At 52.2% G+C, this 112,500-nt stretch overlaps 8 protein-coding genes across 17 annotated transcripts; 5 read left to right on the top strand and 3 right to left on the bottom strand.

The window, feature by feature from the left end:
* Positions 1–948: 948 nt before the first annotated feature.
* LOC308607644 (glycolipid transfer protein domain-containing protein 2-like) lies at positions 949–3,043 on the top strand. Its single transcript, XM_081219805.1, is given in 5 exon segments — positions 949–1,674; positions 1,677–1,757; positions 1,760–1,842; positions 2,099–2,265; positions 2,359–3,043. Coding segments are annotated over 5 exon segments (957 nt in total). The 5' UTR covers positions 949–1,565; the 3' UTR covers positions 2,876–3,043.
* Positions 3,044–16,306: 13,263 nt separating this feature from the next.
* LOC308607922 (zinc finger MYND domain-containing protein 15-like) lies at positions 16,307–21,752 on the bottom strand. Its single transcript, XM_081220342.1, has 13 exons — positions 20,878–21,752; positions 20,201–20,435; positions 19,959–20,114; positions 19,535–19,695; positions 18,845–18,997; positions 18,444–18,524; positions 18,179–18,295; positions 17,970–18,058; positions 17,784–17,882; positions 17,467–17,620; positions 17,326–17,384; positions 16,929–17,089; positions 16,307–16,567 (listed from the first exon to the last, which is right to left on the bottom strand). The coding sequence occupies exons 1-13, from the start codon at positions 21,542–21,544 to the stop codon at positions 16,420–16,422; spliced, it is 2,280 nt and encodes a 759-aa protein (XP_081076468.1). The 5' UTR covers positions 21,545–21,752; the 3' UTR covers positions 16,307–16,419.
* A 4,649-nt stretch (positions 21,753–26,401) lies between these two features.
* Positions 26,402–28,418, top strand: PSMB6 (proteasome 20S subunit beta 6). Its single transcript, XM_081220341.1, has 6 exons — positions 26,402–26,541; positions 26,970–27,037; positions 27,367–27,498; positions 27,614–27,743; positions 27,947–28,091; positions 28,217–28,418. The coding sequence occupies exons 1-6, from the start codon at positions 26,440–26,442 to the stop codon at positions 28,357–28,359; spliced, it is 720 nt and encodes a 239-aa protein (XP_081076467.1). The 5' UTR covers positions 26,402–26,439; the 3' UTR covers positions 28,360–28,418.
* Positions 28,419–29,878: 1,460 nt separating this feature from the next.
* On the bottom strand, positions 29,879–36,086 carry LOC308606771 (uncharacterized protein C17orf114; the record flags this gene model as incomplete). 2 transcript variants are annotated; one of them, XR_014013896.1, is made up of 3 exons in its annotated part: positions 30,113–30,201; positions 35,696–35,789; positions 35,996–36,086. XR_014013896.1 is itself a non-coding variant. In XM_081218080.1 (2 exons), the coding sequence occupies 2 exons, from the start codon at positions 30,711–30,713 to the stop codon at positions 30,029–30,031; spliced, it is 246 nt and encodes an 81-aa protein (XP_081074206.1). In that variant the 3' UTR covers positions 29,879–30,028. The 2 variants fall into 2 exon arrangements, 1 of the variants encoding a protein (XP_081074206.1); XM_081218080.1 differs by lacking the exons at positions 35,696–35,789; positions 35,996–36,086 and adding an exon at positions 30,641–30,713 and having other exon boundaries at positions 29,879–30,201.
* A 258-nt stretch (positions 36,087–36,344) lies between these two features.
* On the top strand, positions 36,345–48,357 carry PLD2 (phospholipase D2). Of its 5 annotated transcripts, none has more exons than XM_081218076.1 (25): positions 36,345–36,421; positions 37,082–37,191; positions 37,278–37,408; positions 37,514–37,656; positions 38,098–38,203; positions 38,296–38,361; positions 38,483–38,541; positions 38,689–38,781; positions 38,874–39,026; positions 39,637–39,786; positions 42,498–42,581; positions 42,724–42,802; positions 43,570–43,680; positions 43,861–44,031; positions 44,415–44,541; positions 44,716–44,834; positions 44,925–45,038; positions 45,179–45,283; positions 45,506–45,594; positions 45,701–45,814; positions 45,992–46,041; positions 46,307–46,441; positions 46,674–46,827; positions 47,211–47,325; positions 47,577–48,357. In XM_081218076.1, exons 2-25 carry the CDS (start codon positions 37,083–37,085, stop codon positions 47,799–47,801), a joined length of 2,802 nt encoding a protein of 933 aa, XP_081074202.1. In that variant the 5' UTR covers positions 36,345–36,421; position 37,082; the 3' UTR covers positions 47,802–48,357. The 5 variants fall into 5 exon arrangements, with proteins under 5 accessions (XP_081074202.1, XP_081074201.1, XP_081074204.1 ...); XM_081218075.1 differs by lacking the exon at positions 36,345–36,421 and adding an exon at positions 36,489–36,542; XM_081218077.1 differs by lacking the exon at positions 36,345–36,421 and adding an exon at positions 36,672–36,849.
* Positions 48,358–53,076: 4,719 nt separating this feature from the next.
* MINK1 (misshapen like kinase 1) lies at positions 53,077–101,686 on the top strand. Of its 5 annotated transcripts, XM_081219259.1 has the most exons (33): positions 53,077–53,375; positions 84,508–84,573; positions 86,176–86,232; positions 86,324–86,449; positions 88,312–88,422; positions 88,841–88,931; positions 89,329–89,459; positions 89,750–89,804; positions 89,945–90,023; positions 90,275–90,450; positions 90,916–90,985; positions 91,355–91,565; positions 93,575–93,691; positions 94,149–94,235; positions 94,444–94,632; positions 94,828–95,001; positions 95,312–95,572; positions 96,019–96,104; positions 96,263–96,373; positions 96,520–96,632; positions 96,790–96,875; positions 97,216–97,379; positions 97,769–97,874; positions 97,958–98,095; positions 98,288–98,396; positions 98,724–98,891; positions 98,998–99,141; positions 99,350–99,484; positions 99,673–99,773; positions 99,856–100,005; positions 100,090–100,249; positions 100,339–100,478; positions 100,841–101,686. In XM_081219259.1, the coding sequence occupies exons 1-33, from the start codon at positions 53,319–53,321 to the stop codon at positions 100,922–100,924; spliced, it is 4,053 nt and encodes a 1,350-aa protein (XP_081075385.1). In that variant the 5' UTR covers positions 53,077–53,318; the 3' UTR covers positions 100,925–101,686. The 5 variants fall into 5 exon arrangements, with proteins under 5 accessions (XP_081075385.1, XP_081075383.1, XP_081075382.1 ...); XM_081219257.1 differs by lacking the exon at positions 94,149–94,235 and having other exon boundaries at positions 95,372–95,572; XM_081219256.1 differs by lacking the exon at positions 94,149–94,235 and having other exon boundaries at positions 97,772–97,874.
* A 605-nt stretch (positions 101,687–102,291) lies between these two features.
* On the bottom strand, positions 102,292–107,294 carry CHRNE (cholinergic receptor nicotinic epsilon subunit; the record flags this gene model as incomplete). Its single annotated transcript, XM_081218618.1, has 13 exons — positions 102,292–102,508; positions 102,626–102,732; positions 102,822–103,008; positions 103,092–103,206; positions 104,467–104,581; positions 104,659–104,859; positions 105,560–105,660; positions 105,962–106,117; positions 106,247–106,356; positions 106,474–106,518; positions 106,638–106,800; positions 107,099–107,157; positions 107,250–107,294. The coding sequence occupies 13 exons, from the start codon at positions 107,292–107,294 to the stop codon at positions 102,359–102,361; spliced, it is 1,554 nt and encodes a 517-aa protein (XP_081074744.1). The 3' UTR covers positions 102,292–102,358.
* Positions 103,202–104,337, top strand: LOC308608009 (uncharacterized protein C17orf107). The gene is given in 5 exon segments (XM_081220557.1): positions 103,202–103,465; positions 103,591–103,670; positions 103,672–103,686; positions 103,688–103,784; positions 103,881–104,337. Coding segments are annotated over 5 exon segments (519 nt in total). The 5' UTR covers positions 103,202–103,399; the 3' UTR covers positions 104,142–104,337.
* Positions 107,295–112,500: the final 5,206 nt, after the last annotated feature.

Here is a 112,500-nt window from a genome sequence, read left to right as displayed (position 1 = left end):
GGGACTCCTAATTAAAAAAAAAAAATTTTGTTGTGGGGAGTACCACCCCTGATTTGCCTGCCCTGCATACACATTCCTTTGTCTATTCAATATTACTTATTTAAAAATAATGTTTTGGCCCAGGCAATATTCTAAATGCTAAATAGAGCAGCCACCAAGAAAAGGCCCCTGTCTTCATCAGAGCTCACATTCCAGTGGGGGAGACAGATGATAAATTCTCCAATGGACCCTGAGCTCTGTGAAGGCACATTTGTCTTCATGGGGCCTAGTACAGGGCCTGGCATGTGGAGGTAGTTAATAAAGGTTGGTTTGATGAATGACTGAGGAATCAATTTGGAGATTAAAAAATGTAAACTACAAAAATATAAAAGGTGACAGCCTAAACTATATAATTGAGACCTCAGGCATCCAGATTAAGATAAGGTCCCCTGGGCTTCACTCATGGTGCAGTGGTTGAGAATCCGCCTGCCAATGCAGGGGACACGGGTTCGAGCCCTGGTCCGGGAAGATCCCACATGCCGCGGAGCAACTAAGCCTGTGTGCCACAACTACTGAGCCTGCACTCTAGAGCCCGCGAGCCACAACTACTGAGCCCTCGTGCCACAACTACTGTAGCCCGCGCGCCTAGAGCCCGTGCTCCACAACAAGAGAAGCCACCACAATGAGAAGCCCACGTGCCGCAACGAAGAGTAGCACTGGCTCACTGCAACTAGAGAAAGCCCGCGTGCAGCAACGAAGACCCAACGCAGCCAAAAAATAAATTAATTAATAAAATAAAAATAATAAGATAAGGTCCCTTGGGGACAGGATAGAGAATTTAGAAGTGGGTGTTCTCTGAATCCCAGGTGCCCCATGCTTGAACTTAAAAGGCAAGATTTATGGGCTTCCCTGGTGGCGCAGTGGTTGAGAGTCCGCCTGCCGATGCAGGGGACATGGGTTCGTGCCCCAGTCCGGGAAGATCCCACATGCCGTGGCTTGGCTAGGCTCGTGAGCCATGGCCACTGGGCCTGCGCGTCCAGAGCCTGTGCCCTGCAACGGGAGAGGCCACAACAATGAGAGGCCCGCGTACCACAAAAAAATAAATAAATAAAAGGTAAGATTTATGGAGCAGTTGTAGTAAGCTTTTCCATTTACAGTGTTTGCACATACAGTATCATTTAATCCTCACATGAAGCCTGCAAAAGAACATATTATTATCCTCAATGTACAGTGGAAGGAACTCAGGCCCAGAGTCAACTTAGGGTCCACCACTGCTCAGTGGGGGAACTGGTTCTGACCTCAGCCTCTCCTCACAATACCCAGGCTTCCTCTTACTACAACCTGGCCTTACAGGAAAGGGAAATGTACTGACGTGTCACTGCTACTGAATCCCCCAAATCCTCTTCATCCAGTCCTTCTCTCCTCAGATGCTGCCCTCTGGGGCAAAGGGCACAGGAGAGGGGGACTTAGTAGGTTAATTATTAACCCTTTGTGCCTCAGGCACTGCGGCTTCTCTCCCCTCCTGGAGGCGAAGGGACAAGGCCTGGCGAGGGGCTGGTGAGGGGGCGGTGGTCCCTGCAGCAGCCATGCGGGTCGCACTGCCTCAGCCGGTCCCTCGGCGCTGGTTGCGCAGTGCGATTCCTCTTGCTGTCTTCACACTACTGCTTGTTTATCTCCGGGATCGGAGCCTCCGTGAGTACCCCTTCCCTCACCTGCTCTGGGAGGAACCGGGGAATCCAGGCCCTTGAGACCTAAGGTCTCTCCTCAAGCCCTCGCTGCTCTCTTTCACTTCCCTCAGGTGCCCTCTCAGGCTGCAGCTCTGGGGCCCAGTCCTGCATTGCCAGGGAACCGCCTCCTTTCCAGGTATGCTCCCGGAAGGGCTGGGACTGGGAACTCCAGGTAGGACCCTGAGCAGGGGGAAGTGGACCAGGCTGAGGATCTGATGAAGGGCAGGCCCTCCTCCTCCTCTCCCTTCTCCCGTCAGAAGCTGAGAATACAGCAAGAGGGACACCATCTAGATCTTAGGAATAATTTCTTCAGAACCCAACTGGGCTGTTTGGCGAACCCAGCAAGCTAGGGATTCTGCTCCCACTCCTTTCCCCTCCTATCTCACCCCCAGGTCCCGCAACAGTCGGGACCCTTGGAGGCCCCGGAATGGGAAGAGCCTCCGTGTCTGGGCCCTCAGGGGATGCTGGGCCGCATGATGAGGCCGTTCCGCGCCAGTCTGAACTCGGAAAGGGATGTGGAGTTGTCGCAGTACCTGGCAGGATGGAGGGAGCTAGTCCGGTGAGTGGTGCCCCCCCCATCCAGTCCCCGCCTCTTTGTGGCTCCATCGCCCTCTCTCATACCTTCCTACCCTTCCCACCATCACACACACAGGTTCCTAACTCCCCTCGGCTCCATCTTCGCGTTTGCCACAAGTGAGGCCTCCGCCAAAGTGACAGCCCTCGAGGCTCTGGTGCGCGGCCCAGAGGCCGCGCACTACAAGTCGCTGGCGACCATGGTGGCATGGGAGCGGCCCGGGATCGCCCCACGACTCTCGGCCGAGTCCCCGGGCTCACTGACGATGCTCTTACTGCACCGTGCGCTACGCTGGTCCCAGCTCTGCCTCCACCGGGTGGCGACCGGGATGCTCGGAGGCCCGGACGCTGGCGCTCAGTGCAGCGACGCCTACGGCACGGCCCTGGCTCCGCACCACCCCTGGATCGTCCGTCAGGCCGCCCACCTCGCATTCCTCGCCTTCCCGGGTCGCGGCCGCTTGCTCGAGCTGGCGTGTCCGGGTTCCAAAGAGGCGGAGGCGCGGAACGCGCTGGTCCGGGCCGCGGGCACCCTAGAGGACGTCTACAACCGTACTCAGGGATTGCTGGCCGACGGCGGCCTGCTCGAGCTGGCCTGACGCCTACCGGCCGGAGGAACTAAGCGCCCTGGGGAGGGGTCGGTGCAGCTCCAGGTTGAGCCCTTGGCCCCGCCTCCCGGTGCCGGGGGCGTGGTCGCATATACTCCGCTTCCTTGGTGACGTCACCACCCCTGGAGGCTTACCTCGTTAGGGGTGCGTTTTTTAGACCCTGCCTCTATCCTCAATCTCCGGGAGAAGGGAGGAGCTGTGGGGAATAAAAAGTATTCTTTGGGACTTCCCTGGTGGCAGTGGTTGAGGATCCGCCTGCCAATGCAGGGGACCCGGGTTTGAGCCCTGGTCCGGGAAGATCCCACATGCAGTGGAGCAACTAAGCCCGCGAGCCACAACTACTGAGCCTGTGCTCTAGAGCAGCGAACCACGACTGCTGAGCCCACAGGCCTAGAGCCCTTGCTCGGCCACAAGGGAAGCCACCGCAGTGAGAAGCCTGCACGGCAAGGAAGAGTAGCCCCTGCTCGCCGCAAGTAGAGAAAAGCCCGTGCACAGCAATGAAGACCCAATGCAGCCTAAAATAAATAAATAAATTTATTTATTTATTTTTTAAAAAGTATTCTTTGGTAGCCGTCGATTAAGGGCGTTTTGTGTGATGACAGCAGGCGCTTAAGGGAAACAGGAAAAAATAGATGCGGGAAGATGTGTCATCCCTGTTTCCGGCCGCCGAGAGACTCACGCTACCCCTGGCCTATGTCAACCACTCCTACAGCTTCAGTTGCCAACTACATGCCAAGTCTCCAGACCAGACCTGTCCCCTGAGCTGCAGCCCCCATAAAGCGAACTCTTTCCTGGACACCTCCACAGACACCACAAATGCAACACATCCAACACGAATCCAGTCACCGCCTCCCAGAACTGCACCTCTTCTTGTGTTTCCTATCTCAATAAATGACACCCTTTCCTGACAACTACCTAAGGCTAAAACCTGTGCGTCTTGCCTCACGCCAAGCAGGTGCTCAGCTCAGTAATGTATGTTTATTAAATGACTCCACTCCCACAATAGTAAACAAAGTTACACACTGATAATTCCCAAATTATAACTCCAACCCACTTTCCCCTGGACTCCAGAATACTATATATCCCTTCCTTATTCCACATCTCCACTTGGATTTCAACCAGAGATAGCAAACTTAACAAGTCCAAAACTGAGCTTCCGATATTCCCTCCTCCCAAAATACCCCACAGTCCTCGCTAGCTCAGTAAACGACAATTGCACTCTTCCAGGTCCTTAAGCCAAAACCCTTGCAGTCATCCTGACTCTTCGGTTTCTCTTTCATCTTACCCACCTCCAAGCAGTCAGAATCTATTTCTCACTGTCTCCACTGCTACCAACCTTGTCAAGTCAACTTCATCTATCACCTGGATTATTGCAATAGCCTCCTAATGGTTTCTCTCTCCCAGACTTTGCGTCCCTACGGTGTATTTTCAATAGAGGAGCCAAAGCGATCTTTAAAATTTAAAGCATATCATGTCACTTCCCTGCTCAAAACTTTCCAATGGCTTCCAATTGCAGGAAATTTTCTGGATCGTATTTTCGGTTGAGAATGATGAAAAGCTTCTCAAAGGCCCTATGTTATCTGATTGCACTAGCCAAACTGACCTCATCAACATTCATTGAACATGTCAGGCATGATCCTGCCTCATGACTTTGCACTTGCTCTTCCCTCTGTCCAAATGCTTCTCCCCAAAATATACAAATGACTTCCCTCCTTCCTTCTGGTCTTTTTTTAAATGTCTCTCCAGTGAGACCTTCCCTGATTATTCTTTCTAAAATTTCAACACACACACACACACACACATCTTCCTATCTGCCTTCCTTGCTTTTTCTTCTCAGTATGATTCACTATTTAACATGCTGTATATTGCACTTATTTTTTTGTCTCCCTTTATACATGTAAGTTCCATGGGGCTAGGAATTTCTGTCTACTTTGTTCCCTGATGTACTTCCAGTGCTTCAAACTGTGCCTGGCACCTAGTAGACATTCAACAGCTTTTGTTGAATGAATGTAGGAGCACTAAAAGTAGTTCAGATGGCTGGAGACAAGAGTGTCAAAAAGAAAAGAGGGGATTGCACAACAAGGTAAATGCACTTCATGCTACTGAATTGTACACCAAAAGTGGTTAAAATGCTAAATTTTATGTTATTTATATTTTATTACAATAAAAAATTTAGTAGTAAATAAGAGATGTGATTCCAGACAGGTGGGCAGGAGTGAGTACATAAAGGGCCTTATAAACTATGTTATAGAGACAGCACTTTAGCTTGAGAGTTAATTTTAAGTGGGGGATTGTCTGGATCATATTTTCAATTCAGAACACCAGCTCCAGGGACTCTCTGGTGGTCCAGTGGTTAAGAATCCATCTTGCAATGGAGGGGACGCTGGTTCAATCCCTGGTCAGCGAACTAAGATCCCACATGCCTCAGGGCAACTAAGACCACGTGCTGCAACTACAGAGCCCACCCGCCACAACTAATGAGCCCTCGTGCTCTGGAATCCATGCATTCTGGAGCCTGCACACCACAACTAGAGAGAAGACCACGCACCACAACAAAAGATCCTGAGTGACACAACTAAGACATTACGTGGCAAACATATAAATAAATAAATACTTAAAAAAAAAAAACCACCAGCTCCAGCTGCAGTATGTAGAAATAGTATGGCACGTTCATAGGAGGACTACTCCACACAGTAACAGCAAAATACACATTCTTCTCAAGTGCACATGCAACATTCTCCAGGATGGACCATAGGGTAGGCCACAAAAAGTCTCAATTAATTTAAAAATGTTGAAGTCACAAAATATTCTCCAACGAAACTGGAGTGAAATTAGAAATCAATAGCAAAAGGGAATTTGGAAAATACACAACTATGTGGGAAGTAAAAAACACACTCCTGGGCTTCCCTGGTGGCGCAGTGGTTGAGAGTCCGCCTGCCAATGCAGGGGACATGGGTTCGTGCCACGGTCCGTGTGCAGCGGCTGTACCCGTGAGCCATGGCCGCTGAGCCTGCGCGTGCGGAGCCTGTGCTCCGCAACGGGAGAGGCCACAACAGTGAGAGGCCCGCGAACTGCAAAAAAAAAAAAAAAAAAGGAAAAAACCCCCAAACAGTCCTGGAACTTCCCTGGTGGTCCAGTGGTTGACTCCACGCTTCCGGGCTTCCCTGGTGACGCAGTGGTTAAGAATCCGCCTGCCAATGCAGGGGACACGGGTTCAATTCCTGGTCTGGGAAGATCCCACATGCCTCGGAGCAACTAAGCCCGTGCGCCCCAACTACTGAACCTGTGCTCTAGAGCCCGTGAGCGACAACTACAGAGCCTGCGTGCAGCAGCTACTGAAGCCCGCGGGCCTAGAGCCCGTGGTCCGCAGCAAGAGAAGCCACCGCAATGAGAAGCCCGAACGCAGCAGTGAAGACCCAACGCAGCCGAAAAAAAAAAAGACTCCACGCTTGCACTGCAGGGGGCACGGGTTCAATCCTTGGTCGGGGAACTAAGATCCCACATGCTGTGTGGCATGGCCAAAAACAAAACAAAACAAAACAAAAACCCCACCAAAACAGTCCTAAATAATTCTTTGATCACTGAGAATATCTGAATTGCAAACACAGATGATTATAAACAGATGAGAATGTATCATGGCAAAACTTGAAGAATGGGTGTAAATGACACCAGATTACTGAGTACTTATGATTGGTATCAGAGACATTTCATAAATTATCTTATATAATCCTCACAACAGATATGGCATAATGCCTCTGTTGTAAATAGGCACTCATAAAAAGTTGCCGAAGGGGGGTATGTGGCTCAGAGAGATTAAGTAACTTGCTTAAAACCACACAGCTGACACCAGTCAAACTGGGACTTGTACTCATGCCTGGCAGACTCTTGTGCTTGTCATTGCTGTGCCACCATCAACATGATTGATGGAATATGCAGAGGGGAGGAGCCGGTGGTTTCAGCTGGCTTTAACCGAAACCTGTTTTCTCAGGCTTTTTGCTTACCTGTTCTTTCTCTCTTTCTTCCCTCTCCTTTTCTTTCTTTCATATGACAAAGGTTATTGAGTACTTACTGTGTACCAGATATTGTTCAGTGTGCTGGGGATTCAGTTGGGGAGAGGCAGACAATAAACAAGTCAACAATACATGTACAACTTTGGGGAGAAATACGTGTTGTGAAGAAAAAGGAAACAAGATAAGGAGGTAGACTGACAGGCTATTTTAGTTAGCGAGGTCAGGGAAGGTCTCTCTGAGACAGTGACCTTCAGGAAGGGAGTGGGATTTGGGAGGAAGAGTGTTCCAGCGAAGGCAACAGTAAGTGCAAAGGCCCTGGGGAAAGGGGCTTGGCCTGCAAAGAATGGGCACAGCAGGCACTTCCCTGGCGGTCCAGTGTTTAAGACTCTGCACTTCCACTGCAGGGGGCATGGGTTCGATCCCTGGTCAGGGGACTAAAATCCCGCGTGCTGCACGGCGTGGCCAAAAATAAATACTTAAAAAAAAAAAAAGGGACTTCTCTGGGGTACAGTGGCTAAGACTCCACGTTCCCAATGCAGGGGGCCCAGGGTCAATCCCTGGTCAGGGAACTAGATCCCACAGGCCGCAACTAAGAGTTTGTATGCCGCAACTAAAGATCCCACATGCTGCAACTAAGACTGGGTGCAGCCAAATAAATAAATAAATAAATAAATAAATAAATAAATAAATATTAAAAACGAAATAAACACGAGGAAGCACGGGGAAGACAGGTGTGGAGGGCAAGGGAGAAAGGAGAGTAGGGGACAGACAGAGAGGCAGGAGGAGGAAAAACCAGCACAAGGATACCCTAGCAAAGGGAGAGGGAAACCAGGGGAGTGTGCTGTCCCAGAGGCCAACACAGTGCTTCAAAGAGTGAGTGCATTTAACAACTCTGTTAAATGCTGCTAAGAGAGTGAATACTGACCATTGGGCTTGGCATTATCTCAACAAGGGTACTCTTCATCGGAGTGGTTGGGATGTGAACGGAGAAGGAAGGACGACCAGACATTTGAGGAAAGCATTTAACATGAATGACCAAAAAAACAAACAGAAGAACGGAAATTGCAGGGAATAGATATCATAAGAAGCACTGGTGGAAAGATGAGGAAGTTCTGAGGATGGGGCCAGGCAGTGTTGCCATCTGAGGCAAGAAGGGGAATTTCAGAGAGCAGAAGAGAGTATTGAGCAGAGAAATCATAGGATGGTTGGGTGTCCTAAGAGCCCACTTGTGATTTGTTGTTACACATTCCAAGTGAGATTTGTCAGCACACTTGTTTATCCCCAGCCGTGCTCAGTTGCTCAGGGAAATTCTCATTGTTGGTGGAGTTTGGTTTGATCCTTCTTGCAGTTTTGCAAGGAAAATGGTGGGACAAGAGCATTAAGAGTGTGTGCGAAGGAATCATTATAGTCATGGACCTAAACTGGGTGAAGTGGGATGTGAAGATGTGAAGAGGGTGATGGACAGTGAAAATGTGGACTAAAGAACCTGAAAGGTTGAAGGATTGTTGAACTGAGGATATCAGAGATGGGACTAGAAGGATGGATAGCAGTGGGGTGCTGGGAATCAGAAGGTTGGAAGAGGTGCAGTTACTGGTAATGACAGGGCTCTAGGGTTTGGCCATTGGAGCGTGTGGCTGAGGAGGGGTGGAAGAGAAGAGGACAAGGAGCTGAGAGGTTGGGCTGTTGGATGGATTATCTCAGTGGATGTCTTAGTTACACAAATGAAGACATGATTAATGATGGAGAAGTAAACATAAGCCAAATGCTTAAGCCCTTGATGAAGCTGGTAGATGTTACAAGATGTTTGCCACAGGAAGGGTAATGGCTGGTCTAGTCTCCTGGCATGTGCTTCAAAGAGGCTGGGGTTTTGGAGGGAGGAGAAATTTTTTGGAAACAAAAACATACGGTAAGGGCTCCCCTGGTGGCGCAGTAGTTGAGAGTCCGCCTGCCGATGCAGGGGACACGGGTTCGTGCCCCGGTCTGGGAAGATCCCACATGCCGCGGAGAGGCTGGGCCCGTGAGCCATGGCCGCTGAGCCTGCGCATCCGTAGCCTATGCTCCGCAACAGGAAAGGCCACAATAGTGAGAGGCCTGCGTACCGCCAAAAAAAAAAAAAAACATATGGTAAGAAAGACAACTGCCTCATCTCAGAATCTGTGAAATGTGGGAGAAAAAATGTTTCTTCAAAGGGTTGCAAGCAGGTAGTGGCTTTGGAGGAGCACCAAGTTTCTGAGAGCAAGAAGGCAAAGTGAAAACCAAGAGAAGAGGTGGACGATTTGGGGCATCTTGTTGATCTTAAATCCCAGAGGGCCCAGTGAGAGGATCTGGGGCAAGAAAGGGAGGAGGTAGGATATTGAACCCAAGAGGGGATGAACAGAGTCATGTGGGGATAAGTCAAGGTGACAACGGGTATGTTGGCAAGTGTGGACTTCTGGCGTGTTGACAGTGAAAGCGTATGACTTTGCTTCCTGGGCTCTAGGTGCTATGCTGTGCTCTTCATGCCCCTCGGCTTTACAGCAGCTCTTTGGCTTCTGTCTGTGGTTCCTGTCTTCTAGGCCTCACATCTGTGTCCACGAGGCTGGGTTGGGACTAGCACCCCACACAGGCCCATGTTGTCTTCTTCATCCTATGCTTCTACCTCGGTCCCTGCAAACTGCCCTCCTCCTTCCTTGGCCGGAAACTCCATGCGAAGTGTCTCAGGCATATCAACTCCCCGCCTACCGGGGAGGCCCAGACAGTCTTGGGTCCTGCTTTGGTTCCCAACTGGGACACTTTCTACTTCCTCCTTCCTTTAAAATAGAGAAAAATTAGGAACTGCCTAAATGTCCCACTAGGCCATGTCACGTTCATAAAGTAAACTAATATACAGCCATCTGTATAGACAGATGAGACAAAGAGACTGTCTAATGACATAAACAGCTGTTCATAACATATTATACATTTATTCACTTATTTACTTTTTATTTTTGGCTGCGTTGTGTCTTCGTTGCTGCTCACAGGCTTTCTCTAGTTGCAGCGAGCGGGAGCTACTCTTTGTTGCGGTGCACAGGCTTCTCATGGCGGTGGCTTCTCTTGTTGTAGAGCATGGGCTCTAGGCATGTGGGCTTTAGTAGTTGTGGCATGAGGGCTCAGTAGTTGTGGCTCGTGGGTTCTAGAGCACAGGCTCAGTAGTTGTGGTGCATGGGCTTAGTTGCTCCACGGCATGTCGGAACTTCCCGGACCAGGGCTCGAACCCGTGCCCCCCGCATTGGCAGGCAGATCCTTAACCACTGCGCACCAGGGAAGTCCCCAAAAGCTGTTCATAACATATTGTTTTATTAAAAGAGCAAGCTAGTTAGCATGATGTACAGTATGATCGAAGTTTGTAAAATATGTACTTTTTTTTTTTTTTTTTTTTTTTTTTTGCGGTACACGATCCTCTCACTGTTATGGCCTCTCCCGTTGCGGAACACAGGCTACGGATGTGCAGGCTCAGCGGCCATGGCTCACGGACCCAGCCTCTCCGTGGCATGTGGGATCTTCCCGAACCGGGGCACGAACCCATGTCCCCTGCATCGGCAGGCAGACTCTTAACCACTGCGCCACCAGGGAAGCCCAAAATATGTACATTTTGATAAAAGAGACTGTAAACACACCAAAATGACGACGGTGGTTATCTCTAGGTGTTGGGATTGAGGGCCATTTGAATTTTCTTTTTAGGGTTTTCTGTATTCTCTAAGTTGCCCAACTGTTGCCTCTAATTCGCCTCACTCTCACTCTCCACCCTCTCAAGGCTGCCACCACCACTCTGTTGAATACTCTCTTGTCTTTGTTGTGAAGTACAGGGGACATTTCTTCACCTTGATCTGACCTGGCCTAAGCAGTGTCTGGCACAGCTGAGCACCCTTTCTTTGTTTCTGAAGCCTCCTGGTTTTCCACTGCTCTCAGCACTTCTCCCTCTCCTAGTTGCCTCCTCTTCCTCTGACCATCCTTACCTCCACCAGGATTCTGTTTTGAAGGCCCCTTCTTCTTTCTAGGCTCCTCATCCACTCCCCTAGTTGTGTGAGTTCCATCTCACCTGTCAATTGCCTACCAGAATCTCCACCGCGAGGTCCCATGTGCATTTCAAACTTAACAAGTCCACCCTGAATTCATTACCTTTCTCTCCCACCCCTTCCGACCGCTCTAACTCCATCCCTCCTCTTCCTGTGTCCCCACTGTGAGCACACAGCCCTTCCTTCGATCTGGTTGTCCTGGCTGGGAACGTTCAGCTCCTTCTCTGCCCTCCCTTTGTTCCAGTATAATTGCTCACCATCTGTTATTTCTACCTCCTCATTAGCCCTAGGATTTAACCTGTTTCTCTCCAGCATCAAGGCACCATCAGCTCTTGCCTGTATTGCTACCCAAAACTCCTAGCTGATCTGTCTCAAGTCTTACCCTCTCATAGTCCATTTTCCCTCCAGTATAGCAGGAATAGGTTTCTAAAAGTCCTTTAGGGAATTCCCTGGCTGTCCAGTGGTTAGGACTCAGTGCTTTCGTTGCCGTGGGCCGGGGCTCAGTCTCTGGTCAGGGAACTAAGAGCCCTCAAGCTGCGCAGCCGGAAAAAAATAAAATTCCTTTAGTAAATGCCGAGTGGTTATCACATCCCAGGCACTGTGCTGGGTCATAGTTATAATCAGACAGACAAGGTCTCCCCTTTCATGGAATTCAGTTTTTAGTGTGTATTAGAGGAGGAGGGGTAATAAACATACATAAATGAATGACATAATAAAATAACTGTAATACGTGCTCAAAGAAAAGAAAAGAGTAAGGTGATAGAGAGTGATGAGGGTAAGGGATCCTTGTACATTTCATGGAAACAGGGACCATTCTCTTGGTTTTTTTTTTTTCCCCACTGCATCTCTAACATAAAGCTGTGTGTGCATTCAATGAGTATTTAGTACATGAATTATTAAGGTGGGCAAATTTGTAAATTAAACGTTTTTATTACAAAAGTACTGTGTGTTCACGGAAGAAAAATGAGCAGGACAACAAAACAAAATGAGTAAACAAATCCTTAGTAATCCCGCTGCTCTGAGATAACAATATGCTTTCATGTAGGAGATGGCAGGAACTTAGGGAGAGGTTATTTTTCTGGCCAAGGGAGTGGGGAAAAGTTCTCTTTCCCCTCAATCCACCAGGGACCTAGGCTGCCCTTTTATGGCTGTAGGGGATTTACAAGGTATTATCAGGGGGTGTCAACCCTCATCTGGGGTCAAGGAAGGCCTCCCTTCCTAAGGAAGTGAGCTTTAGGCTGAGAAGGCATTAATTGTGCAAGAAAACAGGGAACTTCCACACTGAGAGAGTGTGGTGTCTTCATTTAGAGCCCCTGGCTCGAGGGTAGGGAGGGGGCAGGAAGCAGGATGAGATCAGCCTGTGGAGGTTGGCAGCGGCCACATTAAAAGGGCCTTGTCATCTAGATCTAATTGCCAGATTATAGAACTAAAGAATATAGATGAACAGATTAAAAAAACACCCAGAGGAAATAGTCAGCCAGATCCAGAATGAGGAACATTCTACAGCACAAGTGATTTAGTTTCTCATTGAATCAGTGGACTGAAAATAAAAAAGGGAAGGAGGTCTGTTATAGAAAAAAACAAAAAAACTTAAGAGAGATAACAACCGAAAGCCATGTGTAGATCTTATTCATTTCTTGATTGTAACAAACCAACTGTAAAAGCCATTTCTGAGATAATTCAAGAAATTTGAATAGGGACTGGGTATTATGATAAGATATTAAAGAATAATTGTTAATTGTATTGGGTATGATAATGGCATGGTGGTTACGTTTTTTTAAAGTCTTTATTAGTTATAGATGCATATAAGTGAGCTAACTGATGTCTGGGGTGTGCCTTAAAACACTCTGGGAAACAGCTGGGGGTGTGTGATATTGTGATGTAAGAAATACATATTTTGGTCTTCATCCCAGGTTCTTGGCTCAAAAGCGTGTAAAACCCTTGGAATTTCCTGAGTGATAAGAGGTGAGAGGAGTGTCTTTTGTTATACATAACAGGCCCCTTTGACTATACCTGAGTTTATGCTAATGAGGTGAGTTTTGGTGGGTCCCGGATAGCTTTAGGATTATTCCTCAGGAATAACCTCCTGTGTGTCTGGTTGGCGTACAGCCATTTATGATTGTTTAATAGTGAACTGTGGTCCTGTATCAAGCCAAACATGCTGTTCTATCCTGAACACTTATAAACAAAGATACTGCCCCTAAATTAGTCACTCTCACAATCCATTTTAGTAAAGGTCCTTCAGGAAGCTGATGATACCAATCTACAAAATGAAGCAACTCCTTCACAACTATATTCCTGGTTTCAGTAGATCCTTGGTTTCTGCCTTCCCCCCGTGCTGACCACCTTCTTGGTGAACAGTGGCCTTAGAGGTACTTTCTGTTGTCCCAGCTTAACTATTTACTGGATAGCTTTGAGGCTAGTGGCCAAAACTCAGACTGACTCAAACCCGAGCTTAGTCTAGCACCAAAGTCCAAACCAGAACTCTTTTTAACTTTCATTTTAGCTATTACAAATAATCACCAAGGGATTGTATATGTCACTTTTTTTCTTATTGGTTTGCATTTCCTTATGCATCTAGTGAAACAACTTCCTGGGAGTTGAATCCAACTTTAAATTCCATTTGTTACTTTTACCTTTAGTAACTGAGTGCAGCACAGCTGCTGCTCCATGCCATGGGTGACCACATGGCCACCCAGGAATCAAAGGTTCTGTATCTCCCATCTTTTTTATCCTTTCTCCTCTCAAACCACATATTTCTGTGAGCTAGGGCCAGTCTAGCAAATCTCACTTCTGACACCAACTATTAGCTGTTTTTACTAATAGCCCTTTTGATACCAAATAGGTGTTTTGTTTTTGTTTGTTCTCTCACACCAACCAATTGTCCAACTACCCTGACACCAACTGGGTGTCCTACAATTCAATCAATTCTTTTTTTTTTTTTTTTAACAGGGTATGTATGTATGTATTTATTTATTTTGGCTGCGTTGGGTCTTCGTTGCTGCACACAGGCTTTCTCTAGTTGTGGCGAGCAGGGGCTACTCTTCGTTGCAGTGCATGGGCTTCTCATTGCAGTGGCTTCTCTTTTTGCATACCACGGGCTCTAGGCATGTGGGCTTCAATAGTTGCAGCACACGGGCTCAGTTGTTGCAGCACATGGGCTCTAGAGCACAGGCTCAGTAGTTGTGGTGCACAGGCTTAGTTGCTCGATGGCATGTGGGATCTTCCCAGACCAGGGATTGAACCTGTGTCCCCTGCGTTGGCAGGCAGATTCTTTACCACTGCGCCACCAGGGAAGTCCCAATTCAATCACTTCTGACTCGAAATACCCAGAGTGAGCACAGACTGCCACAGGTTAAGGGCTCAGTCCTAAAAGACTGCCCCCACTTCAGATGCTAATCGCAAGCCCTCGGCCCTCTGACCAACTGACTATAAACTGAGGCTTCCTGTGATCTCCTTCTCAGGTTCAATAATTTGCTAAAATGGCTCACAGAACTTGGGAAAACAGTTTACTGATTATTACTGGTTTGTTGTAAAGGAACTGCAAAATGGAAAAGAGGTATAGGGCGAGGTGTGGTGAGGGAAGAGGGGGTAGCCTGGAGCTTCCATGTTCTCTCCAGGTGTGCCAGCCTCAGTACCTCAGTGTGTTCATTAACTTCTCGGAACCCCATCGTTTAGGGATTTTTACGCAGGTTGCTTGGTGATTAACTTAATCTCCAGCCCCGCTCCTCTCCCTTGGAGAGCAAGGGGTGGGGCTGAACGTTTCAGCCCTCTAATCATGTGGTTGGTTCCTCTAGTATCTAACTTCCATCCTGAAGTTAAATAAGGGCCCACCTAGAGCTACCTTATTAAACTCAGGTATGGTTGAAAGGGGCTTGTTATGAATAACAAAAGATGCTCCTCTCACCTCTGTCACTCAGATTATAGAAGCTCTTGTGTCAGAAATGGGGCACGCAGACCAAATATATATTTCTTATATTATCACATTATCACAGGGAGTAATAACAAAATTCGAAAAATGTTGATAATTGTTGAAGCTGGGTGATGGGCACATAGCGATTCATTATGCTGAATCTTCTGGGCTTTTGTGTATATTTGGAAACTTTGATAATAAGATAGTTATAATAAAAGAGGATGACAGAAAGAGAAGCACCTTAAAAGCCATACTAAAGAGTCTGAAATTTTAAACTTTCTTTGGGAAAGAATTTTAGATTTATAGGTGGGGTGCACAGACAGTAGACTGTTCCCAAATACTCCTCACACATCTTCCTTATTACTTCTTCTATAACCACAGCGTGTTTATCAAAACTAAGAAATTAGCATTGATACAATACCATTAGCTAAACTGAAAACTTTATTTGAATTTCGCCAGTTTTTCCATTAATTTTTTTCTTCTGTTCCAGGGTTCAAACCAGGATACTGCATCGTATTTAGTTGTCATGTCTCCTTAGTCTCTTCCCATCTGTCACTGTTTCTTGGTCTTTCTTTGCTTTTCGTGGATTTGATACTTTTGAAGAATAGCAGTCAGGGGTTTTGTAGACTGTCCCACAGTTTGGTTTCGTCTGATGTGTTCTCATGATTAGTCTAAAGTTATGGATTTGGGGGAAGAATACTACAGAGGGGATGTGGCCTTATTGCATCATGTCAGGGAGCATGACGTCAACATGACTTCTTATTTCCTGTAAACCTAGTCACTTGGTGCAGGTGGTGTCTGCCAGGTTTCTCCACTATTTTTCTCTTTGTATTCTTTGTGATAGGGGTCATTAGGCCCGGCCCACACTCACAGGGATTTTAAAAGTAGAGGAAAGTTATTGAAGGGATTTAAGCAGGGAGTAATGTTTCGAATGTCTGTTTTGGAAGGAACACAAGATATGGTGGCATTTGCAGTGGGACTGGACATAAACTGCTGGATGTTGAGTGACCAGCAGCCTGACTCAGCTGGAGCTGGTTCTTTATGGGACGTGAAGGATGAGAGAATGTGGAGTCAGGGATGGCCATGAAGTTTCTAACTTGGACAGTTGGGTGGCTGGGGTCTTTCACTGACTCTAAACCAGGGTTGTGAGTGCCCCTAGGAGGTTGCATGCCTCCCCTGCCCCTGCCCCCGCCCCCGCCCCCCCCCCCCAGAGAGAAGCCACTTTCTGTTTCTTGGTCTTGCTTGACTGGGATCCGGTCCCTGCCTGTTACTGGGGCCGGAAAATGCCTTGTCAACACACACATTAGAAGAAGTTTGGGATTACCCAGGAGGGTCAGAATCCCAAGTAAGAGAGGGGACAGCTGTCGAGGAACTGAAGAAAGATGGAAGAAAATGTCATCCGTAAATCCTTTAATCCTCTTTCCATTTAAGGACCCAGTTATGAGCGTTCTCCTCAGTGCTTTCAAACAAGTAATTTTATTTACCTTTTCGTGTTACGCCCTCCCCCTCGTTCTCGCCTGTTTCGTGTTCCTTTCTGAGGCGTGTTAGGGGAGGGGGTGGCCTTCTACCTCTCCGCCCTCACCTCCGCCGGCGGGCCCCCAGTCCAGATTTCTTTTCTCCTTGGCGCCTACGGGCGGGGGCGGGAGGAGCGGGCCGTGGCGCGGGGCGGGCCCAGCTCCCTTGCGGAGGCTTGTAGACCAGGTGGAAGATGAAGGCGTTGCAGTACCTGAGGGGGGCGTGGCGCCGTCAGGGGCGGGGCCAAGAGGCCGGGATTTTCCCAAGGGGCGGAGTTTGTGGGCTCCGAGTTTCAGGGGCTAAACTTAGGGCTCTGCCAGCCCGAGCGTAACCTGGCGTTTTTTTGCGGAGGGGTTGGGGCCGGGCCTGGGAAACGAGGAGTTGGAGAGATTTTTGTGAGCTGGATCTGAAGAGGGGTGTGTGGGCGTTGTCGAGACCCTCCAGCGGGGGTGGTGGGAGTGCGGGCGGCGAAAGCAGGGTGTAGGGCTGGGCCAGGAGGGTCCCAGGAGCGCAGAGACGAGGGTAGAGGTGGGCCTTTCAGGTTGCGTGGCCAGAGAGTAAGAAGGCCTTACCAGGGCATACAGTTGTCCGCCGCTCTGAGGCGAAAGGGGGAGCGGAAAGGGTTGAGCTGTGGAGGGCTGGCGCCCCCTCCCGTGGCCACCGCCATGGTCTGGTCGTCCATCACACAGCCGTACTCGCTGCTCTCGGTGAAGAAGGCCGGCACTCGGAGGGACTGGGGTGGGGGCGGGGCCTCAGACACTCTCAGAAAGGCTCCCGACCCCACGTACCTCCCGAGGACCCAGACGGACCGGGATGGGGAGAGGCACGAGGCAGGCACAGAGGGGGGCAGGAGGACCCGCTGGCGCACCCCAGGTCTGTAGAGCAGATGATGGGGAAGAAGAGACTTTCCGAAGAGGAGGAGGGACCGGGCAGGAGGTGAGAGAAGGTCCCTTTTGTCCCATCCCCCACCTGTAACCGGGGCAGCGAGCTCAGCCAAGTGTCCTTTAGACCAAAGCCAGAGTTAAATCCTGCGGAGGGAAGGAGAGCAGGGAGAAGCTGGCTCCCAGGGCCTCCTCTCACCTCCCCCATGCTCCTACCCCAGGCGCTTACCGATAACCAAGTCAGGCTTGGGCCCCTGGAGCAGGTGGTAGGGCCGTGCAGACACCTTGATCTGCAGGTCCCTGCGGCGCCCCATCTCCTTAGTCCCAGAGCTTAGCCGTGCTGATACCCCGGAACCAGGACGGACAGCTACTTCGAGGTCATCCTGGGGAGTTTGGAGTGGGGTGGAGAAGCCGGTGGAAGTTACGGTACTGGGAGATGCATCAAGTAAGACAGGGGAGAGGAGGCGGGGATCGGAAGGGCAGAGCCCAGCTGGGAGGACAGCAGGAGGGTTAGGGCTAAAGAGCAGGGCCCCCCTCAGCCCTCACCCTCTGCAGGGTAAAATTCTGCTGGTCACTCTCAGGGGGCAGGCTGTCACCCACAAACTGCAGCTCCAGGGCCACGTCGGGGAGCAAGGCCAAGAGCTCCTGAAGGGCAAAGAGGACAGATCTGGGTCCCACCCTGCATCCACCTCCACACCCAGATGCTCCACCCTCAGGCCTGGAGGGACTTACCCAAAACACCATGATGAGGTCAAACTCCTTCCCAGCCTCCACCACGTGGATTTTCAGTGACTTTTTGTTCTGGATGTTGAGCTCAGGGACTGGGTGATAAGCTAGCCATTTAAGAATATGGTCTCCTCCTCCCCTCCCTCCTGTCCCCTGCCACCCCCCTGGCCCCCCCTGGCTCCACACACTCCTCCCCCTGCCTCTGCCCTCCTTACAGGACTGGGGCACCAGATGGGTGATGACGTAGTACACAGTCAGCGGGTAGGTGAGAAGCACAGCCATGGGGGAGTCCAAGCTGAGGCCCCGCCATGTGTAGTAATCCTGCCACGAGCCTGGGGAGAGTGGGTTACTGGGGACCGTGCCCCAGGCCTGTGGACCCCCACCTCTCCTGTCCAATAGCCCCTTTTCTCAGCCACCGAGACTGCTGGCCCTCCAGTCCCCGTCCCTACCCCTAGCTCCCTCAGGGCCCCTCCAGCTCACCAAAGAGGCCCCTGGGTGGATCTGGGGGCACAGGAGGCATCAGAGCAGGCCCATCCCCCTGAAGAAGCTGGTAGGGATCTCCTGAGAGGATGAAAGAAGAGGAGCCTGGTGTCAGGGAGGTCCCCACCTGGCCTCTTCCTTCTTCCAAAGGAGCTGTGTTCCCTGAGAGAGGGCCTGGAGCTGCAGCAGGAGGAATGGGGAGCTGCCTAGGGATGGGGCTTCTGGATGGGCTGGGCGGGGGTGACTTTTCTGAGGGTTGAGGAGAGGCATAAAATGCCCTGGTGGTGGCGGTGAGGTTTGCTGTGTATGTGGAGGGGTTATCTAGGACCCGGACAACTTTTTGCCCTCCCGTCCTTCCCTCTAGTCTGAGGGACTTATGCCTGGAGAGAGGCCCCACGCACCAGTGAGAAGAGCGCTGAGGGATGGCGTGCTGCCCCTTGGGTGCCCGGGGGTGCCAGGGCCTGGAATCAGCATGCTGAACTGGGTCCAGTAGCCACGAGTGAGGCCTCGTGAGGCCAGGAAGGCCTCCTTGTTAAAGGTTTCACTGGTCACCTCTGGAGAAGGATGAGGGGACGGGTTGAGGGCCTGGTGGCCAGGATTCCAGACTTTGGCTCTCCTCAGTCTCTCCCCAGGACCCTGAGTCTGAGTCTGGTTCTAGTCAGGCAGAGAACTGTTAACATTTCTGAGTGTCTACAGCGTAGCCCACAGAACCCATATAACAATTCCATGGGTTTTAACATTTGTTAGTCTGTGCATTTCACAGTTGAGGAAATAGCTCTAAGAAGTAAAGCGATTTGTTTCAGGTCACCAGTTAGTGGTGAAGCTGAGAAGCAAGTATTTGAATCCCTACTCCCATAAGTTCTCTCAGGGACCAGGGCACTCAGTTCTCAGCTCCAGAGATCCTGTGTCCAGCCCCAGGGGTCTAGCCCCCAGCCCCAAATACCCAGCACCCAGCTGTTATTACAGGGATCTAGATTCCAGCCCCAGACACTTAGCCTTCAAGCCCAGGACCCTGTTCCCAGGCACCTGGGGCCCCAGTTCCAAAGACCGGCTCCCACTTGCCCCCACCCATCCTGACCTCCTTAGGGTACCTGCGGTGTAGGTAAAAGGCAGAGTTGCCAGTTCTCCGGCCCGCTCCATGAAGGCTGCAAGCCTTGGGCACCAAAATCGGTGGCTCACATCATCTGGGCATCGCTTCCAGTCAGCCTGGAGACAAGCCTCTCCGCAGTACAGGACAGCACCACACTGGGGGCTGGGGTCACGGGGGGTGGGCACTCAGTGTTAGTGTCTGTAGGTCCCCTGTCTGCTGTCCATCTGTCCTGCGGCTGCCCGTACGCTCAGTCTGTTTGTACTCTCTCTGCCTATGACAGCTTTTTGTGTGTGTGTGTGTCATCTTCTTGTTTCCCTGTCCCTCACTCTGTCTGTCTGCAGGGCCCCCCACCAGCCTGCTTCCTCTCTGTTTGCCTGACTGTTGGGGTCTTCCTTCTGCTTGCTCCATCTCTGCAGGCTGCTCACCAGGGGGTTAGCTTCACTTCAAAGCTATGCCTGTGACAAACATGGCAGGTTCGAGCCCGAAGGGAGGCAAAGGTGAAGCCGGGCCGGGGACCCCATGTCCGCATCGGGGTCTTGGTTAGCTTCACTCTCAGCCTTGGGACCAGATTCTCCAGCTCCCTGAATGGGGGTGGAGACGGCATCAGGCTGGGGGGCTCAGGAGCCCAGGGCCCGAGGCTTCCCCACCCTCTACCAGGTTTCTGTACCGATGCAGCTGGGCGTCTCCCACAGTAAGCTTTCGGGGCTTTCGGGGGTCACCAGAGCCCATGGGGCAGGCCATGCTGTGGCAGAGGAGAGCATAGGCCCGAGGAGCCAGGTTCTGTGTCCCTGAGCCCCTGCCTGCCCTCCCCTGCCCTCCATCCATCAGCAGGTCAATGCCCAGGATGGTGCCATGTGCATCCGTCACCAGTAGGATGCAGGAAGGGTGCAGGGGGGCCGCCTCTGGGGAAAAAGGGAAAAGTCAGGGGCGGGGGTGGGGGGCAGACTGTCAGGGTCAGGGACACCAAATCAAATGCCCACGGGGACCAGGAGACTGAGCGAAGGGGACTAGGGAGAGAGGGCATGCCTCATCGGAAGGGGACTGTGGCTACACAGAACCAGCATTTGCTGCCGGGTGGAAATGTGGGCCTGCTGTGGGGACTTTACATTTTTCTTGGGAAGGGGTAACTCCAGACTTCTGGAAGTTTTTTCTTTTAATGTTTAAATGTTGGCTCAAATTTAAAAAACAAAGAACATTGTGGATCAATGAAGACACCTTTTTAGGCCAGATTGGCCTGAGGGCCTCCCATTTGTGACTCCTAGCTGGATTCTGAGGGGCAGAGGAGGGCTTTGAAGGGGAGTATGCCTGGGCAGGGGCAGGGCAGGGCCAGCCCTGGGTTCTTACCATTTCTCTGTCCCTTCCTCCTCTCAGGCCCTGGTTCGTCCTCCGCCCCGTCCTCTTGGCAGCCAACCTCGCCACCTCCTGCCTCCTGCTGGGCCTCCTCTGCCCCCCCTGGGGGGTTTGCTTCCTGTGGGGACTCCCTGCTGGTAGGGGCTGGCTCCCCATCCTCCTCTGTTTCTACTTTCTCGGTGCCTGCACCCTCCTCCTCTCCATTTTCTTCTTCCTCTTCCTCCTCCTCCCCCGCTTCCTCCAGGCTGACAAAGCTGACATAGGGGCTTAGGTCCCGCAGGTGGAGCGGGGGCTCGTCTCCCAGGAGCCAGGCGGCCTCCAGGCCTGGTGCAGGGCCTGGCTCTGCCCCTTGCCCCAGGCTGATGCCCACACTACGGTTGGGCAAGACATGGAGCACCCAAAGGGCGCAGTCCTGGGGTAGGCTTCTGATCTGAGCCTCCAGCTGCCGCCAGCAACGCTCAAGGGTGGTCCCCTCGGCCCCGCGCTCCGCCACGAACTTGTGGAACCAGCTAAAGAGGAGGGCAATGAAATCAAGGAACTCATCCCGGTATCCAGACACAAACTCCATGTCTTCAGGGGCACAAGGCCTGGGCCCAGACTGAGCAGAGGGAGGGATATGTGGTGAGAGAGAGGTACTCGGGAGAGTTTGGGGCTGGGTCATAAAATGGGAGAGATTGTGGGTTTGAGGGTCACTTAGGGTGGAATCTATGGATGAGTGTTAGGAGTGAGAAAGGAGTTTTCAGGGCGGAGGATGGGAATTCAGGGTGAGAATGGGGTCCAGACTTGAACGTGGGTGATAGGGCTAAGGATGAATAGTCGGGAGGGAGATGGTATTTGGGGCCCAAAATTTGAGGCTCAAACCCTCAAAGGTAGGGTTTGAGTTGAGGATAGAAGTGGGAGAGGGCTAATCCTATGGGCAAGGGCTTGGTGAGGAGGGAGGAGTTTTGGATCCGTTTCTGGGGTGTGGGAGGAGGGGGGCAGGAGCTAGGGCATCTCTTCGGCTTGGCTAGGTTTGGCGGTGAGCCCCGGTACACCTAGCCCCTCCCGTCCGGTCCGCTTCTCCGGTACCGGCCACCACTTTTCGAAGGTAAATACCTCGGGGTGGGGCGTGACGTCAGGCTGCCCGAGCCCCCCGCCGGCTCCTCGGGTTGCCCCGCCCCCCGTGTCTTGCGCGGCGCGGAGGCGCTCAGGGCAGTCAGTGTCTGTGCTGCTGGGCGCGCGGACTCGTCTGCCGCGGTCACTCCAGCCATGTAACTGGATCCATGACTGGATTCCGGTGCGCCGGACCCGAGCCCGAAAAGTGAAAGCCTCTCAAAGGAGGAGGTCCAGCCGACTGACCTGCGGAGGGCGGGCGGGCGGGGCTGACATCCCCGGGCCGAACCGGATCAGCCTAGTGGTCAGTGCCCGTCCGCCGCGCCTGGCGCTGCAGCCTGGACTTTCTTCCGCTTTCTTTCGCCTTCTTCAGACATTTCTGGCTGCCCCCTCGACGGGGCTCTGTGCTGGGTGCGGGGGCGCGGGCGGAGGCGCTCCGCCTCCCGGAGTTTCCCCGCCGCCCCAGGCCGGCGATCACGCGGCTACAACGGTACTGACCGCACTTATCGGTTCGAGACGGTGAGGGCGCCCAGAGGGAGGCGCCGCCACCTCGCGCCTCGCCTCGGCCGGGCCTTGGTGCCGACGACGGCCGCCGTCTCCCGCAGAATCTCAGGCGTAGCGGGAGAAGGAAGCGAAAGCCACTGAGACACCGGCTGGACGTCAGGCTCCGGAGCACGTCTTCGGGAGTCAGACAGGGCGAGGCGGGCCCGAGATGATGCTGGGTTGGGAACTCCGGTTCCGCTTGGTCCTACTCTTTCTAGCGTGCCACACTCCTCCAGGTTCGTCAGGGGCCCGGCTGGTGCCCATATCCCCGAATCCGGGGACGGGGATGGGGGGCACGAGGGCCGCGGGGTTGAGTTGAATAAGTGGGGAGCCAGGGTCCCCAAGGCAGCCGGGGCAGGGGGAGGGCCAGCTGCCTGGGGTTGGGGACGGGCTGGGGAACACCAGGGCCCAGGTGTGATTATGGACGTGTTTGGGGAGTGTGATGTGTGAGTTGAGCCCTGGGGGTGGGAGGGGCTCAGATCCCCGGGTCTAGGGGAGAGGCTGCAGTGGGGCTGTGGGTTGGAGGCTAAGTTTACCGCTGCGTGAGCCCCTGGACCTGGGAACCTGTGCTGACCGCCTCGGTCCCGCTCAGGAGATGGCAATGAAGGTAGCATCGCTGGAAGTTGTCCCTGTGATAGAAGAATTTCTTCCCACTCCCCTCCTAACGATCAATACATGGGACATCTCCGAAAATACCTGAAAGTCTATCAACGTTGCTCTTCCTACGTCAGGTAATCTCACCCACCCCTGGGAGCGCAGAGCCTCCGGGTGCCTCCAGGACCCTCTCTGGTCAAACTTGAACTCCTTCTGGGAGGACCCCTAGTCCCTTCTATAGTCCCCTAAAACATTAGGTTATGTGTGCCCTAATTCTCCACACCTTAGTTTCCCTGTTCTGCGCGTACCGCAAAAAAAAAACCCCAAAAAACAAAAACAAAACAAAACAAAAAAAACACACTCCTTAGCAACCACTGGGTCAAAGAAGAAATCACAGGGTAAATATTTTGAGGTTAGTGACAATGAAAACAAAACATTCCAAAACTTGGGATGCAGCATAAGCAGTGCTCAGAAGGAAATGTGTAGCTATGAATGCCTATATTAAAAATGAAGAAAGATCTCAAATCAACAGCATAACCTTCTACCTTAATAAACTAGAAAAAGAAAAGCAGGGAATTCCCTGGCAGTCCAGTGGTTAGGACTCCCCTCTTCCACTGCATGGGGCCTGGGTTCAATCCTTGCTTGCGGAACTAAGATCCTGCAAGCCACGTGTCACAGCTGAAAAGAAAAGAAAAGAAAAAGGAGGGCAAACTAAATCTAAAGAAAGCAGAAGGAAGGAAATAATAAAGATTAGGGTGTAAATAAATGAAATAGAAAACAGAAAAACAATAGAATCAACTAAAACAAAAGTTGGCTCTTTGAAAAGACCACTAAGATTGATGAACGTTTAGCTAGACTGACCAAGAGAAAAAGAGAGAAGACTCAAATTATTAAAATCAAAAATGAAAGAGGGGATGCTGTGGAGCAACTAAGCCCATGCACCACAACTTCTGAGCCTGCACTCTAGAGCCTGTGAGCCACAACTACTAAGCCTGTGTGCTGCCACTACTGAAGCCTGTGTGCCTAGAGCCTGTGCTCCACAACAAGAGAAGCCACCGCAATGAGAAGCCCGCACACCACAACGAAGAGTAGCCCCGGCTCACCACAACTAGAGAAAGCACACACACAGCAATGAAGACCCAATGCAGCCAAAAAAAAAAAAGAATTTATAGAAGAAAATACAAAAGAGTATTAAAAAAAAAATGAGGGACTTCTCTGGTAGCGCAGTGGTTAAGAATCCACCTGCCAATGCAGGGGACACAGGTTCGAGCCCTGGTCCAGGAAGATCCCACATGCCACAGATCAACTAGGCCTCAGTGCCACAACTACTGAGCCTGCACTGTAGAGCCCGCGAGCCACAACTACTGAGCCTGAAAGCCACAACTACTGAGCACGCATGCCACGACTACTGCAGCCTGCGTGTCTAGAGCCTGTGCTCCGCAACAAAGAGAAGCCGCTGCAATGAGAAGCCTGCACACCACAATGAAGAGTAGCCCCGCGCTCGCCACAGCTAGAGAAAGCCCGTGCACAGCAACAGAGACCCAACACAGCCAATAAATAAATAAATAATTTTTTAAAAAAAAAGAAGAAGAAAGAGGGGGAGTTCCCTGATGGCCTAGTGGTTAGGATTCCAGGCTTTCACTTCTGTGGCCCAGGTTCAATCCCTGGTCAGGAACTGAGATCCTGCAAAAAAAAAAAAAAAAAGAGGAAACATTACTAACGATCTTACAGAAATAAAAAGTATTATAAGGAAATACTATAAACAACTGTAGGCCAAGAAAGTAGATAACCTAAATGAAATGGACAAATTCCTAAAAAGACACACACTACCAAACCTGACTGAAGAATAAATACAAAATCTGGGACTTCCCTGGTGGTCCAGTGGTTAAGAACCTCCCTTCCAGGGACTTCCCTGGTGGCACAGTGATTAAGAATCTGCCTGCCAATTCAGGGGACATGGGTTCGAGCCCTGGTCTGGGAAGATCCCACATGCCGCGGAGCAACTAAGCTGCAACTGAAAAGAAAGCCCAACTAAGCTGCAACTAAAAAGAAAGCCCATACGCAGCAATGAAGACCCAATGCAGCCGAAAATTAATTAATTAATTAATTTTAAAAAAAAGAAAAGAAAGTGAGAAGACAGTCCATGGAATGGGAGAAAATATTTGCAAATTGTATGACTGATAAAGGTGTAGTATGTAGAATATAAAAAGAACTCTTACAATTAGGATTATGGGATTAACAGATGCAAACTACTATACATAAAATAGATAAGCAACAATGATTTACTGTATAGCACAGGGAGCTATACTCAATATCTTGTAATAGCCTATAATGGAAATACATATATATATATAACTTAATCACTTTGCTATACACCTGAAACTAACACAATATTGTAAATCAACTATACTTCAATTTTAAAAAAAAGTTTAATGTTGGGAGTTCCCTAGTGACCGAGTGGTTAGGATTCTGGGCTTTCACTACAGGGGCCCGGGGTTTAGTCCCTGGTGGGGGAACTAGGATCCCACAAGCCGCGCGGTGCGGAAAAGAAAAAAAAAGAAAAGGAAAAGTTTGATGCTTTGCTCGTGAAGGGAAAAAAAAACCCTCATAACTCAACAATAAAAAGATAACCCAATTTTAAAACAGGCAAAGGACTTAAATAGGTATTTTCAAAAGAAGATATACAAATGGTCAATCAGCGCATGAAAATATGTTCAATGTCACTCATCACAGGGAAAAGCAAAAACAACAACAACAACAACTCCACAAGATATCACTTCACACCCACTAGGATGGGTAAAATTAAAAATGCACCACAACAATCAGGAAGTGGAGAAATCGGAATCCTCATTCATGGCTGGTGAGAATGTAAAACGAGGCAGCTGCTGTGGAAAAGCTGTCAGTTTCTCAAAAAGTTACTAAATGACCCAACAATTTCACTCCTAGTATATACGCCTAAGTATAAACCTAAGAGAAATGAAAACATAGTGTGGTCATTCTAAATCGGAGACGCTCAAGTCTATCCTGAAGTCTCTTTGAATCGCAACTCCGATCGGATATATCAGTCCCGCGTAAACCGATATGAAAGTAGTTTTTCCAGACGGTTTGGATCTGTTTGTTGTTTTTGTTTGTTTGTTTCTTGTTTCTTTGTTTGCCACCCACGCTGCCATCAAGCTCTCACGGTCGCAAAGAACGTTCACTACACATTTCTTTTCCTTTCTGCCGTCAACCGTGGCGCAGCTTCGCCCCCAGAAGGCCTCAGAGCACGACTAAAGAGTGACTGAGCGCTTTACGACAGTTGCTTTGTGGCCGTACCGGAGGAGGAAGATGGCGGCCACCTTAGTAGCTGCTCGGGGAGCGCGGCCAGCACCAGCCTGGGGGCCTGAGGCCATTACCCCCGACTGGGAAAACCGGGAAGTCTCAACAGGGGTGAGGAAGCACTCGGGGTTCACGAGATATGCACAAGGATTGAAGCGATGGAAAGATAAGGCTGGAGTGGGTTGGGAGAACTGGAGGGGCGGGGAAGAGAGGTGGTCTGTGTGATGCGCTCAGGCAGGGGAGGAGGTATCCTAAGGACGCAGGAGTGGTGTGGGAGGAGGTGGAAGGTAGGCTGAAGCGTGGAATTCTGGAATCTTGCAGGACTAAAGTTTAAGGTCAGGGTGGGCCTTTGGGAACTTGAAGATTGGATTTCTGGTATTCTGCGGGTTATTGAGAACCCCATGAGATTTGACGATGTGTTGGTGGCGCACGACTTTTCTCATACTCTAGGGACTGGATAGACGGATCATTAAGGTTTGTTTGTGTATGCTGGAGAATGTGGAGAGGCCCAGACTCACCCCTTTCTTCTCTTTCTCCAGACCACTATCATGGCCGTGCAATTTGAAGGGGGCGTGGTTCTAGGAGCCGACTCCAGAACAACCACTGGGTGAGCTCAGGACAGATATGTGAAAGGTCTTCCCATCTTTCCCTTCCTTCCTTCCTTCCTTGCCTGCCAGCCCATCCTTACCCTCCATAGACTACTGTGGGAAGGGAGGTTTCGCCCCTCCCGGGAGATAAGGATTTGTTCCAGCTTCTACTGCTTCGTAGTTCTCTTCACCTTTTGGTGAACTTCTTGCAAAAGTTTGTTCTCCAGCCTGCTTCAGTTTAGATGAGAACTAACAGGAAATACTGGAATTCCTGTTGAGGGAGTGGATGGTAAAAGATGAAAGTAGGAGACAGGTGGGGTCCTTCCCTCACTATTCTGCTATCCTGCAGGTCGTACATTGCCAATCGAGTGACTGACAAGCTGACCCCTATTCACGATCGTATTTTTTGCTGCCGCTCAGGCTCAGCAGCTGATACCCAGGCAGTAGCTGACGCAGTCACTTATCAGCTTGGTTTCCACAGGTACTTGTGGGCAGGGGGGGAGCAAGTATCTGAAAGGAGTTGGGACCTGAGGAGCAGCATAGTCTGACTTCCAGGTCCTGACACTGCCTTCCCTATGACTCCCTTCACCCTCTAGCATTGAGCTGAATGAGCCTCCGCTGGTACACACAGCAGCCAGCCTCTTTAAGGAGATGTGTTACCGATACCGAGAAGACCTGATGGCAGGAATCATCATTGCGGGCTGGGACCCCCAAGAAGGGGGGCAGGTCAGATACCACCACCCCGAGAACATTGGAACCATGCCTTTCATTCTCTCCCCACCACAGGCATTTTCTAGTTCTCTTTCCAGTCTCTACATCACACTTACTATGAACTTTTCGCATACCAGTTCTGCAGTGGACAGGCGAACATACGTGTGTTGTGGGGAGGGTACAAATGGTGACATTCTTCTCCTCCCTCCGTCTGGCAGGTGTATTCGGTACCCATGGGGGGTATGATGGTAAGACAGTCCTTTGCCATCGGGGGCTCCGGGAGTTCCTATATCTATGGCTATGTCGATGCTACCTACCGGGAGGGCATGACCAAGGAGGAATGTCTGCAATTCACTGCCAATGGTGAGAACTGCGGCTTCTGGGTCTGTGAGCATAAATCCCCATACTCAAACCAGGTCAGCATTCCTCTTTCCTTGCCATGATCCCAGCATCTGACTCCAATCCCAACTTTCTTCTTTTCTCCACAGCTCTCGCTTTGGCCATGGAGCGGGATGGCTCCAGCGGAGGGGTGATCCGCCTGGCAGCCATTGCAGAATCAGGGGTAGAGCGGCAGGTACTTTTGGGAGACCAGATTCCCAACTTCACCATTGCCACTTTACCACCTCCCTGAATCCTAGGATTCTAAGATAGCACGAGAGACACCCCATACTGATGACAAAATTCAATAAATAGTTTGTCAGTGAGAATCTGTGTGCTTTGGGGTTCTTTTCTTAACCTCAAGCCTGAACTTCTCTGGCCCATTTCTGTTTGTATAAACCACTGCCCTGCGGGAGCTGGAGAGGACGCTTCTCCAGGCCATCATGCCCCACACTTTCGTTACCATACCCAGGTCTCTGTGGCAGTAAGTAGTGTGGTTGGTGTAGGGGCTCCCAGCAAATGACCCACTCCCCTCCCTGTTGAAGCCTAAGGGGGAACTCAGAATTCTGAGAGAGACTGGAGTCACCTCCCCTCAGCCTGCCTCCTGCCTCCTGGGAGGCTACTGGCCCTAAAGTCAGAAGGACTCCACATGTCCGACCCAGGCTCACAGTCCCCTCTCTTCACAGTCACCTCTGTCGCCTCATCTTGTCAGAAGCAGCAGTGTGACTTCTTTGGCTTTGGGGAGGAAGTTGGACCTTGGTGCACATGGAGTTTCAGTTTGACCTTGAGTGGGAGAGGGCGGCCACTGGGAGTGCTGTGGGTCGGCTCCAGAAGCCACCATTCCCATGCGGAGGTGATGGGAAGTTACCTTTCAGCCCCACGGATGAGAACTGAGAGCCGGCTCTGGCCCCTGCAAGATGGTCCCCACTCCAGCCAAGTGCTCATCGACAGTGACCAACAGTCTTGCCCTAATCTACATTTCTCCAGTCTGTGGATAAGGGAACTGTGGAAGCCACATTTGAAAACCTGGTTCTAGAATACAATCCTCCCCTGGAGGATTTCGGGGGGTACAGAGGAGACTTCCTAAGGAGGTGGTGAGGTCCTGAATTAAGTGAAGAAGGATCTCTCACCCCAGATGTGTATCTCAAAAGAACCAATGCAGAACTTTTGATTTTCTGCAAAACCTGTTCTCCCGGTCCTCCCTGTCTCAAGGCATCTTGATTCCTCTTTCCCTTGTACTCCGCAATCCTGAGAACTCTACATCCCTCAACAGAAAGGCCTTTCCTGGCCACTTGAATTTTAAGAAACACCACCCTCCTCCACCCTGCTCTCACATTACCTGTTTAATTTTCTTCGTAGCAGTAGCAGTACTTAACCGCCATCTCCTATTACCATGCTTATTTATTTATTGTCTGCCTCCCCTACCAGAAAGCAAATTCAGTGAGAAGAGAGAATTCCTTGTGCTTGATTCAGTGATATATTTTCAATGCCTGGCAGGGAGTGGACATTTGATAGTCATTGAACGAATACGCGCCCTAGCCCCATCTGCTGTCCTGCCTACCCCTCACCCGCTCCAAACTGCTCTCACCACACTCAACTCTGAAGCTTGATTTCAGCAAACCTACTTCCTGCTAGGCACACCTGGGCGCCGCATGAGGTCAGCTGCCTCCTGTTCCCCACTCCTGCGTCCTCACTCCCACCCCATGCTGCACTTCCCACCTCAGCCCCATAACAGCCCTGGTGTTGTGGTCCCCATCTCCTCTCCAAAACATATGCACATACACACAGCACTTGGCAATTTTCAGTGTATTTAATAAGAAGGTCATGAGGGGTCTGTGGGAGCCGGACACTGGGATGACTGAGAAGGCGGGGGAAGGAAAGTTGCCAAGGCCTCCTGGAAGTTCAGCCCCTGGTTGTCCCCTTCAAATGGTGGAGTCGTTGGCCGATGCTATGTCATGCAGCTGGTGGCGGAAGGAGAGACGGGCTTTCCTGCTGAAGTAGGCACCAGACCCAAGGGACGGTATCCCTCCCTCAGCCACGATGGAGGCTACAGCTGGGCTGGGATCTGGATCTGGGGGGGCAGCTGGATCCAGGCCTAAAAGGGAGATTGGAGGGGGAAGAAGGGAGTTGTGTGTCAGGCGGAGGAAAGAGGCCAGGGAACCTAGGGGGGTGAGTGTCGCTAGCAGCAGCAGGGAGAGGAAAGGGGACGTTGGCAGCAGGCCTGGCTTCCCTGGCCCGTGACCTATGCACTGGACACGGGGCCACACTCAGAAGGACCCCCATGCTTGGTGTAATGCTCTGCTGTCATGGTCTTGAAATTCTTAATATTTTTTTTAATAAGGGGGTCCCACTTCTCCATTTCGCACTGGGCCCTGCGAAGTGTTTAGCCAATCCTTTGACGAAGTGATAAATCCACCTCCCGCCCAGGGGGCAGATTATCCTTTTCCCTTCCCTGATTTGAGCACTTACCTTTCTCCCCAGTGCAGTTTGTCTGTCTGCCTGGCAGCCCACCTTTTCCTCTGTCTCCCCCGTACCTGCTCCTCTTTCAGTCCCCCGCTGTCTCCGGCACCCACACCATGGGAAACACCATGCCCCCTTCAGATCCATCTCAATAATGGACGAGACCGGGATGCTGACAATGGCCAGGAGCGCCCTAGGAGGGGTGTGGTTTCCAAGCCCCTCCACTGTGGGCAAAGCTACCACTTAGCCTCAGACCGCCTGGTGATTACAGGCGCCAGGAGATAGAAGGGGGAGGAGAGGGAGGAGGGAAGGGGTGGGGGATCCCCCACTCAAACACCTATCCTTTTGTGCCCCCTTAATCTTGGAGTTGTCTCTGATCCCCATGGAGAAGCAGGAGAAGACTAGGAGGGGAGGCATGGTAGAGACAGACACACAAGTGCCGACACAGACAGATGCAGTGAAAATTCATCGCAGCAATGCCAGACAACAAGGGTGCCAGGCTGGACCCTGCTGGGGTTTCATTTGTATTTTATTTTATTTTTTGTTAATATTTATTTACTTATTTATTTATTTATTTGGCTGTGCCGGGTCTTAGTTGCGGCATGTGGGATCTTCGTTGCCACGTGCGGGATCTTTTAGTTGTGGCCTGTGGGTTCTAGTTCTCTGACCAGGGATTGAACCCAGGCCCCCTGCATTGAGAGCTCAGAGTCTTAGCCACTGGACCACCAGGGAAATCCCTCATCTATATTTTAGAATGAGATTCACTTGTATTTAGAATGCCCAAGATGTAAAAATTTTAAAGAATAGTTTATTTTTTTAGAACAAGAAACTTTACTAGTTAGGGAAATGTTATGTTCTCAAGTGGTCCAGTAGCTCTCAACCCCTTTTATGAAAATAGTTGTAATTGATTAATTATGCTGTGCCAGGTAGATTCTAGGGACTTTTACATGTTATCTCACTTGATCGTGTCAATGATTTTTTTTTTTTTTTTTTTTTTGTGGCCACGCCGCGCAGCATGTGGGATATTAGTTCCCGGACCAGGGACTGGATCCATGCCCCCTGCATTGGGAGTCTGAACCACTGGACCACCAGGGAAGTCCCTTTTTTTTTTTTTAACGTCAATGATCTTTTAAAGTAAGTGTTATTATTATGCTGATCTCAGAGATGAGGAATCAGAGGCACTGAGAGATTAGGTAGCTTGTCCAAGGTCACACAGGCAGTTATCAGAAGAGCAGTACTTTCCCTCACCCTCTTCAGTCTGACCCCAGAGTCCACTCTGTTAACTGCCACACCGAGCTTTCCAAGCATGTTCCTGGCAGCTATTGCCCTCAGCCAGGTTTAGGGCAGCCAGAGCCCAGGCTGGGAGCCTCAGGTCCACAGTATGCTAACCAAGGACTCTAAATGCCCTCCAAGAGCTATATTATCATTCCCTAAGGGTATCATGATGTGGGAAAGGTTGGAAAGCACTGCTGACTATGCTGCCTGACTGAAATCTGTTATTTTATTTTATTTCTTTTTAATTTTTATTTTATATTGGAAAATCTGTTTTTTAAATTAACTTTATGGAAGTAAAAATTTACATACAATTTAATGCACACATCTTAGTGTACAGTTCTATGAGTTTTGACAAGTGCATACACCCATGTAATCACCACCCGAATCAAGATATAGGACATCTCCATCACCAAGTTCCCTGTGTGGCCTTTACTGTCCCTCTTTTTCCCCACTCCCTGCTGTAGGCAACTACTGATCCAATTTCCATCACTATAGATTGGTTTTTCTGTTCCAGAACTTTATATTAATGGAGTCATATAGTACTACTCTTTTGTGTATGCTTCTTTCAGCATAATGATTTTGAAATTCACCCGTGTTGTATGTATTAACAGTTTGTATTTTTTGTAAAAACAACTTTATTGAGAAATAATTCATGCACCATATAATTCACCCTTTAAAGTCTACAATTCAGTGGTTTTTGACTATATTCACAGAGGTGTGCAACCATCACAATTAATGTTATAACCTTCTCATCATGCTCAAAAGAAACCCTGTACCCATTAGCAGTCACTCCCCTGTCCTTCTCCCCAGCTACTGTCCCAGCTATGGTCTCTTTGGATTTACTTATTCTGGACATTTCATAGAAATGGAATCATATAAAATGTGGTCCTTTGTGTCTGGCTTCTTTCACTTAGCATAATGTTTCAAGGTCCATCCCTGTTGTAGCATGTATCAGTACATCATTCCTTTTTATGGCTGAATAATATTCCATGGTAGGGATACACCACATTTTGTTTATCCATTCATTACTTGATGGACATTTTGGTTTGTGTCTACTTTTTCGTTATTTGAATAATACTACTGTGGACATTCATGTACAAGTTTTTGTGGAGGTATACATTTTCAATTCTTTTTGGCATATACTTAGGAGTGGAATTGCTGGGCCACATGGTAACTCTATGCTTAACACTTTGAAACTGTTTCCAAGGTGGCTGTACCATTTTACACTTTATTCATTTTTATTGCTGAGTAATAGTCTACAGGCCACAAATTAATCAAAATAAAAAACCTCTGCTTTTCAAAAGGCACCGTTATTTTATTTATTTATTTATTTTGGCCATGCTGAGTGGCTGGGCCCCAGCAGTGAAAGAGCCAAGTCCTACTGGACCAACAGGGAATTCCAAAAAGGCACCATTATTTTAAAAAGACAAGCCACATTCTGGGTGAAAATATTTGCAATACATATATCTGATGAAGGATTTGTATCCAAAATATATAAAGAACTCTTACAAATCACTAATAAGACAAATAACATGGTTTTTAAAAAAAATTAGTGAAAGAATTGAACACTTAAAAAGAGATATAAAAATGGTCAATAAGCACATGAAACATGGTCAACATCATTAGTCATCAGAGAAATGCAAATAAAAATATGATGATGTACTATTTTACACTTATTAGCATGGCTAACACTAAAAAGATAGACAATATCAAACGTTGGCCATGCTGCAGAACAAATGGAATTATCATACATAGATTTTGGAAATGTAAAACACAACAACCATTTTGGAAAACAGTTTGGCAGTTCCTTTTACCCCCTATCTTAAGATATTTCACTTATTTAAAAAGTGCTTTTTGGGGCTTCCCTGGTGGCGCAGTGGTTGAGAGTCCGCCTGCCGATGCAGGGGACACGGGTTCGTGCCCCTATCCCGGAAGATCCCACATGCCGCGCAGCGGCTGGGCCCGCGAGCCATGGCCGCGGAGCCTGTGTGTCCGGAGCCTGTGCTCCGCAACGGGAGAGGCCACAGCAGTGAGAGGCCCGCGTACAGCAAAAAAAAAAAAAAAAAAAAAGTGCTTTTTGGAGTTGGAGGAATCAGGCTCCCTGACTTCAAACTATACCACAAAGCTACAGTAATCAAGACAGTATAGTACTGGCACAAAAACAGAAATATAGACCAATGATACAGGATAGAGTGCCCAGAGATAAACCCACACACATATGGGCACCTAATTTACGACAAAGGAGGCAAGGACATACAATGGGCAAAAGACAGCCTCTTCAATAAGTGGTTCTGGGAAAACTGGACAGCTACATGTAAAAGAATGAAATTAGAACACTACCTAACACCATACACAAAAATAAACTGCAAATGGATTAAAGACTTAAATGTAAGACCAGACACTATAAAACTCTTAGAGGAAAACATAGGAAAAACCCTCTCTGACATAAACCACAGCAAGATCTTTTTTGACCCACCTCCTAGAGTAACGGAAATAAAACCAAAAATAAACAAATGGGACTTAATTCAACTTCAAAGTTTTTGCACAGCAAAGGAGGCCATAAACAAGACAAAAAGACGACCCTCAGAATGGGAGAAAATATTTTCAAATGAAACAACAGACAAAGGATTAATCTCCAAAACATACAAACAGCTCATGTGGCTCAATATCAAAAAAACAAATAATCCAGTTAAAAAATGGGCGGAAGACCTAAATAGACATTTCACAAAAGAAGACATACAGATGGCCAAGAGGCACATGAAAAGATGCTCAACATCACTAATTATTAGAGAAATGTAAATCAAAACTACAATGAGGGATCACCTCACACCAGTCAGAATGGTCATTATCAAAAAATCTAGAAACAATAAATGCTGCAAAGGGTGTGGTGAAAAGCGAACCTTCCTGCACTGTTGGTGGGAATGTAAATTGATACAACCACTACGGAAAACAGTATGGAGGTTCATTAAAAAGCTAAAAATAGAACTACCATATGACCCAGCAATCCCACTACTGGGCATATACCCTGAGAAAACCATAATTCAAAAAGAGACATGTACCACAATGTTCATTGCAGCACTATTTACAATAGCCAGGGCACGGAACCAACCTAAATGTCCACTGACCGATGATGAATGGATAAAGAAGATGTGGCACATATATACAATGGAATATTACTCAGCCAAAAAAGGAACGAAATTGAGTTATTTGTAGTGAGGTGGATGGACCTAGCGTCTGTCATACAGAGTGAAGTAAGTCAGAAAGAGAAAAACAAATACCATATGCTAAGGCATATATATGGAATCTTAAAAAAAAATGGCACTGATGAACCTAGCTGCAGGGCAGGAATAAAGATGTAGACCTAGAGAATGGACTTGAGGACTTGGGGTGGGAGGGGGAAGCTGGGGCGAAGTGAGAGTAGAATCGACATATATACACGACCGAATGTAAAAGAGTCGGCTGGTGGGAAGCAGCAGAGCACAGGGAGATCGGCTCAGTGCTTTGCCATGACCCAGAGGGGTGGGATAGGGAAGATGGGAGGGAGGCTCAAGAGGGAGGGGATATGGGGACACGTGTATGCATGTGGCTGATTCACTTTGTTGTGCAACAGAAACTAACAGTATTGTGAAGCAATTATACTCCAATGAAGATCTATTTTTTTAAAAGTGTTTTTTAATGACCATTTAAAAATAGCCTTTATTTGTCACTTTCTTCACCCTGCCTCTATATAAATGTGTGCAATTAGAGATCAAACAAGTTTGGCTAGTTTCTTAAAAAGTTAAAATGATGGAGCAACTCCACTCCTAGCTATTTACCCAAGAGAAACGAAAACATATTTCTACACAAAGACTTACCCAGGAATGTTTATAGGAGCTTTATTTGCAGCAGGCAAAAACTAGAAACAACCCAAATGTCCATGAAGAAATATCCATCAACCCACTCTTCCATCTAGAAGAGATAAAGAAATCTACTTTAAAAAAAAAATGAAATATTTTGTCTATTAGAACCTGAAATTTTTCCTGTTTCCCCTTAGACTGTTAGTTCCAGAAGAGCAAGTCCCGTGATAGTCTTATTCACTACTGTATGCTCAGAGTCTGGCGCGGAGCAAGTACGCAGTAAATAGTGAATGAATGAAAGAATGCAAGCTTGCGTACGTTAATGAATTTGTGGCCACCAGCCCTCGGGCCTTTCGTCATTCCTTCCATCTACAAACGCTGGCTAGGCCGGCCCAATGTGGTTCTCAGCCGGCCCGGGAAGGGGACACAGCCAGGTCCCTGCCGCGGAGGCGCGTCCCGCCGGGGGCCCTGGCGGGATCGGTGGCCGGACAGGCCCCGGGGGGGCCGGCGCCCGAGCGGAGGAGGGTGCGCAGGGCCAAGCGCCCACAGGGAGGAGCGGGCCTGCACGGACCGACGGCGCAGGACAGACTGACAGCCCGGCAGACGGCGCCGCACCGATGCACAGGGAGGGTAGCGCTGTCCCGCAGAGCCGAGGGCGGCCCCAGCGCCCAGGCCGCACGCAGGACTGCAAGGGCAGGCCGAGGGCGGCGGGGGCGGGACAGGACCGACGAGAATCCCGAGGAGGTGAGGCCGGGGGCCGTCCCGCCCCCAAGGGCAGGCCCTGAGCGCCCGCCCCGCCCTGGCCCTCTGGGGTGTGGGCTCCCGCTCTGACTCTGCTGCGCTGCCGCCGGCTCGGGCTGCCCGGGTGAGGGGGAGCCGCGGAGATGCCGGGCCGAGGAAATCGGCCGGGGACGGGAATGAGCTTGGGCTGCGGGTCCTCCTGACTCAGCCTCATGCTCAGATTTCGGGGTTTCCCTCCCGGGCGGGGAATGCGTAACTTCCTCATTCCCGCCTGGACCCCTTCTTCCAGCTGGCTTGGCCTGGCTGGAGCCCCGGTGGCTCGGGACCCCTGGCAACCCCCGGGGCCCCTCCCGTGGCTTCTTCTCTGCCCCACTTCGGGGCCATCCGGGCCTGGCCGGGTGTTCCTCGGCACCCTGGTTACGGGACGGGAGGTGGGACTCAGGCATTCTGGATGCGGGAAGGATCGAAATAAGGGATGGAGATTAGAGGCGGGTTGGCAGGGCGTTGCAGGCCGATGCGCCATAATCAGAGAGAGTGGGGGCCAGCGGGAGCCAGGTGGGGGGGGGAGCGGGGGACCTGTGGGATATGGAAGACCGTGGGGTGTGATGGGGGGCAGGGTTCTGCAAAGCAGGTAACCTTCCTGAAGCCTCCCCATATTCCTAGGATGGCGGCGATCTCCGAGAGCCTCTTCCCCTCTGGGGGTGACCTGGACTCCAGCCAGTTACAGATGGAGCCCGATGAGGTGGACACTCTGAAGGAGGGAGAGGACCCAGGTACACAGGGAGGACGCCCTCAGGGAGAGGAGGGGGGGTGCTGAGACCTCCTGGAGTCCACATTCTTCCACTTTCTCTCCTGTCAGCTGACCGGATGCACCCCTTTCTGGCCATCTACGACCTCCAGCCTCTGAAAATTCACCCCTTGGTGTTTGCCCCTGGGGTTCCCGTCATAGCCCAGGTGGTGGGCACTGAAAGATACACCAGTGGATCCAAGGTGGCTGGACTGGCACCAGGGAGGGGGCTAAGGGGAGGGCTGGCCAGAGCGGGGGCTGCCACCCAACCAGGGAACATCCATTCAGTCAGTTCCTCACTCCCCCAGGTGGGCACCTGCATTCTGTATTCTGTCCGCTTGACTCACGGTGACTTTACCTGGACAACCAAGAAGAAGTTCCGTCATTTCCAGGAATTGCATCGGGACCTCCTGAGACACAAAGTCTTGATGAGTCTGCTCCCTCTGGCTCGGTGAGGGGGACAAGGACAAGACTGCCTCCTGTGAAGGGCAGGTGCCCCCTCACCGCGGGGCAGCATGGGATGTCACTGCCCCAGCCCCCATTGATGCTTTCTGTCTGTCTCATCCCCAGACCACAGCCTTTCCTCCCCCAGCTGCTTTCCTCCCCCACCTCTGGCCACTGGGCCTGCTCCTCTGACCCCGGTTACCAGGAAACCTTCCCTGCTCAGCTCTCCCTGTCCATGGTTCTGGGCCAGTATCTCAGCAGGGCTGGATGCCCAAAGTACCCTTGGCAGCCTCCCACCTTTTTCTGTCTCCATCCTCAGGGTAGGGGGCATTCCTTCTGCCAGCCTCGAGGTCCCCTCGCCTCTTCCAAGACCCCACCTCCAGTGCTTCAGGAATCCAGGCACCCAGCCTCCCATCCTCCTATTGACCTTCCCCCATCCCTTCCACAGCTTTGCCGTTGCCTATTCTCCAGACCAAGAGGCAAACAACAGAGAGATGCCCTCTCTACCCCGAGCAGGTCCTGAGGGCTCCGCCAGACATGCATCCAGCAAACAGGTGGGACCGGACACCAGGTCCTCTGGGAAGGTGTTTGGGTGCAAATGGTTCTGGTCCCATCTGTCTCTCTCTCTTTCCCATCCCTACTTCAGAAATACCTGGAGAATTACCTCAACCGCCTCCTGACCATGTCTTTCTATCGCAACTACCATGCCATGGTAAGGTCAAGAGGCTGGTGCCAGGTCTCTTGAGATGGAGCAGGGGGCAGAGGACCAGGGTCGATAGAGTGTGAGGGGCTGAAAATCAGTCTCTCCTCTGAGCCTTTTTCTTCCTCTGCAGACAGAGTTTCTGGAAGTCAGTCAGCTGTCCTTTATCCCAGACCTTGGATCCAAAGGACTGTGAGTGTCTGACACCCCTCACCCGCCATCTGCCAACATCTGGATCTCTCCCTGGCTGAGAATAGGGAAAGAGCAGTGCACAGTGGGCTGGAGGTCTGGATCCCTCATCCAGCCTCATCCAACATCTCTTCCTGGTTTTCCCCACAGGGAGGGGGTGATCCGGAAACGCTCAAGTGGCCACCGTGTTCCTGGCCTCACCTGCTGTGGCCGAGACCAAGTGTGTTATCGCTGGTCCAAGCGGTGAGGCCTGAGCAGAGCCGCTGGGCAGTGGGTGGGGGTGAGGAAGGAGATCCCAGGGGCATGGAGGCATGGTCAGAGCCCTTCCACTCCAGGTGGCTGGTGGTGAAGGACTCCTTCCTGCTGTACATGTGCCTCGAGACCGGCACCATCACATTTGTTCAGCTCTTCGACCCTGGCTTCGAGGTACAGGTGGGGAAAAGGAGCACAGAGGCACGGTACGGGGTCCGGATCGACACCTCCCACAGGTAAGCCTCCCTGGTGTGGACAGACATCTGGTGAGTGAAGAGCCAGCCTGGGGCCCTAAGGGGAGTTAAGTGGAAGAGACCATGGAAGAAAGGAAGGCGTTCCCACCTCCCTGGAGCCGGCCATGATTTGGAACCAGAGAACTGTTCTAGTCAGATGCTTGGGGCTGCTCTTAGAGGCTGGGCCCAGAGAAAGAGAGTTGAGTATAAGCCTGGGGGAAGGACTTTTGGTGCAAAAGATAGGGCACTCCATTCATTCATTTATTCATTCAACAAATTTAAGGGACTCCCCTGGCGGTCCAGTGGTTAAGATGCCATGCTTCCACTTCAAGGGGCACAGGTTTGATCCCTGGTCATGGAACTAAGACCCCACATGCAGTGCAGCATGGCCAAAAAAAAAAAAAAAAACCAAAAAACAAACTTAAGTGGCTGGCACAATACTAGGTGCCAAGGACCCAACTGTGAATAAGGCAGATACGCTCCCTGTCCCTGTGAAGTCAAGTAGGGACTAAGGGAAGAGGTAGGAAAGAGGTGATAGCTAAAGGGGAGGTTTCTGGGCCAGGCCAGAGGTGTGGAGGGTGAGGATTGTGGTCCACCCATTGTTCCCGTCCAGGTCCTTGATTCTCAAGTGCAGCAGCTATCGGCAGGCACGGTGGTGGGCCCAGGAGATCACTGAGCTGGCCCAGGGCCCGGGCAGAGACTTTGTACAGCTGCACCGGCACGAAAGCTACGCTCCACCTCGGCCTGGGACCCTGGCCCGGTGGTGAGACACTGACATCCTTTCTGAAATTGTCAGTGGCCTTTTCGACCTCCTTGATGTTCTCTGAGCCCTTGATCCTCTTTATCTCCTCTGACCCCTTCTGACCTCAATAACCTCCCCCTTTGACTTCTCAAATCTCCCTGACCCCCTGACCTCTTTAATCATGCTGATCCCTCTGATTCCCCTTTGATCTTTCTGAACCCCAAACTGGGTAATCTCTGACCCCGACCTCTCCGACCTCCTGTGACCTTTTTAACCTCCTTTCACCACACTGACCCTCTCTGTTCTCAGTGATCTCAAATGTCTCTGATTTATTCGTCCATTTAATAAACATTTTCTGAGCACCCACTATGTGCCAGGTCCAGTGGCAGGGATAAGACTCAGTAGGTGATTCAGTCACGAAACAATGGGAGTTTGCCACGCTGGTGGTAGATATAGGGTACCAAGCACAGAGGAGGGGCATCTGCCCCAGCGTAGGATGTCAGGACTGGCTTCTAGAAGGCAGTAACCCTGAGGTTAACCTTAGCAAGATAAAGAAAATGGAGAAGGGCAGTCCGTGCAGAGAAGCTAGAAATAGCCCAGCGTGTTTGGGAACCACAAAGACTGACTATTGTTGCAGTGTGAGGAGCAGTGGTCAGTAAAGAGTCTGGGGGTCGCAGGGTCTGATCAGTGCCTCTCCCGCTAAGCTGAGGGGGTTAACCTTTATCATAGGCAGAGAGGAGTCATGGAAAGAATTTTTCTTGGAGGTGGTGTTGAGATTTTTTTTATTGGAGTATAATTGCTTTACAATGTTGTGTTAGTTTCTGCTGTACAACAAAGTGAATCAGCTATATGTATACATATAACCCCATATCCCCTCCCTCTTGAGCCTCCCTCCCACCCTCCCTACAGGGAGATCAGCTCGATGCTTTGTGACGACCTAGAGGGGTGGGATAGAGATTTATTTATTTATTTATTTAAAAAATTTATTTATTTTATTTGTATTTATTTTTCGCTGTGTTGGGTCTTTGTTGCTGCGCTATAGCACTTTCTCTAGTCGCAGCGAGCGGGGGCTACTCTTCGTTGCGGTGCGCAGGCTTCTCATTGCGGTGGCTTCTCTTGTTGCGGAGCACGGACTCTAGGCGCACAGGCTTCAGTAGTTGTGGCACACGGGCTCAGTAGTTGTGGCTCACGGGCTCTAGAGCGCAAGGTCTGTAGTTGTGGCGCACGGGCTTAGTTGCTCTGCGGCATGTGGGATCTTCCCGGACCAGGGCTCGAACCCGTGTGCCCTGAATAGGCAGGAGGATTCCCAACCACTGCGCCACCAGGGAAGCCTGAGATTTATTTTTTAACATAAGAACTGATCATAGCTAATACTTATGTAGCTCTTAGTGTGTGCCAGAAACCATTCTGAGTGTTTTATGTTTATGAACTTACAACAGCCCCGTGAAGCAGGTACAGTTGTTATATCCACTTTACAGGTGAGAAAACTGAGGCAAGGAGAAGTTAAGTAACTTGTCAAGGTCACACACCTTGTAAACAGTGGAACCAGGATTCAAATCCAGGTAGTTTGGGTCAAGACCCTGCTCTTCACCATCAAACAGGACTGTTAGTTATTCAAAGTCTAACAATACGGAAACATATTAAGTAAAAAAATTAAAGTTCATTGCACAAGCCTTTACCCCCTGGCCCTTAGTTCTTGTCTACACCCCCTCCCCCAAATCCCATTTTTCTCCCCAGAAGCATGCCTGGTGATAGTTTGATATTTATCCTCCCAGATCTTTTCCTGCATATTTTCATGTGCTTAGCATATATGTTACTTTTTGTTTTAATGTAAATTAGATCATGCACTCTCTTCTTTGTTTTATTTTTTTCACTTAACACGTGTTAGAGATTAGGCATTTACATTATTTCCCACTTTCAGTCTTATAAACGATACTGCAATGAACATAATCTTTGGTTAAGCACTTAATAGGATGTCTTCCTAGATATAGAATTACAAAGTGCATTTAATGATATCGGGGGTATGTGGATTTAATATTCTGATAGATACTACCAAACTGTCCTCTAAAAAAGCTATAAAACCAATGTATATTCTCACAAACTATGAGAATACTCACTTCCCCATATGCTAATATTGAATGTAACCTGCAATTTTAATTTTTGCCAATCTAGTGAATTTAAAAAGTGTTATTCATTTTAATATCAATTTCCTTGTTTAGTGATGAAGTTGAACATCTTTTCATCTATGATTAGCCATTTTCCCCCTGTGAACTCTCAGTTCTCTCTTTTTTTTTTTTTTTGGCCGTGCCGTGTGGCTTGTGGGACCCTGTTCCCCAACCAGGGGCCAAACCCGTGCCCTCCGCAGTGAAAGCACAGAGTCCTAACTGCTGGACGGCCAGGAGATTCCCATATCAGTTCTTATTCTTTGTTCAGTTGGCCTATATGTCTTTTTGTTATTGATATGTTGGAACTCTTTATATGTGATGTATTAATCTTCCCAATCTTTAGTCACTTTCTTTGGTTTGCTGTGTCTTTTGTAGTTTGTACTTTTATTTAGCTCGTACTGGCAAATTTATCCCACTTTGATATATCTGCTTCTGTCTGACCTCTCTGATCACTCTTGGTCTTTGACCCTAATGTCACCTCTGACCCATGACTGTCCTCCGGTCTTCACTCTCCAGAGCTTTCTGGCTTCTGACTCCCCTGACCTCCTTGGCTTGGCCTCCCCCCAGGTTTGTGAATGGGGCAGGTTACTTTGCTGCTGCAGCTGATGCCATCCTGCGAGCTCAAGAAGAGATTTTCATCACAGACTGGTGGTAAGTGGGGAAAAAGCCTGAGCAAGAAGCGGTAGGATAGGGCCTGCAACAGATCAGCTTATGGGTCAGAAAAGGAGTGGAAGGGGAGGAGTGACTGTTGTCGGGAACTTAGCTTGCCCTTACCCGCTGCCCTGAATCCCAGGTTGAGTCCTGAGATTTACCTGAAGCGTCCGGCCCATTCAGATGACTGGAGACTGGACATTATGCTCAAGAAGAAGGCGGTGAGGGGAGTGGTTGGGCTGGAGGGGAGGTATGGTGGCGGGGTGGCCTGTGGGTGGAGATTGGTTAGAAGGGACTGTAGCATGGGGGAAGGCAGGGAATCTGAAACTTGAGGAGGAGGAAATATGCCCATCCTGGCTTAGTGTCTGGCAAACATTGCCGCCTCCCCTTCCCTGAGGAGAACTGACACCTCCCTGTTCTTGCCCTTCCTCTACCTGGTATAGACTTTCCTCCCAGTATCCATTACACTCTGTTGTGTTACTGCAGGGTGGACATGGCTGTCTCTCTCCCTGGGCTGATTAATATCACTGGTTCCAATACAAGGCATAGTGTCTGCTATGTTGGGAGCATCCATAGATGTTGATGGGTGGGAGGGAAGATATGTGGATGATGGAGAGTGGGTGGGTAGATGATGGAAAGGGAGATAGATAGAAGGATATGAGGTTGGGAAGGTGGGTCAGTAGGAGAGTGGGTAGGTAGATGGATGAATGATAGATGGTACATAAGGGGATGAGTAAATTTTGGGGAAAATGGGTGGATAGATAATGCTGGGTAGGCGGGTAGATGTGTGGATGGGTGAGCAGATAGATGATGTTCAATCTAGGTTTGCTGTAAGCATCAAAGCAGGGTGTAAGTGGCAGAGCTTTGAGGATCTCCACGCAGGGAGGAGGAATATACAGGAATCCTGAGCATGGGGAAGGGTTTGGGAGGGTGGGAAGGGGTCATTCCGAGGGAGGCATTAGGATCTGATTCCCTCACTGACCACCAGGAGGAGGGTGTCCGGGTGTCCATACTGCTGTTTAAGGAAGTGGAGTTGGCCTTGAACATCAACAGTGGCTATAGCAAGAAGGTTCTGATGCTACTGCATCCCAACATAAAGGTGACTCTCAGGACTCAGAGACCCCTTCCCTGCAGCCCTCCTCACCACACTTTCCCATCCCCTCAACCCTCCCTTTCCTTGAACATTTCATCCTTCCGTCTTTCCATTCTCTCCCCCAATGCCTCCTCTTTCTTCTCCCACCTAAGCTCACTCTCCTGAACTCCCCCACACCTGTTCTAGGTGATGCGCCACCCAGACCAGGTGACTCTGTGGGCCCATCATGAGAAGCTCCTGGTGGTGGACCAAGTAGTGGCCTTCTTGGGGGGGCTGGACCTCGCCTATGGCCGCTGGGATGACCTGCACTACAGACTGACTGACCTTGGGGACTCCTCTGAGTCAGCTTCCCCCCAGGTAACCCCCCAAGGCCTTCCTGAGCTCCTCCAAACTCAGCTAGCCTAAATCCACACCACTTCCCGGCTCCAGCCTTCCCCTCCAGTCATTCCAAGCCCACACTCAGGGTTCCTTGGCCTTTCTGGGACCCCAAGAACCTGCTTTGAATATACTATGACCCAGTCCCCTCCCCATGTCCGTTACCCACCCCTCCCCCCATTCCTCTAGGGATTTCAAATGCATCTGAAGGGGAGGACCGGGGAATCAAACTCTCTCTGCTTCATTCTTACTCTGTGTGTCTCTCTGTCTCCCAGTCTTCCAGTGCTCCTTTCTTCTCTTTGGCCTGGCTCTGTATGGCCCCATGACCTCTCCTTGCCCCTGGCTTGGGTGTGTTCCCCCTACAGCCTCCTACCTCATGCTCAGACCCTCCAGCTGCACCAGACCTCTCTCACAACCAACTCTTCTGGCTGGGCAAGGACTACAGCAATCTTAACACTAAGGACTGGGTCCAGCTGGATCGGCCTTTTGAGGGTAGGAGTCCCCTTCCTCCAAAGCCCGTGAGAGCTGGGAGCAGGGGCAGAAGGCAGGGCTGGGACTGAGGATGGGATGAACTGGGTCAAGGGTAATGCACCCTCCTCCTCCCCGCCCCAAGTGTCCCCAAGAGACCGTCCCTGACCTCTCCCCTGACTCTCCTGGGACCCCCAGATTTCATTGACAGGGAGACCACACCCCGGATGCCATGGCGTGACGTCGGGGTGGTGGTCCATGGCTCACCCGCCAGGGACCTTGCCCGGCACTTCATCCAGCGCTGGAATTTCACCAAGGTGCTCAATCCCTCCTGTGAGGCTGGAGGGCAGGAGGGAGCTTGGGACGGCTCATCACCTCCCTCTGACTCTGCCATCCCTCTTCCTCAGACCACCAAGGCCAAGTACAAGATACCCATGTACCCCTACCTGCTGCCCAAGTCCACCAGCACTGCAAACCAGCTCCCTTTCATGCTCCCGGGAGTGCAGTGCGCCACCGTGCAGGTGAGGCTCCGACTTCAGCCTGCCCTCGCCTCCCTCCCTTCAGCCCAATGCCCCGGCCCACTTTCCCTGACCTGAAAGCCCCCGCCAGATCCCTCCTCTCCCGGGCTCAGGGGCCACATCATATTCGCCGTCCCCCCCAGGTCTTGCGGTCAGTGGACCGCTGGTCAGCGGGGACCTTGGAGAACTCCATCCTCAATGCCTACCTGCACACCATCAGGGAGAGCCAGCACTTCCTCTACATTGAGGTCTGACCGGGGTGAGGGTGGGGCAGATAACAGAGGGGACATCCCAGGGGAGAGACTTAGGATGTCAGTGGCATCAGTCGTTGAGGACTGGCATAGCTGGGCCTGGAGAAATGCAGAAGCCTGGGGCCAGGGCCTGGAGCCTGGGGGTGGGGATGGCAGTGGGGAGCTGAGGGCAGGGGCTGGGGCCGGACTGCTGATGTCTGTCATTGGTCCCTGCCCCAGAATCAATTCTTCATTAGCTGCTCAGATGGGCGGACGGTGCTGAACAAGGTGGGCGATGAGATTGTGGACAGAATCCTGAAGGCCCACAAGTAAGATGGACCAGCCAGAGTGTGAGGATTGTGGGTGTGGTTTAAGCCCAACTGGATGGGTGGGGCTTGGGGGAGAGGTCACACCTCTGACTCCACCCCTCTCCAGACAGGGGCAGTGCTTCCGAGTCTACATGCTTTTGCCCCTGCTCCCTGGGTTCGAGGGGGACATCTCCACAGGTGGTGGTAACTCCATCCAGGCCATTCTGCACTTCACTTACAGGTGACCCCCGGCGCTCCCCTCAGCCAGACTCTGCCTCTCCATGGCCCCATCCTACCTATGCCTCCATCCTGACTCCGTCCTGATCCCTTCTTGCTGGACTTTTGAGGTCCATCTCTCTCCTGACATCCCCCATCTCCTCCCCAGTCTCCACCTCCCTCACCCATTCTCTTCCCTCAGGACTCTGTGTCGTGGGGAATATTCAATTCTACATCGCCTCAAAGCAGTCAGTGAGTGCTGGGAGCTGGGGGTTCAAGCCCTGGACCCCCGGGGAGGGGGCGATTGAGGGACTGGAGCCCCAGGGATGGAGGGAAGGAGGCTATCACTCCTGCATGCTTCTGGGGCTACTGCCTGAGCCCGCAGGTGGCCTGATACTGCAGAGAGAAGTATATAGACCAGGGCTTCTGAAGTGAGGAGGTAGATGGGACAGGGCTCTGTCTGCACATGGAGAGTACCTCTCACCTCACTCCCCTTCCCCCCATCTCTTACTCACAGTGGGGACAGCATGGCGGGACTATATTTCCATCTGTGGGCTTCGCACACATGGAGAGCTGGGTAGGCACCTGGTCTCAGAGCTCATCTACATCCACAGCAAGATGCTCATTGCAGATGACCGGACAGTCATCATTGGTCAGTGCTGGATCTCGGCCCCCAGCAACAAGAGGAGGGTGGGGAGAAGTGGAGCAGGGCCCAGCCAGGGGCAACGGGATGGAGGTGGGTGATGGAGACTGCAGCTGAGGCCCAACTGGGGATGGAGGCCAAAGAAGGCGTGTTGCCCCCAGGCTGGTTCTTGGGTAGAGGTGATGGGGTCTCCTGGGCTCAGGAGGACGCAGTGTGTCCTGCACCGCACCCCCCCACCCAGGCTCTGCAAACATCAATGACCGGAGTTTACTGGGGAAGCGGGACAGTGAGCTGGCTGTGCTGATCGAGGACACAGAGATGGAGGCATCCCTCATGAATGGTGTGGAATATCAGGCGGGCAGGTTTGCCTTGAGTTTGCGGAAACACTGCTTCAGGTAGGGCCGGGGTGGGGTGCTACAGCGTGGTGGGAGAGGCGGAAAGGGGGAGGGTCTGCCTTTTGAGCAAGTGTGAGGATTGCTTAGAGGTAGTACTGGGTTTCCCAAGAGGCAGACTCATCCAGTTTAAGGTACCGGCAAAGCAGGGATACCAAAAAAATGAGAAACAAATATTTCAAAAGTAATTTGGTATATCTTTTAAAGCATTAAAATAGTCGCCAAAGTAGAGACAAATTAAAGCTCTGTTGGACTCGTTTACACTTATTTTACTGTTTAACATTGCTTCTATTTTGAAATACCTAGGTAGGCACATTATAATTTTCTGCTATTCGGGCTTTCAAAGGATCTTAATCTGGCCCTGCTGGGACCCCTTTCTCCCGCAGCGTGATTCTTGGGGCAGATGCCCGGCCGGACCTGGATCTCCGAGACCCTGTCTGTGATGACTTCTTCCAGTCGTGGCAAGACACAGCTGAGAGCAATGCCAATATCTATGAGCAGGTGGGCAAGGGGGGTGGGCAGGGGTGCTGGCAGGGGGAAGTTCATGGATAATCCTGTCTAGGGTGGGATAGAGAGGAGCCCCTGCACAGCCATCCTCATAAGAGGATAAGAGTCTGGGGACATCATGGGATTCAGTGGCTCAGGGTCAGTGTAGAGGGATATGGTGGGCATGGGGGCGTCTAGCCTAGTTGGGCTTGGACACTCGGGCAGTCTCCCCAAGCCTTATTGGCTTCCATGCCCCTCGCCCACAGATCTTCCGCTGCCTGCCGTCCAACGCCACTCGCTCCCTGCGGGTACTCCGGGAGTATGTGGCCGTGGAGCCGCTGGCCACGGTCAGCCCTCCCTTGGCCCGGTCTGAACTCACCCAGGTCCAGGGCCACCTGGTCCACTTCCCTCTCAAGTTCCTGGAGGATGAGTCTTTGTTGCCCCCCCTGGGTAGCAAGGAGGGCGTGATACCCCTAGAAGTGTGGACATAGCTGTGGCTCCAGCCCGGGAGAGGTCACCAGCCGCTGGGCTCTAACTCATCTGGCTCCCTGCCCCCTCACCCCGAGGACCGAGGGCAGTGCCTCTGAGACCTGGGGGAGGCAGGCATCCCCGGAGGGGACTAGAGAAGTCATAGAGGACCCTTTCTTGAGAAGTAGCCAAAGAGGACACTCTCAAGCCCGGGCTGGGGAGACAGAAGAGGGTCCAGAGAAGTTCATCCTCCTCGCTGCCCAGTTCAAACCACTGCTACAAAGGAGAAGCAAAACTCCTGCCAGGATGCCTGGGGCCAGCCTCCTACTCCAGGAGGACCAGATTCTGCCCTGGGCCTTCCCATCTCTCCCTTAGTCTTCCTGCCCTTGAACCCCCTCCCTGCCCCAGGGCCTTTCCCAGTTCATTACAGCCAAGGTGGAGGGAAGGATGGAGCCACTCCCGGCTTCAGTGCCCATGGTGGTGAGGGGACGGGGGTGGGGGGATGCACACTAACCCCCTCCACCAGCTAATGACAGACACTAACTTTGTATCAGTTCAATAAGCATTTCATAAATAAAAGCCTAGAAAAGGTCCTTGCCTCTTCCTTGGCTGAACTGAGTGCTTGTCTCAGCTGCCCCCGCAGGCCTACACACAGCACCACAGGCCCCTTCATCCTCTCTCCACACCACTGGTTTCTTCTTTCTGTGACTTCATCTCCGCTCCGCTTGTCTGTGGCTTCGGGAGCACTGTCAGTAGGTGCTGGGAAGACCAGGTGTTCACACAGGGATGCCTGGGTAAAAGAAGGGTGGGGCCAAACCAGGACTCCTGGAGGACAGTGGAGCTGATGGTGCAGCTTCAGGTGAGGGAGGCGCCCAAAGAAGGGCCCAGAGGGGCTGCCTCTTGTTCCTCAAGTGACTGCAAGGGGAGAGGCTTAGCGAAACCCCTGGGAGTGGATAAGGGTATAGGCTTGAGGTCAGGAAGAACTGGGCCCAAATCCTGGACTTGTCACTTACTACCTTGGTGAGCTTCTCAAGTCACATCACTTCTCTGGGCCTCAGTGATCCCAACTGGGAAATGGGAATAATACTTAATAACTGGCTTGCTGTAAAGATTCAGTTATTGACTTAGATATTTATTGAGTACCTGCTCTTTGCCAGACACCATTCTAAACTCACAGCAGTGAGTACAACAAAGTCCCCACCCTCGTGGGACAGGCACGTATGTCCTGGAGCCTCAGTGTCCAGTACAGTAGCCACCAGCCACATTTGGCTATTTACATTTAAATTAATTACAATTAGAAATAGGTAAAGATTTAGTTCCTCACTCGTAGCAGCCATGTTTCAAGTGCTCAGGAGCCACTCGTGTCTAGTGGCTAGCATATTGGATGGTGCAGGTATAGACCATTTCCGTCATTGCACAGAGTTTTATTGGTTGGCACTGCTCCAGAGGGAAGAGAGAAAATAGATGGTGTAGTCTGCAAGAGAATGTAGTTCACACTGGACTGAGGAGGGTTACCTCCCACGGCAGGTGGAGAGAAAAGGTTAAGATAACGGGTATACAGAGAGAGCTCTTTGAGTGAATTGGTGACTTTTATTTCTTAAGCTGGGTGGTGTGATATGAACTTTATATATATTTTTCCATATCTTTTTGTATATCTGAAATATTTTGCAATTAGAAAAAAGTTTAGCATAGTCCTGGATCTTGCCCTTTGTTCCCCCAGCCTCACTCCCCAATCTCAGAATTGACCACAGGAGCAGGAAGAAACAGAGGGGAATAGAGTGAGCAGTTTAGGAGGCCTTCCTGGAGGAGGGGTGTGCTTGTGGATGATGGCGTGGAGAGAGGGGATACTGTGGCCTTGCTCCCATCCTCTCCTTTGAGTCCAGCCCTCCGTTCCTCCGAAGAAGCCACTTCCACACAAGAAATTCCCCCTCCCATGTATAGCCAGTCCCCAGGTACTAATTGGCGTTCTGCTAATTAGCCTCATTGTCAGCACTAAGGGCCTCTTTCCCTAGGGGACCATTACCTCATTAACTGTGGAGTGGAGTGGAGGCAGCAGCTGCCCCAGGGCTGGGCCAGGGGTAGGTGGGCTTCTGCTTCATACTGTCTGCTGGTCTATCTGCTCCCCACTCATTGGTCCTGGAGTTTCTTGAATGGAGGCCCGCACAGTGTAGGGAAAAATAGCAGTGGGCCTGTAATCAGAAGAGTTGCCTCTAGACCCAGGGTGAAGAGAATGAATCCAGCCTCCCAAGGTGGGTGGGAGGCCCTGAGGGTGATTGGGTCTGTGCAGAATGTCCAACCCCCAGGGATCCAAAATTTGTCTTATTTTTATCTATTTATTTATTTTTGTCTGCGTTGGGTCTTCCCCGCTGCGCGCGGGCCTCCTCCAGCTGCGGTGCGCAGGTTTCCCATCGCGGCGGCCTCTCCCGTTGAGGAGCATGGGCCCCAGAGCGCAGGAACCCGTGTCCCCTGAACTGGCAGGAGGATTCCCAACCACTGCGCCACCAGGGAAGCCCCAAAATTTGTCTTATTTTTTTTTTTTTTTTTTTTTTTGCGGTAGGCGGGCCTCTCACTGTTGTGGCCTCTCCCCTTGCAGAGCACAGGCTCCGGATGCGCAGGCTCAGCAGCCATGGCTCACGGGCCTAGCCGCTCTGCGGCATGTGGGATCTTCCCAGACCGGGGCACGAACCCGTGTCCCCTGCATCGGCAGGCGGACTCTCAACCACTGCGCCACCAGGGAAGCCCTGTCTTATTTTTAATAGTTTAACTTTTCTTGATGCCTGATCCAGGGCTTCCTCTACCACATTGTCTCTTTTAAAGTTATTATGGACAATTTCATATATACATAAAAGTAGAGAATAGACTGATGAAACCTCAGGTACCCACACATCAATACTCCAGCTTCCATAATTATCAGCACAGGGCCAATCTTGTTTCTCTATCCTCCCCACCCCCCAGGTTAGACTGCCTCTTGAGGTTTGGGTGGCCATCTGTCCTACCTCTGTGATCTTAATTTGCTCATTCTTTGATTCAGCATGTCTTTATTAAACACTGCCTGAGTCAGGCATTAGTAAATTTACTGAGGACCTTGAATATATCAAGTGCTTCACATACCTAATTTTATTTTATCCTAACCTTCCTGTTATTATCTGTTTTACAGATGATAGAATTGAGCCTGAGAGATTATTGACTTGCACAAGCACTGTGTTTTTTCCTACTATCCCATGCTCTTGTCCTTGAGTTACTATATTTCACAGTGCCTACCCAGACACAGAGGCCTTCATTCACTTGCATGTTACTGAACCTCTAGTGGGTGCCAGGCCCTGTGTTGAACAAGGCTGACAAAATTCTTGCCTTTAAGGAGATTCAACATTTACAATTCAAAGTGTTAAATGTTACCATGGGTTTAAGCCAGGTAGCTAAAACAGGAGAGCCAAACTCAGTCTCAGGAGGTCAAGGAAGTCTTCATGGAGGAGGTGATTTAGACATGAAGGACAAAGCAAAAGTCAGTGAGAATGGGCATGGTCAGAATATTCTGGGGGAGAAGAAATGGTTGAGGAGGGTCTTTTGAGTTCTGGGAACTGCGTGTAGAGGATTTCCATATGGCTAGAACATGTGAGGTTGAATGGTGGAGTACTGAAAAACAGGGCAGGAGAAGCAGGCAGAATCTTGAAGGGTCATGGTTGCCACACTTGAGGCTCCAAAGACAGTGGGGAGCTAGTGAAGGATCTTAAACAGAAGATTGACATCAGATTTGAGATTTAGAAAAATCATGCACTCTGAGCATAGAGAATTGACCTAAGGAGGTCAGTCAAGAAGACCAAGTAGGAGGCTAATAAGAGTATTGGAGGTAGGTGATGATTATGGCTTGGACAAGGACAACAGCAAGGTAAACTGGGCGTGATGGGGGGGGGCGGGGAGAGGAGCAAGACTGGATATGCATCGGAATGTGCAAAGAAGAAGGGTCCAGAAAGGAGGATGTCTGCCTCTTTCTTTTTTTTTTTTGTGGTACACGGGCCTCTCACCGCTGTGGCCTCTCCCGTTGCGGAGCACAGGCTCCGGACGCGCAGGCCCAGCAGCCATGGCTCGCGGGCCCAGCCGCTCCGCGGCATGTGGGATCCTCCCGGACCGGGGCACGAACCCGCGTCCCCTGCATCGGCAGGCGGACTCTCAACCACTGCGCCACCAGGGAAGCCCTTCTGCCTCTTTCCAAGGACTTTTCATTCAAACTCTTCTAAGTGATGTTTACATTAAGGCTGACAGTGGGGTCTTTTGGAGATACCATCATTGCTGGAAGTGATCTCAAAGATCAAACGGCCTTCTCTTTCTTTCAAATTCACAATGAAAGAAAGGCCCAGAGAAGCAAAGCAACTTGTTCAAGGTCACACAGCATGTCAGTGGCAGAACATGACCCCTTGTTCTTTATATAGCATTACCCAGCCTCCAGTGAGGCTAATGGCTGGGGGTGCTATGCCAACATGACCAGACCTTAGGTGACCCAGGCAAGATTTGAAGGGGCTAGACATAGATCCCTCCTCCTCCCTTCCACCTCCCCTTGCCACCCCTCCCCCTCGCACAGCTCCAGGGATCAGTCAATGAATAATTGTTGAAACAGTTCCTATGTACAGAACTAGAGGTGCAGAGACAAAGGTCTGCGGTAGGATTCCCTATCCTGAGATCTGAGATCCCCTTCTCAATCCTCCCCGCTGCAGCCGGGGAAGGGGGTCAGGGGCATTCCTGAGGCAGCCAGCGCTCTTCTCCACTCCCCATCCCCCAGGTGGTTTCTCCAGCCAAGTTCTCACGAACAGGCCCCTCCCTCAGCGGCTCCACTGTTGCCATGGCAATTAGGTGGGTGGACAGGCCCATCCTATCTAGAGGCCACCCAGCCCTCGCGTGGGGAGTTACCATAACAACTCCCCTAGTAATAGAGGGTGTTGGGTCCCGCCCCCCTCCCCCCGCAAATAGAGAGGTGGGTGGCTTGATTGGCAGCTGGGCACACGAAAGAGGAGGGAAAGGGAAGGAAAGGCGTCGTCAAAGGAGAGCTCAGAAGGAAACGGGGGAGAGAAAGGGCAAAAAATACGGGGAGAGAAGGAAACGCGTGTGCGCACGCGCACCAGCTGGTGGGCGCGCTCCCCGGCAGCCCCGGCCACCGCCCACTTCTTTCACGCCAGGCTCGCGCGGTCGCTCAGTCCTCGCGCGCGCCTTTCGCTCTCTCTCCTGCGCCTGCGCGCAGGTGTCGGCGCCGAGGGGGAGGGGGAACCCGGCGCGCTCGCGTCACGTTCCCTCTTCCACCCTCCCCGGTGCTCGGCCATTCTGCGCCTGCGCGGGAGAGTCGGGAGGCTCGGGTTGCGGGCTCTGGGGCGATATCGCCTGTCAGTCGGTGGGTCGGTCTTCCCGCCGGCCTTCCCCCTCCCGGTTCTCCGCGGGAGGCGCGGTGGAGTCCGCCCCCGGGATCCCCCGATGGGGGAGAAGCGGCGACGGCGGCAGCGGAATAACCGAGCCGGAGCGTGAGCGGCCCCGGGGCCCCGTTCCCGGCGGAGGCCATGGGCGACCCAGCCCCCGCCCGCAGCCTGGACGACATCGACCTGTCCGCCCTGCGGGTGAGCGCGCTGCCCCCCAGCCTAGCCCCGCGGCGACCCCCGCCCCCTTCCGGGCGCCCGCTGCTGCCAGGCCTCCGCCCTCCGCTCCCCTCCGCTCTCCACGCGCTGCAGATTCTGGGAGCCAGTTTGGTCCCCGCCCTGGGGTGCCCCGCCCCCATTCTTCCCTCCTCCTCTACCTTTACTCAGGTTCCGTATCCCCTTCCTCCCAGGTGTTTGAGGGTCATCCTCTGGTTCTGAGCCTGCAGAATCTTTACCGTGATGCCCCTCCCTGGCCCCTGACATGCTTTGAGGCCTCTTTCCCCCCTTGCTCTTACTTAGATCTTCTTCCTCCCCCTCCTCTTTTTCGGCTCCTCGAATTTTGACTTTGCCCCTGCCTTGCCAGCCTCCCCCTCATCACCCTTTCTCCTCCTCGCCCAGCCCTGAATTGCATCTCTTCCCGGTCGGCAGGCACTTCAGCCTCCCCTCTCCGCCGCACACCTCCTACCGCCGCCCTCATCCCCTGCTCAGCTCTCCCCGTGCCTTGGCGTTTCAAGTGCAGCAGTCCAGAACCAGGCATTTCCGGTCTCAGGGTCCCCGCATATTACATTACCAACTCTGCAGCAGCGTGGGGCTGGGAGGAAAGACAAGTGCACTGGGGGAGGAGGGGACGCGTTTCTTGTCTTCAGAAACTCTGGCCTGGGCTGGGAAGAGGTTGTTTATATGTCTGTACACACACAAACACATGCAGCATGTGGTTTGGAAAAGCCTGGGTATTCATGGTTTCGCTGGAGGGAGGGGGAGGCGATGGAGATTTCTCCAGGGAGGGGTTCATTCGGAAAGGGATCAGAGGAAACAACTGCAGCAGGAATTTCTTCGAAATATTCGTTTTCCCTCCTGGGGCTCTTGCATGCTCTCATTTGGGGGCTTTCAGCAGCATTTATGTGTTTTTCTTCAGCAGGGAGCCCTGGCTTAAGGGGCAACTGAGTGATTTCAAGGTGAAGACTCCCGCCTGTCCCCCAGTGGGTGTTTTTGTCCTGTGTCCTTCCGGCTTTCTCAACAGGTCAGGGTGTTGGGGTGAGCAAGATTTCCCATCTCTGGGTTAGCTGCTCTGGAGGCCCCTGCTGAAATCGTCTTCTGGCTTTTGAGTTAGCCAGGGAACATGGCCAGTAGTGGGAAAAGGCGGTCAGCCACACAGGTGCCCCGGATATGACTGGAAGGGAGAGGGGAATTAAGAGAGCAGAGTCATGTCGTTAATTGGGTTTCTCTGGGTGACACAGTTTTTCTTGCCATTCAGGTCATAATTTGTTTGGTGCAGTGTTGGGCTAGGAGACCTGACTTGCTGGAGATAAGGTGATAAGTTGCTGAGGAGGGAGACGGAGCACTGATTTCTCTCTCTCTCTGTCACTGTGTTTGTGTGTGGGGGGGGTGGGTGGCAAGAGGGTCTGAAGGCTTTAGGAGGGAGATTCGCGGGCTTTCTCTAGTTGCGGCGAGCAGGGGCTACTCTTCGTTTTGGTGCGCGGGCTTCTCATTGTGGTCTTCTCATTCTCTTGTTGTGGAACACGGGCTCTAGGCGTGTGGGCTTCAGTAGTTGTGGCACGCGGGCTCAGTAGTTGTGGCTCACGGGCTCTAGAGCGCAGGCTCAGTAGTTGTGGTGCATGGGCTTAGTTGCTCCGCGGCATGTGGGATCTTCCTGGACCAGGGCTCGAACCCGTGTCCTCTGCATTGTCAGGTGGATTCTTAACCACTGCGTCACCAGGGAAGCCCAGGAGGGAGATTGTTAAGATTAGTTTAAACTGCAATTCTCAAGTTAAGCCAGCTGGGATACAAGATGGAAATCCAGGCTCCCCTTAATGAGCTTGTCTTTAGGATGAGCCCCCATCTTCCCTTCCCACCTTGGTTGTTGATTAACTCTGGCTACAGGTTCCTGTGCTGTGGTGACTTAAATATAATAAAAAAGAAGGTGGGTCCAAACCATGACCTTTGGTTTAAACCTTGTGGGACTCTCCTTGGGCTTCTCTTTCCCTTTAGCCTCTTCTGGTAGTTTGGCCTGGACCCTCAACCTGGGATTTCCAGCAATTCTGCAAACACCATCTGACCTTGGATTTGGTATTTCCCTTCTGGAATTCTCTACTTGAGGCAATGTTAGCCTCTTTCCTCAGTCGCCTCCTGTTTTATTCTCCTCTCCCTTCATCAAGAGAGCCTGTGACCTGCGCCCAGTGCGTGTGTCTTTCCTGCCCCATGATGCTTAAGAAAGCATTGCCCTTCCCCCACTACCACCCCAGTACTCCAGGGCTGGAGGGAGTGCTTTCTTTGAAATGGGGCTGCAGAAGCCCTGCTTTCTCCTTGCTGCCGGCCTTTGCTCAGAGCCTGTCCCCTCCACCCCACCTCGGAGATCCCCTGTGGCACTGTTGAGAAGCCCTCTCAGTCATCTCCTGTTCTGTTTCTGTCTGTTTTCCAGTGAGAAATGGCAACCTGGAGAATTAGCAGAAAAGCGTGTTTCCCTGTACCTACATCATCTCGTGTTGGGGGCCTGGGGAGGGGATGGGAGAGGAACATATTCAGCATTTATTAGGTGGCGTCAAAGAGCCCAAGTTGTCTTTCTCCTCTTATTTCAAGATAGGGCTTGTCTTCCAGCTGGTGATGAGAGTAATAGTCTGATATTAGGGAAGATTGAATTGCATTATCTCTTAGCCATGTGTGGAGGGGCAGGTGGACCTACCACACTGTGACCACAGGCACGCTTGACCTCTCTGAGGCTCTGTTTGTCCGCCAGCCCAGTAGCATGGGGTTGTGTTCCTGAGTTCAAGTCCCTGCTTTCTCACTTACTGTGTAACCTTGGCCTTTCTCCCCCTTCTTCCCTAGTTTGCTGCAGAGTCTGCAAAGAGCCTTACCTCTCTAAGGCTCCGTTTGCCCATCTGTATATAGTGGTGACGGTACTGAACTCAGAGTTGCTGAGGATTAAGTGAAATACTGCATATTAAGTACTTAGTTCAGTTCCTGGCACGTCGTGACTATATGATCGCCCTTATTGTTTTTGTTGTTGTTGTTGTTTTGTTTTTTTGGTTTTTTGGCTGCATGGGGTCTTTGTTGCTGCGCGCAGGCTTTCTCTAGTTGTGAGGAGCGGGGGCTGCTCTTTGCAGTGCGCGGGCTTCTCATTGAGGTGGCTTCTCTTTGTCGCGGAGCACAGGCTCTAGGCACATGGGCTTCAGTAGTTGTGGCACGCAGGCTCAGTAGTTGTGGCACACGGGCTTAGTGGCTCCGCGGCATGTGGGATCTTCCCGGACCAGGGCTCGAACCCGTGTCCCCTGCATTGGCAGGCGGATTCTTAACCACTGCGCCACCAGGGAAGCCCTCCTCCTTACTGTTAATTGTTATCAGATGACAATCAGAGAAGGCTTCCAGCGCAAGTGTATCTAAAATAGCACTTCCTCCCCTGCTTCGTTTTCATATAAATTTTTATATAGCATCCCTTAGCCTGCTTTGTTTTATTTAATAGTATTTATTGCCAGCTGACATATATTTATATACATCAACCCCGACTAAAATATAAGTTCAGGGCTTCCCTGGTGGCGCAGTGGTTGAGAGTCCGCCTGCCGATGCAGGGGACACGGGTTCGTGCCCTGGTCCGGGAAGATCCCACATGCCGCAGAGTGGCTGGGCCCATGAGCCATGGCCGCTGAGCCTGTGCGTCCGGAGCCTGTGCTCCGCAACGGGAGAGGCCACAACAGTGGGAGGCCCACATACCGCCCCCCCAAAAAAAATCTATCTATATATATAGATATAGATATACATATACATATACATATAAGTTCAGTGTGAGTTAGGATTTTGACTGTTCTGTTCATTTTTGCATCCCCAGTGCCTGTAACAGTGTTTTGAACATAGTGGGGGCTCAACTGTTTGTTGAATAAACGCGTATCATAACAAGTGAAAGCTCTTAGCACAGTCTTGCTTAGAGAAAGCATTCAGTAAGTGTCATGCTTGTTAGGCTTTCTCTTGCCGTCTATATACACACAATTAAGAATATATCTTTTCTGGGTTGTTTTTGGAATCAGACCTTGTGGTAAACAAGAGTTCTGGAAGCCTCCTTCGGAGCAACGTCCTTGAAGTAAAGTTAGGACCTTCCAAGAGAAAAAGCGGGCCTCTTTTGTCAAACCTTCTGTGTGTCCAGGCTTGGTTATATTCCAGGAGAATCTTCTGACTTGGAACTCTCGGCTTCTCACAGAGGATAAGTATCAGTGGAAGAGGACGGGACAAGGAGGGACCAGACCCCGGGCTGACCTCTCTCCTTTTGCATTGCTCTTTTTGGTTGACCCACTTCATAAACCAAGCAGCCTCTCTTTACTGTCCAGCCAGCTGGAGGTTTTAGACTGCAGTGTCCTTGGAACCATGGAGCTGTGCGCAGTGTGGCTGTATTGAAATAATACCATGACGTGCAGTCAGGAGGGACTTGTTGCCGGGTAGTAGTGCTGACAGAGATGTTCTTTCTCAAATGATCTTATGTTGTAGTGTCTGTTCTTTGGAGGAGTCGCTTCCCCTTCCTTTTTTCTTCACGAGGCTGTGGAGCCAGCACCACTCAGAAAGCTGGCAGTTCTGGGCATGTACTTCTAGGCTGCTGAGCAACTGCTGCACTCTGATGTGCTTGCTGTCCAAATGTTGGCGACAGATGCCTCAGGCAGGGGACGGGGAGACTGACCTCCTGCAGCAGAAGCAATGGCATTGACTGGGGACTTTTTTCCTAGAGAACCGCAGATGGGAGTGGGGCTGTTTGGGGAGCTAGTGGCACTTGGAGTGAAGTGAAAAGCTCCTTTGGCAAGAGGATGGAAGGAAGGTTGCGGAGAACTTTGCTGGAACTAGGTGTTCAGCCATCCCCCAAACGAGGGAAGAGGCGTCGCCACCCTTTATGCTGCGGGATAGGCCAGAGCCATGGCCCTTCGTAACACACGGAGGGGAGGGTCTTTGAAGAAGTGAGGTTTTCACAGTTAAGAGAACAGTAAGAAGGTCAGCAAGAGAGCAGGCTGGCCCACCCCCTCACGCTTATCCCAGGAGCTCACTTAAGACTATGCTGTGTAGAATCCTGATTTCAGATATGGCCTCCATTCCTTTCAACTCCGAACTGTGTGCCTAAAAGGGGGTAACTCACACAGTTTGGGTATGTTGAGTGTCCTTGCTTGTCATCCTGGGGACAAGATAGCAGGAAGTGTGCAACCACTCTTTACAAGCTTGTACTTTGGCATTGGTCTATGAATAAGGAACGCAGTGACCTCTCAATCCAGGAACATAAAACAGTTCTGGGGCTGCAGAGCATCTCCAGAAGCCATCTGAGAGTCTGCCAGACTAATCTTTCTGTCTCCAAAGTTGTACCAGAGAAAGTTATGACTAATATTCTTTCCTGCATCAGTCAGTCACCAAGCATTGCTGGTCTGTTTTATTGAGAATCAGGTTCTAGATACTACGGGAAGTATGTAATAGTGTGCTCATACTATTCTGAGCTTTTTAATCAGACCTCTGGAAGCATCCCTCTAAGCAATCCCTTTGCAAGCTGAGGCTCTCCCCCCACCCCCTTTTTTTTTTAACCTGTTATTGCCTTCCTCATTATCTTAGAACCCTCAGGGTCAGGAAGTTTTTGTTAAATCTGGTTGCTGTGAATTATACTCATTTTCTGTTGTCCCGTGGTCAGTCATCTTGAAATCTGATATGCAGTCTTTTCCCCTCCCCCAGCACTCACTTTGCGCCCACAGCTCCCTCAGTTTTTTCTTTAGTAGGTTGAAGAAATTGAACAAAAAGTTATCAGGTTAACAAGTGAACTCTCAAAGCATTTCTTGAATGCCCACAGAATATAGGAAGATACAAGAACATGACGTGGTAGAAGCCCATATTCATTCTCTCCTCTCTCCTGTTCTTCCTGCTCTTCTCCTAACCAACCAGTTCTTGACTTGAGTCTGGGATTCTTCCATCTACGCGAAGCTCCTCTAGAGGGTAATTGAAAAGGTGTTTGAGGCTTTTTGTTCTTAATAAGGGTAGGGAATGGCAGAGGGAGGAGAGAAGAAAGGGATGGAATTGTGGTGATCCAAGGAGCCCCTAGAGATATTGCCCAGTGGCCAGACAGCCAGCCGAGGATGTACCTGCTAATGGTGGGTAGGATTTCCTGTTCTGCTTGAGGAAAGAGCTAGAACTAGGCACAGAGGATACAGTGACACACAAGATAGACATGGTTTTCCTACAGTCTAGTTGTGGGGAGAGACATTAATAAAATAATTATATATGTATAATTACATATACATAAAATTGCAAGTCATGATAAGGACTGTAGCAGAAAACTTTGCCATGCCATGAGAGCCCATAAAAGAATTGTTTTTACTTTTCGCAAGACAAATATTTGGTTGGTAGATTGAGAGAGAAACAAATCACATGTTGAAAAACCAAGCTAGCGTTGCCACAGAAAGAGTAGATAGAGGTGAACCAGCAGGTAGAGGCGATGGCCAGAATTGGGAGACCTTGGATCAGGGCCATTCTTAGGGTGGAGCATGTGGTCAGCAACCAAGGGCCAGGGGTCTGAGGATGCAGTAGAAACTCCAGGCTTAATTTCCAAAAGGATTTCTTCTGAACCTTCCTATGGGAGGGGAAAAAAAAAAAGTTTGTTTCAAAGGGTAAGGGTATTATATGGAAAGGGCATATAACTGTCTTTTTGTGTGTGTGTGTGTGTGGTATGCGGGCCTCTCGCTGTCGCGGCCTCTCCCGTTGCAGAGCACAGGCTCCGGACGCGCAGGCTCAGCGGCCATGGCTCACGGGCCCAGCCGCTCCGCGGCATGTGGGATCTTCCCGGACCGGAGCACGAACCCGTGTCCCCTGCATCAGCAGGTGGACTCTCAACCACTGTGCCACCAGGGAAGCCCTGTCATTTTTATTTATTGGGAGGAGCGTCTCTGAGTACTGGGTCTGTGTGGACTCGCATGTCGCTCTGCAGAGGGTGCGTGAGTGTGACGATTGGCCAAAGCGGGTGTAGAAGGGAGAAAGGTATACCGCTAGATGTTTTATACTGTATTTTTAATAAAAATTGTGTGTATTTAAGGTGTACCACATGTTTTCATAGACACAGAGATAGTGAAATAACTACCATCAAGCTACTTAACATTTTCATCTCCTCACGTGTGTGTGTGTATGTGTGTTTGAATCGATGGTACTAGCCCAAGTGTCCAGGGTTGGAATGTCGGTAAGTCTCACAGGAATAATCACAAGTAGGCCCATGCTTGGCTTAGCTTTTGTGGTTGTGGGATGTGGGATTCTTCGTAACATTAGGTAGATACTGTATATATATATATATACACACACACACACACACACACACACGTGTGTGTGTGTGTATGCAACTCTCAGTTTAACATTGTTGTACAAGTCAAGAATGAGTGAGCTGTGTAGGGGGAGTGCTGCTGATTTTGCACGTTTGAAATGAAACAGGGCTGGAGAACCACAGTCTTGGGCTTCTTGGAGGAGCCAGCCTCCAGGAGCAGCTGAAATGTCAGGAGGGCGGGGTGGGCTGTGGGAAGCGTTCGGTGGCACACCCCATGGAGAGAGGGATGAGCGGAGGACATGGAGACTCTTTGAGAGGAAAGTTGAAGGTTGGTAAGGGAGCAGGCAAGAAGTCCTTGGACCGAGGAGGGAAGTGCGTGTCCCGGGGGCAGGAGAGTCTTACCGCTGCTGCCGGTGATAAGTGAAGCATCCCAACCACTCAGAGTCTGTTGACTCAGTCAGTGCATGTGGCAGTGAATGCACCTCTGCTCTGCCTTTAGGATGAGAAGGGCCTCCTGAAAGCAGGCCTGACAGTAGCGGGTCTTCTGAGAGAGAAGGGGAAACTTCTCACACCCTCTTCCACCAGAAATCATCCGAGGACAGGATCTGAAGGGCTGGGCTTGCTGAACCACAGGCTTGGAGGGGTTTTCTATGAACAGCGGTCCTTGCAGGGACAGATTGAGGATCAGCAGGGCTGTGTGAAGAAAATTCCACCTCCTTCAAGCCACCTCAACTTCCACTTCTCCCACGAAGCCTCCCCTGACCGAGCCAGCCCTCACTGGTCACCTTCTCCACCTTTTCATAGACCTTGTAATTTAGCATTTGAGCATATGTTACCCATATTGAATATTTCATGGTCATGTTTTCCCTGTCACTTCCTTACGTATAGGAACCCTGATCCATCCTTGCTGTTGATGCTCACAGTGCCCACAAAAATGCTGAGCACACAGTAGGGGTTCAGTAATTACTCGCTTGGTAGAGATAAGGTATTAAGTTTTTTTGTGTTTTTTTTTTTCTTTTAATTTTTTGGCCACACTGTGTAGCATGTGGGATCTTCGTTCCCTGACCAGGGATCAAACCCTTCCCTGACCAGGGTTAAGATTCCTGCAGTGGAAGCATGGAGTCTTAACCACTGGACCTCCAGGGAAGTCCCTGGAGCTAAGTATTCTTGTGACTTTCCCACTGGAGTGCCTTGTACGTGCTGGGCACCGTGTGACACAAAACAGTACAGGTCCTTACTCAGTGCTTCTCAGCTAGGGTGGCACTGCCCTCCTGGGGGTGTTTGGATACGTTAGGGAGGGAAGTTTCATTGTCACGGAAGCACTAACAGCATCTAGTATGTGGGGATCAGGGATGTTAACCACCCTGCCATGACTGAACAGCACAGTGAAGAATTGTTTTTCCACCCAAATTGCCAATATGCCTCTTGTGAACTTGTGAGGACGTGGGAAAGGTCAGGTGAAGGACTAGACATATTTTCTTCCATGAAGTCGGAAGTAGGTCCTAAGTCCCCTCCTTTCCTTCTTGCTGGGTGGAGAGAGGAATGTAGGCTGTAAATTACTTGTGTGCATGGCACATGGCTCTTCTCACAGCTTTTATTTGCCCGAACACCTCTGGAGGTAAACTGGGCGGGCTCCAGAGCCAGACTGCAAGGAAGAAGATTTTCATGTTCTCTCTTCACCACCTACCCACTCTCTCTTTCAAGGCACATTTGTCAGAAAGTGGTTGAAAGCATGTCGTACTTGGTCTTCAGTTCTGCATGTTCACGGAAGAGTCTTCAAGAAAAGATTCAGACAGATTCAATATCTTGTAATAACCCATAACAGAAAATAATCTGAAAAATATATATGTATATAATTGAATCAGTCTACCGAACACCAGAAATTGATAGAATGTTGTAAATCAACTGTACTTCAATTAAAACAAAACAAAACAATTGGGCAGGGGCACCCAAAAGCCTGAGCAGCGGGAGGGGAGGTGGAGGTAGGTGTGTGGTCACAGCGTGAGAGAGGAGGCTGGCGTATGTATCTCTTCTCTCGTGTCTTTGCATCCTACGGTTGGCCCCTTGAAGACAGGGGTGTGCTGAGTGAGTGTCGTTGCTCAAATTGCAGGGAATAACTAGAGGGAAGACCACTTGCCTAGTATCCTTTGGAGAAGAGCAGAGCTTTGGGGGTGGGTGAGTGGCTGGCGGGGATGCACCGATGCAGCCGTGCAGCAGAGCCACCATCGCTTCGCACTCTCTGAATCCAACTTAGGAGGGCAGGACTGGAGGGGCTCTTGGTCTAGTCTAGCTAAGGTTTGGTGAAGTTGGAGAAGGTCCCTCTAACCTTCACAAGGTCCTTCTTCACTGTGGAAACTACCTTCAACCCCACAAAGCAGGGTTGGGGGGGCCAGGCAGCCTGTGGTTCAGAAGTTTGCCAGTTCCTTTATCCCTCCAGACCTCTAGGAAGCCCTCTTTTTCTCTCTTTCTTCAGTTCAGAACAAAAATTGCTCTGTAACAAGTCATTTGTATTTTAATGGGGATTCATTTCAGAAGGGGTTCTGGGGTGGAATAGGAATAATAATGAATACTTACTATGCAGTATGTTCTCTCCTTATATAATCTCATTATCCCTCAACAATAACCCTTTGAAGTGGGATATTTTATTCATTTTCAAGATGACGAGACCAAGGCTTTCAGAACTTGGAAGTTAAATAACGTGCCTAAGGTTGGACAGCCAGTAAGCGGCAGATTTCAGATTCAGACTCGGGTTCAGGGACTTCCCTGGTGGTCCAGTGTTTAAGACTCCACGCTTCCAGTGCAGGGGCATGGGTTCGATCCCTGGTCGGGGAACTAAGATCCCACATACAGAGTGGCATGCCCAAAAAAAGTTAAAAAAAAAAAAAGACTCGGATTCAGACTCAACCCAGAACCTGAGCCTGTGCGCCCCTGTGCTGGTGGAGGCCTGCGCCCAGGTGGCAGGTGTCTTTGTCTGTGGGTGTGTGTTGAGGGGAGGGCACCCTGCAGCTGACATTCTGGACTATGTACCTGGAGCAGCATTGTTTTCAACTGGCTTTAATCATGAATGTGTGGCCTGTGGGAAACAGGCTTTGTGGGCTCACTTGGGATAATACAACACTGTCCGTAAAGTTTCTATGGTGAAGTATCAGGAGACTTAGGAACATGGCCTGTTTCATGGGTTGGAGGCCGCCTGTATGAGAAGTGGTCACCACCTGCAAGAGCACACGGTCTAGATCTGCGTCTTGGTAGAGGACAGGTTTTAATCACATGGGTGCATTTTTTGAGAAGAGGGAGTGACTTGATTGATGGATTAAGTGACTTTAAAAAAAAAATTTTTTTTTCTAAGTAAATGACTTTAGCCTGAGCCTTTGTGAACTGCTGGTGGGTTGGCGTTGGTGGGCACCTGCTGGGAACACAAAGCTCCATGGGGCCTGTGCCCAGAACTGGTAGAGATTTCTAGATGTCAGGCTGCCGGGCACAGTACTCTGATGATAGGAGGGGAAAGCGTGCACAAGAATTCAGATTCTGGAGGAAAGAGTTAATGATTCCGAAGGCCTGTTCTTCAGAGAGAGGAGAGGAAGACTATCTCATCCCTCCCACCTTAAAAAAATTTTTTTTAAATTGTAGTTAAATGTACATAACATAAAATTTAGCATTTTAGCCTTTTTTTGGGGGGCTGCGTTGGGTCTTTGTTGCTGTGGGCGGGCTTTCTCTAGTTGCGGCGAGCAGGGGCTACTCTGTTGCGGTGCGCAGTCTTCTCATTGTGGTGGCTTCCCTTGTTGCGGAGCACGGGCTCTAGGCATGCTAGCTTCAGTAGTTGTGGCACCACGGGCTCAGTAGTTGTGGCGCATGGGCTTAGTTGCTCCGCGGTACGTGGGATCTTCTTGGACCAGGGCTCGAACTTGTGTCCCCTGCATTGGCAGGGGGATTCTTAACCACTGCGCCACCAGGGAAGCCCCCGTTTTAGCCATTTTTAAGTGTACAGTTGGGTGGCATTAAGCACATTCGCATTGTTGTGCAACCATCACCGCCGTCCCTCGCCAGAACTTTTTCATCTTCCCCAACTGAAACTCTGTCCCCATTAAACATGGACTCCCCATTCCCCTCCCCCAGCCCCTGGCAACCACCATTCTGTGTCTCCTCCCTTTCTGTGTGTGCAGAGCTGAGCAGAGGGCTGACATAGCAGATGTTTACTGTTTGTTGAGTCAGGTGAGGTGGCCTGTTTCAGAAGTCCATGTGTCATCAGCCAACTCAGGACACCCCCACCCCCTCCTGGCTCTAGTGCAAGGCGGTCACCTCCGAGAGGGATTGTAAATGAAATGGCTACATGGAATCACAAAAGGATTAGGCAGCAGAAAGAGAAGTTGAGGGTTTCTCTTCCATATTCAGCTCCTTTTGCCATCTCCCAGCTATCATTTGCTTTCTGGTTCTCTTGTACTTATATTCATCATCTTGCTTGTTCTCAGCTCTTACTTCTCATGCTGGGGGTCTGGTGGGTAGCTGCTCTAGGAAGGTGGAAAGAAGATCATGTAGGGCATGAAGATAATAAAAGGTAACGACATTTATGTGTTTGTGTGTGAGGGGTTCATGTGTTAACTGGGCGTCTCCCTGGAAGTAGAAGAAAACCATCCTTAGATGAGTACCTTGGACCCAGTAGAGTATCTCTGTCCTTCCTGTGTTCCACCTTTCCCGAGGGGTGGCCAGTGGTGCAACTTTGGCTGGAAGCTTTATTCAACATCACGTATTCATGTATCATTAGGAACTGAAAGCTCATACGTGGGTGACATCAAGTAAAGGGAGGGTAGGTTTTTAATATCAGGCAGTATGAACTCAGGAGCTTCTTTCCCGTGGAATGATGGGCCACAGAAAAGGCCCTGATTCTTACAGGGGGAACGGGTGGTTAGCTGCTAAAGGTGTCTTGGGGAAATCATGGGCAGCCTTTGAGGCCCCTTTGATGTCACCCTCCTGGGCCTCCAGGCCTGCACAGTTTGGAGCCGGGTCAGGCTGTATCCGTCTGTGGTGTCCGCACCCCTGGACAGACCCAAAGCATGACCTAGAATTGAGTTGGATTTCTTAGAATAGAGGTGACCAATTCAGTGGCCTGCCCGGCCTCCTCACTTTGTCCACACGATTTATAGTTTCTCATCAAACTTCATGGGGAAAGAAGGGAAAAGGAAGGAGAGACACGCTTGGCCCTCAAGTCACCCAGGAAGAGAGGAGGGCAGGAGAGCCTTGTGTCATAGAGAGGCCTAACAGGTTAAGATCCAGGCCACAGGGGCCTCTAGCCAGTAGGTGGGGGGTGGCAACTTAGGGTCCCCTGTTCAGGGCTGTTTCCCTAGATCACCTGTCGTTGAGTCGGATCCCAGGTTCTGAGGACTCATAGTCTTTTCTCTGTTTTCTGTGTACAAGCTTACAGGAAGCTACATGTATTCAGCATCACCTTCCAGGGTCTGCCCAGTGGCCCTTCTCACCTCAGTCCCTCTCACTACAATCTAAAGCCTATTCCTTTCTTAGATTGAGCCAGGTATGAATTAGGGTTGATTGTTTTTCTTGGGCTGAGCCTGGTCCACCCACCCCTGGTACTCAAAGTGTGAATGGAGGAACGTTGCACTCCCTGACTCACGGCCTCCCTAGTTGTTACCCCGCAGCCTGGCATTGTGCCTGCCTCGATATGGTTATCTTCACCATCATAAATAAAAGCAAAAAGTGGTTTAAGTGCCTGTGTTTAAAGCAGAGCATCCATAGACCATCTTACATTTCTAAAGCTGCCAGCAGCAGGCCAGGGTCCCAGAGCTAGTTAGATCTGACTCCCGATACTCGTACTGCTCTGCGGCAGTGTCCAGGCCCCACCAGAAACGAAGGGCTCGTGTGTGTTTGGTCAGCCTGGAGTCCAAGGTGCATTCTGTGCAGAGGAGGTGTGTTTCACAAGTCAATGATTAATGCCCCTGCTGCTGCCCACATCCCCCGCCCTGGCCTTGTAACCTGCTCAGATAGGGTGATACTGATGTCTCCAGAGAGCTCCCTGACGGAGGCCTGCTGACACAGGGGCTGCTGGAGTTGAGGCAACGTGATGCATAGAGCCAGTGTGGAATTAGGAGCTGGGACACATGGTTCCCGTTTCAGTTCCCTCTAGTTTACAGGATGCGTGTCATCTCTCTGGGACTTGGTTTCCTTACTTGCAAAACAAGGGGATGAGAACAGTGGCTCTTAATCAGAGGCTCAGTCAGAATCACCTGGGTAGCTTTTTTTTTTAACCTACATGTCACCCGGGCCCTGCCTTCCGGAGGTGATTTAGTCCATCCAGGGTGGGGCCCTGGTATGTGTGTTTTCCCAGGTGATCTGATGCAGTTTGCCTTTGAGAACTACTGGACCAGATAATCCTTAAGCTCCCCCAGATCCAAGAGCCCCCTCCTCCTTTCTTTCCTCTCTTCCTTCCTAAATATCTTTGCGTGCCTACTGTGTGGGGTGGTCTGTTTGTTCTCAACACTGACTTAAACACATGAATGGATCAGATGTGTGCTTTGCAGTGTAGTATATGTAAGGAAAGGTGCACTTACGTGTGTGAAGTTGGGCAAAGGGGGAGTTGAGAGAAACGATACTGGGGGAGGGGTCGGTCAGGGTGGGATAACTGAGCGTGGTGTCTCCCAGCTGGTCTGGGAAACACAAGCAGCTACTGTGGAGAGAGTTCAGGGTGGGGTGAAGTTGGGGTGTGGACGTGTGGCTGGGCATCCGGGAAGAACACAAAATAAAGGGAAGGTTCAGAAAAAGGTCTGAAGGACCATTTGAAGTATGAACTTCGGTATATGTGCGTGCACTCCTTAGACTTTCCTGAGTCTGTTAGTGCCGAGGGAGGAGCAGGCAGACCAAGTGAAGACTGACCTGGGAAGAGGGCATTTTTACTTGGTCTTTGAAGATAGAGGGGGACCCGGTATAGTGAGGCCTTCCCCATCATCACTCACCCCCAAAAGCATAGACGCTGGAGACAGATGTGAATCCTAATCCCAGATCTGTCACCTACTGTGTGACCCCTGGCAAGGTCATAACTACCCCCATGCCTCATTTTCGCCATTCGTCAAATGAGGGCAACAGGACCCACCTAACAGGGCTGTTTCAGGGTTAAATAAAAGTGTAAGTAAAGTGCTTAGCTTGGTAACTGCTCATTAGATAGGTGGTAGCCACATGATTTCTCTTGTGAAAGTGCCCAGAAAGGGTGTCTCTTATGAAAGTTACCAGAAAGGTTCTGGTAACATTCCTCTCCTCCTTCACATTTTATTTGGGAAAGAGAAAACCACCCAGTGTATTGAGTGCAATCTTAACGGCTGTGGGTGGGTGAGTCACTAAGTCCCCAGGTGTGGGCCTGGCTTCCCCTTCCCTACCCTAGAGTTTTCTACCATCTTCCGGCTTCATTGGAAGAAAGAGCAACTTCAAAATCTAATATCTGAACTTGAAACTCCTGTTTGTCCTGCCCCCTGAGTCAGGAATTCCAGCAGTGGCTGAGCAGTGCCTCTGGCCCTGCATGCCCTTTTGTGTAAAAGCTCTGGGCCCACCCAGAGGAAGCAGTCAGCCAGAGTGGGGAAACCTGCACCCCACCCTTTGGGACATTCTGATGGGGATACATGGCTTTGTTCAGATGTGAGAGACAGGACTTTTGCACAAAAATGTGTAAAGTGCTTTATGGAAAGGCACAGATTCAGGCGGGGCGCCTAGCCACTAGGATCCTCACTGGCCTTGCCTGGAGACTAAAGGTTCTTTCTGCTTCAGGGCCTTGGGCCTTCCCCACCCCTGACCTTTGCTCAGTTAACTCCGACTTGTCTTTTTGGTCTCAGAATAACTATCACTTCCCCAGCAGCCCTTTACTGCCCGCCCCCCGCCCCAACCCCTATCATGACCTCCCTTTAATCTTTCTAATAGTGCCGTGTACTTTTTCTTATAGCCTATCACAGTTGAGTTTATGTAGTTGTGTAATTGCATCTTTAATGTCTGCTTCCTGTAAGCTCCACGAAGGAGGGGTCCATTTCTGTTTTGTTCATTGCCACATTCTAGTATCTGTCAGGCACTTGATGTTTGTTGAATGAATGCATGAACTGGTCACAGGGCCCTAAAGTTGGCATGAATGCATCCAGGGAAGGTTTCTTAGAAAAAAAGAGGCAGGAAATTCCTCCTTCTTTCTCACCTATATCCTTTGGGCTGTAATTTATTCTGAGTTGGTCCTTGGTGGGGCCGGAGAGGATCTGGCCTCCACCCTTTGGAGAATAACCGTTTCTAAGTCTGTGATGCGGGTGACTAGTCCTTCCTCCCCCGCCCCCTGGGCCCCACCCTGCACCTGCTCTTCTCCCCACTGACTCAGCTTTGCTCCCTCCACCCTTCCTTCCAAGGTGTCTTTTCATTGTCCCCTGTCAGAGCCTTCCTTCCTAAGTCCTCTCTCATGGGATCTGGTTGGTCTCCCATCTGGAATTAGATAGAAGCCACACAGGGGTTAGACAAGTCACAGGCTTTCTCGGTCATGAAGCCTCTCCAGCCTCTTGCCTCGCATTTGGGGACACCTGACTCCCACAGGAGGCTGTTGGCAATGAGATATAATGGTTTGTTTGTGCTGCAGTGGAAAACCAGCAGTGAGAAGCCTTATTATTATCCAGCCCCTGATTATTGTTGTGTGAGCTTGGTGTCTGCCAGCCTGAATGGGCTTGACATCTCCCCCTTCCAGCCTCCTCCTGCTTCCGTGCTCTGCCCTTTCTCTCCCGAGCATCTGCTTCCCAGGGACCACCCCTCCCCCAACCCCTTTCAGCCCTACCTCCAAGGCCATCGGTCTTTTCTTTCTCCCTTCTTTCTCACCTGCCCTCCTCACAATTCTACCTTTTTATCTTGTTTCTTTTCTCCCGAGCTGCCACTTTTCACTCTAAATCCCAGTAACACCAACAGTCTTGGTAAATCACCTTTTGACAGTGTTTTTCTTGCTCTATGGGAGGCAAGTCTCTTCATAATGACTGTGCAAATTTGTAGCACTTTGTGGATATCAAAATGTTTTTACATCCATGAACTCTTGTGGGATGGGGTTGGGTAGGTAAGCAAAAGAGGCTCTGGGAGCTTAAGTGATTTGCTGATTTGCCTCCATTACATGGAAGAATCAGAACCAGCGCCCAGGCCTTCTGATTCTTAGTGAGGTATAAACACTAACCATTCCCTGTCATTCTATGTTACTAGACTCCTGGCTGCCTTTCTGCTTCATCTAAGAAAATATTTCCCCAAGTTATCCTCTTATACTTTGGAACCTTCTTTTAAGTTGTCTAAGATGCGTCTTTCTTCCGCCCCTCACCTAACCCAGCCTCTGCCCACTGCTTTCTCCTTTCCAAAATGCTTCCCCTTTACCTCTTCTTGTCCTGTTGCCTCCTGCGGTCGTTGGGTCCTTATTAATGTTTTCATTTGGGTTTAGCCAGCTATATAGGAGTTTGTGCCTTAAGAAAGTCCACTTTCTAGTAATACATGTTTACCAAGCATATAAATTAGGGGCGCTGACTCACCTAACAAAAGAGGATTCACTTTTAGTAGCTGCCCTAGTACATTGCTTTTAAGTGAATATTTATGGATTATTTTGGAAAAATGGAGATAAACTCAAAACCTAGCGTTAGAAACCATTGCAGGAGGGAAAGGGGATGGTTCTTCTGGATAACACCAACTTGCTTTTGTTTCTATATTTATTCATTCAACAGAAGGGTATTGAATGTGGCCTTGACCTCTAAGGCTTAGTCTTGCAGAAGACGGACAATTAAAGAATCAATCACAAAAATGTAATTGGTGCCGTGAAAGGGGCCGTACAGAGTACTGTGGGAGCAGGATGGTCAGGGAAACTTCCTGGAGGAGGTGATGTCTGTGTTGAGGTCTGGAAGGATGGGCATGGAGCATGCAGGTAAAGGGGAGGGGAGAGATGCCCTTGGAAGGGTGGACAGCATGTGCAAAGACCCAGAGGTGAGAAGGGGCAAGGGGTATTAGAAGAACCGAGAGAAATCCAGTAGAGTGCATTCCTGCTTCTCTGCATCCTCCCCACACCAGCAAGAAACAAATAACCTCAGGATGGGAACGGGCAGGGCTCCAGATTAACCATCCCTGGGATCATCAGCTGTAAGGCAGTCAGATCTGAGCTTAAGGAAGAACCTCTTTGGCCCACAGAAGGCAAATGGAATCCAGTGGACAAAGCACTGGGGTGTGTGCGCCATGCCTCCTTGGATTTGCCATCAGAAGACTAACCAGGTTCCACTTTGAAAACACTTAATGTCTTGGAGCCTTGGTTTTCTCATCTGTGAAATGGGGTAATAATTCCTGCCTGGCTTCCCTACAGGTCAGAGGCACAAATGAGATAATGACTGTGAAAGCACCTGTATATTGTGGAGAGCTAGGTGATTGGCTGATGGCAGCAGTGGCAGCAGCTGGGAGGCGGTGAACTTGATTCTCCTGGTTACAGAGACTGATTCTTGTGGCAGAGCCAAGGTCCAACTCTGATAGCTTGTAGCATTTTAAACGCAAAGGCCTTAAAAAGTTGAGACTTGAGAAGTGAGTGTTAGAGAGGTAAAGGGAGGATGCCACCTCAGCTGCCTAGAAGACTTTGCAAGATCTTCCAGCTCTGGGCAGGGGGATGGCTAGAATGACCTCCAGCAGTCTTCAGACCTGAGGCTGGGGGTTGTCCCCCCCAGGCCTGCAGTTCTCTGTTTTCCCTTAGGTTCTGGAGGCAGGCGAAACCTCAGAAGCAGGCTGTTTATCTTTTAGGTTTTTTGGTTTATTTTTAAATTTCTGACTGCAATGGTAATTTTTTCCCTTTCCCTTTCCCCACTTCTCCAGCTCAGCATCAGAAAGAGACCATCTGTCCCCTGCCTTGCTTGCGGCCATTTTAGAACCAGCACAAGGCTGCTTGAATTCTGGGCCCCTCTCCTCCTCCCCTCTCTCCCCGACTGCCTGACTTTCCCTCCTGTGCTCCTTCATCCAGCTCCCTGCTACCCGCCTCCTGTGGGCCTCTCCATCCATGAAGACCTCTGGTCTGGATAAAGCCCCCAGCCCAGGGCCTGTGTCTGGGGCAGCCATGTCTGTGGGGAACCTAGGCATTGAGGTGTGGAGGGGAACTGCTCCCAGCCCGGCTCAGGCAGGCTCCTGTCTGCTCTGACTGGTTTCTGACCAGCATGGTATTTGTGTCTATGTGTGTGTCGGGTCTGGACTTGCTTCTGCCTTTGCGTGTATCTGTGTGTGTGTGCGTGTGTGCGCATGCACGTGTGTGTGTGTGTGTGTGTGTGTGTGTGTGCGTTCATGTTCGTGTGTATGTCCTTCTGGCGTAGAGGCCCAGGAGGAGTGACTTAACAACTACCCTTCTGCCAGCACATAAATCTCTCTCCTGGTTTCTTTCCCGCCCGTCTACTCCCAGGGCATACTTGATTTCCTCCCCTCCTGCACTCCTTTCCCGTAAAAATACTTCAAATCTGCCGATAAACAGAGGACTAGTACTTCACAGTGTGGAACCAGAATAAAAGGATGCAATTCAGTTCCGCAGTGTGAGGGGTAGGCTTATCCAGAGCAGAGTGGAGCGTCAGTTTTAGAGAGTGATGAAAGCTGGAAAAGGAGTTTTTTGAAGGCCGTCCAGTTTATTACTGGACGTTGCGGACAATGGGGAATTGAGGAGGTTTTTAACCTTCCTTTCGAGCTCTCTTCCGCCCAGTTTGTTGGCCCAGTGAGGAGGTGCCATGACGATCCTGCTGCCGACTTCCTTTTTCCCACGGGAGTATTTGTCTTTATGCTTTGGCCTTGGGCCCGCTTTCCATACTGAGCCCTTGGGGTAGGAATGGGGGTAACACGACACGCTCCCTGGGTTGGCAGAGGGTAGATGGAGGCTGACTCAGGCCTCGGAGGGCCACCTTCTGTTGACAGAGGCAGGCGTCTGGACCCCTTGGGTCCTTGGGGCTGTGTCTGCTTTCTCTGCTTGGGGATGAAGGAAGAGGTGACCTGATGAAACTTTTCCTGCCACTCCCCTACCCCCAGCCCACACATTCATTCCCATTTGCCTCCTCTTAACCCACGTTCTCTCTCCCAAACACACACCCTCCCATATTTCTTCTCCTGTGCATACATATACGCACATCCTCTATATAGCTGCTCACAGCTAACTGAAGGACATCCAGTGTCCACCCTCCACCAGAACACCTGCCCCCTGCCCCCCCCCACCTCTGCCAGCACTGAGTGTGCTTGCATCTGTGGGATTCGAGCTGCTGGGGAAACCTGTCTGCCTCTTTCTGGTGGCGGCTCCGATAGAAGGGGTTTAGGGTTAAGTGATCTGGTTGGTAGTGGGACTAAGGGATGGGGTTTAAAGCTGCCTTTGTACGGCAGTCAGTGTTTTAGTGCTTAGATGGTTGGTGTTTGGGGGTTGGGTGGTTTTGAGGCCGCTGATGAGCTTCTAGCAGATTGAAGGGCCCCTCCCCCAGGCTGTGCCTTGGTACCAGCCCTGCCTTTGCCCCCCTCTTCCTCTTTGTGTGGGCCTGCTGGGTCACAGGAAGAGCTCAGGAAAACAGGCCTATTGTTTTCCTCAGGGAGGGAGTGCGGGAGGGCCTCTCCACCCAGCCTAGTCTCAGTACTAGATAAATAGAGGCTCCACAGGCTCTGGCAGCCCCGTTCTTCCAGGCAAGAGGGTGGTTTGGCTCCGGACTCCATCCTGCCGGCTTTCGTTGGTTCCCTCTGTGGATCGCAAGTTCCCATTCTCTTTCCCTAGTGGCCCCGCGGTTCTTTTTCCCATCCCCCATCTGTATCACAGGTTTCTCTGAGTCTGTGGTCCTCTGTGGAGTCCTGGTGTGCTTGGTAATAGGAGGGGGTGGGGCTGTGGGGCCCCCCCCAGCACTTGTCCTCCTGTCCCCCCCACCGACCCTGGCACCGGCACCCGCCTCCTGGCAGTGCTCCCCCATTTGGGGTGGATGGCACCTGGCCTGGGTTAGGGAACCACGCTGGTTTCAGCAGGAGGACCTGCCAGGGCATATCCCGGTGAATAATCACCGCCGGGCCTGAAGCACAGGAGAGACCAGACCTTCCCTTGTCTCTTTCCCAAGGATTCACAGCCCTTCCCAAGCTTTAGAGTTCTAGGTCTTTCTAGTTCTTTCTACCATTCCAGCAGCCTCCTAGAATCTCCTGGAATTCTCAATGGATGGGCCCTTCCAGCTCAGAAATCCTGTAACTTTTTTTTTTTTTTTCTTTTTGCGGTATGCAGGCCTCTCACTGTTGTGGCCTCTCCCGTTGCGGAGCACAGGCTCCGGACGCGCAGGCCCAGAGGCCATGGCTCACGGGCCCAGCCGCTCCGCGGCATATGGGTTCCTCCCAGACCGGGGCACGAACCATATCCCCTGCATCGGCAGCGGACTCTCAACCACTGCGCCACCAGGGAGGCCCAGAAATCCTGTAACTTTAAGACTCATGGGTCAGCAAAAAAAGTGGGGGACAGATTTTCCTATCCGGCCTGCTTCTGCAGTTGCCTCACAAGCAGTCTTACCCCTGATGTTTTAGCATATGTAACTCTTCTCCACATGTTAATTCTCTGTGTTAGTGTCTGATTTATAAGCTCCTAGAAGGTAAACCCAAGGTTTAAGAAGGCAGTCTTTGGCAGGCAGTTTAAAAAGATGCTGCAGGGGCTTCTCTGGTGGCGCAGTGGTTGAGAGTCTGCCTGCCGATGCAGGGGACACGGGTTCGTGCCCCGGTCCGGGAAGATCCCACGTGCCGCAGAGCGGCTGGGCCCGTGAGCCACAGCTGCTGAGCCTGCGCGTCCGGAGCCTGTGCTCCACAACGGGAGAGGCCACAACAGTGAGAGGCCCGCGTACCGCAAAAAAAAAAAAAAAAAAAAAGATGCTGCAAATGTTGATAATAACAGTTTGCATTGTTAAATACTTCAAAAACCCCTGTACCCCTCAGGGTATTTCATCTATGTGCAGAGCAGACACAGCACACACGTCCCTCCCCACTTGGAGGTGGACGATCTGAAGCAGCACAGGTGGACGCATGTGTTAGAAGAGGTGTTATTGGTGGAACAGCCCTGGAGCTGAGGGTCTGATCTGCCAGCTCTGGGCCACTTCAAGAAATGTGACCCTGGGACTTCCCTGGTGGTGCAGTGGTTAAGAATCCACCTGCCAATGCAGGGGACACGGGTTCAAACCCTGGTCCGGGAAGATCCCACACGCCGTGGAGCAACTAAGCCCGTGCACCACAACTACTGAGCCTGCACTCTAGAGTCCGCGAGCCACAACTACTGAGCCTTCATGCCACAACTGCTGAGCCCACGCACCGTAACTACTGAAGCCCACGCACCTAGAGCCCGCATGCCTAGAGCCCGTGCTCCGCAGCAGGAGAAGCCACCGCAATGAGAAGCCCGCGCACTGCAACGAAGAGTAGCCCCTGCTCGCCGCAACTAGAGAAAGCCCGCACCCAGCAACGATGGAGCCATAAATAAATAAATAAATAGATAGATAGATAGATAGAAATGTGACCCCAAACGAAGGCCCAATGCAGCCATAAATGAATGAATGAATGAATGAATGAAAGAAATGACCCCAAACCTCAGGGGCTGGCCTCCTTTTGCCCCTTCTGTCACCCACCCCTTCATCCTGATTCCACTGTGACCCCAGGCCGCTCCTGTACATTTCTAGGTACCCACACACTAATTGTGAGGGAGCAGTTGGGGTTTCCTCCTTCTCTCCTTCCCGTGTCCTGCAGCCGTGGCTCACGGCTCCCCGTCCTTGAACTTCAGCTATTATTATCCCCGCTGCCACCCCATCCCAGCTAGTCCTCAAACATCGATGCATAAACTCTTTCACGTTTTTCTCTTGGGAAATAGTCACAGCGTTCATTTTTCACCTAATCTCAGTCAGTCCTACTCCTGCATTAAAATGATTCCTTGGTTTCCAGAGAAGGAAAAGGAGAATGCCAGTTGGTGCTGGCCGGGGTCAGAGTAACTGCCTTGTTGTCTGTCAGAGCTCTGTTCGCCATCTTCCCCTCTCCAGATACGAGCTGGAGGGGGATCCAGGGAGCCCCTTGAGGGTCCACAGAGCAAGGAAGAAAGAGCCCAAGGCCAGTTTGTGCCCAGTTCTCTCCTGGCTCGTCCTGGTGAGCAGAGCCCACGACGAAGATGCAGGTCGGCGCCTTGGAAGGGATCAAGGCTCCGTGCCCAGTCCTCTTGTTTAGCTGGCTTTTATCGAGCACATAGCATGTCAGATGCTGGGGAGGTTCTGAAGCGCAAGGCAGTGCCTTTCAGGAAGTCTTCGGGCTACAGCTGGGGAGACTTAACTCACTCGAGATCATTAAAGGGGAACTTGGAGGAGAAGAGTCTGAAGGGACAACCCATTCCGTCTGCCCCCTTGCCCCGCCTCCCACTGCGTGTCTCCTCTTTATCCACCCAGCTCGGCACCTCTTCTCTCCCTCCAGCCCCTCCAGCTCTTTTCTTTATCCTCGACTTCTTGCAGAATGCTTTCCTTGACCAAACCCACCTCTACCTTGCTCTGCTGGCATTTAAAGGTTAAATCAACAAGCATCTGAGCACCTCACGGGTACTTAGAAATGCACCTGGTGCTGTAAGGAAAATAGGAATAGGCGCCAGGCGATTCGAGAGTCGTGTGAGGGCAGCATCCTGTATGAGCTGCATGTCACTGCATGTGTGCGCGTGCGTGTCGGGATGAAATGCGCGTGCGGAATGCGGCCCTTTGTATTGCACCTGGAGGCACATCTACCCGGAGAGTTATTGCAGGTTACATCACTGCTGTCTCTTCATACCTGAACACGTACAATTATAAATCATAAATGACATCATATGACCTAAAGCCCGGTGCCATGTAACATCTCTCTGGCAGTTTTTGACCTGGATGAGGAGTCTGTCAGGTGGCTCAGAGCCCCACTCTTCAGTAATGGATTCCAACACTTTTATGCTGCCTTTCTCAACCTCTCCACCAACTGAAGGCTTTATAGAGTTCTAATGTATAAAATTTATGGAGGATAAGAAATGCTTAGTAACATAAACCCTAGTGAGTGAAAGAAAGTAGCCACAGACTGTCACTCCACATGCTCACAATGCAACAAAAGTGATTTTGCATATGATACAGATTCCAAGCTGCCCAGGTAATATACTAAAACATTTGGGCACCCATATAAGCGCAAGTCTGCAGAGCTCTCATACCAGATGGTACCCAGGTATCACCTGAGCATGGTTCCTGCCCTGAAAGAGCTTCTCTTCTACTTGGGGAGATGAGACATAATCATGAGAAAAGTTAAATGGTGATGTTGCAATCTGGCTTGTTCGGTTACAGGGAACCTGCTCGAGTGAGGTTGAATAAAGGGATAGTTAGAGCAGAGACTCTGGAGCCAGGCTACACGCATTCAAATCCTGGCTCTGCCACTTAATTAGCTGTTGGTCACGTTACTTACGTTCACTGAGCCTCAGTTCACTCGTGTAAAATGAGAATCATAATAGTATCAATGTCGTGGAGTTTTGTGGGGTTAAATTCAGGGGTATGTGTAAAGCTCTTAGAACAACAGCACTGGCTGTCACTGCTGATTTTTATTTACTTCAAGGTCCAGAATCTCACCGCAGTCCGAGCACATGAACTGCATGCAGCATACATAGCCAGTTCCTTGGAGATGGAAATGTAGGGTGGAGCTGGGTCATGGTAGCACCAGGGCACAGGGAGAACCAGTCAGTCTCCCCGCCACTTCCCTCTCCCTCCATTCTGCTCACAAACAGCCTCTGCTTTCCTTTACTGAGATAAGAATGGCCTCTGCAGCCCTGGCTCTCCAGGTACCTATCTGGCATCTTCCCTCTGAGTTTCAGTTGGAATGGCTGAGAGGGAAATTTGCCCTCGTTCGTCTCTTCTCTTGGTCTTGGACTGGCTACCTTTGGACCAGGAGCCCATCTCTTGGACTCATGAGCTATGTCTAGGGCAAGAAAGGGATCAAATGATTGAAAACATGGTGCCTTAGGCAACAGGAGCTTTGATCAGGGCAAAGCAGGCCTGGGAGTCAAATTTTGAGGTCAGAGCTTGGCTCCATCACTTCCTGGCTGTGTGTAATCCTGGACACGTCATTTAATTGCTCTAAACTTCCTTCCCTGTGAAATAAATATGCCAATAACACCTACCTTAGAGTTTGCTATGAGATTATACTTCTAAAGTGCTCAGCAGTACCAGGACCAAAGAAAATGCTCAAAAACTGTTAGCTGTTTAATTATTAGAGGGATATGGGGAGGATGGGCAATGAAAGAGATCTGTGAGACAGACAATGTGGGAGATCTCATGAGGTATTCAAGATAAGGGCCACAGGGATAGGACAGATAATAGCATTCATTGCTCAGAGGGTCCTGGGAAGGCTTTTAGACCCCAGCTTAAATATGTCGTCCTTAGTAGAGCCTTTCCCTGATTCCCCAGACTTTGTCAAGTTTGTTCTCTTAGCACCCTGTGCTTCTCCGTGGCACATGAGCGGTACCACAGTTACAATTAAAGAATTGTAGAGTTGTTTAGTGTCTGCCTCCCCCATCAGAGCGGAAACACCCTTACAGCAGGGACTGCCCCATTTCACTCATTGCTATATTCCAGAGCCTAACACAACTCCTGGCACACAGTAAGGAAGTCATACATAGTCATCTGGTTGGCAGCTTCGTGGAGTGTGGACTTGAGCATTTAGAATCATAGAGTTAGAACTGGAAAGTTTTCTTGTTGAAAGGGAACCCAGAGAGGTTAAGTGACTTGCCCCCAGACACACAGCCTGTTAGCAGCAGAACCAAGAATAGAAACCAGGTTGCCTAATTCTGTATCATATACATGGTTATATTTTATCATTGTCTGTGTTTGTCTCAGGACTATTTCACATGTGTTATTAGACCAGAAGCACTCTGGGGGGCTCCCTTTCATGTTAGTGGGGTAGCTTTCTTAGAATGGAAATTGTCACTAATCAACAATAATTTATGGAGCATTATGATAGGGGCTTTGGGATTATTATTTTTAATAACAGCTCTATTGATATATAATTCACATAGCACAAAATTCACCCTTTTAAACTATTTTAAAGTGGTTTTTAGTGTATTCACAGAGTTGCTATCACCACTATCTAATTTCAGAATATTTACATTTCATTTCAGCCCCAAATAAAACCCAGTACCCATTAGCAGTAACTACAATTCCTCCCTCCTCCCAGCCCCTGGAAACCACTAATCAATCTACTTTCTGTCTCTATGGATTTGCCTGTTATAGACATTTCACATAAATGGAGCCTTACAATATGTGGGGTTTTTTTTTTAACTGTCATCTTTCATTTAGCATAATGTTTTCAAGGTTCATCCATGCCATAGCATATATCATTATTTCATACCTTTTTATTGCCTAATACTCCATTATTGGAATATCATATTACTGGAATATCCATAAATGGATATATCACATCCATTCATCAGTTGATGGACATTGGATTGTTTCTACTTTTGGGCTGTTATGAATGAAGCTGCTGTGAACATATTATGTGCAGATTTTTGTGTGTTCATATGTTTTCAATTATCTTGGGTATCTACCTAAGAGTAGAATTGCTGGGTCATGTGATAATTCTCTGTTTTACATCTTGAGGAACTGCTAAACTGTTTTCCAAAGTAACTACACAATTTTACATTCCCACCAGCAATGTACGAGGCTTCCAAGTTCTCCAGATCCTCCTCAGTGCTTGTTAATTATCCGTCATTTTGATTATAGCTACTTTCGTGGGTGTGAAGTGGTGTCTTGTTGTGGTTTTGGTTCGCATTTCCTTAGTGACTCATGTAGAATATCTTTTCGTGTGCTTATTGGCCACTGTATATCTTCTTTGGAGAAATGTCTATTCAGATCCTTTGCCCATTTTTAAGTTGGGTTATTTCTCTTTTTTATTGTTGAGTTATTTTATTCTTGAGTTTCTTTTAGTATTCTGGATACAAGTCCCTTATCAGATATGTCTTTTATCTAGACATAAGTCCCTTATCACTGATATATAATTTGCAAATGTTTTCTCCTATTCTGTGGGTTGTCTTTTCACTTTCTTGATGCTATTCTTTGAAACACAAAGGTTTTAGATTTTAAGTCCAATTCACCTTTTTTGTTGTTGTTGTTACTTGTGCTTTTGGTGTCATATGTAAGAAACCATTCCCTGATCCAAGATTACGAAGATTTACTCCTGTGTTTTCTTTTGATTTTTCTTATTGTTTTAGCTCTTACCTTTTTAGGTGATCCCTTTTGGGTTAATTTTTTGTGTATGGTATGAGATACGGGTCCAAATTCATTCTTTTAAATATGGATATCCAGTTGTCCCAGCACCATTTGTTGAAAAGACTATTGAATGGTCTTGGTAATCTTTTTTTAAAAAAATAAATTTATTTATTTTATTTTAGGCTGCATTGGGTCTTCGTTGCTGTGTGCGGGCTTTCTCTAGTTGCGGCAGGCATGAGCTACTCTTTGTTGCAGTGCAAAGGCTTCTCATTGCGGTGGCTTCTCTTGTTGTGGAGCACGGGCTCTAGGCGCGTGGGCTTCAGTAGTTGTGGCACGCAGGCTCAGTAGTTGAGGCTCATGGGCTCTAGAGCGCAGGCTCAGTAGTTGTGGTGCACGGGCTTAGCTGCTTTGCGGCATGTGGGATCTTCCTGGACCAGGGCTCGAACCTGTGTCCCCTGTACTGGCAGGTGGATTCTTAACCACTGTGCCACTAGGGAAGTCCTGGTCTTGGTACTCTTGTTGAAAGTCAATTGACCACAAATTTAAGAGTTTATTTTTGGATTCTCAATTCCAGTCCATTGATCTATATGTCTATCATTATGCCAATATCACGGTCTCTTTTTTTTTTTTTTCCACGCTGTCTTGATTTCTGTAGCTTTATAGTAAGTTTTTAAGTTGAGAAGTGTGAGTCCTTTAACTTCATTCTTCCTTTTCAAGATTTCTTGTCTCTTTTGGATCCCTTGCATTTCTATACGATTTTTAGGATAAGCTTGTCAATTTCTGGAAAATAAAAAACAGCTGGGATTTTGATAGAAGTGCACTGAATGTGTAGGTCTTAACAATACTAAGTCTTCTGATCCATAAATACAGGCTAGCTTTCCATTTACTTAGGGCTTCTTTAATTTCTTTGAACAGTGTTTTATAGTTTTCAGTGTACATGTTTCATACTTCTTTGGTTCGATTTATTCTTTTTGATGCTATTGTAAATAAATGGAATTGTTTTCTTTTTTTTTTTTTGGTACGCAGGCCTCTCACTGTTGTGGCCTCTCCCGTTGCGGAACACAGGCTCCGGACTCGCAGGCCCAGCGGCCATGGCTCACGGACCCAGCCGCTCCACGGCATGTGGGATCTTCCCGGACCGGGGCACGAACCCGTGTCCCCTGCATCGGCAGGCGAACTCTCAACCACTGCGCCACCACGGAAGCCCTGGAATTGTTTTCTTAATTTCCTTTTTGGATCATTCATTGTAGTGTATAGAAATAGAGTTGGTTTTCATATATTGATCTCGCATCCTGCAACCTTGCTGAACTCGTTGATCAGTCTAATGGATGAGATTAATATGTGAAATTGAGGTTGAAATTCATGGGTTGGATAGCTTGTGGTGGGCTAGAGTGGCTAGAGAAGATTTCTTGAAAAAAACAAACAAACTAACAAACAAAAACCTTGGGATTTGGCTTGGCTGACAAGAGAGGTCATTTTTAGGGAGGGTTGGCCACATGAACATAGAAAAAAAGGGGCATGAGTTGAGTCAGTGCAGACGGAGCTGCTGCAGAGCTGTTGTAGGAGGGAGCAGTAGCACTCCACCGCTGTGACTCCACTCAGATCTCTGCTGCTCACCGACAGTCCTATACCTTCCATTCACCTGTTAGTAACTCCCTAAAGCAGCTCAGTCTCTCCGAATGGGTCCATTGACCCTCTGCATTGGAATCACCCAGGGGATCTGTTAAACATTTAGATTCCTGCTTCTCACCCCAGACCTATGGTGCTAAATCAGAATCTCTGGAGTAGGATCCTAGGATTCTTACATATCCTAAAGCACCCTGTGTAGCATCTGTTCCAAGCTTTTCCACCTCATTCCTCAAGCCCCACACTCCTACTTAGCAGATGATCTTCCGTCCGACATAATCATTTAAGTCAAGGTCATTGGGTATTCATGGAGCTCCCCCATCGTCCTTCCTCTTTAACCTCAATAGACCAGTGTCTCTTCACGTCTCATCTCTTCCTGTCCTTCTCTCTCCCTCCTTCATTAGTTACCCGCACCCTTGTCCCCATCCCTTCCCACCTCCCAGCAGCTGGCTGGACAAGAACCAGGCTGCTGAGAACAAAGAGTCTCAGCACCAAGGGAAAGAACTGGAGAAGGCCTACGGTAGCATCGCTACAGAGCTGTGCCTGTGTGCAGAGGCGACCAGGATCGCCCGGTGGCTTCCCAGGAGCAGAGCGCCTCCCCCTGGGGGCGCCTCTTCCAGATCATCATCGACGAGGGTGGCCAGGCACAGGGACAGGCAGATATTTGAAGGGCCCACGTTTAAAGCCAGATCAATGGCATGAATCGTGTTTGAACTGTGGTATATCACTCATTTCTGGGCATTCTGAGTCCTTGGGTATGTGTGTCAGGGAGAAATAGGCACTGTTGTCTTTCATCATTGCTGTAATGCAGTGGAAGATACAGTTTACATACTAATACATACATACATACGTATGCACACATGTATACCCTTTAAAGAATCAATTGGTCAGGCATCATCAGCCTCCTCTCTTTTTGTCCTCTTCCCTTCCATAAGCATGAGAGATCTTCCCTAGTTTGCAAACCCTTGTGTCTGACCCTGCTGCCTGCTCTGCTTTCCCCCCTTCCTCTCAAAGTCAGACTTCTCGAGAGAGGGTGCTGCACCCACAGCCTTCACTTCCTCATCACCCTGCCTCCCCCAGCCCCCGCTGTCTGCCTTCTGCTCTCACAGCTGCAGTTTCCACAGGGATGCCCAGTGGTTCCCCCAGTGCTAAGGCCAGTGGCATTTCTCTCAGTCCTCTTTGACCGCCTCCCCTCTGGTGTCTGTTCTGTTCGCCGGTGTGCAGCACGTGGCCCTTCCTCAGAGGCTGGCCTTGGCCCTTCTAGTCCTCTTTCCCTGTGCACTCATCCTGGACACCGTGTCTCACACTCACAAACGTCCTCTAAATCTTTATCTCCAGACCCTTGTTTCTAGCTGCCTGTTAGACATTTACTTCTGTGCATCCCCTAACATCTCACACTCAACATCCAAACCCAAACTACTGTCCCTCAGCAGGGCCTGGCCTTCCCCACTCTTCAGTTCTTGTCACCACTCAGATACCACCTCTTCCAGGGAGCCTGCCTGAGATTCCCACTCTGAATTTAATTCTGTCCCCTGAAACTGCAGAGCACACTTTTTACCCAGTCCAGCTTCCTCTCAGTTGTGTGAGGAAGATGAGGCCCCAGACAGTTAAATACTTGCTCAGAGACCCACAGCTCCGTTCCCTCTAGAAGGTCACTCTCCAGCGCTCCTGCCTCTACTCCAGACTTGAGTGCCTTCGATCGCTCTCATGGCGTGGAATCATAAACCGCCACATGTCCACGTTGGGGTGCTTGGCCTGTCTGTAAAATCATAAGGCCCTTGAGGGACCGTCCATGGTTCTCATATACCACTGAGATGTGCCTAATTGAGGACTTGTGACGCCGTCAGTGCACAATAAATATTTAATGGGTAAATGAAAGAAGGTAAAGTCGCCTGACAGGTCTCCCCTGATTAGGGCCCAGCCTAGTGCAGGGCCGATGTAGACACTCATTCAGGCAATATTTATCAGTTGGTTAATGATAGGGCAACTTCAAATACCCGGCTTAGGTGCTGGGACTCCCTTCCGTGAGCAGCGGGGGGCCATGCCTGTCCTGGGCAGAGTAAGATCAGGAAAGTGCTGTTTCTGGCAGCAGCAGCAGAAGGCAGGATGGCGAGGCAGGAGCTCTGGGAAGGAGGAGTGAAGGGATGGGTCTGGGGTGGCACCTTCAGGAATGGAGAGGAGGAGACAAATGGGCATCTTGAAGGGAGAAAGGACAGGGTGAGTGTGAGGTGGAGAAGGAAGGGAGGGAGAAGATGCTGCAGAGGTGGACTTCGGTGAAGATGGTGCTGCTATTAAGAAGCAGAGGGCTTCCCTGGTGGCGCAGTGGTTAAGAATCCGCCTGCCAATGCAGGGGACACAGGTTCGAGTCCTGGTCCGGGAAGATCCCACATGCCACGGAGCAACTAAGCCCGTGCGCCACATCTACTGAGCCTGCGCTCTAGAGCCCGCAAGCCACAACTACTGAGCCAGGGCGCCTAGAGCCCGTGCTCCGCAACAAGAGAAGCCACGACAATGAGAAGTCCGTGCACCGCAAGGAAGAGTAGCCCCTGCTCACCGCACTAGAGAAAGCCCGCGTGCAGCAAGGAAGACCCAATGCAGCCAAAACTAACTAACTAAATAATAAAAACTAAAATGAAATAACTTGTGCCAGGCACTGTCTTAAGCGTTTTATGGGCATCGCCTTGTTTGAAGTTGACCCCAGCCCAGAGGTGGGTACTCAGGTATCCCCATGGTGCAGACAAGGCCACAGGCTCTCAGTTTGTCACCGAGTTTGGAAGCAGTAGCATGTCTGAATAGCCAGAGGGGCTCTGACTTCCGTTTTCTCTCCCCTCCTTCTGACTTTTCCCCTAGAACATGAACTCTGGCCCAGTCCAGGAAGAGGGCACCTGGCCGCCAGGCCCCCCTGCAGCCCCACGTAGTCGTGTTCACCCTCGTCTCCTGGTTGAATAGCTCTTCCGTGTTTCTCGCTACATGGCCCTGTTCTGAGGTGCTGGCGCCTTACTCTTCCTCCCTCCCCCCCCAGGACCCTGCTGGAATCTTTGAGCTGGTGGAGGTGGTCGGCAATGGAACCTACGGGCAGGTGTACAAGGTGAGGCTCTGTGTGCAGCAGCGGGGCCCACCCCCATGGGCCTCCTCGGGAGTGAGCCCCAGCCTGGAGATTTGAGGGGGGTGGGGGGCCCTGGCAAAGGGTGGGGGAGGGCCAGGGAGGGAGGGAGAGGAGAGGGATAAAAGTCATGAGGGAAGGAAGCAGCAAGAAGTGGGGTGTTTTGGCTGGCTTCTGCCTCTGAGTTTAGAACTAGCTCTGGGTGTGGCAGGAACAGTCTGGAGCTGGGTGGGGTATGGGACAGGGACACGGAGCAGGGGGAGGGGTCTGGGGACGTGTGTGTCAGAGCTCAGAGGTGCAGTTTTGGCTTCTCCTGAGACCACAGGACTCAGGGTTGGTGGGACCTAGTGGGTGACCTTCTGCAGAGGGGAAACAGCTTTCTGGAGCTCCCGAGTGGCCTGCTGCAGGGCTGGAGCCCGAGCTCAGGCTCTCTGCTTCTGAGGCCTCCTCTCCCCACACAGAAGTGGCATTTCCTTGACCACTAATTGTGGCTTTTAGCCTGGCCAGCCCAGCCCTTTCACGTGGTCTGACCACTGGTCACACTTGACTTGGGGGGGCAGCTGCAGCAGAGGGATGTTCAAGGCAGGTGCTGCCCCAGAGCACATACCTGGCTGCTTCGTCTCCAGATACGACGCTCGGTCTTGTCACGAGTCCCCTCTGTATCTCAGGGGCCTGCGTTTCCTGGGTCACTGGGACCACCTGCCTGTCTCGTACCCTTCTTCCCTGTGAGCTTTGGGAAGCAGGCGCCCCCCCCATCCCCCCATCTCTTGCCTAGTTGTTGCCATGGAAATAGCAGCTCTCTGTGTTCTACTGCTTCTCTGGGCTTGGGGTCATGAAAGACTGCTGAGGATAAAAATAATCCATGGCTGGCAATACCCCCACCCCACTCTTTCCCAGGAAGCCTTGGACTTTCATACCCAAGCCTCAGATGGCTCCTGCTAGGAATTTCGGAAGGATGGGGTGCGGGGGGGGGGATGGGAGGGACACACTCTAGAAGAAGTCTCTTCCCATTAGCACTGGTGATGGCATTGACATGTCAGTCAGCCCTTCTGTGTTTCTCTGAGTTCCCTAAAATCTCAGCTCTATCTTTATTCTTTCCCGTGGACAATAATAAAAAGCCTTGGGCGGGGGGGTGATTCTGGGAAAGGCCTCCTCACCAGAGGGGATGGATCAGGAAAGCACCCAGGCAGTTTGTCTTGCATAGAAGATGCTGGAGAGGCAAAGCCCCGCCAGCCTCGTCCCCCAGCTCCCTCCAGCTCTGTCTGAGGATGGAGAGGTATCTTTTACTCCCCATTCTAACTTTCAAACGGGGACGTCTAAGCCAGAGAGCCTGGCGCAGAGCACGACGGTCTCTCACTCACCCTCTTGAGCATTTCAGGGGAGGGGACCCTTCATCGTTATCCAGCGTAGCACTTGGGATCCAGCCTCGGTGGTTTTCCTGTAGCCCTCTGTCTATGACCAACCCATAAACTGAGGTGTCTAGCCACCATGAGGGGCACTTTGTAAGACAGAAAACAGCCAAAAGTTGTGGCCTCTCCCAAATTAAGCCCTTCCTGATGCCTCCATGCCTGGCTCTCTGTCCTGCAGGGTCGGCATGTCAAGACCGGGCAGCTGGCTGCCATCAAGGTCATGGATGTCACGGAGGTAGGGAGCTGTGTAGGGCAGAGGGAGGGTCAGAGCGTTGAGAAGGGGGCTGGGGGGGACTCTCAGGGCTTACCTCCCTGGATTCACCTAGGATGAGGAGGAAGAGATCAAACAGGAGATCAACATGTTGAAAAAATACTCTCACCACCGCAACATCGCCACCTACTACGGGGCCTTCATCAAGAAGAGCCCCCCTGGGAACGACGACCAGCTCTGGGTGAGAAGCGCCCCTGGCCTGCCCACCTGCCCCTCTCCCAGTTAGTCCATCCATTCTCCCGCCTTTGTGCACAGCTCCTGGGAAAGCAACACATCAAAATATTTGTGGGTGTTGGCAAGACCCGAACCCCTCCCAGCAGCGCACAAGACTTTGTGGACGATTACTCAGCCACAGCTTGCTGTAGCTCTTTCGGGCCTCCCCCAAATTCCCTCCTGGCCAAGAACATTCCTAAGAGTCATTGCCCTCCCTAGCCTGGGCACTGGTGCCAGCTGATTCCCCAGCCTCACCCTTTCTGGTGCTCAACCCAGCACAGAGGAGAGGGCAGCAGGGAGCACAGCCATGGCTGGGGGGCTGGAGCGCATGCCAGGTCCCCGCTCCCAGCAATTGCCAGACAAGTACTTACTGAGCACCCTCTACGTACCCTGCACAGATAGTCATGAGTTGTGGTCCCTGCCTCCAAGGCACTTAGTCTTTTTTGGGGAGAGAGAGAGAGAGAGAGACAGAGACAGAGAGAGAGAGAGAGAGAGACAGAGAGAGAGAGAGAGAGAGAGAGAGAGACAGAGAGAGAGAGAGAGAGACACACACACACACACACACACACACACGAGTAACACGTCAGGTAGTGTGTAGTGGGTGATCATTGAGGGCTAGAAGCTGAGCGCTAGTGACCAGGTGCCCCACTGTGGACCTGATGGACACCATCCTCCCCTCCTCCCCCTGTGCTCTGCTGTGGGAGTTGGAGGCCCCAGATGCGGACCGTATGCAAATTACCTCTAGTGTGCACACGAATGTATGTATCCCAGCCAACATTTTTCTTTTGCGTTAGATGCGGCTTTTAGAAAATGTACAGTGAAAACATTTGGATAGGCATACTGATCCCCTGGCACTTTTTTGGCCGCTGCCTCTGGGTCCCTAGAGGAGACCAGCCGGGAGCTCTTCTCATCTCCCTGCCTCGGCCCTGCCTGTTTGCAGAGTTTCTGCCGAAGTCTCACAGGTTCCCTCCTGCGGTTCTTTGGTAGCCCCATGCACTGTTTTGTCTCCAGCAGACCTGGGGACTTCTGACTCTTAGCCCCTTTCTTCTCTCTCGGTCAGGGATTGGCCAACTTTTTCTGTGAAGGGCCAGCTAGTAAATATCTGGGGCTCTGTGGGTCACAAAGTTTCCAACAACTACTCAACTCAGCCATAGATAATGCACACATGGGACTAGGAGTGTCACTGGATTCCCAAAGATCTTTACGCAAGACACTAAGGTTTGAATTTCATCTGATTCTTCCTTTGATTTTTCTAAAAATTCAAAAAACTTTTTTGGCCGTGGCATGTGGGATCTTAGTTCCCTGACCAGGGATCAAACTCGCGCCCCCTGCAGTAGAAGCACGGAGTGTTAACCACTGGACCACCAGGGAAGTCCCCTTTCTTTGATTTTTATTCCAACCATTTAAACATGTAAAAACCACGCTTAGCTTCCTGGCCATAGACTGCTGACCTCTGCCCCAGAGGAGTGGTTCTTAACCGTTTGGGGTTTATGGATCCCAGTGAGGATCTGATGAAAGCTTTGGACCCTTCCCCAAGGAAAGTGCACAAACCCACATCATGTTGTCTATAATTTTAGGGATTCCTTGGGCTCCTACTCAGGACCCAGACCACCTCCCTCAGCCCACCTGCCTTGTCTTTCCCAGCTGTGTCCCCTTCCTTCCCTAATCTCAGCAAGTTCTGTAGCCTTTATGAGAGGCCTCACAGCCCCTGCTCTCCAGCTCATACCAGTTCTGGCCCCAAGGACTCCAGTCCTCCTCCAGGGGCCTGGCAGGGGAAGGAGGCCTTGCCTGACAGATGCTTTTCCTTCCGGTGCCTCCCTGGGACCATAGCTGGTGATGGAGTTCTGTGGTGCTGGTTCTGTGACAGACCTGGTGAAGAACACGAAAGGGAACGCCCTGAAGGAGGACTGTATCGCCTACATCTGCAGGGAGATTCTCCGGGTGAGTGCCAGGGCCCTCCCCGCCTCCTCCTCCTGGGCCAGCCCCTGTGGAGCGTCTCCCTGGACGTGGGCCCTCCCCGCACGCACGGGGAAGGAGATGGAACTGTGCCCTCTTGAAGGAGTAGAGAGGGCCTGATGCCGGTGGGGGTGGAGGCTGAGTGCCAACCTTGGAGGACACTCGGGAAATGGGCGCCTCTGTTCCCCGGCACTGCCCCTTCTCTACCTGCAACCCGGCAGCTGGATTCTCCAGAGCCACCACTCTGGGGAAGCTCCCCCCAAAGTTCAGCCTGTACTTGGGCCCCTGGGTGGAGAGGGGCAGCTCCCTCAGCCCAGCCCAGCCCAGACTGATGCCTCCCCCTCCCCTCGGCTCACACCCTTGTCCTCTAACACAAAGGCTACCTCCCCCTCTCCTGCCCCAGGGTCTGGCCCACCTCCACGCCCACAAGGTGATCCACCGAGACATCAAGGGGCAGAATGTGCTGCTCACGGAGAATGCCGAGGTCAAGCTAGGTACGCCGACGCCTTCTGACCTCCAGCACAGGATGAGCCCCTTTATTCATTCCCTCTAGTGGCTCAAGTCCAACGACCCATGGGCTGGGAGGTTTGCTCCTCTCCTTCTGCTGAAAGTCACCCGAGAACTTGTCTTGCCTGCTCCCTGTTAGGTCCCAGGTGCCGTGCAGGCCCCTCTGGGGAGATGGGATTGTTTGGCTCCTTCTGCCTGGACTGCTGTCCCTTGGTCCTTTCACCTTGGTTTTTCCCCCAGACGCAGGAAGACTAAGTCAGGGTCTTTGGGATGTTGATGGGGTGAAGAGATGGCCGGGAGTGGCCAGGTAGGACTCGTGGACGCCAGCACAGACGAGGGAGCAGACGTGGTGCTCCATCACAGCCTCTCCCTCTGTCCTCCCAGTGGATTTCGGGGTGAGCGCGCAGCTGGACCGCACCGTGGGCAGGCGGAACACTTTCATCGGGACCCCCTACTGGATGGCCCCCGAGGTCATCGCTTGCGATGAGAACCCTGATGCCACCTACGATTACAGGGTATGGAGCAGAGAGTAGGCGCGTGGAGGCAGCCAAGGGCAGGAAGGAGGTGGGGGCAGTGGGTGGATTGAAAATAGGGGGGGCTTGAGCAGGTTGGGGAGCAAAATGACGACCTAGGGTCGTGTTAGCAGTGAGAAGTTGAGGGACGTTTTGTGGTCAGGAAAGTACGGACGGGAAGGGTGGGAGAGTTGGAAGACAGCGCAGGTTGGAGCACAGGGGCCTCAGGAAGGGCGTGGACCAGGAAGAGTGGCCGGGAACGTTCACCTGTCCCTCTTCTCTTGCCTCCACAGAGTGACATTTGGTCTTTAGGAATCACAGCCATCGAGATGGCAGAGGGAGCCCCCCGTAAGTGCAGAGGCTGAGAGAGAAGGGAGGGCCCAGAAAGAGCTATAGGGAGGAGGTGGGTCGTGGGAGGCCTGTGGCGAGAAGGACTCCAGGCTCTTGGCCGGGCGGGAGGGGCTGATTGTGTCTCTTCCGTGCGCCAGCTCTGTGTGACATGCACCCCATGCGAGCCCTCTTCCTCATCCCCCGGAACCCGCCACCCAGGCTCAAGTCCAAGAAATGGTAGGTCTCTGGGGGGTTGGCGTCTAGGAAGGAGGCCCTCGGACAAGGCCTCCACTTCACCCCCTGCACCCAGGCTTGGGTGTGCACCAGAGAAGAGGGGGCGGGCGAGGGCGGCACTGCAGCTGGGGAGCCAGGAGCCTGGTGTTGGGATACGGGGGAGACAGGAGGGAAGTCAGGGTGGATCCCCCTTCCTCCTGGAATCACCCCCCTTCCGAGGGGGCCCTCCCAGTGTGAGCCACCATCGTTTCCAGGTCTAAGAAGTTCATCGACTTCATTGACACGTGTCTCATCAAGACTTACCTGAGCCGCCCACCGACGGAGCAGCTGCTCAAGTTCCCCTTCATCCGCGACCAGCCCACCGAGCGGCAGGTCCGCATCCAGCTCAAGGACCACATCGACCGATCCCGGAAGAAACGAGGCGAGAAAGGTCAGTGGGCAGAGGGAGGTGGCGGGTCTGGGACACACACAGCCCCTGCTCCTCTTCACCAGCCCTGGCTCCTCCTGGCTCCCCTTCAGCCCCCCTTTCAGCCCCAGCTCTCCCTGTCCAAGGAGATCTCCTTTCCCAAACTACCAACCCCAGAGGGGTTTTTCCTCTGTCACCACCTGATTTAAGTCCGCCTTCCACATGAGGGCTCATGCTGAGCATGTGCATGTGTGAGTGCATGTACACCTCCCACCACATGCCGCCCACGGTGGGGTCTAATTCCACATCTGCGTCCAGGCCCAAACCTGCGACCCACCATCACCCCGTTGCTCCAAGGAGGCGGATGGGGACCCAGGAGCATGGCCATCCAGACAGACCTTATTGGTTATCCCCATCTAAGGTTTCCCTAGCCCAGGGTGGGGTCTGGGGCACTGGGTGAAGAAACAGCAGTGATCTCCCCCCCTGCAGAGGAGACAGAATATGAGTACAGTGGCAGCGAAGAGGAAGACGACAGCCATGGAGAGGAAGGAGAGCCAAGGTGGGCTTGGCAGGTGGAGGTTGGGGACCATCGCTTACCGTCTGTGGGGGCAACAGTGGTCCTTGGCTTGGGGACTCAGTCTGGGGGTGGTGGGCACAGACAGGTAGACCCATAAGACGGAATCCCTGGGTGCTGAGATGGAACGGAACGAACGAATGAGCAAGAGGTGTGCGAGGGGGATTCAGGGCTGCAGGCTGGGATGTTAGAGGAATCGGGGCCTGAAAGGGGGCAGAGGGAGGGCAGGTCTCCGGTCACCCGGGAGTGACCAGAGGCAGACCGTCTGGTCTGGTCGGGTGAAGCGCCCATTTAGGGCTCCCAGGGATGAGGGTGGCTTCTGACCCCGATCCTCCGTGTGCGTCCCTGACCCAGCTCCATCATGAATGTGCCGGGGGAGTCGACCCTCCGCAGGGAATTCCTCCGGCTCCAGCAGGAGAACAAGAGCAACTCGGAGGCTTTAAAGCAGCAGCAGCAGCTGCAGCAGCAGCAACAGCGAGACCCAGAGGCGCACATCAAGCACCTGCTGCACCAGCGGCAGCGGCGCATAGAGGAGCAGAAGGAAGAGCGGCGGCGGGTTGAGGAGGTGTGTGTGGGGGGGGTGGGGGCGTTGAGGGGGCGGGGCACTAGAGGGGCGGAGGGTGTTGAGGGGGTGGGGTCCTCCCGGAAGGGCCTCCTGACCAGGTTACTGGTCCTGCCCCTGGTCCCCCTAGGGCAGCAGGGAAAAGAGGGAGTGCGTGGGGCCTTCCCAGCCTCTTGCTCTCAGATTTGTATAGGAGGGCTCTGTCCTCTGTTAGGCGTACCCGCCAGCCCTATGTGGATGGTTGTGCCATCAGCGTCCCTTCAGAGCAGAGATTTTTCTGAAAAGCCACACTCTCCCCCCTCCTTGTTTCTGCACGTAAACCTCCACTCCGGGTTTGTCTGCTCCTTTACCTTCAGTCCCGGGGAGCTGGGGGTCTGTGTACTAACACTTCAGTGCCCTGGGCATCGGTCTCTCCAGCAGCTGCTCCCTTTGAACATGAAGAAGATCCTTCTAAAGACCCTCCTTTTACTTTTGTTGTTTGGGCTTAGATTTGCTTTGTACAGGCTTGTCAATCGTACTAATTGGAGGTGGGTGGGAGAAATTCATTTTAATTTATAGAGAATCTTATTTATTTTTGAGAATCTCATTTTTAAATAGGGGCAGTTTTTTATTTATTTTTTTCATAAATTTATTTTATTTATTTTATTTTATTTATTTTATTTTTGGCTGCGTTGGGTCTTCATTGCTGCACGTGGGCTTTTCTCTAGTTGCGGCGAGCGGGGGCTACTCTTCATTGCGTTGCACGGACTCTAGGCGCGTGGGCTTCAGTAGTTGTGGCACTCGGGCTCTAGAGCGCAGGCTCAGTAGTTGTGATGCATGGGCTTAGTTGCTCCGCGGCAGGTGGGATCTTTCTGGACCAGGGATCGAATCTGTGTCCCCTGCATTGGCAGGCGGATTCTTAACCACTGCGCCACCAGGGAAGCCCAGGGGCAGTTTTTTAAATCACCAACTTAAGAAATACTTTGTATCTGTATGCATATACATTTAAATGTATTTATTTTGGAGGGTTCATGGTGGGGAAGAAGAGGTGTATAGATTGGTTAAAATTTTGCCTTAAATGATGGGTTTTTTGTTGAAACAATTACATGATTCCAAAGTTCATGGGGAGCTGAACTTAATTTAAAAGTTATCTAAGCAGTAGGAGATAGATGGAAGCACCCACACTGCCCATGTACTACTCCCCAAAGTAGACCCCTATCTTTGTTGAACAAAAGAATGATTTGCAGGAAAACCTAGTAAAAATTCTTCTTAATAAATACTGTATTCAGGTAGCAGAGTAACCAAAAATTGTGTCTACCAAGGTGTTTCCTGAAGCAGGCCTGCTGGATCCTTAGGGCTTGTGCTCTTTCTTTCTTTCTTTCCTTTCTTTCTTTCCCTTCCCTTCCCTTTCTTTCTTTCTTTTTTTTTTTTTAAGCAGAAAGATTGTGAAAGTTATTAAGTGAATGTGACCTGGGCTAGTAGTGATGCAGCGCAGGTCACATTCACTTAAGGATGCCGGCCAGGTCCCGAAGTTGCTTCTCTGTGCATGGGCCCCTGGTGCCCTCTGGTGGCTGAGGGCTAGCACTACGGCCCACTCCCTTTGGGCTTTTGGGCCGAGATTTGAGAGGCCAGGAGTGGGGCTGGGGGGCGGGGAGGTTGTTGTTGACTTTAGGTTATGTTTGTTTGGTGGAGGAGTGGATAGGAGACAGTTTTATGCAGTTCGGCCCGCCCAAGGGCAGAAGTCAACCTCTCAGCAGCTGTAGGCCGAAGCCCACAGCCACCTTAGACAGAAGTTTCTCGCAAGCCAAGCCCCCCCCCCGCCCCCGTGGGCTCTTACGTGAGGGTAGGTAGGTTTGTAGAAACAAGTTGAAGCCACCCTCTCTCACCTCCATCCCCAGTGAGATGGAGACCAGCCCGCACTGTCCAGTAGGGATCCGCTTTCCAGAAGTGGGCTGGGGTGGGTCCGCCTTTTGGGGCTGTGCTGTCCCCGTGTCTGGTGCAGCCCTTAAGGCCACACGTCTCTACCCCAACAGCAACAGCGGCGGGAGCGGGAGCAGCGGAAGCTGCAGGAGAAGGAGCAGCAGCGGCGGCTGGAGGACATGCAGGCCCTGCGGCGGGAGGAGGAGAGGCGGCAGGCTGAGCGGGAGCAGGTACAGCGCCCCCAGCGCACACCGGACACACCCCCACCCCCGCCGGGCTGCCCCCCGCTCCCGCTGCCTGCCTCCCCTGCTCCCCAGCCCCCTTCCCCTTCTTCCCCTACCCCGAGATTCCTCCTATCTTTTCCAGCTTCACTCTTTCTCTCTGTTTTCTCCCACCCTTCAACCCCCCACCCTGGCTCCCTGCCCTCCTCCTGTCTCTGTGCCTTCATTCCCATCTCTTTGCCCCACCCCTGCCCCCTGCCCCCTGCACCTTCCCTCGCACCCCGGCTTCCTCCTCATTCCCTGCCCTCTGCGGGGCTCATCCCACCCCCGCCCCGCCTCTCTATTACTCTACCGCCTCCTCATCCTCACCCCACTGACCCTGTCCGCCCACTCCTCCGCCGCCGCTGCCGCCCCCCTCTGCCTCTCCCTCTTTCCCTGCCCTTTGCCCCCCACCCCACCCCCCCAGGAATATATCCGTCACAGGCTAGAGGAGGAGCAGCGACAGCTCGAGATCCTTCAGCAACAGCTGCTCCAGGAACAGGCCCTACTGCTGGTAACGGGGTCCCCAGCTTCCTCTGGGAAGATGCGTATTCAGAGTGTCTCTGCTGGAATGGGATGGGAACTCTTCAGGGGAAGGGATTCACCCCAGCATCGAGGGAAGACATCGCCTCTCTAGGCAGTTGGAGAAGAGGAAGGGCATGCGTGCTCTAGCTTCCAGGGCCACACCCTGCTGAGCCCTCTCTCCCTACCCTTGGGCCCAGGAATACAAGAGGAAGCAGCTGGAGGAGCAGCGGCAGTCGGAGCGCCTGCAGAGGCAGCTGCAGCAGGAGCACGCCTACCTCAAGTCCCTGCAGCAGCAACAGCAGCAGATCCTGCCCGGGGACAGGAAGCCCCTGTATCATTACGGTCGGGGCATTAACCCTGCCGACAAACCGGCCTGGGCCCGAGAGGTACTCACTGCCTCCTTTGCCGCCTGAGACTCCATCCGCCTGGGGCCTGATAGCTGCAAGCATGGTCCTTCCGCACAGGCGGGCGCTGGGAAGGGGAAAGGGGCACGCGGTGCAAGCGGAGGGCTGGAGGGGTCTGGACCTCGATTCTGAGAACAGGACAAAAGTTGTCCTGTTTGGCATCCTCTTGCATCACAGGTAGAAGAGAGAACGAGGATGAACAAGCAGCAGAACTCTCCCTTGGCCAAGACCAAGCCAGGCAGCACAGGGCCTGAGCCCCCCGTCCCCCAGGCCTCCCCTGGGCCCCCAGGACCCCTTTCCCAAACTCCTCCTATGCAGAGGCCGGTGGAGCCCCAGGAGGGACCACACAAGGTGAGTCTCTCCCTGTTCCTGTCTTAACACGCAGACGCAGGGGGCCTCACGCAGCACAGCTACATCTCGAGTACATACATGCACACGCCCTTAGCCAGGGATCACAGACCTCAGGATACGTGGGCAGAGACAGGCGGCTGCACACATCTGTTTCTGTGTCTTACCTGTTCTTGGGCTCTAGGAGCCCCTTTCAATGGATAATTGGAAGCCAGAGGCTTGACTTGCCCCTTCCTCCCAGCCCAAGCCCCAGCTCCCAGGTGGGGACGTGCCACAGAGCAGGCAGCCCACCCTCCCTGGTCTCTCCCCGCAGAGCCTGGTGGCACACCGGGTCCCACTGAAGCCATATGCAGCGCCTGTACCCCGATCCCAGTCCCTGCAGGACCAGCCCACCCGAAACCTGGCTGCCTTCCCAGCCTCACACGACCCCGACCCCGCCATGCCCGCACCCACTGCCACGCCTAGTGCCCGAGGAGCCGTCATCCGCCAGAACTCAGACCCCACTTCCGAAGGGCCTGGCCCCAGCCCGAACCCCCCAGCCTGGGTCCGGCCTGATAATGAGGCCCCTCCCAAGGTAAGGACAGCCCTGCTGAGCCGCAAAAGGGCAGAGAAATAGTAAGGGAGGGGAATGGAGGTCGAGTGGGCAGCAGGCGAGGTGGACATGGGTTCGGGGTTGGAAGGGAACAGAAGGGCGAGACGTCTAGCAGGGCGCGTCCCACAGGTGTTACCCTAATGTCGGGTGGGCGGGCCGCCACCCGAGTGTGTCCCGGTGATTCCATGGTGCATATGGGAGTGGAAGAGTGCCCAGGGTGTTTGGGGAGCACCAGGGGCCAGACTTTCTGGGTCAGATCCCAGCTCTGCTGTTTCCCAGCTTCGTGACTTTAGACAAATTCATTAGCTTCCCCGACCTCAGTCTGCTTCTCCATAAAGGTGGGGAGAGCCCCCTTCCAGCATCTCCATGAGGACAAGTGTCCGCCAGGCGCCCAGCACAGAGCACTGACTCCTTTCTCCTCTCCTCAGGTGCCTCAGAGGACCTCATCTATCGCCACTGCCCTTAACACCAGTGGGGCTGGAGGGTCCCGGCCAGCCCAGGCTGTCCGTGCCAGGTAACCCCTGGGTGCGGGCGGGCGGCAGCCCAGGGAGCGGCGTGGGGGGCAGAGGGGAGTTTGCCAGGTTACCCGCCTAGGGGTGGGCAAGCCCCGACCCAGTCACCTCAGCCCCCTCCCTGCCCCCGCCCCCCGGCACCCCTGTGCTCCCTCCACAGACCTCGCAGCAACTCCGCCTGGCAAATCTATCTGCAAAGGCGGGCAGAGCGGGGCAACCCCAAGCCTCCAGGGCCCCCTGCTCAGCCCCCTGGCCCGCCCAACGCTTGTAGGTAATGGAGTTGTCCCCACACTACTCACTCCCACCCTCACTTCTGCCACCTGCTTCCCCCTGGTGATGGCTCCCTCTGCGGTGCAGCTCACCCTCCCCAGGCGGAGACACCCCATGTCCCTGACCCTGCCTCTGCCCCTCCCACAGCAACCCTGACCTCAGGAGGAGCGACCCTGGCTGGGAGCGCTCGGACAGCGCCCTCCCCGCCTCTCATGGGCACCTCCCCCAGGCTGGCTCACTGGAGCGGAACCGGGTGGGAGGTACGTGAGCCCGGCCTCACGGGCAGCCTCCATCAGGGTGGACCCTGCCTTTGGCTGCTGTCTACTGGGTGGGGGCAGGGTGGGGAGCGGGCTGGGCTTGAGGCCACCCCCTGTGCAGGTGTCAGTGACCTCCCTTACCCCACCCTGCCACCTCTAGCCTCCAAACTGGACAGCTCCCCCGTGCTCTCCCCTGGGAACAAAGCCAAGCCCGATGACCACCGCTCGCGGCCAGGCCGGCCCGCAGTAAGTCATCGGGTGGCACCTCCGGCCCTGCCTTCTCCTGGTTTGGGGCTTTGGGGCTGATGTGGAGCCTCTTGAGCCCCAGGGAGCTGGGTTCCAGGGTCAGGGGCTTCATTAATCTGTGACTGGAGGGTCTGTGGGCTAACAGGGGGGCGCTTCTCAGTTACTAACCTTTCTTAACCTCTCTCCTGCCTCTTCCTGGCTGCGCTCCTTCCCCCACGGCCCCTCCCAGAGCTATAAGCGAGCCATTGGTGAGGTTAGTGAGCAGGGCCTGCTGGCGGAGCCCCTCCTCTGGCCTCCTTCGTACCACCGCCTCTCCCCTCACGCAGCTCCTCCCCTGCAGGATTTTGTGTTGCTGAAAGAGCGGACCCTGGACGAGGCCCCCCGGCCTCCCAAGAAGGCCATGGACTACTCGTCATCCAGCGAGGAGGTGGAGAGCAGCGAGGACGAGGAGGAGGAGAGCAACGGCGAGCCGTCAGAGGGCAGCAGAGATACCCCCGGGGGCCGGTACGGGGCGTCCTGGGGGCGGGGGAGCTGCAGCCAGCTTAAGGGAAAGTGGTTCCCTTTTCCCAGAGGAGGGCCCCCGGCTATCACTGCTGGTCAGTTCTTCCTCCCCTTCCCTGGAGAATGGGGTACGGGGCTGGGGGCTGGTGTCCCCAGCTCTCTCTCACTGTCCTGTCAGTTGGGGGGGCCTCTTCAGGTGCTTCTGTGCGGCCAGCCCTCCCCGCGTGCTGGGCAGGGGGCAGGGGCTGCCGGGTGAGGGCTGAGTGCATCGTGTTCCAACAGGCACTGAAGGCGCCAGTCCTCCGGCTCTTGTCTGCTCCCTGTGGCACTCGGGTGGCACTTGGGTGGCAGGCAGGGCCTGGAGGGCCTCCTGACCTTCCTCTCTCCCATAGCAGCGATGGAGACACAGACAGCGTCAGCACCATGGTGGTCCATGACGTGGAGGAGATAGCCGGGACCCAGACCCCCTATGGGGGTGGCACCATGGTGGTCCAGCGCGTGAGTGGGCCCCCCCGTTCTTCCCCAGCCTGCCGTGCACCTCCTTGGCCCCAGCACTGGCCCCCTTCTCTCTGTTCCTTTAGACCCCTGAAGAGGAGCGAAGCCTGCTGCATGCTGATAGCAACGGTTACACGAACCTGCCAGATGTGGTCCAGCCCAGCCACTCGCCCACCGAGAGCAGCAAAGGTCAAAGCCCCCCCTTGAAGGATGGAGGCAGTGATGTAAGTCAGTGAAGGTGGCTCCACAGGGCGAGAAGAGATCACTGGCCATGGGCAGGAGGCCCAGGGGTGCCGGGGGCGCTGTGGTCAGCAGGGTGGAGCCCCGGGGAGCTGGTTGGCCAGGGTACAACAGGAGCGGGGAGGGCAAGGGCTGGGGTCTGGTGTGTCTGCCTCACTGCCGCCCCCACCCCGCAGTACCAGTCTCGTGGGCTGGTAAAGGCCCCTGGCAAGAGCTCGTTCACGATGTTTGTGGACCTGGGGATCTACCAGCCTGGAGGCAGTGGGGACACCATCCCCATCACAGGTGAGACGAGAGATCTGGAGATGGGCACGGGTGGGCCTCTGATGACTGGGCTTCACAAAGCAGTCATGGCCTCCCCTGTGGCCTGAACCTGCCCTGGCACCAAGGGGCCCCCTTGACCCAAGAGAAAAAATGCTCAGTGGTGGCCCAGGGACTCGCATGACAGAACGAGGACTTTGCCAGTCCTTCTGGCCCTGTTTAAACTCCTCCAGGTGCCTCCTCCGTTCTCCAGTCTTTCCCTTTCGTTCGGAGTATCCTGGGGTGTGGAGTAAAGAGAGACGGGGTGAGAGGGCTGCAGCCCACTGCCCGTTCCTCTCATCCTTCTGGCAGCCCTGGTGGGTGGAGAGGGCAGTCGGCTCGATCAGCTGCAGTATGACGTGAGGAAAGGCTCTGTGGTCAACGTGAACCCCACCAACACCCGGGCCCACAGCGAAACCCCTGAGATTCGGAAGTACAAGAAGCGGTTCAATTCTGAGATCCTCTGTGCGGCCCTTTGGGGTAAGCCAGGACCGGGAAGGAAAGGTGGGGCCTGGTGTGCCCCCGTGCTCCTGGTCAGGCGAGGGCCTGGCTCTGCCTCTGATCTGCCCAAGGGCTCCTATTGCAGGGGTCAACCTGCTGGTGGGCACGGAGAACGGGCTGATGTTGCTGGACCGAAGTGGGCAGGGCAAGGTGTATGGACTCATCGGGCGGCGACGCTTCCAGCAGATGGATGTGCTGGAGGGACTCAACTTGCTCATCACCATCTCAGGTGCGTGTGGAGCGCAGGGCAGGGCCGGGAAGGGGGCTCAGCCCCTGGGCCCTCCGTCACCACCTTCAGTCTGGGAGGAGGGCAGCCTTGGTCCAGGAGCTGGAAGGTGGGGCTGCACTTTCTCACCCCTCGTGGTTTGCACACGAAGGACGGTGGGGAGGCAGAAGCTGGACCTCCGATGAGGGGGGTGTGTGTGTCTGTCCCTCAGGGAAAAGGAACAAACTGCGGGTATATTATTTGTCCTGGCTCCGGAACAAGATCCTGCACAATGACCCAGAAGTGGAGAAGAAGCAGGGCTGGACCACTGTGGGGGACATGGAGGGCTGCGGGCACTACCGTGTTGGTGAGGAGGTCACGACACAGTGGCCGGGGCACATTTGTTTATGAGAAGAGAAAGAAACAGGGGCCTGGGCTAAGAAAGCCTTGTAGCCAGAGATGGGGGGCACACAGCTGGGGGTACAGACAGACCTGTGGGAGGGGCTGCAGCCCAAGAAGGGAAGTTCCTGCATCCCTCTTCTTTCCTGCCCCCAGTGAAATATGAACGCATCAAATTCCTGGTCATTGCCCTGAAGAACTCTGTGGAGGTGTATGCTTGGGCCCCCAAACCTTACCACAAATTCATGGCTTTCAAGGTAACCCCAGCCTCAGCCCCCAACACTGTTCCGAGGTCTGGCTCCTCCACCCACGTCCCCTGAGCTCTTCTGTCCTCCATAGTCCTTTGCTGACCTCCCACACCGCCCTCTGCTGGTGGACCTGACGGTCGAGGAGGGACAGAGGCTCAAGGTCATCTATGGCTCCAGCGCCGGCTTCCATGCTGTGGATGTCGACTCGGGGAACAGCTATGACATCTACATCCCTGTGCACGTAAGCTTGGCAGGGCTGCAGACAGACTGGGGCCACCAGTCTGTGCCCCAGACTTGGGGCCTCCAGCCCACCTTCTCCTCCCAGATCCAGAGCCAGATCACGCCCCACGCCATCATCTTCCTCCCCAACACGGATGGCATGGAGATGCTGCTGTGCTACGAGGATGAGGGCGTCTATGTCAACACATATGGGCGGATCATTAAGGACGTGGTGCTGCAGTGGGGAGAGATGCCCACCTCTGTGGGTGAGTGAGGTGCCCGCCCTCCAAGCCTGCGTCCCCGACCGACCTGGGCTGCAGCCCACTCACTGCCCCTCCACTCCCTTCCCCCCCAGCCTATATCTGCTCCAACCAGATCATGGGCTGGGGTGAGAAAGCCATTGAGATCCGCTCCGTGGAGACGGGCCACCTAGACGGGGTCTTCATGCACAAACGAGCCCAGAGGCTCAAGTTCCTGTGTGAGCGCAACGACAAGGTGGGAATGACAAGGGGCCCGGGCTCCTGCACTGGGTGGGCCCCCAGGACCTGGGCCCCTAGGCAGAGCTGGGGGAGGGGTGGTTCTGGCTCTTCCTGGAAGGAGGTCTCCAGGGAGCGCACTGTGTGGTCACAGCTTGCCCTTCCCTCGTCTTCCCTCTCTGAGAACTCTCCAGGTTCCTTCACCCGGGAGGTCGGCCTGCTGCCCACTTGCCCAAGTGTCCCCGCCTTTCGGGGGGGCTGGGGGGCACTCTGAGGGACTCCGCTTTGCAGTCTCTCTCCCCTTCTCCCAGTTAACTGAGATGCGCCCCCCCCCCCACACACACACACATCCCTGGTGACTTCTGCTCCTACTCTACCCAGGTGTTTTTTGCCTCAGTCCGCTCCGGGGGCAGCAGCCAAGTTTACTTCATGACCCTGAACCGTAACTGCATCATGAACTGGTGACGGGGCCCTGGACGGGGCTGTCCCACGTGGACCAGCTCTCCCCCCAACACCCAGACTTCCCAGGCCGCCCTTCTTTTCCCTTCCTGGGCTTTGCTTTTACTGGTTTGATTCACTGGAGCCTGCTGGGAACGTGACCTCTGACCCCTGATGCTTTTGTGATCACGTGACCATCCTCTTCCCCAACATGTTCTCTCCCCAAAACTGTGCCTGTCCCAACTTCTGGGGAGAGGCACAGCTTCCCCTTACCAGGAATTGAGTGGGCCTAGCCCCACCCCCCCTTCTCCACTTAAGAGGAGAGTGCTTGGGGCTTGGACCCCATACCCCACTGCTGCTGACTCGGCAGGGCCCTGGGCCCCTTTATTTGCACGTCAGGGGAGCCGGCTCCCCCCTTGAATGTACCAGACCCTGGGGGGGGCCACTGGGCCCTAGGTTTTAGGGGGGTCACCAGCCACTCCAGGGGCAGGGACCATTTCCTCATTTTCTGAAAGCACTTTAATGATTCCCCTCCCCCCAAACCCCAGGGAATGGAGGGGGGACCCCGCCAGCCAAAACATTTACCCCTTTCCAACCCCTGTCTCTTCTAGCCTCTGCCCTTCCCTGGTGGAGGGAGGGAGCAGGGAGCTCTCACCCTCCATACCCCCTTTGCTTGCATCTGTATATAGTGTGAGCAGCAAGTAGCCCCGGCCCCTCCCTGCCCCCACCACTTCTCAATGTAGTGGCCTTGGAGATCTCCGTTTGTTAATAAAGACCATTCAACCAGCTCCCACCATTTCAGGACTTATGTCATTCTGTTTTCTCTCAGCATCCCAGGTACTAGCCAGGGCCCGCCAGCACTGCTGGGATGAACCTGGGCAGGGTGGTGTGGAATCTGCAGTGAGTGAGCCTTGGTGGAGAGGGGGTGGATGGGTACTGCTGGGCCAAGAAAACCTAGAGGAAGCAACTGAGGGAGGGCGAGGGCATCCTCAGCCTTAAACCTGTGGGGCCCTGCACAGGGGCCATTTGGTTTCCACCCACTCCAGCCTGGCCAGGCCACAAAGGTGCCTGGCTCGAACCTCTCTATATTCAAGTCCTGCATGGGGCGGGGGAGGGGGGTCTCTCCTGTTTGGCAACAGCTGGATAAAGATCTCTTAGAGGGTCACATGGAGCTGGGACCCAAGAAAAACGGGGAGGTCAGGAAGAATGAATTGAGGACGGTTCTTGCCTTCTGGAGGGTTGACATGCAAGAGCCTGCCTGAACCATCTGCCGTCTCCTTCTGATGTCTGCCCGGTGGGCAGACCTACACACGTGTGCACATACGACTCTTACGAAGCTGAATACAGATTTATCATTGGCAGTACGAAAGGATCGTAATAAAGCAATGGGAGCAACTTGTTTTTCAGATTTCCTCCTGGAGATGGGTGGGAACGTTTGTCACCGTGGCCGCAGGCTCAGGCCTACATACAGGGCGGGTAGGGCAGTTCAGGCACTTGGTTGAAGTAGGCCCCGAGGAAGATGAGGCTGGAGCCGACAAGGAAGAGCACCAGAGCGGCCCAGAAGCAGATGTTGTCAAGAGCCTTCCCCATGCGCACCCAGTCGGACACCTCCTGGGGAAGGGGCGGGCAAAGCTGAGTCCCTAAAAGCTGCAGGAGCCTGGTGCACGAGTCAGGGAGAGCGGAGGCCCCCAGCAGCTCCCCACCCAGCCTCTCCGGCTCCTGCCCCACCTCGCCGGTGGCCTCCTGGTCTCGTGTGCTCTCGGCCACGAAGTTCACGGCATCCACACAGCAGCGGATCTCGGGGGCGGCGGCGCCCAGGCTCTGGCAGAGGGTAGCTGGTGGGAGCGACCCCAGGGGGTGGGGGGTGATTAGGAGCCTCTCCCGCTGCAGGTGCCCCCGTTGGCCCGCTCGGGCCACTGCTCACCAGTCCAGGTCCCGTGCCGGTGCCTCTGCCCCTCAAACATTAGCTCGCTCCGCGGCTTTTTCAGTATCAGCTCCTCCGCGCGGAGCAGTAGGCCCAAGGACGATGCCCGCCTTGGGGGCGAGGCGGCCCGGGGTACCTCGAGGGGTGCGCCCGAGCCAAGGAGTTGGGGCAGCAGCTCCAGTAAGACCTGGGGGTGGGTGGGCGGGCGGCCGGGAGGTTAGCTCGAAGCCCCGCCTCCCGCCCGGAGCCCCCCCCCAACCCGGTGCTTACGTGGCGCAGCCGCGGGGACATGGCGTGAGTGGTGGGCGTCCGACAAGATACGTTGAGCACGATGACGCAATTCATGACAATGAGCGTGGCAACCACCATGACGAAAATGAGGTACCTGAGGAGCCCGGAGTTGGTGACGTCGCAGCCTCCCCACTTCCCCTGAGCCACAGAGGGGGCCACTGGTCCTCTGCCCTCACAAACGCACCTCTCCGCAAGGGGTGGAGTTATGCCCCTTAGCTGCTGCTCCTCTGCGGGGCCAGACGCGTCCCCCCCCGCCCTTCTCCCCCATCGCACGGCCGGTGGCAACCATGAAGGGGACCCCCAGCTCCCTGGAAACCCTGCTGTGGGTCTGCCACTTCCACAGCTCCACGGAGGTGTGCCGATACCCACCCTCCACCCTCAAGGGTGACACCTCGAAACGCTCTGGGAAGGTTTCCAGCGTCCCCCCATTACCTCTGCCCTATGACCTGATGACCCCACAGTCCCTGTGCTTTTCCAGGTAGCCCTCCAGCCCCCGCTTCTATCTTCCCTGGAACTTGTGGCCGCAGCCCATGAATATCTGGAGCAGCGGTTCAGAGCCGAAGTCCCTGGAGCCGCGAGCCAGAGAAGCCGCCCGCCCCGAAGCCCACCCTGGGGCTGGTGCTAAGAGAAGCCGCAGCCAGCGTAGTGAACTTCGGGGCCACCTTGTTAGAGGTGGGGTGCCGGGGGTGCTGAGAGGCGGGGAAGGGAGATCGAGCGGCAGGAGCAGGGACCTCTGGACCCCCGCCAACTCCTGTACCCCCACTGCAGATCTCAGCCCCGTGCGTGCAGCAGGAGGTGCGGCGACTAGACGCCGGGGACCCGGGTGGAGCCCTGGCCCGGGTAGCCCAGGCCGCGGGGCAGGGGGCTCGGCAAGCGGGGTCTGCGGCAGGCGCGAGCGCCCGGCTTCTGCTCCAGGGGGCGCGGCTATGCTTGTGTGGACGAGGTCTGCAGGGATCCGCCTCATTCCTGCAACAGTGGCGACGCCAGCTGGGCCTCGGCACCCCCGGGGAACCGGTGAGTTCAAGATGAGGGGAGAGGTGGGGGCCCGAGGCAGCGGGGCTGGGTGGGCACTAAGCCGGCCCGCCCCCAACAGAGATACTCCGGAGACCTCCAGGTGGCGTCCAGCAGCAGTACGGAGGACGGGGGACCGGAAAAGCCACCACATCCCAAACCCACCCCGCATCCAAATAAAGCCCAGGCGGGGATGAGACAGCTGAGGCTTCTCCCAGAGTCATTAGGTTTGGGCCCTGCCCTCCCCAACGAGCCCCTTGGCTCCACCCCATGCTCGTCTGGCTCCGCCCTTCACACTGGCCATGCCCCACGTAGGCACCACCGGGATCCACTCTGCCCCCACCTGCCCAGCAGCGGCACGCTCAGAGATGTCTCCGGGATTTTCTGGGCAATTAGGAACAAGAAGACGGTCTGGGCGAGCAGGACGTTGATGGAGACGGTGCATTTCTGGCCGCCAGCTGGAGGGAGTGCCTGGTGAGAGCAGGCCCCGCCCCCCAGGAGGGAGCCCGGGTTTGGGGTCTGGGCGACTCCATACCCTGTGCCGGCAGGAAATAGGCGAGCAGCACTAGGCCCGAGATGAGCACGCAAGGCACGATGATGTTAATAACGTAGAAGAGCGGCTTCCGGCGAATGATGAGCGTGTACATGACTTCAGTGACCCCTGGACCATCATTAGAGCCACCGTCGTGGCGGCGGATCACCCCGGGGCAGAAGTCGATGGCCCACTCACCGTTCTCTGCAGGACGGGAGGCGCGGTCAGCTGGCTCTCAGGGGTGGGGCGCGCTGCTCTGCTCTCTGTCCCCTCATCTGACCGCGGGGGGCCTGCAACTCCAGGCGAGGAGAGGATGCAAACCGTCTGGACAAGGGTGGGTGGGGCAGGTGGTCTGGATTGCTTGGGCTGGTCAGAAAGGGGCATTCCCAGAGAGGTTGGGGAATCACCACAATCGAGAAAGCTGGACTAGTCCTACGATCAAGAATGATTTCAGGGGCTTCCCTGGTGGCGCAGTGGTTGAGAATCTGCCTGCCAATGCAGGAGACACGGGCTCGAGCCCTGGTCCAGGAAGATCCCACATGCCGCGGAGTAACTAAGCCCGTGCGCCACAACTACTGAGGCTGCGCGTCTGGAGCCTGTGCTCCTCAACAAGAGGGGCCGCGATAGTGACAGGCCCGTGCACCACGATGAAGAGTGGCCCCCGCTCACCACAACTAGAGAAAGCCCTCACACAGAAATGAAGACCCATTACAGCAATAAATAAATAAAAATAAATAAAAACAACAAAAAAATTAACATACAAAAAATTGTTACAAAAACAGGAAAGGGTCAAGTTAAAGCAGGGTTGCCAAGTCAATCCCAGCATCGATGGCTTGGGGCAGCCCCACTCTGCAAGTCTCTCTCTGGACCCGTCTAGAAGCGAGTTTTTTGGAGAAGGCCTCACCAGTATAGGCCTCAGTGTCGATATCTATGTTGCTGATGGTGTCGCCATCGTCGTCCACAGCAAAGACGAGCTCCACCTCTTCTGCACTGTACGTCTGCGAGCTGCGGAGCCGGGGCCCGGACCCCCCACCGCAGAGGCTGGGACTCGGGCCTCAGCCTCAGGCCCCGCCCTGGAAGCAGGGATCTGGCAGGGGAATTAAGCTCCACCCGGCAACCCAGGCCTCGCCTCCACCCCTGGGTTTCTACACCTACTTCTAACCCGCTAGGGCGACCTTACCCCATTCGAATGTCTAGCTCCACCTCCAGCAAGCACAAAGCCCCGCCCCGAACTCCCCCCCGCCCGCCCACACCTGGCCCCACCCCCTGCCCCCGTAATTCCACAAAGGTCCGGGCCGCTTCCCACCGGAAAACAAGTGAGCAGTTCTGCCAGTCGAAAGGGAAGTAGGTGACCTCCACGGCGCAGATACTGCGGTAGATGGCTGGGGGCAGCCAGCTGACGTAGCCGCCCTCCGAGACCAGCACGTTGGCTTCATAGGCCACACCGAACTGGCCGTCGATACTGTGGGCTCCGGGAAACCGAGGGTTTGAGCAGATCTGTGGCCCCCTCTCCCTCCAAGCAACCTGCCCCAACCAGGTCCAACCCAGCCCCCCGGGCCCCGGCTTCCCTCCAGTCTGGCCCCGTCCTCACTTGTTTTCCAGCACAATCTCTGGCAGCCATACGAGTTCTGAAGGGACCCGCAGGGTTTCTATGCCCCCAAAATCGCCCTTGCTGTAGTTGAGTCGGTAATCGTGCCAGTCCTAAGGGTGGGGGAAGGGGAGGGGGACGGAAGGACGTGTGCCTTGGTGCCCAAGAGGAGTTTGGGAGAAAAGGGTCCCCTGGACAAGACCTCACACTGTTCCCCAGACTCCACTCACAATTCCAATCCAGACGCTGGTGGTGAGGGTCTCCTCTTTCTCATTCTGCGGATGGGAGATTAGGATGATGGAAGCCAGCTTTAGGAGAGAGCTCAGCGCTTGGGACCAGAAGTGGGAGTTGAGGCTCAGAGATGGCGCTTGGGGTGACGGTGGGGGTATCTTACCAGTGAGATGAGGTTGGTCAGGGTGACTTTGAGGGTGATGGTGACAGTGTCCTCAGGCTTCTGCACTGGCCGGCGTCCTGGGTCATAGTTGTGGAAGAGGTGGTGGTAAAGACGCAGCTCCTCGTTCTTCCCTTCACCTCTGCCTGGGGGTGGGGCCAAGCAGTGGGGTCACTGGAAACGGAGAGGCTACGGAGCCTCTCCTCTCTGCCTCTGGATCTGCATGGCTCTGCTTCTCTGTCTGCCTCTGTCTAAGGTTGTGTATTTTTACGTGTCTGTCTCCCGAACCAGTGATGTGCCTGGGGACCAAATATCGCGTCTCCGTCTACATCTCAGTCTCGGTCTTTGTCCTGTCCCTTTATGTCAGCATTCTGTGTGTGTGTCCGACCACTTCCCCCGACCCTGGTCCATACCGAGCAGCTGCAAGAGGAGCAGAGAGCCGAGCAGAGCCCCTGCCATCCCACCGTCTGGTCCCCGGGGTTATTCTGAGTTTGGCAGCCTCCCACGGGGGCAGGCCAGGGTGCTGTGAGTGTGGGGGAGGGGGCTGTTAGTGGAGGAGGGTGTTAGTTCCGGGCTGGGTTAGGGACTGACACCTAATCCTCTTACTACCCCTACCGCAGCCAGGGACATCTTGGCTTCTTCCAGAGGCAGCTGCCCCATCCTGAGTTCCCTGACCTCACCCCATCCCAGCAGCCTTTGCCTGGGCTTCGGCCAGCTCCCCAGCCACAGACCCAATCCCCTCATGACTGGAACAGGCCTGATGCAGGTGGACAGGTCTTTTAAGAAACACCTGGAACCACAAGCCTGGCAGTGGGGGTATGGAGGGCCCTGCTTTCCAATAATGCACTGGTGTCCTTTGAGTCAGCTGCCCTGTGCAGGTGACATCGCTTGCCGCCCATACTCACCACCACCCACAGCCCAGCCAAGGTCACATTAATGCAGTTTCTGCCTGCAGAGTTTGGCAAAAGCAGAGCGTCCATAAAATCTGGTAATGAGACAGGCGGTCACAGGGGGTTAGTCTGCAGTAACAAACTCCACCTGGCAAAGGAGAGGGTGCCACAGTACAGGGCCCACCTCCTCCTGCAGCCCAACCCCATGCCTGCCCACTCTCAGCTGGTCGGGGGCGGGGGGTGGGGGCGGAGCCCCCACCGGAGACACCAGTTTCTCATCTCTCTGCTGCCACCTTGTGGCCACATATGAAAGTACTGTCTTCCCCACCCCAAACACACACACACACCTTTCAGTCTTTCCTAAGTCTCCTTGGACCACCCTAATCAATCACTGGAGATGCTTATTTAAAATTCAGTTTCCTAGGCTCCATCCCCAAAGAATCCCAATTTAGCAAGATGGCAGAGATGGGGTGCCAGGAATCTTCTTTATTTAAGAAACTCCCCATATGTTTCCTTATGGGATAGGAAGCACTTTTTCTGCCTTACATACTGCTTCCTCACACCGATCCAGCAAAGCAGTTACCCTCGTCCAGAATGTATGAAAGAGGACTCCAGGTCAGGTCCAAGGTCACGTTACTGAGTCCAAGCGCCTCCTGCTCACCTCATGACAGGCCAATAAATCAAGTGACAAGCTGTTGGGGCAAGGAATAGCAACTTTATTTGGAAAGCCAGTAGACCAAGAAGATGGTGGACTGGTGTCTCAATGAACTATCTTCCCTGAGTCAAAATTCAGGCTTCTTTTATGCTAAAAGGTGAGGAGGTAGTACTGGTTCCTGCCAGACTCTGGAGGGGATATGTTAATTTCCTCCTCCCTGGACTTCCCTGGTGGCGCAGTCGTTGGGAGTCCACCTGCCAATGCAGGGCACACGGGTTCAAGCTCTGGTCCAGGAAGATCCAACATGCCGCGGAGCAGCTAAGCCCGTGCACCTGGAGCCCGTGCTCTGCAACAAGAGAAGCCACCTCAGTGAGAGGCCCGTGCAGCGCAACGAAGAGGAGCCCCCACTCGCTGCGACTGGAGAAAGCCCATGTGCAGCAACGAAGACCCAACACACAGCCAAGAAAACAAAAAATTTCTTCCTTCCTGCAGCCACTTATAGGTGGACCCTGTCAGGATGTTTCCCGTGAGCTAAACAAAGGTGTTTTAGCTTAATGCTCATTACCTAGGAGGCTCATTACCAGAGATGGGCCATTATGTATGATTTAAGCTTATAGGCAACATTCCTTTAGTAATTAATGTAATAGGACACACAGGTTCTTCCCTATGACAACTCCCCACTGTCGATGATCCATTCCACAATCCTGTGGGAAAAAGGACAAAGACTGCTCTACTACCTGCTGAACAAGGGTGACAAAGAGGTGATTATGGAATGGAATTGATCAGCCTTGGACAGGGACTATTCCTTAAAACCTTTAGTCAGTTGTACAATCCCCTTTCCTTTTTTATCTACAACTGTTTGAACCTGATGAAACCCCTTAGCCCTTTGTTGTCTAATTTGCAATTTAATTTGGGGTATTGGTTCCAGTTCCCAATACTTATCTATTAATTAACTTTGTACCAGAATTACACTAAATTCCTGTGCTATTTGGACAAAATTAAACAAATAGGTTGACCCTTCTTCAGCTACAATGAAAATTTTTTGAAGTATTGAGATTATAAAGAGCAACCTTAAGTCATCTAAGGGTTCACAAACCCATTACTCTCTAGGCGTCTCAGAAATTGGGTCATGGGCTTCCCTGGTGGTGCATGGTGGTGCAGTGGTTGAGAATCTGCCTGCCAATGCAGGGGACACGGGTTCGAGCCCTGGTCTGGGAAGATCCCACATGCCACGGAGCAACTAGGCCCGTGAATCACAACTACTGAGCCTGCGCATCTGGAGCCTGTGCTCCACAACAAGAGAGGCTGCGATAGTGAGAGGCCCGCGCACCGCGATGAAGAGTGGCCCCCGCTTGCCGCAACTAGAGAAAGCCCTCGCGCAGAAACGAAGACCCAACACAGCTCAAAATAAATAAATTAATTAATAAAGGAGTTCCTTTAAATAGAAATTAAAAAAAGAAATTGGGTCATTTTTTGATGACAGTGGCGCTGCTTTAATCCGAGTGTGATGATGAATCCATGGCTTTACCCCAGCTAACTTTACAGACAAGTGTGTGGTAAGTAATACCATGTGTGGTCCTATTCACCTTGCATTCAGCTGAAGTTCAGGCCCTGGTTCTCTCCAGGTTTTAAGGAAGACTCGGTCCCAGGTCAGAGTGGATGTAAGGCTACGTTAGTTGGGTAGGCAGAACTGCTGGAGGCAAACTCATGAACAGAGGTTAGTATAGTGACCAAAGTTTTAATATAATTGGCAATTGCTGGGTCTTTTAGAGCATTTGCAGATTCTCCTGCCTGGGCAGACACCTTGAATGGCCTACTATACAGCATTTCAAAGGGGCTTAACTTAAGCCTGCTTCTGGGAGCCACTCTGATCCCAGAGTTGCCGGGCAACTGGCAAGCCCTTATCCCGCGTTAAATTAGTCTCTCGACATATTTTAGCAATGCTCCTTTTAAATGTATCGTTCATTTCCTTGGTTTTTCCTATCAGTTGTAGTCTCCAGGATAAATATATTTTCCAATTAATTTGCAATGCTTTAATCCAAATTGGGGGATTATTTCCTTGAGGAGGGCTTTAAACACTCCTGAGGCTTTTTCTGTCCAGGTGGGCTATGCTTCCACCCATTGTGACAAAGTGTCCACGCACACTAGCAGGTTATCTGAAATTTCCTGCAGCTCGAGGATTTGAGTAAAGTCTATTTGCCAGGTTCCTCTGTGCTGAGTCCCCATCTGGGGAGGTCTGAAACCCAACTCTTTGGCCCTTCTTTGTCCTTTTCTACACAGGGGATCTTGCCCCAAAAGACGGACTGGATACTCTGGCATCTATAAGAAACTATTTCAGGGTAAGGTTCCCTAGTTGGCATTCTAAAGGTTGTAAGAATGAGCAATTTTGTACCCCTCCAAGGACTCCTGTGACTGGGATGGATTGAGATGTTTTTCTGTGCCACCTTGGTGTTTACCAGAGTATGTTGCACCTGTAACAAAGTTAATCAGCTCATTCCCCACTGTCAATTTTACCTGGGACTCCTGTGGGGAAATTGGAATTGGGCACAAGTGCAAGGGAGCCCCCCCGGGTCTCTTTGTTTATCAGGGTGTTCCTCTCTTTCTACCATCTGAGAGGCTCCTGACTTTTATTGGTTTCCTTCCTATTTAGCCTATGGCAACCTTTTTTTTCCTGTACCTTTCCTCCTTACAATAAGTGCATTTGTTCCTTTCCCAATGGTGGCTGACCTCTCTTTGGGTCACTCACCTTCTGGCGAGTGCCACTGACAGAAAAATGGCGTTGTCTTTTGCATCTTTTCTTCTGTTGTTGTTCTCTGTTGTTGAACCCTTTAAAAGCAAGATCTACCAATGGAGAAGGGTTCGTTCCAAATTTACCATCTAACTTTCGTAATTTTCTTCTTATGTCTGGGGCGCTTTGCCCAATGAAGATCAAATTTACCATTCCAGTATTTTCAGGGGCCTCAGGATCTGCATCAGTGTAACATCTGTAGGCCTGATAAATCTTCATTTGGTTTTTGGTGAATTTCGTTCAAAATCTTGCTTGGATTCCCCTTTTCAAAGCCTTGCCAAGATGCACTCATGGTAGTGCTCTGATAAGGGCATTCCTCTCTCATCAGGGTCCAGTGGGCTTCAGGTGTACCATGTGGGTCTGTTAGGTGGAGTTGCTTCCCTGGCCTGATCAATGACCAGTCTCCTTTCATATAGAGGAGCCTCCCTATGAACAAGTCTGAGGGGGAGAAAGGACTCTGCATCTGTAGAAGCCCAGTCTGTTGGCCGTTTGCATTCAGGCCCCTATGGGATAACAGCATAAGGGGAATTGCCCTGCCCCAGGAGTGCCTCCTGGCCCAAATTGGGTCGCATCTTAGATGATGATACCAGACTAGGTCCCTGTGCCCCAGGAACTAACACAGGATTTTTTAAAAATATAAATTTATTTATTTTTGGCTGCGTTGGGTCTTCATTGCTGTGCATGGGCTTTGTCTAGTTGCAGAGAGTGGGGGCAACTCTTTGTTGTGGTGCGCGGGCTTGTCATTGCAGTGGCTTCTCTTGTTGTGGAGCATGGGCTTCAGTAGTTGTGGTGCTTAGGCTTAGTTGCTCTGCGGCAGGTGGGATCTTCCCGGACCAGGGCTCGAACCCGTATCCCCTGCATTGGCAGGCGGATTCTTAACCACTGCACTACCAGGGAAGCCCCATTCCCCTTTTTTTTTTTTTTTTTTGCGGTACGCAGGCCTCTCACTGCCGTGGCCTCTCCCGTTGTGGAGCACAGGCTCCAGACGTGCAGGCTCAGCCGCCATGGCCCACGGGCCCGGCCGCTCCACAGCATGTGGGATCTTCCCGGACCGGAGCACGAACCCGTGTCCCCTGCATCGGCAGGCGGACTCTCAACCACTGCGCCACCAGGGAAGCCCCCCATTTTTTAAAGACATAAATAGAAGACAAAACAAACAGCACAGGGACTTCCCTGGTGGTCCAGTGGTTAAGACTCCGCTCCCAGTGCAGGGGGCCCGGGTTCAATCCCTGGTCGGGGAACTAGATCCCGCATGCCGCACCTAAAAGAGCCTACATGTGGCAACTAACATCCAGCGCGGCCAAAAACAAAACACAAACCAGCACATCCAAAGAAATGAACCAGTTCACAAATCGGGTAAAAGCCCACCAACTATTTCCTCTTATCCTCTTTCCAACATGGTACCCCACTCAAAACAAATTGGTTTATTCTAGAGAAAAAAAGCCCCAAACAGAGAGGAAATAAAGTTTCCAGCTTTACACACTGGAGTGACTTACCCTACAGTATGGAGCCCGTCGGCTCCCAGATGTTGAT

This window comes from Mesoplodon bidens (genome assembly GCF_964165515.1).
Source record: "Mesoplodon bidens genome assembly, chromosome: 19".
In the NCBI taxonomy this organism is placed as follows: domain Eukaryota; kingdom Metazoa; phylum Chordata; class Mammalia; order Artiodactyla; family Ziphiidae; genus Mesoplodon; species Mesoplodon bidens.
This window is presented reverse-complemented; position numbering and strand designations above follow the sequence as displayed.

Bases quoted from the DNA above. Each gene is read 5' to 3' on its own strand.
- LOC308607922 (XM_081220342.1), bottom strand. From the start codon at position 21,544: ATGACCCAGCCCCAAACTCTCCCGAGTACCTCTCTCTCACCACATATC. The intron at 17,090-17,325 runs GTGGGGGATGGG...CCCCCACCCCAG, and splicing joins GCTCGCTGCCCCGGTTACAG to TCCCTCCGAGTGCCGGCCTT. The intron at 16,568-16,928 runs GTAAGGCCTTCT...CGCCCCCCTCAG, and splicing joins GCGGACAACTGTATGCCCTG to GTACTGCAACGCCTTCATCT.
- PSMB6 (XM_081220341.1), top strand. From the start codon at position 26,440: ATGGCGGCCACCTTAGTAGCTGCTCGGGGAGCGCGGCCAGCACCAGCC. The intron at 27,499-27,613 runs GTACTTGTGGGC...TTCACCCTCTAG, and splicing joins TATCAGCTTGGTTTCCACAG to CATTGAGCTGAATGAGCCTC. The intron at 27,744-27,946 runs GTCAGATACCAC...TCCGTCTGGCAG, and splicing joins ACCCCCAAGAAGGGGGGCAG to GTGTATTCGGTACCCATGGG.
- PLD2 (XM_081218076.1), top strand. From the start codon at position 37,083: ATGGCGGCGATCTCCGAGAGCCTCTTCCCCTCTGGGGGTGACCTGGAC. The intron at 38,362-38,482 runs GTAAGGTCAAGA...CTTCCTCTGCAG, and splicing joins ATCGCAACTACCATGCCATG to ACAGAGTTTCTGGAAGTCAG. The intron at 44,032-44,414 runs GTAACCCCCCAA...TTCCCCCTACAG, and splicing joins CTGAGTCAGCTTCCCCCCAG to CCTCCTACCTCATGCTCAGA.
- MINK1 (XM_081219259.1), top strand. From the start codon at position 53,319: ATGGGCGACCCAGCCCCCGCCCGCAGCCTGGACGACATCGACCTGTCC. The intron at 88,932-89,328 runs GTACGCCGACGC...CTGTCCTCCCAG, and splicing joins GAATGCCGAGGTCAAGCTAG to TGGATTTCGGGGTGAGCGCG. The intron at 95,573-96,018 runs GTAAGGACAGCC...TCCTCTCCTCAG, and splicing joins ATAATGAGGCCCCTCCCAAG to GTGCCTCAGAGGACCTCATC.